The 144179-nt window shown below is 45.9% G+C and overlaps 3 protein-coding genes and 1 long non-coding RNA gene across 7 annotated transcripts in view; 3 read left to right on the top strand and 1 right to left on the bottom strand.

Annotated features, from left to right (window-relative positions):
- The window catches only part of FTSJ3 (FtsJ RNA 2'-O-methyltransferase 3), a 319479-nt gene extending 289929 nt beyond the window's left edge, over positions 1-29550 (top strand). The window contains exons 2-22 of the mRNA XM_075842307.1: positions 16094-16188; positions 16302-16407; positions 16621-16667; positions 16892-16971; positions 17920-18019; positions 18270-18464; positions 20114-20229; positions 21479-21577; positions 21690-21790; positions 21873-21959; positions 22795-22923; positions 25838-25973; positions 26230-26426; positions 26515-26632; positions 26804-26888; positions 27018-27198; positions 27455-27540; positions 28035-28137; positions 28217-28400; positions 28495-28589; positions 29122-29550. Of these exons, the coding sequence (XP_075698422.1) occupies positions 16122-16188; positions 16302-16407; positions 16621-16667; positions 16892-16971; positions 17920-18019; positions 18270-18464; positions 20114-20229; positions 21479-21577; positions 21690-21790; positions 21873-21959; positions 22795-22923; positions 25838-25973; positions 26230-26426; positions 26515-26632; positions 26804-26888; positions 27018-27198; positions 27455-27540; positions 28035-28137; positions 28217-28400; positions 28495-28589; positions 29122-29290 (2481 nt within the window). The 5' untranslated portion in view covers positions 16094-16121 and the 3' untranslated portion in view covers positions 29291-29550. The remainder of the gene's footprint in view (positions 1-16093; positions 16189-16301; positions 16408-16620; positions 16668-16891; positions 16972-17919; positions 18020-18269; positions 18465-20113; positions 20230-21478; positions 21578-21689; positions 21791-21872; positions 21960-22794; positions 22924-25837; positions 25974-26229; positions 26427-26514; positions 26633-26803; positions 26889-27017; positions 27199-27454; positions 27541-28034; positions 28138-28216; positions 28401-28494; positions 28590-29121) is intronic.
- Positions 29551-62488: 32938 nt separating this feature from the next.
- LOC142663555 (T-box transcription factor TBX10-like) lies at positions 62489-66878 on the top strand. Its single transcript, XM_075842298.1, has 3 exons — positions 62489-62632; positions 63659-63783; positions 65624-66878. The coding sequence occupies exons 1-3, from the start codon at positions 62492-62494 to the stop codon at positions 65691-65693; spliced, it is 336 nt and encodes a 111-aa protein (XP_075698413.1). The 5' UTR covers positions 62489-62491; the 3' UTR covers positions 65694-66878.
- A 1937-nt stretch (positions 66879-68815) lies between these two features.
- LOC142663556 (uncharacterized) lies at positions 68816-109856 on the bottom strand. The gene is made up of 2 exons (XR_012851106.1): positions 109212-109856; positions 68816-70392 (listed from the first exon to the last, which is right to left on the bottom strand). It is a non-coding gene; the product is annotated as an uncharacterized LOC142663556 (long non-coding RNA).
- LOC142663553 (centromere protein Q-like) lies at positions 109056-138350 on the top strand. Of its 4 annotated transcripts, none has more exons than XM_075842296.1 (9): positions 109056-109660; positions 121264-121357; positions 124885-124939; positions 125021-125132; positions 128562-128633; positions 132125-132254; positions 133939-134052; positions 134894-134959; positions 138060-138350. In XM_075842296.1, exons 2-9 carry the CDS (start codon positions 121289-121291, stop codon positions 138189-138191), a joined length of 750 nt encoding a protein of 249 aa, XP_075698411.1. In that variant the 5' UTR covers positions 109056-109660; positions 121264-121288; the 3' UTR covers positions 138192-138350. The 4 variants fall into 4 exon arrangements, with proteins under 4 accessions (XP_075698411.1, XP_075698409.1, XP_075698410.1 ...); XM_075842294.1 differs by having other exon boundaries at positions 109056-109701; XM_075842295.1 differs by lacking the exon at positions 109056-109660 and adding an exon at positions 109695-109782.
- The last annotated feature ends 5829 nt before the right edge of the window (positions 138351-144179 follow it).

The raw sequence follows: 144179 nt of genomic DNA, 5'->3' as shown, positions 1-144179 counted from the left end.
ACCAGCGTCCTCACTAATACTACCAGACGTAATAATACTATACCAGCGTCCTCACTAATACTACCAGACGTAATAATACTATACAAGAGCCCTCACTAATACTACCAGATGTAATAATACTATACAAGAGCCCTCACTAATACTACCAGACGTAATAATACTATACCAGCGTCCTCACTAATACTACCAGACGTAATAATACTATACCAGCGTCCTCACTAATACTACCAGATGTAATAATACTATACCAGCGTCCTCACTAATACTACCAGACGTAATAATACTATACCAGCGTCCTCACTAATACTACCAGACGTAATAATACTATACCAGCGTCCTCACTAATACTACCAGATGTAATAATACTATACCAGCGTCCTCACTAATACTACCAGATGTAATAATACTATACCAGCGTCCTCACTAATACTACCAGACGTAATAATACTATACAAGAGCCCTCACTAATACTACCAGATGTAATAATACTATACCAGCGTCCTCACTAATACTACCAGACGTAATAATACTATACCAGCGTCCTCACTAATACTACCAGACGTAATAATACTATACAAGAGCCCTCACTAATACTACCAGACGTAATAATACTATACCAGCGTCCTCACTAATACTACCAGACGTAATAATACTATACCAGCGTCCTCACTAATACTACCAGACGTAATAATACTATACCAGCGTCCTCACTAATACTACCAGACGTAATAATACTATACCAGCGTCCTCACTAATACTACCAGACGTAATAATACTATACCAGCGTCCTCACTAATACTACCAGACGTAATAATACTATACCAGAGCCCTCACTAATACTACCAGACGTAATAATACTATACAAGAGCCCTCACTAATACTACCAGACGTAATAATACTATACCAGAGCCCTCACTAATACTACCAGACGTAATAATACTATACAAGAGCCCTCACTAATACTACCAGACGTAATAATACTATACCAGCGTCCTCACTAATACTACCAGATGTAATAATACTATACAAGAGCCCTCACTAATACCACCAGACGTAATAATACTATACCAGAGTCCTCACTAATACTACCAGACGTAATAATACTATACCAGCGTCCTCACTAATACTACCAGATGTAATAATACTATACAAGAGCCCTCACTAATACCACCAGACGTAATAATACTATACCAGCGTCCTCACTAATACTACCAGACGTAATAATACTATACCAGAGCCCTCACTAATACTGCCAGAAGTAATAATACTATACCAGCGTCCTCACTAATACTACCAGACGTAATAATACTATACCAGCGTCCTCACTAATACCACCAGACGTAATAATACTATACAAGAGCCCTCACTAATACTACCAGATGTAATAATACTATACCAGCGTCCTCACTAATACTACCAGACGTAATAATACTATACAAGAGCCCTCACTAATACTACCAGACGTAATAATACTATACCAGCGTCCTCACTAATACTACCAGACGTAATAATACTATACAAGAGCCCTCACTAATACTACCAGACGTAATAATACTATACCAGAGCCCTCACTAATACTACCAGACGTAATAATACTATACCAGCGTCCTCACTAATACTACCAGACGTAATAATACTATACCAGCGTCCTCACTAATACTACCAGACGTAATAATACTATACCAGCGTCCTCACTAATACTACCAGACGTAATAATACTATACCAGCGTCCTCACTAATACTACCAGATGTAATAATACTATACCAGCGTCCTCACTAATACTACCAGATGTAATAATACTATACCAGCGTCCTCACTAATACTACCAGACGTAATAATACTATACAAGAGCCCTCACTAATACTACCAGACGTAATAATACTATACAAGCGTCCTCACTAATACCACCAGACGTAATAATACTATACCAGCGTCCTCACTAATACTACCAGACGTAATAATACTATACCAGCGTCCTCACTAATACTACCAGACGTAATAATACTATACAAGAGCCCTCACTAATACTACCAGACGTAATAATACTATACCAGCGTCCTCACTAATACTACCAGACGTAATAATACTATACAAGAGCCCTCACTAATACTACCAGACGTAATAATACTATACAAGAGCCCTCACTAATACTACCAGACGTAATAATACTATACCAGCGCCCTCACTAATACTACCAGACGTAATAATACTATACAAGAGCCCTCACTAATACTACCAGACGTAATAATACTATACAAGAGCCCTCACTAATACTACCAGACGTAATAATACTATACCAGCGTCCTCACTAATACTACCAGACGTAATAATACTATACAAGAGCCCTCACTAATACTACCAGACGTAATAATACTATACAAGAGCCCTCACTAATACTACCAGACGTAATAATACTATACCAGTGTCCTCACTAATAGTACCAGACGTAATAATACTATACAAGAGCCCTCACTAATACTACCAGACGTAATAATACTATACCAGCGTCCTCACTAATACTACCAGACGTAATAATACTATACCAGCGTCCTCGCTAATACTACCAGACGTAATAATACTATACAAGAGCCCTCACTAATACTACCAGACGTAATAATACTATACAAGAGCCCTCACTAATACTACCAGACGTAATAATACTATACAAGAGCCCTCACTAATACTACCAGACGTAATAATACTATACAAGAGCCCTCACTAATACTACCAGACGTAATAATACTATACAAAAGCCCTCACTAATACTACCAGACGTAATAATACTATACCAGCGTCCTCACTAATACTACCAGACGTAATAATACTATACCAGCGTCCTCACTAATACTACTAGATGTAATAATACTATACCAGAGCCCTCACTAATACTACCAGACGTAATAATACTATATCAGCGTCCTCACTAATACTACCAGACGTAATAATACTATACCAGAGCCCTCACTAATACTACCAGACGTAATAATACTATACATGAGCCCTCACTAATACTACCAGACGTAATAATACTATACCAGCGTCCTCACTAATACTACCAGACGTAATAATACTATACCAGCGTCCTCACTAATACTACCAGACGTAATAATACTATACCAGCGTCCTCACTAATACTACCAGACGTAATAATACTATACAAGAGCCCTCACTAATACTACCAGACGTAATAATACTATACAAGAGCCCTCACTAATACTACCAGACGTAATAATACTATACCAGAGCCCTCACTAATACTACCAGACGTAATAATACTATACCAGCGTCCTCACTAATACTACCAGACGTAATAATACTATACCAGCGTCCTCACTAATACTACCAGACGTAATAATACTATACCAGCGTCCTCACTAATACTACCAGACGTAATAATACTATACCAGCGCCCTCACTAATACTACCAGACGTAATAATACTATACAAGAGCCCTCACTAATACTACCAGACGTAATAATACTATACAAGAGCCCTCACTAATACTACCAGACGTAATAATACTATACCAGAGCCCTCACTAATACTACCAGACGTAATAATACTATACCAGAGTCCTCACTAATACTACCAGACGTAATAATACTATACCAGCGTCCTCACTAATACTACCAGATGTAATAATACTATACAAGAGCCCTCACTAATACTACCAGACGTAATAATACTATACCAGAGCCCTCACTAATACTACCAGACGTAATAATACTATACCAGAGCCCTCACTAATACTACCAGACGTAATAATACTATACCAGAGCCCTCACTAATACTACCAGACGTAATAATACTATACCAGTGTCCTCACTAATACTACCAGACGTAATAATACTATACAAGAGCCCTCACTAATACTACCAGACGTAATAATACTATACAAGAGCACTCACTAATACTACCAGACGTAATAATACTATACCAGCGTCCTCACTAATACTACCAGACGTAATAATACTATACAAGAGCCCTCACTAATACTACCAGACGTAATAATACTATACAAGAGCACTCACTAATACTACCAGACGTAATAATACTATACAAGAGCCCTCACTAATACTACCAAACGTAATAATACTATACCAGCGTCCTCACTAATACTACCAGACGTAATAATACTATACCAGCGTCCTCACTAATACTACCAGACGTAATAATACTATACCAGTGTCCTCACTAATACTACCAGATGTAATAATACTATACAAGAGCCCTCACTAATACTACCAGACATAATAATACTATACAAGAGCCCTCACTAATACTACCAGACGTAATAATACTATACAAGAGCCCTCACTAATACTACCAGACATAATAATACTATACAAGAGCCCTCACTAATACTACCAGACGTAATAATACTATACAAGAGCCCTCACTAATACTACCAGACGTAATAATACTATAAAAGAGCCCTCACTAATACTACCAGACGTAATAATACTATACCAGCGTCCTCACTAATACTACCAGACATAATACTATACAAGAGCCCTCACTAATACTACCAGACGTAATAATACTATACAAGAGCCCTCACTAATACTACCAGACATAATAATACTATACAAGAGCCCTCACTAATACTACCAGACGTAATAATACTATACCAGCGTCCTCACTAATACTACCAGACGTAATAATACTATACAAGAGCCCTCACTAATACTACCAGACGTAATAATACTATACAAGAGCCCTCACTAATACTACCAGACGTAATAATACTATACAAGAGCCCTCACTAATACTACCAGACGTAATAATACTATACAAGAGCCCTCACTAATACTACCAGACGTAATAATACTATACAAGAGCCCTCACTAATACTACCAGACGTAATAATACTATACAAGAGCCCTCACTAATACTACCAGACGTAATAATACTATACAAGAGCCCTCACTAATACTACCAGACGTAATAATACTATACCAGCGTCCTCACTAATACTACCAGACGTAATAATACTATACAAGAGCCCTCACTAATACTACCAGACGTAATAATACTATACCAGCGTCCTCACTAATACTACCAGACGTAATAATACTATACCAGCGTCCTCACTAATACTACCAGACGTAATAATACTATACCAGCGTCCTCACTAATACTACCAGACGTAATAATACTATACCAGCGTCCTCACTAATACTACCAGACGTAATAATACTATACAAGAGCCCTCACTAATACTACCAGACGTAATAATACTATACAAGAGCCCTCACTAATACTTCCAGACGTAATAATACTATACAAGAGCCCTCACTAATACTACCAGACGTAATAATACTATACAAGAGCCCTCACTAATACTACCAGACGTAATAATACTATACCAGCGTCCTCACTAATACTACCAGACGTAATAATACTATACCAGCGTCCTCACTAATACTACCAGACGTAATAATACTATACCAGAGCCCTCACTAATACTACCAGACGTAATAATACTATACCAGCGTCCTCACTAATACTACCAGACGTAATAATACTATACAAGAGCCCTCACTAATACTACCAGACGTAATAATACTATACAAGAGCCCTCACTAATACTACCAGACGTAATAATACTATACCAGAGCCCTCACTAATACTACCAGACGTAATAATACTATACCAGAGCCCTCACTAATACTACCAGACGTAATAATACTATACAAGAGCCCTCACTAATACTACCAGACGTAATAATACTATACCAGTGTCCTCACTAATACTACCAGACGTAATAATACTATACCAGAGCCCTCACTAATACTACCAGACGTAATAATACTATACCAGAGCCCTCACTAATACTACCAGACGTAATAATACTATACCAGCGTCCTCACTAATACTACCAGACGTAATAATACTATACCAGTGTCCTCACTAATACTACCAGACGTAATAATACTATACAAGAGCCCTCACTAATACTACCAGACGTAATAATACTATACCAGCGTCCTCACTAATACTACCAGACGTAATAATACTATACCAGAGCCCTCACTAATACTACCAGACGTAATAATACTATACCAGCGTCCTCACTAATACTACCAGACGTAATAATACTATACCAGCGTCCTCACTAATACTACCAGACGTAATAATACTATACAAGAGCCCTCACTAATACTACCAGACGTAATAATACTATACCAGAGCCCTCACTAATACTACCAGACGTAATAATACTATACCAGAGCCCTCACTAATACTACCAGACGTAATAATACTATACAAGAGCCCTCACTAATACTACCAGACGTAATAATACTATACCAGTGTCCTCACTAATACTACCAGACGTAATAATACTATACCAGAGCCCTCACTAATACTACCAGACGTAATAATACTATACCAGAGCCCTCACTAATACTACCAGACGTAATAATACTATACCAGCGTCCTCACTAATACTACCAGACGTAATAATACTATACCAGTGTCCTCACTAATACTACCAGACGTAATAATACTATACAAGAGCCCTCACTAATACTACCAGACGTAATAATACTATACCAGCGCCCTCACTAATACTACCAGACGTAATAATACTATACCAGCGCCCTCACTAATACTACCAGATGTAATAATACTATACCAGCGTCCTCACTAATACTACCAGACGTAATAATACTATACAAGAGCCCTCACTAATACTACCAGACGTAATAATACTATACAAGAGCCCTCACTAATACTACCAGACGTAATAATACTATACCAGAGCACTCACTAATACTACCAGACGTAATAATACTATACAAGAGCCCTCACTAATACTACCAGACGTAATAATACTATACAAGAGCCCTCACTAATACTACCAGACGTAATAATACTATACCAGAGCCCTCACTAATACTACCAGACGTAATAATACTATACAAGAGCCCTCACTAATACTACCAGATGTAATAATACTATACCAGAGCACTCACTAATACTACCAGACGTAATAATACTATACAAGAGCCCTCACTAATACTACCAGACGTAATAATACTATACCAGCGTCCTCACTAATACTACCAGACGTAATAATACTATACCAGAGCCCTCACTAATACTACCAGACGTAATAATACTATACAAGAGCCCTCACTAATACCACCAGACGTAATAATACTATACCAGCGTCCTCACTAATACCACCAGACGTAATAATACTATACCAGCGTCCTCACTAATACTACCAGACGTAATAATACTATACAAGAGCCCTCACTAATACTACCAGACGTAATAATACTATACAAGAGCCCTCACTAATACTACCAGACGTAATAATACTATACAAGAGCACTCACTAATACTACCAGACGTAATAATACTATACAAGAGCCCTCACTAATACTACCAGACGTAATAATACTATACAAGAGCCCTCACTAATACTACCAGACGTAATAATACTATACAAGAGCCCTCACTAATACTACCAGACGTAATAATACTATACCAGAGCCCTCACTAATACTACCAGACGTAATAATACTATACCAGCGTCCTCACTAATACTACCAGACGTAATAATACTATACCAGCGTCCTCACTAATACTACCAGACGTAATAATACTATACCAGCGTCCTCACTAATACTACCAGACGTAATAATACTATACAAGAGCCCTCACTAATACTACCAGACGTAATAATACTATACAAGAGCCCTCACTAATACTACCAGACGTAATAATACTATACCAGAGTCCTCACTAATACTACCAGACGTAATAATACTATACCAGAGCCCTCACTAATACTACCAGACGTAATAATACTATACCAGCGTCCTCACTAATACTACCAGACGTAATAATACTATACCAGCGTCCTCACTAATACTACCAGACGTAATAATACTATACCAGAGCCCTCACTAATACTACCAGACGTAATAATACTATACCAGAGCCCTCACTAATACTACCAGACGTAATAATACTATACCAGCGTCCTCACTAATACTACCAGACGTAATAATACTATACAAGAGCCCTCACTAATACTACCAGACGTAATAATACTATACCAGAGCCCTCACTAATACTACCAGACGTAATAATACTATACCAGCGTCCTTACTAATACCACCAGACGTAATAATACTATACCAGCGTCCTCACTAATACTACCAGATGTAATAATACTATACAAGAGCCCTCACTAATACTACCAGACGTAATAATACTATACCAGCGCCCTCACTAATACTACCAGACGTAATAATACTATACCAGAGTCCTCACTAATACTACCAGACGTAATAATACTATACCAGAGCCCTCACTAATACTACCAGACGTAATAATACTATACCAGCGTCCTCACTAATACTACCAGACGTAATAATACTATACCAGCGTCCTCACTAATACTACCAGACGTAATAATACTATACCAGCGTCCTCACTAATACTACCAGACGTAATAATACTATACCAGAGCCCTCACTAATACTACCAGACGTAATAATACTATACCAGAGTCCTCACTAATACTACCAGACGTAATAATACTATACCAGAGCCCTCACTAATACTACCAGACGTAATAATACTATACAAGAGCCCTCACTAATACTACCAGACGTAATAATACTATACCAGTGTCCTCACTAATACTACCAGACGTAATAATACTATACAAGAGCCCTCACTAATACTACCAGACGTAATAATACTATACCAGCGCCCTCACTAATACTACCAGACGTAATAATACTATACAAGAGCCCTCACTAATACTACCAGACGTAATAATACTATACAAGAGCCCTCACTAATACTACCAGACGTAATAATACTATACCAGAGTCCTCACTAATACTACCAGACGTAATAATACTATACCAGCGCCCTCACTAATACTACCAGACGTAATAATACTATACCAGCGTCCTCACTAATACTACCAGACGTAATAATACTATACAAGAGCCCTCACTAATACTACCAGACGTAATAATACTATACAAGAGCCCTCACTAATACTACCAGACGTAATAATACTATACCAGCGTCCTCACTAATACTACCAGACGTAATAATACTATACAAGAGTCCTCACTAATACTACCAGACGTAATAATACTATACCAGCGTCCTCACTAATACTACCAGACGTAATGATACTATACAAGAGCCCTCACTAATACTACCAGACGTAATAATACTATACAAGAGCCCTCACTAATACTACCAGACGTAATAATACTATACCAGAGTCCTCACTAATACTACCAGACGTAATAATACTATACAAGAGCCCTCACTAATACTACCAGATGTAATAATACTATACCAGCGTCCTCACTAATACTACCAGACGTAATAATACTATACCAGCGTCCTCACTAATACTACCAGACGTAATAATACTATACAAGAGCCCTCACTAATACTACCAGACGTAATAATACTATACAAGAGCCCTCACTAATACTACCAGACGTAATAATACTATACCAGCGTCCTCACTAATACTACCAGACGTAATAATACTATACCAGCGTCCTCACTAATACTACCAGACGTAATAATACTATACCAGCGTCCTCACTAATACTACCAGACGTAATAATACTATACCAGCGTCCTCACTAATACTACCAGACGTAATAATACTATACAAGAGCCCTCACTAATACTACCAGACGTAATAATACTATACCAGAGCCCTCACTAATACTACCAGACGTAATAATACTATACAAGAGCCCTCACTAATACTACCAGACGTAATAATACTATACCAGAGCCCTCACTAATACTACCAGACGTAATAATACTATACAAGAGCCCTCACTAATACTACCAGACGTAATAATACTATACCAGCGTCCTCACTAATACTACCAGACGTAATAATACTATACAAGAGCCCTCACTAATACTACCAGACGTAATAATACTATACCAGAGCCCTCACTAATACTACCAGACGTAATAATACTATACAAGAGCCCTCACTAATACTACCAGACGTAATAATACTATACCAGCGTCCTCACTAATACTACCAGACGTAATAATACTATACAAGAGCCCTCACTAATACTACCAGACGTAATAATACTATACCAGCGCCCTCACTAATACTACCAGACGTAATAATACTATACAAGAGCCCTCACTAATACTACCAGACGTAATAATACTATACCAGCGTCCTCACTAATACTACCAGACGTAATAATACTATACAAGAGCCCTCACTAATACTACCAGACGTAATAATACTATACCAGCGTCCTCACTAATACTACCAGACGTAATAATACTATACCAGCGTCCTCACTAATACTACCAGACGTAATAATACTATACCAGCGTCCTCACTAATACTACCAGACGTAATAATACTATACCAGAGCCCTCACTAATACTACCAGACGTAATAATACTATACCAGCGTCCTCACTAATACTACCAGACGTAATAATACTATACAAGAGCCCTCACTAATACTACCAGACGTAATAATACTATACCAGCGCCCTCACTAATACTACCAGACGTAATAATACTATACCAGCGTCCTCACTAATACTACCAGATGTAATAATACTATACAAGAGCCCTCACTAATACTACCAGACGTAATAATACTATACAAGAGCCCTCACTAATACTACCAGACGTAATAATACTATACCAGCGTCCTCACTAATACTACCAGACGTAATAATACTATACAAGAGCCCTCACTAATACTACCAGACGTAATAATACTATACCAGAGCCCTCACTAATACTACCAGACGTAATAATACTATACCAGCGTCCTCACTAATACTACCAGACGTAATAATACTATACAAGAGCCCTCACTAATACTACCAGACGTAATAATACTATACCAGCGCCCTCACTAATACTACCAGACGTAATAATACTATACAAGAGCCCTCACTAATACTACCAGACGTAATAATACTATACCAGCGTCCTCACTAATACTACCAGACGTAATAATACTATACCAGCGTCCTCACTAATACTACCAGACGTAATAATACTATACCAGCGTCCTCACTAATACTACCAGACGTAATAATACTATACCAGCGTCCTCACTAATACTACCAGACGTAATAATACTATACCAGCGTCCTCACTAATACTACCAGACGTAATAATACTATACAAGAGCCCTCACTAATACTACCAGACGTAATAATACTATACCAGAGCCCTCACTAATACTACCAGACGTAATAATACTATACAAGAGCCCTCACTAATACTACCAGACGTAATAATACTATACCAGCGCCCTCACTAATACTACCAGACGTAATAATACTATACCAGAGTCCTCACTAATACTACCAGACGTAATAATACTATACCAGAGCCCTCACTAATACTACCAGACGTAATAATACTATACCAGCGTCCTCACTAATACTACCAGACGTAATAATACTATACCAGCGTCCTCACTAATACTACCAGACGTAATAATACTATACCAGCGTCCTCACTAATACTACCAGACGTAATAATACTATACCAGAGCCCTCACTAATACTACCAGACGTAATAATACTATACCAGAGTCCTCACTAATACTACCAGACGTAATAATACTATACCAGAGCCCTCACTAATACTACCAGACGTAATAATACTATACAAGAGCCCTCACTAATACTACCAGACGTAATAATACTATACCAGTGTCCTCACTAATACTACCAGACGTAATAATACTATACAAGAGCCCTCACTAATACTACCAGACGTAATAATACTATACCAGCGCCCTCACTAATACTACCAGACGTAATAATACTATACAAGAGCCCTCACTAATACTACCAGACGTAATAATACTATACCAGCGCCCTCACTAATACTACCAGACGTAATAATACTATACAAGAGCCCTCACTAATACTACCAGACGTAATAATACTATACAAGAGCCCTCACTAATACTACCAGACGTAATAATACTATACCAGAGTCCTCACTAATACTACCAGACGTAATAATACTATACCAGCGCCCTCACTAATACTACCAGACGTAATAATACTATACCAGCGTCCTCACTAATACTACCAGACGTAATAATACTATACAAGAGCCCTCACTAATACTACCAGACGTAATAATACTATACAAGAGCCCTCACTAATACTACCAGACGTAATAATACTATACCAGCGTCCTCACTAATACTACCAGACGTAATAATACTATACAAGAGTCCTCACTAATACTACCAGACGTAATAATACTATACCAGCGTCCTCACTAATACTACCAGACGTAATGATACTATACAAGAGCCCTCACTAATACTACCAGACGTAATAATACTATACAAGAGCCCTCACTAATACTACCAGACGTAATAATACTATACCAGAGTCCTCACTAATACTACCAGACGTAATAATACTATACAAGAGCCCTCACTAATACTACCAGATGTAATAATACTATACCAGCGTCCTCACTAATACTACCAGACGTAATAATACTATACCAGCGTCCTCACTAATACTACCAGACGTAATAATACTATACAAGAGCCCTCACTAATACTACCAGACGTAATAATACTATACAAGAGCCCTCACTAATACTACCAGACGTAATAATACTATACCAGCGTCCTCACTAATACTACCAGACGTAATAATACTATACCAGCGTCCTCACTAATACTACCAGACGTAATAATACTATACCAGCGTCCTCACTAATACTACCAGACGTAATAATACTATACCAGCGTCCTCACTAATACTACCAGACGTAATAATACTATACAAGAGCCCTCACTAATACTACCAGACGTAATAATACTATACCAGAGCCCTCACTAATACTACCAGACGTAATAATACTATACAAGAGCCCTCACTAATACTACCAGACGTAATAATACTATACCAGAGCCCTCACTAATACTACCAGACGTAATAATACTATACCAGCGTCCTCACTAATACTACCAGACGTAATAATACTATACCAGCGTCCTCACTAATACTACCAGACGTAATAATACTATACAAGAGCCCTCACTAATACTACCAGACGTAATAATACTATACCAGCGTCCTCACTAATACTACCAGACGTAATAATACTATACAAGAGCCCTCACTAATACTACCAGACGTAATAATACTATACAAGAGCCCTCACTAATACTACCAGACGTAATAATACTATACCAGCGCCCTCACTAATACTACCAGACGTAATAATACTATACAAGAGCCCTCACTAATACTACCAGACGTAATAATACTATACCAGCGTCCTCACTAATACTACCAGACGTAATAATACTATACAAGAGCCCTCACTAATACTACCAGACGTAATAATACTATACAAGAGCCCTCACTAATACTACCAGACGTAATAATACTATACCAGCGCCCTCACTAATACTACCAGACGTAATAATACTATACAAGAGCCCTCACTAATACTACCAGACGTAATAATACTATACAAGAGCCCTCACTAATACTACCAGACGTAATAATACTATACCAGCGTCCTCACTAATACTACCAGACGTAATAATACTATACAAGAGCCCTCACTAATACTACCAGACGTAATAATACTATACCAGCGTCCTCACTAATACTACCAGACGTAATAATACTATACCAGCGTCCTCACTAATACTACCAGACGTAATAATACTATACAAGAGCACTCACTAATACTACCAGACGTAATAATACTATACAAGAGCCCTCACTAATACTACCAGACGTAATAATACTATACAAGAGCCCTCACTAATACTACCAGACGTAATAATACTATACCAGTGTCCTCACTAATAGTACCAGACGTAATAATACTATACAAGAGCCCTCACTAATACTACCAGACGTAATAATACTATACCAGCGTCCTCACTAATACTACCAGACGTAATAATACTATACCAGCGTCCTCGCTAATACTACCAGACGTAATAATACTATACAAGAGCCCTCACTAATACTACCAGACGTAATAATACTATACAAGAGCCCTCACTAATACTACCAGACGTAATAATACTATACAAGAGCCCTCACTAATACTACCAGACGTAATAATACTATACAAGAGCCCTCACTAATACTACCAGACGTAATAATACTATACAAAAGCCCTCACTAATACTACCAGACGTAATAATACTATACCAGAGCCCTCACTAATACTACCAGACGTAATAATACTATACAAGAGCCCTCACTAATACTACCAGACGTAATAATACTATACAAGAGCCCTCACTAATACTACCAGACGTAATAATACTATACCAGAGCCCTCACTAATACTACCAGACGTAATAATACTATACAAGAGCCCTCACTAATACTACCAGACGTAATAATACTATACCAGCGTCCTCACTAATACTACCAGACGTAATAATACTATACCAGCGTCCTCACTAATACTACCAGACGTAATAATACTATACCAGCGTCCTCACTAATACTACCAGACGTAATAATACTATACTAGCGTCCTCACTAATACTACCAGACGTAATAATACTATACAAGAGCCCTCACTAATACTACCAGACGTAATAATACTATACCAGAGCCCTCACTAATACTACCAGACGTAATAATACTATACAAGAGCCCTCACTAATACTACCAGACGTAATAATACTATACAAGAGCCCTCACTAATACTACCAGACGTAATAATACTATACCAGAGCCCTCACTAATACTACCAGACGTAATAATACTATACAAGAGCCCTCACTAATACTACCAGACGTAATAATACTATACCAGCGCCCTCACTAATACTACCAGACGTAATAATACTATACCAGCGTCTTCACTAATACTACCAGACGTAATAATACTATACAAGAGCCCTCACTAATACTACCAGACGTAATAATACTATACCAGAGTCCTCACTAATACTACCAGACGTAATAATACTATACAAGAGCCCTCACTAATACTACCAGACGTAATAATACTATACAAGAGCCCTCACTAATACTACCAGACGTAATAATACTATACCAGCGCCCTCACTAATACTACCAGACGTAATAATACTATACCAGCGTCCTCACTAATACTACCAGACGTAATAATACTATACAAGAGCCCTCACTAATACTACCAGACGTAATAATACTATACAAGAGCCCTCACTAATACTACCAGACGTAATAATACTATACAAGAGCCCTCACTAATACTACCAGACGTAATAATACTATACCAGTGCCCTCACTAATACTACCAGACGTAATAATACTATACAAGAGCCCTCACTAATACTACCAGACGTAATAATACTATACAAGAGCCCTCACTAATACTACCAGACGTAATAATACTATACAAGAGCCCTCACTAATACTACCAGACGTAATAATACTATACCAGTGCCCTCACTAATACTACCAGACGTAATAATACTATACAAGAGCCCTCACTAATACTACCAGACGTAATAATACTATACCAGAGCCCTCACTAATATTACCAGACGTAATAATACTATACAAGCGCCCTCACTAATACTACCAGACGTAATAATACTATACCATCGTCTTCTATCTGTGCTAACCACAGTGATTCTGTAATAGTGACAACCCTAGTCCCCCCCCGTAGCAGGGATAACCACGGTGCTGCTCCACGTATCTGTAGTAACTTCGGTGACTTTGAAATGGTGACCGCCGTGGTGCGATACGTACAGTAGCATCTTCCGGGGGCGTTCTCTGACTGATCAGTACCTGGAGTCGTGTGACCGGGTGTTGCTTTTTCCTGCCACAGATGCGCGTCTAGTCTTAGTGCGGGGTCAGACTGTTCGTCCGCTCTCTCGGATGGGAAGATCTGTAGATTCTTGTAGACATAGACAAGGCAGTGTGTAGGATCTCCGCACTTGGTATATTTTCATGAGGCGCCCATGAGTGTGAAGTGCTGCGGGGCGTTTTCACATTGTGGCGGGAATGGCAGCAAAATGTTGAATGTTAAAAGTTTCTGCAAAATGTCAACTTTTTTTATTTCTTTTTTCTAGACTTTCCCTCGGACGTGAATTTTCCACAATGGGCAAAAAAGGAAAAGTAGGAAAAAGCCGAAAGGATAAATTTTATCATCTGGCAAAGGAAACAGGTAACGCAATGCAGTCTACAGCCACAGAGCGGGAGGGGCGTTACAATGCCTGGGTTATAACCTCTGACTAGACCGCCACCTTTCACCACTTTACGTCTTCGTCACATTTTCAGGCTACCGATCCCGTTCAGCGTTTAAGCTCATTCAGCTTAATAGGAAGTTTCAGTTCCTGCAGAAAGCTCGGGCCCTCATTGATCTTTGTGCAGCTCCCGGAGGATGGTAAGTGGCGGGTGTGACCGTAAATTGTCATCATCTACTGTGCGGTTACGTACGTGTTTGGCGGATGTCAGGAAAGGGTTAAGAAGGCTTTGTGAAGACCTTTCCATGGATGTCCGGCTGCCGTGCGCCGCAGTCAATGACGGGTCCCGGGTGTTGTTTGGGTTTTACGGTTTATTAAATGTAGGTTTTCTCTTCTGCTTTGTTATATTTCAGGCTGCAGGTTGCCTCTAAGTTCATGCCGGTCTCCAGTCTTATAATAGGTAAGTGAGGTTTGGTTTCTTTAAAGGATTAGAAAAACACGGCCGATTTATTTTCCAAAAACAGCGCCACACCTGTCCACAGGTTGTGTTTGGTATTGCAGCTCCGAGCTGTTTTTGGAAGAAGGCAGCCAGGTTCTTCTAATCCTCAAGATTAGAGAATATTGTAGTATAGGACCTGCTATTGTCATACCTGACCTCGTGTTTTCTCACTTTGCTGTCTCCAGGGATTGATCTTGTGCCAATTAAAGCGATCCCCAATGTTGTCACTTTACAGGAGGATATCACCAGCGAGTCCTGCAGACAGGTAATGCCCGGTCCACATCGATGCTCAGGACAAAGTGCGTGCGGCTGTGTTGTAATTCTGACACATCACTAGGTCGCTCCTTGACCCCAGGCGTTACTGGTTACCACCACCCAATGGGCATTGCTGTCAGATATAGTCAATATGGCATCGAGGAATATCCATCTAAGAAGCTCTAATCATTCTAGAAGGAAACGGTCCGTCTCTTAAAGCTGTACTCACATTAAATGCAATGTCAATACTGACTGGGAATTAACCAGTAGATCAAAAGGGTTTCCCCTATGACATCATAAAGGAAAGCGTAGTGATGTCATTGACTGGGGTCTCCTCCTTTCTTGTACAGCCTGGGGGCTTTATGAGGACCCTTGAGTTGCCCATAGACCGTGCCAGTTGTTAAGGTACCTGCCGAATATTGGTTTAGATACGTCACGTTGCGTGGGACATTACGGTTTAGTAACCTATGCGACAACGTTTTCGGAGAATGAAGTGAAATGTGGGTGGCGTTTCTCTGTCCAATTCTATGGGAATTATGGAAACAGCCGAGCAAGAGGGCGAAGCCCCCTCTGATCGTTCTCCAGCGCGGCCGCCTCACTGGGACGAGGGTTTGGGAGCTCCATTCTCCACATAGCTGCGGCTCCCAGAGCAACGATCACACATTTATGGCCTATCCAGAGCTGTGAATAATCCGTAAAAATAAGTTCTGAGCCCTGGAATGGCGATGGGTGAACATAGATAGAAGTCTGACTGCCTGCAGCCACCACTAGGGGGAGCCCACTGTGTACTGTTTATACCGTGAAGCCAAGAGGATTTGGACCTTGACTTAATATTGGAAACACATGAAGTAGAATTTTTAGACTTCTAATGACCCCTTTGGGTAAAGTTCCTCCGTAATATTCAGCCATATATTAAATAAAACTGTTACTCCTCTCCATTACCTGTTTATTCCTAAAGGCGTTGAAGAAGCAGCTTCAGACGTGGAAGGCAGACGTGGTTTTGAATGACGGAGCGCCGAATGTTGGAGCGAACTGGATCTACGATGCGTTTTCACAAGGTTGGGTTTTGTGCACCAGACATCTGCTAAACCTGTCCGTACACGGTAGAATATCAGATAGGGGGTCTTCTCTTACACACGTTGTACCCCAGTTCTCCTTCCCTCGAGTTCTCCATTCACATCTTGAAGCAGTGGTAGAGCAAGCCCCAAAGTACAATACGTGTGTGTGGGATTATAAAATCATCGTTCAATCTACACGCAGGTGGAGTAGTCAGTCCGCAGCCATGTGACGCTTCTTCTCCTCCCGCAGTTCACTTGTCGCTGATGGCGCTGCGTCTCGCCTGTGATTGTCTTGGAAGAGGCGGCTGTTTTATTACAAAGGTTTTCCGCTCTGCCGATTATCAGTCTTTACTTTGGATCCTTAAGAACTTTTTCAAGAAAGTCAACGCCACAAAGCCCCAGGCGTCCCGTAGTGAGAGCGCGGAGATCTTCGTCGTGTGTCAAGGTAAGTGATTACTGTGACTGCAGAAACCCTCCCTCCCGACGGCCACAGAGGTGCCCTCCCTCCCGACGGCCACAGAGGTGCCCCCCTCCCTCCCGACGGCCACAGAGGTGCCCCCCTCCCTCCCGACGGCCACAGAGGTGCCCCCCTCCCTCCCGACGGCCACAGAGGTGCCCCCCTCCCTCCCGACGGCCACAGAGGTGCCCCCCTCCCTCCCGACGGCCACAGAGGTGCCCCCCTCCCTCCCGACGGCCACAGAGGTGCCCCCCTCCCTCCCGACGGCCACAGAGGTGCCCCCCTCCCTCCCGACGGCCACAGAGGTGCCCCCCTCCCTCCCGACGGCCACAGAGGTGCCCCCCTCCCTCCCGACGGCCACAGAGGTGCCCCCCTCCCTCCCGACGGCCACAGAGGTGCCCCCCTCCCTCCCGACGGCCACAGAGATGCCCTCCTCCCTCCCGACGGCCACAGAGGTGCCCCCCTCCCTCCCGACGGCCACAGAGGTGCCCCCCCTCCCTCCCGACGGCCACAGAGGTGCCCCCCCTCCCTCCCGACGGCCACAGAGGTGCCCCCCTCCCTCCCGACGGCCACAGAGGTGCCCCCCTCCCTCCCGACGGCCACAGAGGTGCCCCCCTCCCTCCCGACGGCCACAGAGGTGCCCCCCTCCCTCCCGACGGCCACAGAGGTGCCCCCCTCCCTCCCGACGGCCACAGAGATGCCCTCCTCCCTCCCGACGGCCACAGAGGTGCCCCCCTCCCTCCCGACGGCCACAGAGGTGCCCCCCCTCCCTCCCGACTGCCACAGAGGTGCCCCCCCTCCCTCCCGACGGCCACAGAGGTGCCCCCCCTCCCTCCCGACGGCCACAGAGGTGCCCCCCCTCCCTCCCGACGGCCACAGAGGTGCCCCCCCTCCCTCCCGACGGCCACAGAGGTGCCCCCCCTCCCTCCCGACGGCCACAGAGGTGCCCCCCCTCCCTCCCGACGGCCACAGAGGTGCCCCCCCTCCCTCCCGACGGCCACAGAGGTGCCCCCCTCCCTCCCGACGGCCACAGAGGTGCCCCCCCTCCCTCCCGACGGCCACAGAGGTGCCCCCCCTCCCTCCCGACGGCCACCGAGGTGCCCCCCCTCCCTCCCGACGGCCACCGAGGTGCCCCCCTGTGGGATGTTTTAGTCCCTGCACACGGCCGCCATTATTCGGCTCTGTTCACAGTAACATAATGGCTTCCGCTTATAACGGAGCTATGACGGCTACAAATACGTGAAGTCAGCAGCACATCCAAAGTCTCCATAACCGCAAAGCAGAGGAGCACGGGTCCTGACTGGTGACAGGTGATAGACAAGCAGAGAGGAACCGCACACAAACCCTGGAGCGTGGCGGCCTGAGGGAGCGTGGCGGCCTGAGGGAGCGTGGCGGCCTGAGGGAGCGTGGCGGCCGGAGGGAGCGTGGCGGCCGGAGGGAGCGTGGCGGCCGGAGGGAGCGTGGCGGCCGGAGGGAGCGTGGCGGCCGGAGGGAGCGTGGCGGCCGGAGGGAGCGTGGCGGCCGGAGGGAGCGTCCGGCTGTGCCGGGTCCCGCTGACGGATCCTGGGTCTGGCTATATCTTCTGGAAGCGTCCACTATACTCGCTCTTACTCGTGCTCGTCTTCTCACCCCTCCAGGATACCTGGCTCCTGATAAAATAGACGCTCGATTCTTTGATCCCAAATTTGCATTCAAGAATGTGGAGAACCCGGTGCAAACAGTGACTCAGCTCATATCTAACAAGAAGCCCAAGGTTAGTGGTCTGGATTACACGCTGCGCCTTCCACACTCCAAACACACACAAACCTGTCCCGAGGGCGGAGGAGATCCTGATGTGTCACTGAATATTCAATGTGCGCAGATCCATCCGACCGATGTCACCCGTAGAAATAACATGTCACCACCGCATAGGAGATAAATGTATGATGGCTGCGGGTCCGACACTGAGACCCCCGGGGGTCCCGGGCTCCTCACATGCGCATTACCGATCCATTCATTCTCTAGAGGACTGGACTGATGGAGAATGAATGTAGGGGTAGTGCGCATGCGTGTCCATCGCTGCTTTCAAACGGGCGACACGGGACCCTCGTTCCCATGATGGCCGGAGGTCCCATTGGTCGGACCTGAAGCGATGATACTTTTATCACCTATGCAGTAGACGGGTGACTATTTCCAGGTTGGTTACATTGTGGACCCGGCGGTGGGTATACGCTGCTGCCACTAGGAGGCGTGACCCGCATATACCGGATGTACCCGTCCTACAGACGCTCAGATTATTCAGTCCCCGCTTAGTGTAGGAGGGTATGGTTATTTTTATGTTATTTTTTTTCCCTTTTCTATCTCCTTATGTGGGAAACGAGGATGACACTGTCCCCCCTGCTTTACCCTCCCAGGCGGGTGCACGGTGTTGACTACACTGCGCTGTTGTTCCCCAGCCTAAGACGACGAGCGCAAGCTCCTCTGTCACTGTTATGGGGCATGTCCTACTTTTCGTTGCTCCCATGATCTGTATCGCAGGCCGTGATGACAGGCACAGCCGTGTGTATGAGGCCTTCATGTCAAGCCTCCTAGTGGCAACAGCAAATGCCTCCGGTCTGTGTCCCTGAATGAGATCGGGATTTTTACAGCGTGGAGCACACGTGGCTGTCTAATGAAAGCCGAGTTCCCATCTCCTATCCCAGCTGTTTAACCCTTTGATCGCCAAGGTCGAGAGTGACCACCAGCTCGGCTTGAATTCTTGGTGCTGGATACATTTCAGACTGGACAGTGCACATGGGGGGGACCCAAGATCTATGGATATACTCCTGTAAAGTGAGCGTGCAGCCTCAGTAGACCGGCTTGGCGAGGTGTAGCAGCAGCACAGAGGATCACCGTACTGAGCCCACCCCTACTATGAGCGCTCAGTACCAGTATGTGGTCACAGGTGGCGCCCCCTGCTGGTGTTTGTTAACGATCATCATTATGTATATGTTGAGCTTGTCCTGTTATCGTGTTCTCCACAGGCAGAAGGATATGAGGAAGGGCCGGTTTACCAACGAGCCTCTTTGGTTGAATTCCTGAAAGCTCAAAATCCTGTGGACTTCCTTTCCAAGATCAGTGAGGTCCGTCCACAAGTCTTACCTATTCTTTACTTCTGGGGCCAAGTTCTAACCGCGTTGGGGGTCCCGTTCGTCAGAATACTTCATAATGGATCCACTATTCTTTATTTTTCAGATTGTCATAGACGACCAGGATTTAGAGAGACACTCGGCTACCACCGATGACATCAAAGAATGCTGCAAAGACATCAAAGTGTTGGGGCGCAAAGAGCTGAGGTACTGACGGCACGGGGGTCTTCATAGAACCCCTCATCATTGTGCTGAGAACCACTTCTGATCAATCCTCTCACCCTCTCAGGTCGCTCTTGAGCTGGAGATCTAAACTACGTAGACATGTGGCAAAGAAGCTGAAAGATGAATCCAAAGGTTCCATGGAGGAAATCAAGTAAGACCTTCCTCTTCTATGATCGACTGCCTCTCGGTTCTATGAGTAAGAACTTGCGCTATAGTTCACCTCCCAAATGGACGCCCACCTTCATCACCAGTTAGTTTTTTTTAATATATGAATCGGTCCAACACCATGGCCGCGAAGGAAAGGTAACTCCGATCCCGTAACTCTGATGCCGGCCATGTACCCACTAAGATGCCGTGGTCAATAGTGACTGCGGCATCTAAGCCGTTGTAAGGGGGTGTGGTGCCGATGGTTGTCATGGCAACCTGGGGGCCTAGTGAAGGTCTGCTATCTCTGCTTTCTGGTATTCCTGTGTATTATATCAGTGATCAAATGATCGCTTTTTCAAGTCCCGTAGCATAAAGAAGTTTTTAATGTACAAAAAATATTAAAGATCCCTTTTTTCCTCTCTAAAATAATGTAAAAAGAAAACCTAATTGGTATCGCGGCATCCGTAAAAGTCCAAACTATGACAAAATAACAATATTTAACCGGCATGGTGAACGACGTAAAAAAAGAAAAATGCTATTTTTTGGTGTATACATTTGGAATCGCCGTCATCGTATTGACCCACAGAATAAAGTTAACCTGTCGTTTTTACCGCACGGTGAACGCCGTAAAATCAAAACCACAAAAACCACAACCATTAAAAAGGACAAGTCATCCTGTAAAAAACAAGCCCCGTGCGGCTGTATCGCCAGAAGAATAAAAAAGTTACAACTTTTAGAAGAAGAGGATGGAAAAACGAAAATAAACAAATAATAATTGGCTGTAATGCCACGGGGTTAAAGTAGGCCGCCACTAATCCACGTGTTTGAACCCTTTTCAGTCTCAGTTCGGGTGAGGAGGCTGAGGGATCTGCTGCTGAAGATAAACCCGATGAGGAAGAGGATGAGGACGAGAAACTTGAACGAAAGTTAGCGGAACTAAAGGCTGAAGAGCTGGCGGCGTTAAAGAGGTGAGGAGCAGTTCTGGATGCTCTCCTCGGTGAGGAGCAGTTCTGGATGTTCTCCTCGGTGAGGAGCAGTTCTGGATGTTCTCCTCGGTGAGGAGCAGTTCTGGATGTTCTCCTCGGTGAGGAGCAGTTCTGGATGCTCTCCTCGGTGAGGAGCAGTTCTGGATGTTCTCCTCGGTGAGGAGCAGTTCTGGATGTTCTCCTCGGTGAGGAGCAGTTCTGGATGCTCTCCTCGGTGAGGAGCAGTTCTGGATGTTCTCCTCGGTGAGGAGCAGTTCTGGATGTTCTCCTCGGTGAGGAGCAGTTCTGGATGTTCTCCTCGGTGAGGAGCAGTTCTGGATGTTCTCCTCGGTGAGGAGCAGTTCTGGATGTTCTCCTCGGTGAGGAGCAGTTCTGGATGCTCTCCTCGGTGAGGAGCAGTTCTGGATGCTCTCCTCGGTGAGGAGCAGTTCTGGATGCTCTCCTCGGTGAGGAGCAGTTCTGGATGCTCTCCTCGGTGAGGAGCAGTTCTGGATGTTCTCCTCGGCGAGGAGCAGTTCTGGATGTTCTCCTCGGCGAGGAGCAGTTCTGGATGTTCTCCTCGGCGAGGAGCAGTTCTGGATGTTCTCCTCGGCGAGGAGCAGTTCTGGATGCTCTCCTCGGTGAGGAGCAGTTCTGGATGTTCTCCTCGGTGAGGAGCAGTTCTGGATGCTCTCCTCGGTGAGGAGCAGTTCTGGATGTTCTCCTCGGTGAGGAGCAGTTCTGGATGTTCTCCTCGGTGAGGAGCAGTTCTGGATGTTCTCCTCGGTGAGGAGCAGTTCTGGATGTTCTCCTCGGTGAGGAGCAGTTCTGGATGTTCTCCTCGGTGAGGAGCAGTTCTGGATGTTCTCCTCGGTGAGGAGCAGTTCTGGATGTTCTCCTCGGTGAGGAGCAGTTCTGGATGTTCTCCTCGGTGAGGAGCAGTTCTGGATGTTCTCCTCGGTGAGGAGCAGTTCTGGATGTTCTCCTCGGTGAGGAGCAGTTCTGGATGTTCTCCTCGGTGAGGAGCAGTTCTGGATGTTCTCCTCGGTGAGGAGCAGTTCTGGATGCTCTCCTCGGTGAGGAGCAGTTCTGGATGTTCTCCTCGGTGAGGAGCAGTTCTGGATGTTCTCCTCGGTGAGGAGCAGTTCTGGATGCTCTCCTCGGTGAGGAGCAGTTCTGGATGCTCTCCTCGGTGAGGAGCAGTTCTGGATGCTCTCCTCGGTGAGGAGCAGTTCTGGATGCTCTCCTCGGTGAGGAGCAGTTCTGGATGTTCTCCTCGGTGAGGAGCAGTTCTGGATGTTCTCCTCGGTGAGGAGCAGTTCTGGATGCTCTCCTCGGTGAGGAGCAGTTCTGGATGTTCTCCTCGGTGAGGAGCAGTTCTGGATGTTCTCCTCGGTGAGGAGCAGTTCTGGATGTTCTCCTCGGTGAGGAGCAGTTCTGGATGTTCTCCTCGGTGAGGAGCAGTTCTGGATGTTCTCCTCGGTGAGGAGCAGTTCTGGATGCTCTCCTCGGTGAGGAGCAGTTCTGGATGCTCTCCTCGGTGAGGAGCAGTTCTGGATGCTCTCCTCGGTGAGGAGCAGTTCTGGATGCTCTCCTCGGTGAGGAGCAGTTCTGGATGCTCTCCTCGGTGAGGAGCAGTTCTGGATGCTCTCCTCGGTGTGGAGCAGTTCTGGATGCTCTCCTCGGTGAGGAGCAGTTCTGGATGCTCTCCTCGGTGAGGAGCAGTTCTGGATGTTCTCCTCGGTGAGGAGCAGTTCTGGATGTTCTCCTCGGTGAGGAGCAGTTCTGGATGTTCTCCTCGGTGAGGAGCAGTTCTGGATGCTCTCCTCGGTGAGGAGCAGTTCTGGATGCTCTCCTCGGTGAGGAGCAGTTCTGGATGCTCTCCTCGGTGAGGAGCAGTTCTGGATGTTCTCCTCGGTGAGGAGCAGTTCTGGATGTTCTCCTCGGTGAGGAGCAGTTCTGGATGCTCTCCTCGGTGAGGAGCAGTTCTGGATGCTCTCCTCGGTGAGGAGCAGTTCTGGATGTTCTCCTCGGTGAGGAGCAGTTCTGGATGCTCTCCTCGGTGAGGAGCAGTTCTGGATGCTCTCCTCGGTGAGGAGCAGTTCTGGATGTTCTCCTCGGTGAGGAGCAGTTCTGGATGTTCTCCTCGGTGAGGAGCAGTTCTGGATGCTCTCCTCGGTGAGGAGCAGTTCTGGATGCTCTCCTCGGTGAGGAGCAGTTCTGGATGCTCTCCTCGGTGAGGAGCAGTTCTGGATGCTCTCCTCGGTGAGGAGCAGTTCTGGATGTTCTCCTCGGTGAGGAGCAGTTCTGGATGTTCTCCTCGGTGAGGAGCAGTTCTGGATGCTCTCCTCGGTGAGGAGCAGTTCTGGATGCTCTCCTCGGTGAGGAGCAGTTCTGGATGTTCTCCTCGGTGAGGAGCAGTTCTGGATGCTCTCCTCGGTGAGGAGCAGTTCTGGATGCTCTCCTCGGCGAGGAGCAGTTCTGGATGTTCTCCTCGGCGAGGAGCAGTTCTGGATGTTCTCCTCGGCGAGGAGCAGTTCTGGATGTTCTCCTCGGCGAGGAGCAGTTCTGGATGTTCTCCTCGGCGAGGAGCAGTTCTGGATGTTCTCCTCGGCGAGGAGCAGTTCTGGATGTTCTCCTCGGCGAGCAGCAGTTCTGGATGCTCTCCTCGGCGAGCAGCAGTTCTGGATGCTCTCCTCGGCGAGCAGCAGTTCTGGATGCTCTCCTCGGCGAGCAGCAGTTCTGGATGCTCTCCTCGGCGAGCAGCAGTTCTGGATGCTCTCCTCGGCGAGCAGCAGTTCTGGATGCTCTCCTCGGCGAGCAGCAGTTCTGGATGCTCTCCTCGGCGAGGAGCAGTTCTGGATGCTCTCCTCGGTGAGGAGATCTCATGTCTTACGATACTCTTTTCATTTATTAGGAAGAAAAAGCAGCTGCTGAAAGTCCAGCGCCGTCAGAGGTTGAGAACGGAGCTGAAGATGGATCTCCCTGGGGTTTCTATTGCGGATGATGGAGATACCAGCATGTTCTCCCTCAAGACGATCGGCAAGAAGGAGGTAGGCAACTGCAGACGAAAAGGGGGTGTCCCATCACAGGCAATCCCTTGGGGGGTGCAGTTAACCGGCATTACAATTGGCTACTGCAACGTGACTGACGGGGGAGGAAGGGGAGGTGTGTGTCGTGTCCATGACACCATTTTTCCCACAGCTCTTCTGATGTACTTAGTCATGCTCCTCCCCCTTGTTTCCTTTACTACTAGCATGGTTTACCATTGGGAATAGCACTGTTTTTGTGATGTTTTTGGTTTCTCAGCTATTACAGACCCTTTCACGTGGAGACATGGCTGCTGCAGACGCTCTGGTGTCACAGGGCGACCCTAATGACGGAGATATATGTCTCTCAGACCTTGAGGACATGGAGGATGATGATGAAATCTCCCTAGCCAGTGACCTGGATGAAGACGACCTGTCTGAAGTCAGGAAGCAGGAAAAAAAGTTGCAGCGTTCGAGGCACGATTGACGTTTTCCATGGCTTCATTTATTTTCTGTTTTTTTTAGTCTTTTTTTTTTTTACTATTCTTAATTCCTGTTTCCCCAGGGGGCCAGCTACAGCTACAGAGGCCCAGGTGGATGAGGGAGAGACCAATCCTCTGCTGCTATCCCTGGAAGACCCGTCAGATCGTGAGCAGAGAGATACAAGTCTGTGGTTTGGAAAGGTTGGTGAATTTGGATTGGACCGTTCTTTGCCGGAGCTGCTGCTTTCGACCCGTATTTGGCCCCAAGAATCGAGATGGGTGCAGCTTGTTTTTTTAAGTGTGCAGAGATTGAGGGGGTGCGGGGTACCTGCCGTGATTGTAGGAACCTCACTATTACCATATTGTTTACAGGGGATTTTTTCATCGGTGCTACATTCGAATGCCGATGAAGAGATGGAAATTAAGCAAACAAAGATTTTACAGGAGACGGTGAGCGGTAAGTGAAGGAGACTGAGCCCCGAGAACGGGCAGCGCGCCATGTTGGGAGTTCTTCTACCCTTCGATACCAGCGCTATCCATGGGGCACACATGAAATTACTTGACACACCATGCTGTTATTTTCTAGAAACAAAAACGACAAAGGGGAAGAAGGAGTCTCGGAAAAGCCGTAAAAACACAGAAGGGACGGCCTCAGACGTGAGCCACAAAGATGGAAGAGGAGCTCAACCGCTGGCTGAGGGACCTGCACCGGAAGGGACCGCAGGAGATGCCAGTGACTCGGACAGTGACCGCAGTGATGATGAGAGGTGAGGATATACAGCCGCGTCCTGGGGCTCCTGCACACCACCGAATGCCACGCGGGCCATTTTTCACGCCATCCGATCGTTCTCACGGACCTATTCACTTCAGTAGGTATCGCGAAAACGGACCCACCTCTGATACGTGGACATATAGAACATGTCCTGTCTGTCCACGGATCACAGACGGGACTCGGGCGGCGCCCACGGTCGCGTACAAGAGCCCTTGTATATTTATAATGCCGTGCTCCCTCCATGACTCTAGGGATATTCAATCCATGAAGAAGAAATCCGGAAAGAGAACTAATGAAGAGAAAGACGATTTTGAAGTGGTTCCTGTAGAACGCCCAGGTTGGTATCGCACAATTGTCCTCTGTCCATCCTGCGTGTCATCTGTGCTCCGCCCCCCACAATTGGCGCTTCCAGGGGTGGTTTAGTGGGCGCGATGGCACCTTCTTAATTAACTATTCTGGTTCACATTTTATCTGCTTATTAAAGTAAGTACTTATATTTATCACAAAACTCTGCGTGGTGCTATATAGTTGTTCTTCCTGGAAATATATTGGCTACTGTTACCATTCCTCTTTTTAGTTGTGTGTGTCCCCCGTCCCCCCCACGGTCTGACTCTGTCAGCACGGATTAGATTGTCAGTGTATAGGGACACACCCCATTGACAAGAGGAGTAGTAACACGATTTCAATATATTCATACATTTCCAGGAGGAGCAAGAGAGGAAATGTACAATGCAGAGTTGACTCCTGTGAATGACGGGAAGATATTCCTGTATTTCTACCTGTAAGTTGCAGGCTGATCTATGGTTAAGGGCGTAATTTTCCTCTCCGCAGTTAAACGCTCCCGTGTCTTGGACGCGGAAGGTCTCGCTCTTGGAACAATCATTGCCACATCAAAAAAAGCTACCAGGGATCTGATTGACAACTCTTTTAACAAGTGGGTACTTTTCTGGTAAGACTCTTTGGATATTATTATGTCGCCATGCTTCTTCATGTCGTTGTCTGTCCGCCTGTAGACGAACCTTCAATGATGCCGAAGACGACCTGCCGGATTGGTTTTTCTCCGAGGAAAAGAAACATCGAGTTCTTCAGCTTCCTGTAAGCCGGGAAACGATGGAGGAGTATCGCAGAAGACAGAAGGAACTCAATGCTCGGCCAATCAAGAAGGTGGCAGAAGCCAAGGCTAGAAAACGAAGACGGGTGAGGCACCGCTTGGGGCGTAGGTTTTGAGTGCTCCATGCAACGTACCGGCCTGTCAGTCCGTTAACACCGGCATATTCCTCTTCTCTCACAGATGCTGAAAAAGATGGAACAAGCCAAGAAAAGGGCAGAAACCGTAGTTGACACGGTGGATATTTCAGAGAGAGAAAAGGCAGCTCAGCTGCGCAGGTAACTTGTGGTTTCCTATACTTGAGCCTGTGCTGTCAGAAAGGATCAGCCGGTCACTGACAGCCCAACCAGGGAACTGAATAATCGGTTCCATGTGTGTCAAAACCCTGAACACATATTGAGCAATGTGCCCCCAAATCCAATTCTTCATTGGATCGGTTTCTAGGGAAACCTGTGATGTCATTGATGATGTCACAGGGATTCCCTGTGAAAAGGGGTCATGCTCAGAAGACACTTGTCTTTGTATTCCCTGCATGTCTCTGTATACAGTGATCTAACGGGCTGTTACTAGTGGTCTGCAGACTGCCAGGAACACACAGATCATGCGTTCCCTGCTAACCCGAACCCTAGTGACGTCATACATAGACAGTGTACGCATATTGGGCATCACTATGCACGGGAGAATTAGAGGATTTATTTTTAGGGGCAAATATTGAATGAATGAAAAATCAAGGGGTAAAGGGGCTGGTTTTCGGCCTTGTTTATGTGCACGGTCTCTTGTAAGTGACTCCTTGCGATTTTATCTTTCCAGTATATATAAAAAAGCGGGGATCGGGAAAGAGAAGCGTCAAGTGACCTATGTAGTAGCCAAGAAAGGTGCTGGAAAGAAAGTCCACCGGCCAGCAGGAGTCAAAGGCCAATTTAAAGTGGTGGACAGCAGGATGAAGAAGGACACCAGAGCACAGAATCGGAGGAGATGAAGAGCTTGGAACGCCGGGGCGGCTTCTTATCGTGGGGTTGGAGTCTTCCCACCAGGAGGTCTCCTCCATCTTCTGCCGCCCTCACCGCAGATCATAAATAGAACTTCTACTCGATGCGGTCAACAGCAATACTCCATATAGCAGAGCGCGGCTGCCATGTTATACCACGCACAGCCCAAGAATAAGAGTGGCGCTGTTTCCAGCCATGGTTTAAAAAAAAAAAAAATCATTGTACAATGAAAAGTTCTGCAACTTTCCAATATCGTCATGTTTCAATTCCTGACCATTTTCAAAATCTCTGCTTGCTGTCAGTACAGGGACATGCTTTATCCTGTGTTTTGCGATCACTTCATGGGGTCACTTCTCAAAGATCTGTTCCTAATGATATAAACTTGGAATTACCCTTTAACCCCTTCTTGCCCCACAGCAGAATAGCAGGTCGTGGTAATGGGATCATTCAGGAGCTGTACCCATGCCAGGGAAGGGCGGGCGTTTACTGTAATACTCAGTGAACATACCACTGAAACGGTCAGGTTCTGATAGCGCCGATCTCTGGTGTTTAACCTCTTAGATGGCACGGTCACAAAGCGAGGGCGGCACCCACATGGTGGGACAATGGGCCAGGGATCCCATGATTGCTTAGTGTTACGTTAACATTATTTTAGGTGGAAAATAAAGTAAATAAATTGTATGTTCCCAAAAATAGTGCCATTGAAATATACTGGTTGTCCTGCAAAAAAAGCCGGTCACCTCTTAGAGATGGCGCCACTCCTGTCCATAGGCTGGTATTGCAGCTCATACCCTTTTAGTGAAATCTCATTAGAACAAAGTGGCGCTCGGAAAGCAATATGTCACTGTCTCAGGGTCTGCCCATTATAATTAATGTGTCCCCTCATTACCCTATCCAGGACTTCTGAGCAGCGTGGAGAAAAAGCAAGACCTAAAGGTGTCACTAGAGGGCGCTGTCTACTAGAGGGTTTGTCTGTAAAGCCCAGTCAGCTGTAGTAAGCAGCTCTACTCATGTAATCTAGCGCCCTCTACCGGTCAGTGTGATGTGAAGTTTAGTATCCTGATCGACATCTATAGACTTAAAGAGGCTCTGTCACCAGATTCTCTAACCCCTATCTACTATTGCCTGTGATCGGCGCTGCAATGTAGATTACAGTAACGTTTTTATTTTTAAAAAACGAGCATTTTTGGCCAAGTTATGACCATTTTCGTATTTATGCAAATGAGGCTTGCAAAAGTCCAAGTGGGCGTGTATTATGTGCGTACATCGGGGCGTGTATTATGTGCGTACATCGGGGCGTGTATTATGTGTGTACATCGGGGCGTGTATTATGTGTGTACATCGGGGCGTGTATTATGTGCGTACATCGGGGTGTGTATTATGTGCGTACATCGGGGTGTGTATTATGTGCGTACATCGGGGCGTGTATTATGTGTGTACATCGGGGCGTGTATTATGTGTGTTACATCGGGGCGTGTATTATGTGTGTACATCGGGGCGTGTATTATGTGTGTACATCGGGGCGTGTATTATGTGTGTACATCGGGGCGTGTATTATGTGCGTACATCGGGGCGTGTATTATGTGCGTACATCGGGGCGTGTATTATGTGCGTACATCGGGGCGTGTATTATGTGCGTACATCGGGGCGTGTATTATGTGTGTAACATCGGGGCGTGTATTATGTGCGTACATCGGGGCGTGTATTATGTGTGTACATCGGGGCGTGTATTATGTGTGTACATCGGGGCGTGTATTATGTGTGTACATCTGGGCGTGTATTATGTGTGTACATCTGGGCGTGTATTATGTGTGTACATCGGGGCGTGTATTATGTGCGTACATCGGGGCGTGTATTATGTGTGTACATCGGGGCGTGTATTATGTGCGTACATCGGGGCGTGTATTATGTGCGTACATCGGGGCGTGTATTGTGCGTACATCGGGGCGTGTATTATGTGCGTACATCGGGGCGTGTATTATGTGCGTACATCGGGGCGTGTATTATGTGCGTACATCGGGGCGTGTATTATGTGCGTACATCGGGGCGTGTATTATGTGCGTACATCGGGGCGTGTATTATGTGCGTACATCTGGGCGTGTATTATGTGCGTACATCTGGGCGTGTATTATGTGCGTACATCGGGGCGTGTATTATGTGCGTACATCGGGGCGTGTATTATGTGCGTACATCGGGGCGTGTATTATGTGCGTACATCGGGGCGTGTATTATGTGCGTACATCGGGGCGTGTATTATGTGCGTACATCGGGGCGTGTATTATGTGCGTACATCGGGGCGTGTATTATGTGCGTACATCGGGGCGTGTATTATGTGCGTACATCGGGGCGTGTATTATGTGCGTACATCGGGGCGTGTATTATGTGCGTACATCGGGGCGTGTATTATGTGCGTACATCGGGGCGTGTATTATGTGCGTACATCGGGGCGTGTATTATGTGCGTACATCGGGGCGTGTATTATGTGCGTACATCGGGGCGTGTATTATGTGCGTACATCGGGGCGTGTATTATGTGCGTACATCGGGGCGTGTATTATGTGTTACATCGGGGCGTGTATTATGTGCGGACATCGGGGCGTGTATTATGTGCGTACATCGGGGCGTGTATTATGTGCGTACATCGGGGCGTGTATTATGTGCGTACATCGGGGCGTGTATTATGTGCGTACATCGGGGCGTGTATTATGTGCTACATCGGGGCGTGTATTATGTGCGGACATCGGGGCGTGTATTATGTGCGTACATCGGGGCGTGTATTATGTGCGTACATCGGGGCGTGTATTATGTGTGTGTACATCGGGGCGTGTATTATGTGTGTACATCGGGGCGTGTATTATGTGCGGACATCGGGGCGTGTATTATGTGTGTGTTACATCGGGGCGTGTATTATGTGTGTACATCTGGGCGTGTATTATGTGCGTACATCGGGGCGTGTATTATGTGCGTACATCGGGGCGTGTATTATGTGCGTACATCTGGGCGTGTATTATGTGCGTACATCGGGGCGTGTATTATGTGCGTACATCGGGGCGTGTATTATGTGCGTACATCGGGGCGTGTATTATGTGCGTACATCGGGGCGTGTATTATGTGCGTACATCGGGGCGTGTATTATGTGCGTACATCGGGGCGTGTATTATGTGCGTACATCGGGGCGTGTATTATGTGCGTACATCGGGGCGTGTATTATGTGCGTACATCGGGGCGTGTATTATGTGCGTACATCGGGGCGTGTATTATGTGCGTACATCGGGGCGTGTATTATGTGCGTACATCGGGGCGTGTTTACTACTTTTACTAGCTGGGCGTTCTGATGAGAAGTATCATCCACTTCTCTTCAGAACGCCCAGCTTCTGGCAGATCACGCTGTGACGTCACTCACAGGTCCTGCATCGTGTCAGACAAGCGAGGACACCGGCACCAGAGGCTACAGATGATTCTGCAGCAGCATCGGCGTTTGCAGGTAAGTAGCTACATCGACTGCAGAATCATCTGTAGCCTCTGGTGCCGATGTGTCCTCGCTCGTCTGACACGATGCAGGACCTGTGAGTGACGTCACAGCGTGATCTGCCAGAAGCTGGGCGTTGTGAAGAGAAGTGGATGATACTTCTCGTCAGAACGCCCAGCTAGTAAAAGTAGTAAAAACGCCCCGATGTACGCACATAATACACGCCCCGATGTACGCACATAATACACGCCCCGATGTACGCACATAATACACGCCCCGATGTACGCACATAATACACGCCCCGATGTACGCACATAATACACGCCCCGATGTACGCACATAATACACGCCCCGATGTACGCACATAATACACGCCCCGATGTACGCACACAATACACGCCCCGATGTACGCACATAATACACGCCCCGATGTACGCCGCACATAATACACGCCCCGATGTACACACACATAATACACGCCCCGATGTACGCACATAATACACGCCCCGATGTACGCCGCACATAATACACGCCCCGATGTACGCACACAATACACGCCCCGATGTACGCACATAATACACGCCCCGATGTACGCACATAATACACGCCCCGATGTACGCACACAATACACGCCCCGATGTACGCACATAATACACGCCCCGATGTACGCACACAATACACGCCCCGATGTACGCACACAATACACGCCCCGATGTACGCACACAATACACGCCCCGATGTACGCACACAATACACGCCCCGATGTACGCACATAATACACGCCCCGATGTACGCACACAATACACGCCCCGATGTACGCACACAATACACGCCCCGATGTACGCACATAATACACGCCCCGATGTACGCACATAATACACGCCCCGATGTACGCACATAATACACGCCCCGATGTACACACACAAGACACGCCCAGTTGGACTTTTGCAAGCCTCATTTGCATAAATACAAAAATGGTCATAACTTGGCCAAAAATGCTCGTTTTTTAAAAATAAAAACGTTACTGTAATCTACATTGCAGCGCCGATCACAGGCAATAGCAGATAGGGGTGCAAAATCTGGTGACAGAGCCTCTTTAAGGCCCTTTTACGTGAACCGATAAGCAGCCGGTGCAGCGAGCACCGATCAACGAGACATGGTTGATCGGCGCTCGTTTGCTCCTGTCACCCGGAGCTATGGCTGGGAAGGAGCGCTCGTTATCACGTCGGCAGCGCGTCTCCTGTTTACAGACAGATGTGCTGCCGACAACCAGAATATTTAACTTTTTTAAAACGATACGACCGGCAGATGATCGAGCTGATCGTTCCCGTTTACACAGGTAAGTTATCGGGAACGAGTGTAAGGATACGTTCACATGCCCTATTTACGGACGTAATTCAGGCGTTTTACGCCCAAAAAAACTGCTCCAAACCGTCTGCAAACATCTGCCCATTGAATTCAATGGGTCTTGCGGTGTTCTGTGCAGACGGGCTTGTTTTTTTTACACGCCGCTGTCAAAAGCCGGAGCGTAATAAGACGCTCGTCTCGAAGTGCATGTCACTTCTTGGGACCTAATTGGAGCCGTTTTTCATTGACTCCAATGAAAACCAGTTCCAATTCCGTCTGTGAAAAACGGAACTGAAAACCGCTCCGTAATTTCAGACGTAATTGGCGTTGCCGTGTGAACATACCCTTATGTGAACGCTCGTCAGCCCAATAATCGTCCAGTGTAAAACCCCCTTAAGTCAACCAATCGGTGGATTTGGATTTTAGTGGTGGCCAACCCTGCAGGTTACTGAGGCCGGAGAAGTGGCCCTAGATTCCTTCTGAGGCCGGCACGTTGTGTGTTCAGGGGCGAGGTGGCTGCACCGACAAGTGTGAGATTGGCGCCGGCGGGAGATTGCAGCAGGCAAAGGGAGCACGGAGCCAGAAACCCTCCCATTCAGCAGCCGGCGGAGGATACAGAGTAAGGCCCCGCGCACACGACCGTATTTTTCATCCGTAATTACGGACCCATTCATTTCTATGGGTATATATGGACCATATTCACGGACACTCTTCTGTATATGCGGATGATTGACTCTGGATCCGTATTTACGGATGGATGAATAATACGGTGGTGTGCGTGGTGCCTTATTGTTGGTGGCAAGTCACACCGCCAAAACCACACCCACTTTTTGTGTATTTACTTTGCGCCGGTTCTGTGGTGTTTTCGTTGTGATTTTGCTGGTATTTTTGGGTGGAAAAGGTGGCCACCCTAGTTCCACTTGACTATGAATATGCCATAACTGTAGAATACCCCTGTAGTAGCGGCAGCGCACATGCCTACGCTCAGAAAAACGGAGAACTGAAAGAGTGAACTAGTGTCTCAAATTCCTGCCGCTATGGTAAAGCCATTGGTGATTCGGTGATGGCAGCAGGGACTGGCGTCTGCCCTGTAGTGCCCGTCCAAACCCACTACTGTCATACTTCACTACTTTTGATTCTGAAAAACAGTAAAAAAAAAAATCTCACTTTTGCCCCGCCCATTTATTTAGAACCCACCCCTAAACCGCACCCTTTAAATCACAAATAGTGACCACTTTATCGCAGTCCAAAATGAACCCAGACCCCCTAAATAAAGATCCCATAAACCTATACAGACCCCCTACCTCCAGACCATTCCGACTACGTTGGCTGTGGCAGCGCCCCGGAATGGAGATGACCAGTAGGACTATCGTGGAGGCAGCAGGGACAAGCACTGGTCGCTACCTCCATCACTGAACCACCGATGACATCATGAGAGGCGTCAAAGGGCCCTGTAGATGGCACTGCAGGCTGTTTTCTGGGGGTGCAGTGGTCATGATTTAAGGGTGTTAGGATGACGTGGCCTATATTCAGGTACAGGACACATGTCCACGGGTTCTCCCTAAAGTCTTTTCTAAAAGGTAAGCAACTATGGTTAGCAGATCAGAGCGCCAACATTAACCCCTTAATGACTGCCCATATTATGCCTTTTCACGGCGCTGTGTCACAAGAGAATGGGGATTAGCGCCAATCCCGGCCAAATAACCCCTTAGATGCCATGGTCAATAACGTCTGTGGCATCAAAGTTGTTTCAAAGGAAGGGGGATTCCTCTGTCACCCCATCGGCACCCCCCGCAACGCAATCATGGGGTGCCGATCTTTCCATGACGGCCAGGAAACGTCTAACTATTAGGCCCTGCCAGAGGCAGTTTTAGGCTGGGTTCACACACCCTATTTACGGACGTAATTGGCGCGTTTTAACCTCGAATTACGTCCGAAAATACGGCTCCAATGCGCCGGCAAACATCTGTCCATTCATTTGAATGGGTCTTACGATGTTCTGTGCCGCTGTCAAGACGGCGCGTAAAAAAAAACGCTTGCGTCAAAGAAGTGCCTGTCACTTCTTGAGACGTAATTGGAGCCGTTTTCCATTGACACCATGGAAAAACAGCTCCAACTACGTCCGTAATGGACGCTGCGAAAAACGACTGCACATGCCATTACGTCTCCTGGAAACCGCACCGTACTTTCAGCCGTAATCGACGCTGCCGTGTGAACATGGACAGGCGTGATACAGAAGTAGTGTATTATGTGAGCGATCAAATGATCGCAATGTAAAAGTCACATAGTCAGTAAAAAAAATAGATCAATAAAGTTTGATAAAAAATTCCAAGTAAAAAAAAAAAATTAACGCATTTTCCCCTTAAAAAATACTTTATTATATAAAAGCTACAAATAATTGGTATTTCCGCGTCTAACAACCCGACCTATCAAGATGTTACGATATTTAAGACGCAGTGAGGGCGTAAACAATAAAAACAATGCCAGAATGCGGTTTTCTGTTCATCCTGCCTATCAAAAAAAAAAAAAATCAATGAAAAAGTTGTATAAACCCCAAAACCACAAACACGAAGCCCTCACAGCTACGTCCACGCAAAAATAAGTGTTACGGCGTTTAGAATCCGGCGACACGAAAGCAAATCCTTTTTTTTTTTTTTTAAATGTAACGTGCAAAAGTAATAAAATTGCTGTTTTCTTTTATTACCCCCCAAAAAAAGTGACAAAAAGTTCATCAAGAAATGATATGTTCCCTTAAAATGGTGCCATTAAAAAAAATACAACTCGTCCCACAACATACAAGTTCTCACACGGCTTTGTCTACGGAAAAAGAAAAAAGTTATGAAACGGAAAATATCGCCGGGTCATGAAGGCCCACAATGGGCTGGTCACTCAAGGGTTAAAAATGCCACCGTCTAAAGACGAAATATATCACAGTACACAGCTCCGTGTGTTCATTCAGTACCGCACTGTAGACCGTACACAAATGGATAGGGAACGGGAGTCAGGGGCTGCACTGGGGGAACCCACTGATGACACCCAAATATGTCAGCTCCCAATACTAACGCTACTCGGCGGTTATCTCAATCCCGACAATGTCACTAATCGCTCCTGCCCCGGCAAGCTGGGCCTTGTGTTTTTATGTCGGCACGCCAATGTTAACTGTTTAACCCATTCAATCGTTAATTAACCCCTTCTCTCTCTTCTGGACCAGCCCCATGGACAAAATACAGCACAGAAGCCTCTTCTGTAAGGCTGAGTTCACACGAGCATGTTACGTCCATAATGGACCGAACACCATGCAGGGACCGGGCTCCTGGTATCATAGTTATGTACGACGCCTGGAGTCCCTGCCTCGCTGCCGGACAACTGTCCCGTACTGTAATCATGTTTTCAGTACGGGACAGTAGTTCCACGGAGAGGCAGGGACTCCTAGCGTCGTACATAACTATGATGCTCCCGGCTCCCTGCTGTGAGTTCGGTCCGGGACTTGCAGCCGGAATACGTTCCGTCCATTACGGACCGAACATGCTCGTGAGAACCCGGCCTAAAGCTCATAACATAGAAAGGTTGAAAAAAGTCAAAGTTCAACCTACGATCCTACGGTGTTGATCCAGAAGAAGGAGCATACCCCGGTAATGAAGTGGTTAAGTATGTCATCCTGGAATGTTAGAGATTGCTATCCGGAAGGGCAGGCTCACTTGCCTGGGTTTACTCATGGATATTTCAGCGCTGACCGGTTCCGTCGGTGCTTGGCGATCACTTTTTGCCTGAAGCTTGTTGAAGAGTGATTAATCATTGTGGAAGAACGGAAGATCAATAAAATCAGGACCCTTATTTACCTAGGAGGGAAACGTCCTTATCCTGAGTATTAATCCCTCAAGAAGTAAACACATTATCTGGCCAAAAGTATGTGGACACCTGACCATCCCACCTATATGAACTTGTTGGACATCCCATTGTAAAACCATGAGTGTTAATATGGAGTTGGGCCCCTTTTGCGGATAGAACTGCCTCAACTCTTCTGGGAAGACTTTCTACAAGATTTTAAAGTGTGTCTGGGTATTTTGCCCATACAGCCAAAAGAGCGTTTGTGAAGTCGGACACATGTTGGATAAGAAGGTCTGGCTCACAATCAGAGTTTCAACCCATCCTAAAGGTGTTGTACGGGGTAAGGGCTCTGTGCAGAAAATCGAGCCGGGGGTGGGGGGTGTGTATTTGTAGATTGTCTGAAGACGTTATACGCAGGGGCTGAGAGTTTCCCTTTGGTGAACGGTTGGATTGGCCGCACTTTTGAGGTGGGGTCAGGTGTTTGTCAGGGCTGTCCTTTAAGCCCTCTTCTATATGTGTTTGCAATCGATCCCTTCCTTAGGAGGGTAGAATGTGGACCATTGGTGGGGGTTCGCGTGGACCTGGCGGTGCCAGAAACCACTCTTAAACTGATAGCTTATGCTGACGATGTCACTGTCTTTGTCTCTTCGCAAGTGGAGGCTGGATGGGTAATGTCGGAGGTGGATCACTACTCGGAGGCATCCAGGTCCATGATCAACCGGGAAAAGTGCCCCAAGATTCTGCAAAGATCCGAGGCATTGAATTCAGCCAGGGGGATTACCCCATGAAAAACTGGGAGAGCTGGCTGAGGATTGCCACTCAAAAGGTAAACCACTGGAAAGGTTGGTCTTTGACCCTCAGGGAAAGGGTCAACCTGATCAAAACATTCCTGCTTCCGTCGTTAATATATTTGGGCAGTCTCTACATTTTGCCAGCACCTCTCTGGACTAGGATCTATGGTCTGTTTCTCCAAATGTTATGGGGAAACAAACTGAGCCTAATTAAGAGAGAGGTGACTTCCGCACGAGGAGATTTGGGGGCTTGTGTATGGTCAACCCCGTGGTGTTCCTAGTGAACACGTTTTTAAAAATCTATTTGTCAAATCTGTGCAAAGAGAGGGCTCCTCCGTGGGGGATGGTTTCAGCCTTTCTTCCAGGAATGGGATACAGGAGGGCAAGGGAAGGATCTACGCACGCCACACGGGAATCTCCCGGTTTCTGCTACACTGGTTCTGAAGCTCATCCGTCGGTGGTGTCTGGGGATGTGGGAGATAAGGACTCTCAGGGAAACTCCTTGACAATAAGGTCCTGTCGACCCATTTTTAGAACACACAACCTGAGGGACTGCCCAGGTCGGGATCTGGAGGTAGGGTTGAGTCCTTTAAATTCAGTTTGGATCCCCTCGAAGTTTTGGGACTTGACCTGGCGCTGCTTTCATGGTAAGCTATAAGTAAGGGATAATTTGAAGTACAGGAACTCTGAGGGAAGGAGGAGTGCGGCGACACGATGGAAAGCATGGAGCACTTCATGCTTCATTGTCCCCTTCATATAGAGGTTTACAATCGAGTGGAGGCTTCCATTGGTTGGCCTCAGCTGCCGAGCCTCTCCTATGCAGAGTGGGCCTATGGGGCATTCAGAGACCTGGGCGGTAGGGACCGGAACACTTTATTCTTAGTGCAATGGTTAGATTCTACATTTGGAATGCACAATGTTTATTTTCGGTGCGTCGGAAAATCCTCCCAGTAGAAGAGGTAAGTAGGAACATCCTTGGTGACCTGGTGACGGTACGCTCTTTGGAGTGTGAAAAGCTGGGGGCATCCAAGGCATCCTTCTTTGGAGGGGTGTCTCTTTTAGGGTGCCTTAGCCTGGTAGCCTCCAACATCCTGGTGGTGGGCTGAAACATCTGTCACCCTAGCTTTTTGTTTTGAGATCTAGATGGTTGAGAATGAAAGGCTCCCGTGGCACTGAACCGTGGTCTTTGGGTTTTGTATATTACATAGTAATATTGTTATGGTATTATTGAGTTTAACCCCTTAACTTAGCCATAACTTTTTTATTTTTTCACTGACATGGCCGTACGAGGCGGTTTTTTTATGCGGGAGAAATTGTTATTATTTTTTTTCATAGTTTGGAGGTAAAAAAATATATATTTTTACGGCGTGAGCATAAGAAATAGCGATTCTCGGCATAGTTTTTCTTGTTTCATTTTTATCCTGTTGACGTTTCGTGATAAATAACCCGTTAGATTAATTCTTCAGGTTATTACGGTCGTTTAGATACCTAAATATGTGTCGATTTTTTGTTTTCATTTAGTGTAGGGACAATAAAATATATTTTATGCAAAATAATGACTTTTTTTTAAATTCATTTATTTTTTTTTGTTACTTTTTTTTTAAATCCCATTAAGGGAAAACTTTATTTATAACTTTATGTTTTAGCATCCCCTTACATAACACTGTATCACTATGACATCACGTAGTGCGCCCGAACAGCAGGCTTACTGAACAGAGAGCCCTGGAGTCCTTTGTAGGTCCCCAGTGCTGACTGCAGAGGGATTTCCCGGTGTTTGATCACGTCACCGGATTTTTGATTACTAGATGAAAGCGGGGAGTTCCCTTTGATCTTGCCGCGGTCACGGACCACGGCGATCAAAGGGTTAAACAACTGGGGTCGGAATGTTTTCTGACCCCAGCTGTGTTCAGGAAGCTTCTCTAAGATCAGGAGCTGTAAGCTACACACAGGAGCGCTCATCAGCCTCTTCTACAGCAACGCCAAAAGACGTCGCTGTAGACTAAGCACATGCACCACCTGCCATCAAAAGACGGTGGGCGGTCGTTAAGGGGTTAAATTGTATTGTAAATTGAGTGTGATTATATGTTGTGTTTGTATATGTTGTGTATATTTTGTAACTTTATTATCATATTTATTTTTTTATAATAAACTATGCTTGATTTGATTACTATATTATGTTGTGTGTGTGTGTGTGTATATACACACAAAGTGGGCAGCACTTTGAACACATTTTATAAGTGGTCAGAAACTTGTAAATAATTCATGAAAGAATAAAGTAACGTTAAAACCAAGCACACCATTGTTTTTCTTGTGAAATTCTCGATAAGTTTGATGTGTCACATGACCCTCTTCCCATTGAAAAAACTAAAGTTGGATACAAAATGTCCGACTTCAAAATGGCCGCCATGGTCAACACCCGGCTTGAAAAGTTTCCCCCCTCCCATATACTAATGTGCCGCAAACAGGAAGTTAATATCACCAACCATTCTTATTTTATTTAGGTGTATCCATATAAATGGCCCACCCTGTATATATATATGGATTTGACTTTTGTTTTATGCTTTGATTAAGCAGTTTAGAGGTAAATGGGCCACGGTAAGTGGGGAGTTATTGTATTGTTTGGTAGTATTATTTGTTGTATGTTCTTTTCCTCTTTAAGGAGTAGAAAATAATATGTATGCTTTTATTTAGTTATATTTGTGTGTGGCTGGATCGGTATTGGCATGTGAGTGTGGCTGGATCGGTATTGGTATGTGAGTGTGGCTGGATCGGTATTGGCATGTGAGTGTGGCTGGATCGGTATTGGCATGTGAGTGTGGCTGGATCGGTATTGGTATGTGAGTGTGGCTGGATCGGTATTGGTATGTGAGTGTGGCTGGATCGATATTGGCATGTGAGTGTGGCTGGATCGATATTGGCATGTGAGTGTGGCTGGATCGGTATTGGTATGTGAGTGTGGCTGGATCGGTATTGGTATGTGTGTGTCGCTGGATCGGTATTGGTATGTGAGTGTGGCTGGATCGGTATTGGTAAGTGAGTGTGGCTGGATCGGTATTGGTATGCGAGTGTGGCTGGATCGGTATTGGTATGCGAGTGTGGCTGGATCGGTATTGGTATGCGAGTGTGGCTGGATCGGTATTGGTATGCGAGTGTGGCTGGATCGGTATTGGTATGCGAGTGTGGCTGGATCGGTATTGGTATGTGAGTGTGGCTGGATCGGTATTGGTAAGTGAGTGTGGCTGGATCGTTATTGGTATGTGAGTGTGGCTGGATCGGTATTGGTATGTGAGTGTGCCTGGATCGGTATTGGTATGTGAGTGTGGCTGGATCGGTATTGGTATGTGAGTGTGGCTGGATCGGTTATTGGTATGTAAGTGGCTGGATCGGTATTGGTATGTGAGTGTGACTGGATCGGTATTGGTATGTGAGTGTGGCTGGATCGATATTGGCATGTGAGTGTGGCTGGATCGGTATTGGTATGTGAGTGTGGCTGGATCGGTATTGGTATGTGTGTGTCGCTGGATCGGTATTGGTATGTGAGTGTGGCTGGATCGGTATTAGTAAGTGAGTGTGGCTGGATCGGTATTGGTATGCGAGTGTGGCTGGATCGGTATTGGTATGCGAGTGTGGCTGGATCGGTATTGGTATGCGAGTGTGGCTGGATCGGTATTGGTATGCGAGTGTGGCTGGATCGGTATTGGTATGCGAGTGTGGCTGGATCGGTATTGGTATGCGAGTGTGGCTGGATCGGTATTGGTAAGTGAGTGTGGCTGTATTGGTATGTGAGTGTGGCTGGATCGGTATTGGTATGTGTGTGTCGCTGGATCGGTATTAGTAAGTGAGTGTGGCTGGATCGGTATTGGTATGCGAGTGTGGCTGGATCGGTATTGGTATGCGAGTGTGGCTGGATCGGTATTGGTATGCGAGTGTGGCTGGATCGGTATTGGTATGCGAGTGTGGCTGGATCGGTATTGGTATGCGAGTGTGGCTGGATCGGTATTGGTATGCAAGTGTGGCTGGATCGGTATTGGTATGCGAGTGTGGCTGGATCGGTATTGGTATGCGAGTGTGGCTGGATCGGTATTGGTAAGCGAGTGTGGCTGGATCGGTATTGGTATGCGAGTGTGGCTGGATCGGTATTGGTATGCGAGTGTGGCTGGATCGGTATTGGTATGCGAGTGTGGCTGGATCGGTATTGGTATGCGAGTGTGGCTGGATCGGTATTGGTATGCGAGTGTGGCTGGATCGGTTATTGGTATGCGAGTGTGGCTGGATCGGTATTGGTATGTGAGTGTGATTGGATCGGTATTGGCATGTGAGTGTGGCTGGATCGGTATTGGCATGTGAGTGTGGCTGGATCGGTATTGGTAAGTGAGTGTGGCTGGATCGGTATTGGTATGTGAGTGTGGCTGGATCGGTATTGGTATGTGAGTGTGGCTGGATCGGTATTGGTATGTGAGTGTGGCTGGATCGGTTATTGGTATGTGAGTGTGGCTGGATTGGTATTGGTATGTGAGTGTGATTGGATCGGTATTGGCATGTGAGTGTGGCTGGATCGGTATTGGCATGTGAGTGTGACTGGATCGGTATTGGTATGTGAGTGTGGCTGGATCGGTATTGGTATGTGAGTGTGGCTGGATCGGTTATTGGTATGTAAGTGTGGCTGGATCGGTATTGGTATGTAAGTGTGGCTGGATCGGTATTGGTATGTGAGTGTGGCTGGATCGGTATTGGTATGTGAGTGTGGCTGTATCTGTGCATCAAATACATGTGCGTCATTTTTAGCAGGCATTTCCTGAATCACATTATCACTTTACATCATTACAACTGGGGCATTTTCCCTTTCTGGCAGTGGAGCAGCACACCCTGCAGAGGAGCAGCACACCCTGCAGAGGAGCAGCACACCCTGCAGAGGAGCAGCACAACCTGCAGAGGAGCAGCACAACCTGCAGAGGAGCAGCACACCCTGCAGAGGAGCAGCACACCCTGCAGAGGAGCAGCACACCCTGCAGAGGAGCAGCACACCCTGCAGAGGAGCAGCACACCCTGCAGAGGAGCAGCACAACCTGCAGAGGAGCAGCACAACCTGCAGAGGAGAAACACCCTGCAGAGGACCAGCGCACCCTGCAGAGGACTTTTCCCTGTAATAGCTACAATGCTTATCGGAGATATTGCCTCTCTCCCACAACTGCCAAAAATGAGGGAAGTCCCTTCCCAGCACAAACTCCTCATCAAGTTCCTGACATTTTATAAGTCTGTGCTGCACAGTCCCAAAATCAGTTTCAAAGTCAATCAGAACGGTCTCACCCATCTCAGGATCCTTCTTCACGAACAGCAAAATGTCCGGATGCACCCTCGAGACCTCTTGGCGAAGATCCAGACTGACCAGTAGCGGAATCCCACCAACCAACACTTCACATGTCTTCTCTTGCGCTCTCTCTGGCCTCCTGACCAGAGAACAATCAGGTGCACATCCATCCGCTTGATGGCATCTCCAACAGCGCTCCTTTTCTTGAACAGCCGAAGCAGAGGAGCACCTAGTGGATTTTGAGGCCTCCTTTTTTATTAGGCACCATGTCCGGTTTGAAGAGGTCTTGTGGTGCCAAAACAGTGGAAAACCCCCAAAAGTGACCCCATTTTGGAAACTAGACCCCTTGAGGAATCCATTGTAGTTTTCTTGGGGTGCATGTGACTTTTTGATCAGTTTTTATTCTATCTTTAGGTGGCGTGGTGACTAAAAAACAGCAATTCTACTATTGTTTTTTTATTCTATTTTTTTTTTACAGCGTTCACCGTGCGCTATAAATGACATATTCTCTTTATTCTGCGGCGATACGATTACGGTGATATCAGATGTTTATAGTTATTACAGCGTCTCCGTGCGCTATAAATGACATATTCACGTTATTCTGCGGGGCGATACGATTACGGCGATACCAGATGTTTATAGTTTTTTGATGTTTTATGGCGTTTGCACAATAAAATACGTTTTGTAAACAATCATTCACTTTTTGTCTTACCTTATTCTAAGAGCCAGAACTTTTTTTATTTTTCAATCAATAAAGCCGTGCGAGGACTTATTTTTTGCGTAACAAACTGCAGTTTTGATCATTACCATTTTTAGGTACATGCGACTTTTTGATCTCTTTTTATTCCATTTTTTGGGAGGTGAAGTGACCAAACAATTGTGATTCTGGTGCAGTTTATTATTATTTTCTTTTACGGTGTTCACCGGGCGGGATAAATAACGAAATAATTTTGTAGTTCAGGCCGTTGACTATAAGAGGTGTCCAGCCCTCTGCTTCGATGCCTGAGCATTGTTGCTGTTCCCTAGTTTGTCTATGTGATGGCCGCCTAGTGTATTACCTGTTCCTGTACCTGTTCCAGTTCCTAGCATTCCATACCATCCTGGTCGAACACTGTGCTGTGCCAAAGTCGTGTTGTATCCACGTCTGACCTGAATCACCTCGCCTGACGTCTACCTGCTGCCTAGTCCCAGCCGAGCCTGCCTTGCTGCTGTATGAGCTGCCACAGGTACCTATACGAACTATAGACATTCACCTGCGCTCTGTTGGCCAGCTGCCTTACCGCCAAGGCAGTACTGCCCAGTGGGTCCACAGACCCTTCGTGACAGTACGCTCAGGCCATGGACCCCGCTGGTCGATTCAAGACCATGACGACGTCACAGGAGAGGCGAGCGTATATGCTGGACCTCCGGTCTCGACAGGACCAACTCCTCCAGGCGTTAAACATCCTTGCACGTCGGCAGGAGGCACAAGCTGCTGTTCCTCCTACTACACCACCTGGCAGTGTTGATCCTCAGACTACACCTCTTGGCAGTGTTGACCCACGTGTTTCTTTGCCACTTCCTGACCGCTATGATGGAGAAGCAAGTACCTGTCGTGGATTTCTTAATCAATGCCAGATCCACTTCAGCCTGTATAATAGGACATTTTCGTCTGATGGCGCAAGGGTCGCTTTCACCATTTCTCTCCTCACAGGCAAGGCTCTTGCATGGCCGAACCCTATCTGGGAGAGACAAGGTCCAGAGACCTGTGACTTCCAAGCCTTCCTCCGGACTTTTCGCATGATGTTTAAGGAGCCTGGACGGGTCTCCTCTGCAGCGGCATCTTTGAATAACCTACGCCAAGGAGACACCTCCGTGAGTGAGTACGCCATCCTCTTCCGCACCCTGGCGGGAGAGCTGTTATGGAACAATGAGGCTCTGGTGGCAGCATTCTGGCATGAACTGGCTTCTAGAATTAAGGACGAACTTGCTGCCCAAGATCTGCCGTCTACCCTGGACGACCTCATCCTTCTGTCTGCCCGGATTGATATACGGATCCGATAACGCCTCCAAGAGGTTCGATGGGAGGGAGCCCTTACCAGTTTGGCTCCTACTTTACAGCAACCCCTGCTGTCCTCAGATGTCGATTCTCCTAAGGAATCTGTGATAAGGGACAAGTATAAGTTATCCACCCAGGAGAGACAATGCAGACGCACATCTGGACTCTGTCTATATTGCGGCCTTGGTGGCCATCTTGTGCGCCTGTGTCCCCAAAGATCCCAAAACCTAGGGTTGCTAGGAGTGACAACCTTGGGTAAGAATGGACTTCCATCTAGATTGTCCATACCTGTGACCATAGTGTCCGGCGAGAAAACGCATCAGGTTTCTGCGTATCTAGACTCTGGATCCGCCGCTAATTTCATCCGTAGAGACCTGGTGGATCTTCTGCAATTACCCACTACCCCTCTGGAGAACCCGTTGACAGTTGCTTCAGTGAATGGACTACGTCTGCCAGACCAAGTTATAGCTGTGACCAAGCTGCTGCGGCTCCAAGTGGGAGTCCTTCGCTCCGAACTTCTGTCTTTCTATGTACTATCCAAAGCTGTTAACCCTGTGTTGCTGGGTCTGCCTTGGCTCCGACTGCATGCCCCAGTCCTGGACTGCAATTCTGGAGAGGTTCTCCAGTGGGGCCCTGAGTGTCAAGGTCGTTGCCTGGTGCAGATTCGGTCAGCTCAGCCTTCACTGCCTCGGTCATTGGCAGGATTGCCGAGTAATTATGCAGCTTTTTGGGACGTCTTCAGCAAGAGGGAGGCGGAGACATTGCCTCCACATCGGGCATATGACTGTCCTATCGAGCTGATTCCTGGTGCATCCCTTCCCCGTGGTAGGGTATATCCTCTCTCCTTGCCAGAGACTATGTCCATGTCCGCCTATGTGAAAGAGAACTTGGAGAGGGGCTTCATACGAAAGTCTTCCTCCCCGGCAGGAGCCGTATTCTTCTTTGTCAAAAAGAAAGATGGCTCACTTCGTCTTTGTATTGACTACCGAGGTCTCAACCAGATCACGGTAAAGAATAAATATCCGTTGCCACTGATCTCTGAACTATTTGATCGTATACGTGGTGCCAGGATTTTTTCTTAACTAGACCTGCGTGGGGCTTACAACCTAGTCCGGATTCGCCAGGGTGATGAGTGGAAGACTGCATTTAACACCCGTGATGGACACTATGAGTATCTAGTAATGCCCTTCGGCCTGTGTAATGTTCCCGCGGTCTTCCAGGAGTTTGTTAATTACATTTTCCGTGACCTCCTTTATGTTTGTGTTGTGTCTTGATGACATCTTGATTTTCTCTCCAGATCCTATAACGCACCAGAGACATGTCCATCAGGTTCTGCTATGGTTAAGGGAGAATCGTCTGTACGCCAAGTTGGAGAAGTGCGTGTTTGACAAAGATGCTCTACCCTTCCTGGGCTACATTGTCTCGAATCGAGGTCTCGAGATGGATCCTGAGAAGGTAAAGTCTGTCCTGGAATGGCCACGTCCTCAAAGCTTGAGGGCCATACAGCGCTTTCTGGGATTTGCTAACTTTTAAAGGCAGTTTATTCTCCTCACTGACTTCTCCCATCTCTAACCTTACTAAGAAGGGCATGAACGCCAAGGCGTGGACTCCTGAGGCAGAGTCCGCATTCAATAGCCTGAAGAGTGCCTTGACGTCAGCCTCTATCCTCCATCATCCGGATGTCTCTCTGCAGTTCTTGTTGGAGGTGGACGCATCCTCTGTTGGTGCTTGTGAAATCCTGTTCCAGAGAGGTCCCAAGGGCAAGTCAGGGGTATGTGGATATTTTTCTAAGCTCTACTCTTCCGCAGAACGCAACTACTCGATTGGGGATCGGGAGTTACTGGCCATCAAATTGGCCCTGGAAGAATGGAGACATCTACTAGAGGGCGCAGCTCATCCGATCCTGATTTTTACAGACCACAGGAATCTGACCTACCTCCAGACGGCCCAACGGCTGAACCCTTGTCAGTCCAGGTGGTCACTGTTCTTTACAAGTTTCCAGTTTGAGCTTCATTATCGCCCGGCCGACAAGAATGTGAGGGCCGATGCCTTGTCCAGGTCTTTCGAGACGGAAGACACCATAGAGAATCCACAGAACATTATTGATCCATCTTGCATTGTCTCAGTCAATCCCCTGCAAGTTGGGGACATTCCTCCAGGGAGGACTTTTGTGCGCCTGGCTGATCATGGAAGAATCCTCTGCTGGAGACACTCCTCTAGACTGGCAGCTGGCCATCCAGCACATCTTCCGCCTGCACGGCTTGCCGGAGCATTTTGTGTCTGATCGGGGGGTTCAGTTTACCTCGAAGTTCTGGAGAGCCCTCTGCGGACTCCTCGTGTGAAATTGGACTTTTCATCAGCCTACCATCCTCAGTCCAATGGTCAGATTGAGAAGATCAATCAGATCTTAGAGAACTACCTACGCCACTTCATTTCCAAGCAGCATGATGACTGGGTCCAGTTGCTCCTACAATAATCACACCAGCGAGTCTACCAGGAATACACCGTTCTTCATTGTCTACGGCCAGCACCCACAAATTCCTCTCCCGGTGCCTGATACTTCCGAGGTTCCAGCGACTGACTCCACCTTTAGAGACTTCCTACAGATCTGGCAGCAAACTCGATCCTCCATCCTGATGGCAGTCGACCACATGAAACGGAAGGCTGACACAAGGAGAAGAGAACCTCCTCAGTTTCTTCCTGGCACGAGGGTCTGGCTGTCTTCCAGGAATATCCGACTATGGGTGCCATCATGCAAATTTGCTCCCAGGTTCCTCGGACCCTTCGAGATCCTGCAGATCAACCCTGTCGCCTATAAGCTTTGGATGCCTCCTACCCTCAAGATCCCCAACTCCTTCCATGTCTCCCTCCTGAACCGCTACACCAAGACTCCTAGCCCTGTGGTTGCCTCCAGTGGCGCTTCAGACACCTTTGAGGTTCAAGAGATCCTGGACACCAAAAAAGTGAGAGGAAAGACCTTTTATTTGGTGGATTGGAGGGGCTTTGGTCCTGAAGAAAGGTCCTGGGAGCCAGAGGAGAATATCAATACCCCTACTCTTCTGAAGACGTTTCTCTCTCGCTCTGGTCCCAAGAAGAGGGGGCGTAAGAGGGGGATACTGTAATGTCCGTGGCTGTCCCCTCCTGACAGCCGCAGCCATGAGTCGGCAAGCGCTGACCCCAGCCTCCTCCTCAGGAGACGCCAGCGCTCGCGTCCACTCACCTCAGCCGGATCCCGTAGGGTGCGGGCGCATGCTCGTGCACGCTCTTAAATGGGCAGCGCACTCACCGGACCTTTTGACGAACTTTGACCCGTGAGTACCCTGGACTATAAGAGGTGTCCAGCCCTCTGCTTCGATGCCTGAGCGTTGTTGCTGTTCCCTAGTTTGTCTATGTGATGGCCTCCTAGTGTGTTACCAGTTCCTGTTCCTAGAATTCCATACCATCCTGGTCGAGCACAGTGCTGTGCCAAAGTCGTGTCGTGCTGTATCCACGTTTGACCTGCTTCACCTCGCCTGACGTCTACCTGCTGCCTAGTCCCAGCCGAGCCTGCCTTGCTGCTGTCTGAGCTGCCACAGGTACCTATACAAACTATAGACATTCACCTGCGCACTGTTGGCCAGCTGCCTTACCGCCAAGGTGGTAAGGCCCAGTGGGTCCACAGACCCTTCGCGACACCGGGGCAGATCTAGAAGATAATAATAACACTTACAGGTGACCGGGGCAGATAATAATAGCACTTACAGGTGACTGGGGCAGATCTAACAGAAAATAACAACACAGTTGACCGAGGCAGATCTAGAAGGTAATAACAACACTTGCAGGCGACTGGGGCAGATTTAGCAAATCAGACATTTCCCAAATTGAACTATGGCAAAGGTGGCATCTTATGACAGTGCCATGTGAAAAATCACTGAGCTCTTTAGTAGGACCCATACTGCTACCAATGTTGGTCTATGGATATTGTATGGCTGTGTGCTTGATTTGATGTACCTGTGTGCAGTTGATCTCGTCCAGGTTGAAGTGGGATGTAACTGGACAGAATAGCAGTCAAGTCTCTAGAAGGTCGATATCTACATTTGATGAGTCTTCTTTAATACTGCATGATTAGAAAAGCAAACACCACCCTCACCAGCCAGGCCTTAATGGAGGCAGTGATAATGACCGTGGTATTAAGACTATGGTTGAACCATTTCAAAGGGGGGATTATGGGAGGTATGAACTAATGGATATGCTTCCCACAATGAAGATGCCTGACAGATCCCCTCTTTTCATCTCACCCCTGGTCAGGTGAAACCACAGCTAAGGATAATTTCTGCATCCTTCTGAACCAATAATCTGCTCAAAAATGTATTATAACGTTGAAATGCAGAAAGACAAAGGTCATAATTATTTTGCAACCTCACCGAATGTGAGGGTATCTTTCTTTGTGGTAATTTAAAGGGGTCATACACTTTTTGCTAGAAGGAATTCCTGATGATAAACTAATAGCAGGAACCTACATTGATCAGCTGTAATGGGAGGGAGAACCTGACAGTCACTGCTTTTTTCTCCTGCAGCGCCACCAGAGGTCACATGTAGTATTACACACTCAATGGGGCTGTCCATGTAAAGCATGGACATGTTGGGTCCTCCAGGTCAAGAGATGGGCTTTTTTTTCTCAAATCATCAGCTTCGGCCTTTCAATCACTGGGGGTGGAGGTGTGATGGGACAGCCATGTGCGGAGATAATGCCTGTTCGTGCATACCTTAGTTATTATGTTGTCTATGGGGTCTTATTTAACCCCTTAGGGGTAAGCACACATGTAGCGGATTTGTTTCAGAATTTTCCTCAATAAATCTGCATTTAATTCTGATTTCCGGCCTGGAAATGTTTCGTAGCAGGTGGATGAGACGTGTTCAACTTTCATCCACATGGCTGGTACTGTAACTTGTGCTGGAAATACTCAGCATTTCCATCCGGTGATGAGGCGGTCAATGCATTCAGCCTTGATTTTGGCATAACTACATTCTTTGCGAGACGAGTTGTATTTCTTAATGGCACCGGTTTAGGGCACATAAGCGATACCAAATAGGTCTTGTGTTTTTTAAAATGTTTTAATAGTTCATCCTCTCTCTCTGTCAAGCTAGTTAGATATTGGGGTCACATCTAAGAGGTTAAACAGCCTGGAACGGAGTATATTGCCCCATCACGGCAATGTAACTGTACTTTTTAGGGTACTGCTGCCTGTGCCATACAATTTCTGCACGGTTTGGGAAGGGGTTATGGTTGCTGTGTATTAGGACACTTTTCCCTTGACATCGTCACAGTGGAGAACAGTCCAATAAAGCGACATTTTTCACAAGCAGAACTGGGCTGCAGACCAAACAAATTTCATCAGTCATATAATCACCAAGATCAATATAGAGGATATACAATCATTGACTGCTGGTATGTAAAGATGGAGGAGAAAAAACTCTGCCCCCCCCCCCTAATGGGTGTTTGCAGAGCTGGCCTTAGGCAAGTGCATACGGTGGGGTGCCTGTATGGAGCTGGTATTAAGGCCACACAATGCCACTATAAAGTGACCAGTTACTTAGGCATGCCTCACAAGCATCCAGCAGGACAGTACTAGACTCCGGTGATGTCCTATGCGTCCCCAGGATGCGTATACAGTTTAATACAATGGTGGAGCAGGGAGCAGTGACGTCAACGTGCCCGCCTGCACAGCACCGAAAGGAGGAAACCCGCAAAGGGATCTCCTCTATTTAACGTAAGAATAGGGCTAGGTGAGTATTTATTTTATTATTTTTCTGAGAAAATATGGGGGCACTATAATGTGTGTGGAGAGGCACTATGGGGGCATTACACTGTGTGGGGGCATTATACTGTGTGTGAGGGGCACTATGGGGGCATTACACTGTGTGGGGGCATTATACTGTGTGTGAGGGGCACTATGGGGGCATTACACTGTGTGGGGGCATTATACTGTGTGTGGAGAGGCACTATGGGGGCATTACACTGTGTGGGGGCATTATACTGTGTGTGAGGGGCACTATGGGGGCATTATACTGTGTGGGGGCACTATACTGTGTGTGTGTGTGTGGGCAGTATGGGGGCATTATACTGTGTGTGAGGGGCACTATAGGGGCATTAAACTGTGTGGGTGCACTATACTGTGTGTGTGTGTGTGGGGGGGGGGGGCAGTATGGGGGCATTATACTGTGTGGCGGCACTATACTGTGTGTGTGTGTGTGTGTGTGGGGGCACTATACTGTGTGTGTGTGTGTGTGTGTGTGTGTGTGGGCAGTATGGGGGCATTATACTGTGTGTGTGGGGGCACTATAGGGGCATTAAACTGTGTGGGTGCACTATACCGTGTGTGTGTGTGTGTGTGTGTGTGTGTGGGCAGTATGGGGCATTATACTGTGTGGCGGCACTATACTGTGTGTGTGTGGGGGGGGCAGTATGGGGGCATTATACTGTGTGGCGGCACTATACTGTGTGTGTGTGTGTGTGGGCACTATACTGTGTGTGTGTGTGTGTGGGCACTATACTATGTGTGTGTGTGCGGGCAGTATGGGGGCATTATACTGTGTGTGGAGAGGCACTATGGGGGCATTACACTGTGTGGGGGCATTATACTGTGTGTGGAGAGGCACTATGGGGGCATTACACTGTGTGGGGGCATTATACTGTGTGTGAGGGGCACTATGGGGGCATTATACTGTGTGGGGGCACTATACTGTGTGTGTGTGTGTGGGCAGTATGGGGGCATTATACTGTGTGTGAGGGGCACTATAGGGGCATTAAACTGTGTGGGTGCACTATACTGTGTGTGTGTGTGTGGGGGCAGTATGGGGGCATTATACTGTGTGGCGGCACTATACTGTGTGTGTGTGTGTGTGTGTGTGGGGGGGGGCAGTATGGGGGCATTATACTGTGTGGCGGCATTATACTGTGTGGCGGCACTATACTGTGTGTGTGTGTGGGGGCACTATACTGTGTGTGTGTGTGTGTGTGTGGGCAGTATGGGGGCATTATACTGTGTGTGTGGGGGCACTATAGGGGCATTAAACTGTGTGGGTGCACTATACTGTGTGTGTGTGGGCAGTATGGGGGCATTATACTGTGTGGCGGCACTATACTGTGTGTGTGTGGGGCGGGGGCAGTATGGGGGCATTATACTGTGTGTGTGTGTGTGTGTGGGCACTATACTGTGTGTGTGTGTGTGTGTGCGGGCACTATGGGGGCATTACACTGTGTGGGGGCATTATACTGTGTGTGGAGAGGCACTATGGGGGCATTACACTGTGTGGGGGCACTATACTGTGTGTGTGTGTGTGTGGGCAGTATGGGGGCATTATACTGTGTGTGAGGGGCACTATAGGGGCATTAAACTGTGTGGGTGCACTATACTGTGTGTGTGTGTGTGGGGGCAGTATGGGGGCATTATACTGTGTGGCGGCACTATACTGTGTGTGTGTGTGTGGGGGCACTATACTGTGTGTGTGTGGGGGGGGGGGGCAGTATGGGGGCATTATACTGTGTGGTGGCACTATACTGTGTGTGTGTGTGTGTGTGTGGGGGCACTATACTGTGTGTGTGTGTGTGTGGGCAGTATGGGGGCATTATACTGTGTGTGTGGGGGCACTATAGGGGCATTAAACTGTGTGGGTGCACTATACTGTGTGTGTGTGTGTGTGTTTGTGGGCAGTATGGGGGCATTATACTGTGTGGCGGCACTATACTGTGTGTGTGTGGGGGGGGGGCAGTATGGGGGCATTATACTGTGTGGCGGCACTATACTGTGTGTGTGTGTGTGTGTGTGTGTGTGTGGGCACTATACTGTGTGTGTGTGTGTGCGGGCAGTATGGGGGCATTATACTGTGTGTGTGGGGGCACTATAGGGGCATTAAACTGTGTGTGTGTGTGTGGGCAGTATGGGGGCATTATACTGTGTGGCGGCACTATACTGTGTGTGTGTGGGGGGGGGCAGTATACTGTGTGGCGGCACTATACTGTGTGTGTGTGTGTGGGGGCACTATACTGTGTGTGTGTGGGGGGGGGGCAGTATGGGGGCATTATACTGTGTGGCGGCACTATACTGTGTGTGTGTGGGCAGTATGGGGGCATTATACTGTGTGGCGGCACTATACTGTGTGTGTGTGTGTGGGGGCACTATACTGTGTGTGTGTGGGGGGGGGGCAGTATGGGGGCATTATACTGTGTGGCGGCACTATACTGTGTGTGTGTGGGGGGGGGCAGTATGGGGGCATTATACTGTGTGGCGGCACTATACTGTGTGTGTGTGTGTGGGGGCACTATACTGTGTGTGTGTGGGGGGGGGGCAGTATGGGGGCATTATACTGTGTGGTGGCACTATACTGTGTGTGTTTGTGTGGGGGGGGGCACTATACTGTGTGTGTGGGGGGGGCACTATACTGTGTGTGTGTGTGGGGGCACTATACTGTGTGTGTGGGGGGGGGGGGCACTATACTGTGTGTGTGTGTGTGGGCAGTATGGGGGCATTATACTGTGTGTGTGGGGGCACTAAGGGAACCTCATTACTGTGAGGGAGCACTACAGAGGTATCATCACTGTGTGGAGACTCTGAAGGCGCTATGAAAGTGTGAGGGGAACAAAGTAGTAATATTACTGTTTTTTACACAAATGAGGGCACTATCAATGTGTGGGGCACAAAAGGAACTGGGTTTGAATGGACAGGGATTGAACAGGGTCAGCGGTGTGGCTTAACATTAAAAAACAATTGGCTCAGCCCATGAGTTGTCCTTCTTTATGACCGTTGAAAGTTACGAGGTATAGTCTATACAATATATTATATTTGCAGTGTATTGTGGTGGCATTGTATAGTATTGTTTTTTAGGTAACTGTATAGAAGTGTTATTTTGCCATAGTTAATTGGGCACCATACTATATATATTATAATTAGGCACTGTATGGTTGTTTGTGCACTGTGTGAAGTGCTCTGCTATGCTTGTCGACAATCTGCTTTAATTATAAACTTTTTGCCATGGGTCGCCTTAACAATCTTCTCAAAATGCTACTTTTGTGGGCAAGAACATACCGTTACCTCTGGACCCTGACTTCAAGATGCCTACAGAACCCAGTCACAGCCACGTGCCATTTTCTCGACCGTTCTTGTTCCTGGCAATGTTTGAAGCTGCACTCCATTAAGGCGCCAACCCCAGAAGACCACTCTTGTTCATTTTTTTTGCAAGACACCCCTTTCTATCTCTATAGACTTTTGGCTGTTATGTGCAAATCATTAATAGCCACCTGTCCCTAGACTATATATTAGCAGCTCGGGACACCCTCTATTAGTCTGGCGGACTGGTAAATCCATGTATTACCTAGTGAGTCATTCATTTGATCGGCTGCATGTAATACTTCATTTCTCCTGTAGTGGCCGCTGTAGGGGAAATGGGCATCCAATGGCAACTTCCCTGTGACAAAAATCAGTGATTGTCAGAGGAGCGGTTTGTCTAGTTGTAATGGGATAGATAGCAAAAACATTTGAATTTGCTTAAAAATAAGTAATCCCTGTGCAAATATAAAAAAAAAACATTAAAAAAACGTATCTAAGATAAAATCCCCGGATCACTACTTTATCTGAGACATCTGCAGTTCTGAGAACTTCCAGATACATCTATAGATACAAACGGTACGTGGCGTTTATTACAAGCTGCACTATTATATGCTTTGTACTTTAGGTTTAGTGCTCCTTTAAGACATACAAGTGTTCTGTACGAAGTTCTTGGGTAATGGGGTGAGGGGTGTATGATGTCCTTCCCTGCGCTCTCTCTCTCTAGTCTCGATGCTGGAAGGAGCCTTCATTAATCATGGCTTGTCAGGGAGAGATTAATGGCATTTATTACATAGTGTGACTGCAAGTGGCAGCCTCAAGATGGATGAGAGACTGCTAGGGGCAAAATGAGAGCGCACCTGCCTGACGTGGACATCCTACTTACTGCTCCTTGGACTCATGGGGACTGTCCCAGCACTGGTTTGTATATCTTCAACACTCATATATGGGCAGGTGTTGACACTGAAACAATAATCTCATTATAAGTCATTGATTGAGTTGAAAACATCACCCTGAAGAACATTTTTGATATTCAGAGAAGGTCTTCTGGCCCTCAAGTGGATATCTGAAGTCACAGCAAAATGCTCACAAAGTAGCAGAGGGGAGGTCTAGAGGATAGAAAGAGAGGACGCACTGAGACCAAGGTGACCAGACGAGGAAAGACATACTAAGTGCCGGTGCGAATGAAAGTGAGTGGACCGCCGTTGGGTCGGGGGGATCACAGGTTACGTTAGAGGAAAGAAGAGCTGTACTGATAACGTAGCAATGCACCATTCTAACGCACCAGGTAAGAGGAAATGTATGAACAGGTTTATTATATTGTCCGCTTTATCATGTTTTGTATTTTTCCTCTTTATGAATTGACAAGTTTGACATATTATAATGTGTTTGTATTAATTGTCCACTATCCCCAGAGTCTCAATGATGGAGCTTCATAACATTGGTTATTACGTATGTGGAATTCCATCAAAAACTTGAATTCAATGAAAGGTCTACTGTATATTCTTGGCTTCACGGTAAAGTTTCATGTAGTCATGCACCTAATATTTGTTATCACATATGTGATGTACCATCAAAGTGTAGTCCAGAAATTGTAGGGAATGAAAGGTCTACTCTAAATTCCTGGCTTATCTACGAGCTTGTTGTCTTGTTGTGAATCTTCATGTAGTCCTACATCTAACTAAACATCGGGTATTACATATGTGGTGTACCATCAAAGCCTAGTCCAGAAATTGTAGGGAATGAAAGGTCTACTCTAAATTCCTGGCTTATCTACGAGCTTGTTGTCTTGTTGTGAATCTTCATGTAGTCCTACATCTAACTAAACATCGGGTATTATATATGTGGTGTACCATCAAAGCCTAGTCCAGAAATTGTAGGGAATGAAAGGTCTACTCTAAATTCCTGGCTTATCTACGAGCTTGTTGTCTTGTTGTGAATCTTCATGTAGTCCTACATCTAACTAAACATCGGGTATTATATATGTGGTGTACCATCAAAGCCTAGTCCAGAAATTGCAAGGAATAAAATGTTTACTCAATAATGGCGTGTCTTAGACCTTGTTGTTTCGATGATAAAGCTTCATGTAGTCATGCACATAACTAAACATTGGTTATTACATCGTCCAAAAATAGTAGAGAATTAAATATGTACTCTAAATTCATGACTTATCTTAAAGCTTGTGGTCTCGATTATGGAGCTTCATGTAGTCATACATACAACTTAACGTGGGTTATTAGATATATGTTATACCATCAAAGCGTAGTCCAGAAATTTTAGGGAAAGAAATGTCTACTCTAAATTCCTGGCTTATCTACGAGCTTGTTGTCTCCATGGTGAAGCTTCATGTAGGACCCAACATCTAACTAAACATCGGGTATTACATATGTGGTGTACCATCAAAGCCTAGTCCAGAAATTGTAGGTTAATGAAATGGCTATTTTATATTAAGGTTGGCTTTGGTGGAGACTCTGACAGGTAAGTTGAGGACATCTGAGATAAACTTTTTTACAGCTTTTCAAAATCGAAAAAAAAAAATTGCCATGTATACCAAAAGTCGAAAGCACCCCCCCTGAAACAAGCTTCTGAAACCCCTGAGGGTATCATGTAAACTGACCCAGACCAACATCTCTTCCAAGGACACCTGCCATCTACCTTTCGTTATACTAATACAACATTGATGCCATTGTTCTAACATTAGTTAAGACCCCAGGTTCGCTAATGTACCATGGATGGTGGTATGAGGTCGGTTAAGGTGCATATATAGGAGTGAGAGAATTCCCATTGTGGAAGGTGTAAAGTCAAATTGATTCCATCAAGCCAGGTGGCAAGGAATTATGTTCTCTGAAAAAGTAGAGAAGATAGAAGTTAGTTGCGTCCTCCATTGTTCATCAGGTAGAGGATGATAGAGAGATCTAAACTCTGCCGGAGAGGTCAATTTGCCATCATGGGAAAGTCTTTACATCTGGTAAATTTTTGTGAAATAAAAGGCCTGTCCAGGGGGCAAGTCCGCATCTTCATAAAGTGGATTGAGGACAGAGGGCCCTAGCATGGTGGCACACCTTTGAAGAGGTTTTCCCATCAGAGACATTTATGACATATCCACAGGATATGTCATAAATATCAGATAGATGCGGACCCACACCCATCTCTGGAACGAGACTAAGGGCTCGTCGAATGAGGACCAATTTGATTGGCTCTCTGTCCTGACCAGCCCCAGTGACGTCAGGAGGAAGTTTATAAATAGGATATCTAGCCGTGTTCACCGCCATAAGCCCCATTTTCCCCTTAGGACGCCACCACGGTGGTGAAACATGTTGGGGGGGGGGCTGTTTTTCTTTTTCAATGTGATCTAATATTTGAAGTCCTCTAAAAGCGGATTGCAGCCGCTGTTCACCCTTATTCACACTAGCAGTGTGGTCTCGGAGGCAGTGCTCTGACTCCGCACCGAGACAGTACACACGGTTCAGTGATACTAGTTTAATACTATGGGGACTTTCAGTTCACATTGGGAAGTTTTTAATTGAATTGGAACATTTCGTTACAGTTTTATACATACTAGAAAGTAATTATTAGCTACCTGGGAAACAAGGGCTAATCTATTGGCCTTTGGCAATTTGGTGTATTCATCTCTAGAATGAGGCCCCCCTAAACCACGTAAGAGAGGATAGTAGGCACAATTTGAGGTGTAAGGGGACATTGACCGAACGTAAGGAGAGCCAAGAGTAGGGAGATGTGTTATCTTGAGTGAAACCCCTAGGGGTTCAGGACGTCTCTTATGTGTGGTAACCTAGCCTCTTATAAAATTCATAATCCTTGCACCACGCTATTGACACGTATAACCGTACATTTACCGGGAGGTGATCTCCCGAACACAGCAGCTATGATTGACAACCAGGCACAGTAGAAGAAAGTTGGCACTACTAGTCAGTCTTCGAGGTAGGGAACAGATATGTAGAACAAATGAAACAGGAGTTTCTTATTGAAACCTTGGGTGGTGCTCCGTAAAAAACAGTGAAAGCTGTGGAAGCCGTGGAAACAGTGGAAACAGTGGAAGCCGTGGAAATTGTCTCTTATGTAACAAGTAGTGCGGAAAGTGAAATTACGGCACTTGTATTTCTTTCTTTTATTGTGGCGTCATGCAAAAAGTTAAAAGCGTTCTAGGGAGGACATAGCAGAGTGCATGGAAATCTGAAAGGTCAGAAGAAGCGCTGCTCTTAGCGCGAAACAGGCTGAATTCTGCTGACATGCAATCTGCTATGTCCTCCCTTGAACGCTTTTAACTTTTTGCATGACGCCACAATAAAAGAAAGAAATACAAGTGCCGTAATTTCACTTTCCGCACTACTTGTTGTATGACAACCACTCCATTACCTGGGATAGGAGAAATCTATTGTCATTGCTGTTATGGTTGAGGCTCCTTTTGTCGTAGTCGCCTCCCCTTCAATCTCAGGCCCGGTCATTAAACCCGCGGTCGGCAGGGATTCTGTTTTGTTTGTTGAGTTACATTCAACTCCATTCACACTAAGATCCACTTTCACTCTCAGATGCACACAATGTTCCTTCTGCTTGTTTTGGATCTCCTGACATTGGTCCGTGGACTTCAAGCATTCCAGATGTTCCTCAGCGTCCTCAGAATGATGTCTCCGGGAAAAACCCTGCGTTGCGTGGTATTATGGTCAGCCTGGAGACTGCTGCACTTTGGGAAACATTTAACAGCCTTGGAACGGAGATGATTGTAACCAAAGCAGGAAGGTGGGAAGTGTCTTTTACTACATCCATTACGAGGCTCTATGTAGGCCAGAGTCGTAGTTAGACTTTCCGGCACCCGGGGAAAATTTAGTTTACCACGCTAGTCCTGTAGCGAAATACCCTGGCCAAAGCAGAGTGGCTTATTGGAGCTCCCCACATGTCAGTCAGCCTTGCCAGCTCCCTAGCTATGCCCCTTATGGAGCAATATTGCACCAAAGTTTATGATGAAGATATCTATACTAAGATGCATTTTTTAGTGGAATATTAATATCCTATGTTCTTCTTTTTTTACATAGGAGAATGTTTCCACTCTTCCAGGTTCGTATATGGGGAATGGATCCCACTGCAGAGTATTCCCTTCTTCTTGATTTTTTACCAGTAGGTGACAAAAGATACAGGTAAATGTGTAGAATGGAAAGTGTTAATAGTTGCCACCATCACTACTGATCATCTAAGGGGTTAAATGAGCTGAATCGGAGTCCTCTCTGATTCCGTCTCTTATTTTAAAGTGTCGGCTGTAATATATAGCCGACACCCGCTTTGAATGGAGCGGGCTCAGCTCGTAAGTCCACTTCATTCTTCTCCGACGTAACTGTATGTCATATGAAGAAGGGAAATAAAGAGTAATTTTTGGTGGAATTGGGCGATCATGTAATGTGCATGGGGCCTCCTGACTCTCCTTTGCATTTCAAAAAGCCCAATCCGTTGTTCCCGTGGGAGACCAGCCGATGTCAGAGGTGTCTGGGTAGTGTCCTTTTCCCCTCTCCCCATTGAAAACACATGCACACATGTCCAATGGTGAAGTCGGAGGGTATAGCCCAAGAGTGTGTATGGTCACAAGTCTTAGACCCTGGTGAGCTCTCGACAAGTGTGGCCAGCAAAAAGAGCTAAGACCGTGGATAAGTTGAGTGTAATTGCAGTGTTGTGTCTCAGGAATACCATTACCAAAATGCAGCCAAGAGAAGGACTTGAAAGGATGGAATTAAATACAACTGATCCTGGGATCAGCTGATCTTTAGAAACCTACGATGATCGGCTGTTATTGCAGAGCAAAGCTGCAGCCAGTCATACATTTCCAAGTCAGCCTTTCAAACAAATGGGCAACCATGTAATACGTTGATGGGTTGGGTCTGACAAAATCCCACCTGCTACGAGGAGTCGTCCAAAGCTTCAGCTGGTCGGCAGAGGACAACGCAAATTCTTCGGGTCTGCTCATGGAGCTTAATGACAAATTATAGACCACAATTTATACGATGGTTCATAGATTCCCTATTGGGCGCAGGTAATTCTCCAGAATATTATCCTGTATACTATTGGTAGTAAACTGGAGGTAGGCTATTGTCTAAATTTTACCATAGGAGGTCAGCTGAGGGAATAGCATCACCATTTCACCTCCTGTACGGGTTCTGTGGATATATCTTCTCTTCTCTATGATAGATCGGCATCGATCATTATGATTTTTTTTCTCTTAGGTATGCCTTTCACTCCTCCTCCTGGCTGGTTTCAGGCACAGCAGATCCAGCACCTCCAGGCCGTCTTCATTTCCACCCAGACTCCCCTGCACGGGGATCTCATTGGATGCGACAGACTGTTTCTTTTGATCGACTTAAACTCACCAATAATGCGCAGGATATGAGAGGACATGTGAGGACATATAGGATTGTACTTACAATTCTATGATAGAACATTTCTTCAACTGCTCATATAGTTGTATACTTGCCTCGCATCATTTTTTGGATGTAAGCCCTGCCTTAGTCCAACCCCCAAAATAATTTGGTCACGCCCCTTTACAGACACATAAAGGGCTGGGAGTTAGACATTGATATCCTGGGACCCCACCAATGAAGAGGTTGCTCAGCTGCAGTACCAAGCACAGCCACTTGTGCAGAGAAGCTGATGTGCCTGTGCAGACAATAAAGGTGCCGATTGTCCTAAGAATGGGCCATCAATGTATTACTCCATGAAAATCCCTTTAATGCCTAACATGGGAGTTCTCAGGTTGAAACTACAGGTGGTACAGAGGTTGTGATAGCAGCCAGGCCCTGAAACCTGTGGGGACCCAAAAGGTCCCTCTGCCCAATCTGAAGAGACCAATACTATAAATGATGAGTGGTAGTTGGGTGGCCTGTTACAGATTATGAATTGGGCCCAGAAGCTTCAAGTTACGCCTTTGGGTGTCTTTAGTTCTATCATTCCCTCTAGATTTACAGCACAACATTGACCTGTATGTAGCACACCTTGTTGGGCGATAGACATGCACTGAGAAAATCAGGGCAAAGCTTATTCATATTCTTCAGGTTAGCATAAGTCCACTAACCATATAGATAATAAACTAAATCATAGCACTCAATGCCAAACTGTTGTTTGTAAAGCTAACAAAATATTGTCTTTGGCGAGTAGCATAGGATCTCAGATGGAGTGTGTCCGAATGGTGTAGTGGCAAGCTTCACCACCCCCGAGAGCTGAGAAACATTGTGAGGAACCTAGTATGAGGAAGACTGTCGCTAGCAGGTGTGGATTTTTTTTTCCAATGGTGTGTTATTAATGTTTTGGACATGCAGATAATTCTAAACTCGATGCATCGGTACCAGCCAAGGCTCCATATCCTGCTCTCTGATCGCCATCAAGGTGGAGAAGCTCGTGCTGCACAGAACTTTGTGTCATTTATCTTTCCTGAGACTCAGTTTACGGCTGTGACGGCTTATCAAAACCATCGGGTAAGTGACAGACCCAAAATATTCAAGAAATCTGTTTTGGCACAAATTGCTCTAACGTGGCTGTGTCCATTATTATACGTTTTAAAATAAAAATATCAACTTTGCAAAAAGCTTTGAGTAAAAGAAAATGTAACTTTTTGTGTCTACAGCTCCAATGAAGACCTATGCGTCTCTGTGGTTACAGACTACAGTGTGTAGTCTGATCATGCAATCACGTGTTACTTTACTGCCCCTGATCCCTCTTCTTGTTACCCTACAGATAAGAGAAGAGGGGGCAGTGGAGTAACACAACACTGCAGGATCAGACTACACAGAATTTGTCTGTAACCATGGAGACACATAGGTCTGCATGCTTCCTGTAGACATGCAACAGTAGATTTTTGTAGTAAGTGGGTCATCCCGGCAAATGACCTGTTACGGTAAAGTGATGGGGTTGGCACTGAAGCTGTGCCTGTTGCCATCACTAACAGGTGGTAGTTACAGTTGAAATATATATATACTGTATAAATTATACACATATATTCACATTGAAATACACCCACGTAAGTGCATACATGCCAAGTTGCTAGGATAGGAAAGATTGATAGCAGTAATACAGAGGTGACAGTGCCAAGATTCAAAAATAAATGTATTCATGCAGTTCCCATTTAATGCCTTCAAGTCCCCAAACTGAGAACGGGCCCCACTAACCTCAGTCCTGATGATCCTGCACTAAGACTAAACTTACCCGCACTGTGCGGAATAGTAACGCAACTCGCTGATGGTATAGCTGGCAATGTCCGGGACTCGATGCAAGACATTCGGGAGGCCTACAAGATAATACAGAGACATGAGACATATAGATGAGGCAGCAGCGACGTGCCTCCTAGCTGTAGGGTAGCGAATGTGGAGATTCAGGAGGTCACACGGGACTCCAGTTTATAGGTGCCAATCGTCAGTGGTGTGATGTGGCTTATGGGTATTCAGCCGTTCTGGGCCGCTCAGGGTAGGCTCACGTCTTCTCTTTATATATTATTGTCTATTTAGATCACACAGCTGAAGATTGCCAGCAACCCATTTGCCAAGGGTTTTCGGGATGTTGACGGTGATGAATGGTTACTACCACGTATTCCAGCACCAGTCAAAATACACGTTAAGGATTCTCCAGAAAGGTAAAAATCAACATATATATATAATTGGTGTTTTTTGTATAGCTGGGAACGCTATGGTCTTGATCTGCTCTATACCCACTACTAGTAGCACATGTCTGTTACTCTTGTGAACACCGTATTTATGGTGTCGTTCAACTGATGATGCTGGAGAGAAAACAATATGGATATGGATGGGGTTGGCCGAAAACAGTTCTGACCCCCTCAAAAGACAAGATCCATTGCCTGCCATAATAAACATGGAATATGGTATATCATTTTTTATGGTTCTACAAAGTGTAGCAGGCAACGTTTTCCTTACTACAAAAAACCCTCTACGGACACTGTACAGTATAGGGCTAGACACTTTTCTGGTATACAGACAGGAATAACGGCCATACGCCCGACATGAAAACAGTCTAAAGGTCCTATTACACCGGCCCGGCGCCGATCAAAGAGACAGCTCGTTGATTGGCGCTCGTTTGCTCCGGTCACAAGGAGCTATGGATGGGGATGAGTCCTCGTTAATCCGATCGCTCGTTCCCATCCATTATTATCATGTCCGCAGTGCGTCTCCCTGTTTACATGCCAGGATGTGCTGCCGACAACGATAATATATCAGTTTTTTTAAACCGATACAATCAGCAGATGATTGAGCGTTTGCTCGTTCATCTGCTGATCTGTTTAGACAGGACAGTGATCGGGAACAAGTAATGATGGACGATCGCCTATGAACGATCGTTTGCTCAATAATTGCCCTGTGTATAAGGGCCCTAAGCCTGAACATATCAGTGTCTTCTCTAATGGTTCTCTGACTGTGACTAACTATAAGGGAGGGGGTGACCAATGGAGGTTCCCAATAGCTATGGCCGCGGCCCGGTCCTGTAGTAGTGACCTGGCTTGCACAGATGTCCCTGAATTCTTTTCTATGTTCCTCGGGTTATTGTAAGCGTGCATTTGTAGAGCATGCACAGTAGCCACCTCTCTGCTGGTCGATAGAAGTGAATAGGAAGGGCATAGCTAGTAGCCCCAGAGCGGTCCAGCAAACTGAGCCAGAGAAGCCGGGTAACAGTGAGCGGGCCAGCACAGTGCAAAGAATAGAAAATGGCATGAGCCACTACTACGGAATATCTACGATGCTAGGAACCCGCTTCCCTGAACTGCGATCAGTCCGGGAAATACTGCTGACATACGGTCTGTATATCACAGACCGTAAATGGCCGTCTGAATGAAGCTTAAAAGACATACTGGTTCAGTTTTCTTCTAATTTTTTGGTCATGAATGTAAACATTTAAAGTGCGTGACTTAGCTCAAGTTTTACCGAGTAGCGTTCTCCGCCTAGCCACGTCGCCTCACTGGGCAAAATGAAGGTCGGGCGACCAACGTTCTCGACATAGGTGCTGATCTCAGAGCTGGGAGCCACATCTATCAGACATATATGCATAGCCCATGGATACGTCATAAATGTCTACGTATAAACGGTCTGATCTTGGACTATATTGGCAACTGTCTTGAAGGCTCTGCATTTGTAAACAATCGTTCACACTGTGGAATGGAAGTTGCAGCATAACCTTCCCGGACTGATAAGCAGCAACAATTTCCAGACTGATAAGCAGCAACAATTCTGAGATAATGGCTGATGCCCTTACTTCTTGGCATGATGTAGTCCTGAGTGCTCCAGAACACCAAACCTTGAAGGAAGGTGTACGTTCGTGTCCCCATGACTGTAGATCTGAGTAGTTCAGACGGGTTAGATTGGCGAGGTACTTCTTCTCACTGCCACTATTCAGGTCTGACTTGCTGTGTGTATACTTTATATACTATCATATTTCATACATGTTTATTCTCCGCCTTTCTATTACAGATGGCACCACGTGGAATCTCACCCCCCTCTATGTTCGGAAACCCACTTTATGCATCCAACAGCACAGTGACCCCATATATATTGTAACCACGAGGACTTGGACCTCCAAGTGACAAGAAAGTGACTGCTTAGTGTTTGTCTTCAGCAATGTGTGCTTAGAAAGATCATCCATGAGTAGATGTGAGGAGTGCTGTGCTGGTTGACGTCTGCTCTTGTCTGGTGGACCTCTTGGAGGTTTCATTACCTATTACCTCTTTGCTTGCACAATTGATCTGGTTTGGCCAAATGGAACCTGAATTTGCGTCCAACCAATGGATTGACTCAATGTTTTTTGTGATCTCATTGTGAATACTTTCGGACATGGAAAGCGTAGGATGATTCATGTTTCTGAAGTGCTGGACCTAAAACATTTAGTACCCATTACAGTATCATGCCAGGAAGATTCGTGACTGTGGGATTTTTAGGTTCCCTATAACTCCATATGTGATGAAGCTCTTGATGCATCCAGAAGACCAGCTCTTTGCTTATTTCACGGTCGTGGTAGATTTCATGAACAGTCTTTTTATGAAAAGGTCGGAGGTTTGTTTTTCGAATACTCGCCTCTAAATCCCCTACCTAGAGAAACGATAAAATTCTGGCTGGCTGCAGTCACCACTTTTTATTATTGAGTTCAACATACAGCGAAACCTCTCCATAAGGCCACCTTTTTGAAAAGACGACCCCACTCTAGACTAGATTTTTTGAGAAAAATGTTCAATTCTCCTATCTTCTGTGTATAGTGGAGGCTTCTTTAGGAGGACCAGCGCCCCCTAGTAGACCCTTTTCTTTTCAATTTTTGGTGGTCGTCTCAAAGAGGCTTCATTGTATGAACAGTAGGCAGTAAGCCCCCCGACTGGTGATTGCAGGCTGTATATGTTGCGTGCTTACTGAAATGTAACCCAAAAATGACTATTTCTAGAACTCTGAAGTTTCCGATTTGTATCGATCACCATATCTATGTAATTCACTGCCGTGGTGATGTCATAGCGAACTGTAATGTCATTTACGATATACTGAATATTATGTCACAGCAGTTATGACTGATGATGATGTCATTCCTTATGTCTGCTTCATTTTTTTTTGATGTCACCAATTGTTCATTTATCGATCTGACCAGCGTCGTGACAACGTCTAGTATCACTCCAGTCTTTTTATATTGTTACGTCATGGAGTAGAACACAAATATATTGTGAACACAACCATAAGGAACACCTCCGCTTTGTAGAAATCTAAATTCGTAAGCACTTGTAAAATTGTATTAAAAGTGGCAAATATGTGAGCACATTTGTGGTCATTCCAGCAGCTGTCACTTTTACACCCCTCCGTCAACGATTTCTGGGCCACAAACAGCCAAAAGAGCATGGCCCACCGACATTACTAGTTCTGTATCATGCACCCAATCATAATCCATCTTTACAAGACTTAGGTTCACGTGATATTTGTTGAGGATTTATGGTCTGGACTTTCTCCGCGGCGTGTGAACAAAAAGGAGGGTAAGGCCATGATCTACCAGGGGCCAATAGTTCTATAGAAGCAGGTGCAATGACCTATCCGAGGCTAAAACAGATTAAAACAAAAGGTTTACACACTCCCCCTACAAAATGATTATAAATCTTATATATACACAGCGCTCAGCCATAACATTGATGATCCGGTTACAATGGCACCTGACAAGGGGGGGGGGGGGGGGGGGATATATTAGGCATCAAGTGAACAGTTAGTTCTTGAAGTTGATGAGCAGGAAGCAGAAAAAATGGTCAAGCGGAAGAATCTGAGCCACTTTGACAAGGGCAAAATTCTGATGGCTAGACGGCTGGGTCCAAAACGGCCGGTCTTGTGGGGTGTTCCCGGTATGCAGGGGTTAGTACCTACCAAAAGTGCTGCAAGGAAGGACAACTGTCGACATAGCCGCCCAAGTCTCATTGGCGTTTGTGGGGAGTGAAGGCTAGCCCGTCTGGTGCAATCTCACAGAAGAGCTACTGTAGCGCAAATTGATGAAAAATGTAATGCTGGCTGGTCAGAGCCCCCATTCTGACCCCTGACCGAAAGGATGGGCACGTGAGCCTCAGACCTGGAGCATTGGAAGGTGACCTGGTCTAAAGGATCACATTTTTTATTACATCATGTGGACGGGTGGGTGTGTGCGCGTCATTTCCTGGGGAAGAGATGATGGCACCAGAATGCATTATGGGAAGACAAGCCTGCGGACGCAGTGTGATGCTCTGGGGAATGTCCTGCTGGGAAACCCTGGGTCCTGGCATTCATGAGGTACTTTGACACATACCAACCACCCAAAACGTTACTGTAGACCGAGTACCACTTCATGGCAACGGTATTCCCTAACGGCTGTGCCCTCTCTCTTTATGATAACGTGCAGTACCGCATGCCAGAGCTCCCGCTAGTGTTCCCCGTAACTTAGAAGAGCGCCCTCTGTTGTCACGATTTAATTAGTCTGCCTATTAAAGCCTCTTTCTGAGCACCAACAGGTGCCAGAGTATTAGGTCCCATTCGGATTCAGCACTTTTGTTCTTGTAGCTGTGGTTGACCATTCGTGTACCTGACCTTGGCTTGTGACTGTTTCAGAACCTCTGCCTGTGACCCGGACTTTGCTTCGACTATTCTCTTGGATCTCAATTTAGCACTGAATCCTCACACAGTCATCTGTCTGTCTATAACAAGCCTCATTTAGAAGACTATCAGATGGCCGCGACCCTGGCAGCTAGGTCCATACAGCCTTGTGGTGGTCCCTGGTGAGGACCAGGGGGTTTGTTAGACTCTCCACCACGACTCCGCCAGCGCTAACCCAAAAAGAAATTCAACACGTCCTGCCAGGATCGTGACATTATATATATAAAGGAAGGCTGTGAAAATGAAGGCCAAAGAGCATTCTAAAAACAATAAAGATACAGTGATCGACATGCACAAGATAGGAAGAAGTTACAACACAATATCCAAGTGCTTGGCTATCCAACAGATCAATAGTGAGAAAACACTGGCTCTGCCCGGACGAGGCCGTCCCTGAAGTCTCAGCGTCATGGCAAGAAGCAAGTCTGAAAATTCAGGAGCCAAATAACTTTTCTCCATTACATTCGCCACCACTTTAGTTGCCTTCTGGAACCCTGAATTTGCCCTTTTATAACAAATAAAGCAATGCCAACTGTATCACAATTTTATTTTTTACACAATAAAACCCTAATAAAATTCAAAACATTTTTCCCACTTGGCTTTTTTTTATTCTTATTCTTATGACAGAGGAAAGATCAGCACCGAACGTCATAGGAAGTAACAGCTGGAATACATTTGTGCTTCTCTTGGTAACACTGGAACAAGTATAGGACGCCTAAGCTGTCCAGGTCGGCACAGTTGCATCGTGTAGGAACCCGATAATTAGAAGCGTGCACAGAAATCATAGTGCCTCAAACCTCATTCACAGAATTTTGCTATGAGTTGCGTTTTTCAGACCTACAGCTCCAAATCGACTTCTCAACCCCATCTAACAACTATGGGATGAATTGGAACGACGATTGCGAGCCGGAACTTCTCACCAAAACGAGGCCTTCAAATGTCACAAATTCCCACAGACACTCCGAAATAACCAAAAGGAGTGGAGACTGTAAAAGGGCTCCCAACTTCATATGGGACATCCAATAAGCTCTCATGGGTGTGATGGTCAGGGGTCCACTTATCCTAGAATACGGACACCCGTGCCAATGGAGGACAAGTAGAATGACTCCATCACTGGATAGGTCTTCGCTCCCTCTATTGCCCCTGTTATGGCTCCTTTTCAGTAATAGTGCCAAGAAGTAGCTGATCTTAGTTTCCCACATTACATTTGAGAAGTTGCTTAAACTAGATCAAGGGGTTTTTGATCAACTCTGACATTTCTTCTAAAAGGGTCCGCCCAAATGAGGACATCAAAGTTTCTTAAAGAGATCCGAAACGGATAGAGCTTACGGTCATCTTCAACGCGTAGGTCCTCCGGATTGCACTGCGTCCCTACACTATAGTGTTTCTTTCTCCGGTTGGCTTGAACTTTTTTATTGGAAGATCCTACAAAAGGTTCAGTATTTGTAGACTGATGAATCTGTCCTGGAAAAAGTCCAGTCTCAGTCCCTACAGTGCATGTAACTCTTGGGCCATAGGTCTTCCTTCTCATCTCTTCTGTGATACTTTGTCCCCCGAAATTCCCGTGTTTGGAGTACGAGGAACGACTTTGGTCCCGATGGATCTCCAAACGTCCCCCTGCTGTAAACATGTACAGGTCTTTAACACACATGTCACCACTGGCTGCGGGTGAAATAATGCTATGTTGAGACGCGGAATGCCAAGCAGTGGCGGAAGGTTGATACCCGACCCGAGGGGCACCTCCAAAATTAGAAAAGGACGAATCTATTTTCATTCTTTTTGCTGGCACTTTTGCCTTCTTGCAGCGAGCCGTGTTTATTGCAATCTCAGGAAATATGGTTGGGATGGCCTCCTTCCTCAGGACGGTCATGAAGCCTCTTGTTTCATAGCTATCGGCTGTGAAGTGTCTTGAACAGACACGGTATGCCCCTTTTGTACCCTCCAGAATTTTTCGACTAAATTCTTCAATGTCACCAAAATCTTGTTGTGTTTGAACGAGCCATTTTTTGATGCTTTCCAGGTCCTTGGGAAAGGCATGAATGATAATATCGGGATCTTTCTTCTTCCAGGAATACGTGCAGCCTTTAACGATACAGGACGGCATCCTAGAAGCACAAGATTATATTAATAAGGACAAATATATACAGACATTTATACAAACCGCCCGCTGAATGAATAAAGGGGTGGCCAACATTTTTGACTTGACCTGCATAAGTTTTTTTGGTTGTAGCTACATGGCGACCGCATTTGTGGCTGACATTTAACTCCATGCGACCGCCAATCCTACAGTGAAATCTGAAAATGTCACATACATCACACAGCGTCTTGATTTGTGGCATGTTAGGGGTTAGTGGAGTTTTTACCAAAAAGCAGGATGCTCAGGCGAGCTCAGGGTTTTTCTCCGTAAAGTTCTGTTTTTGCTTCTATATAACTTCAAAAATGCCGTAAAAAAAAATCTATAAAAAAACAACCACCAAAAAATCATGTAAAAAAAATAACGCATTATAAAACGCAGAAGGCAGATTTGCTGTAAATTATCCGTTCGGATTTGCAGACGGAAAATTGGCGGCGTAATAACAAATGTCATCCACACGCCGCGGGAAAAAAACTGCAGAGAAAAAGATTTAAAATTCGGCAGACTGTCAAGTTATGAAGTGGAATCGGATTTTGCTAAAGACTTTTATGGGGAAGTGAAAATCCGCAAAAAATTGCGTCCTTCTGAGTGGAAAAGTTTAGAATCCACAGCAAAAATCACAAGGGGGAAAAAAGAGCCGATTCTTGTCCATGGCAGCGGCTCGGCGTTCCCGGGACGGCGCTGCCTTCCCGGTGATGCTGGAGCGGTTACACGGGACGCGGCATCATTACACGGGGCCGGCAGCACAGACACCACATGTATGGAGCAGGGGCGCATCGCTAGGTTAATGACACGGGAGCCTGGAGCTTTCTTTTTGCCTCTGCTTTCTGCAGCCGCCATTCTGGCCTAAAATCTGCAGCAAATTAAAACCCAATTTGGTGAAAACTTTTGGACGGAATTCCCTGCGGATTCTGCATCGGATAAGCCGCAGACTTTTCCGCAGTGTATCCGACCCATGTGAACATTGCCTAACAGTGACAGCCACCTAAAAAAAGCCCCCCCCCCCGTCAGTATACCACTATGTGATGGTACGTTTGTAACGCCATGCTGTTATGCGGGACAGCGGACATCATATATAGACAGCCGCAGTCTCCTTCCATGCTTTGTCTGATCTCTGCAACTAGAGCCGTGTAGCGCTGTGGGACCCTGACGAAGGACACACGTCGAGGCCTCGATCATGTTACTTCTGGTTATCCATGTCTATAGATGTTACTTTATGGTGTGGTCTATTCTAGATATGGACCAATTATCTCCTGGTGATGTCATACATGTACGGTATCATGTGGTAATTATCTCCTGGTGATGTCATGTACGGTATCATGTGGTAATTATCTCCTGTGATGTCATGTACGGTATCATGTGGTAATTATCTCCTGGTGATGTCATGTACGGTATCATGTGGTAAGTATCTCCTGGTGATGACATGTACGGTATCATGTGGTAATTATCTCCTGGTGATGACATGTACGGTATCATGTGGTAATTATCTCCTGGTGATGACATGTACGGTATATCATGTGGTAATTATCTCCTGGTGATGACATGTACGGTATCATGTGGTAATTATCTCCTGGTGATGACATGTACGGTATCATGTGGTAATTATCTCCTGGTGATGTCATGTACGGTATCATGTGGTAATTATCTCCTGGTGATGTCATGTACGGTATCATGTGGTAATTATCTCCTGGTGATGTCATGTACGGTATCATGTGGTAATTATATCCTGGTGATGACATGTACGGTATCATGTGGTAATTATCTCCTGGTGATGACATGTACGGTATCATGTGGTAATTATCTCCTGTGATGTCATGTACAGTATCATGTGGTAATTATCTCCTGGTGATGACATGTACGGTATCATGTGGTAATTATCTCCTGGTGATGTCATGTACGGTATCATGTGGTAATTATCTCCTGGTGATGACATGTACGGTATCATGTGGTAATTATCTCCGGGTGATGTCATGTACGGTATCATGTGGTAATTATCTCCGGTGAGGTCATGTACGATATCATGTGGTAATTATCTCCTGGTGATGTCATGTACGGTATCATGTGGTAATTATCTCCTGGTGATGTAATGTACGGTATCATGTGGTAATTATCTCCTGGTGATGTCATGTATGGTATCATGTGGTAATTATCTCCTGTGATGACATGTACGGTATCATGTGGTAATTATCTCCCGGTGATGTCATGTACGGTATCATGTGGTAATTATCTCCTGGTGATGACATGTACGGTATCATGTGGTAATTATCTCCTGGTGATGTCATGTACGGTATCATGTGGTAATTATCTCCTGGTGATGACATGTACGGTATCATGTGGTAATTATCTCCGGTGATGTCATGTACGGTATCATGTGGTAATTATCTCCGGTGATGACATGTACGGTATATCATGTGGTAATTATCTCCTGGTGATGACATGTACGGTATCATGTGGTAATTATCTCCTGGTGATGACATGTACGGTATCATGTGGTAATTATCTCCTGGTGATGACATGTACGGTATCATGTGGTAATTATCTCCTGGTGATGACATGTACGGTATCATGTGGTAATTATCTCCTGGTGATGACATGTACGGTATCATGTGGTAAGTACCTCCTGGTGATGTCATGTACGGTATCATGTGGTAATTATCTCCTGGTGATGACATGTACGGTATCATGTGGTAATTATCTCCTGGTGATGACATGTATGGTATCATGTGGTAATTATCTCCTGGTGATGACATGTACGGTATCATGTGGTAATTATCTCCTGGTGATGTCATGTACGGTATCATGTGGTAATTATCTCCTGGTGATGTCATGTACGGTATCATGTGGTAATTATCTCCCGGTGATGACATGTACGGTATCATGTGGTAATTATCTCCTGGTGATGACATGTACGGTATCATGTGGTAATTATCTCCTGGTGATGACATGCACAGTATCATGTGGTAATAATATCCTGGTGATGTCATGTACGGTATCATGTGGTAATTATCTCCTGGTGATGACATGTACGGTATCATGTGGTAATTATCTCCTGGTGATGACATGCACAGTATCATGTGGTAATTATATCCTGGTGATGTCATGTACGGTATCATGTGGTAATTATCTCCTGGTGATGACATGTACGGTATCATGTGGTAATTATCTCCTGTGATGACATGTACGGTATCATGTGGTAATTATCTCCTGGTGATGACATGTACGGTATCATGTGGTAATTATCTCCGGTGATGTCATGTACGGTATCATGTGGTAATTATCTCCTGGTGATGACATGTACGGTATCATGTGGTAATTATCTCCTGGTGATGTCATGTACGGTATCATGTGGTAATTATCTCCTGGTGATGTCATGTACGGTATCATGTGGTAATTATCTCCTGGTGATGTCATGTACGCTATCATGTGGTAATTATATCCTGGTGATGACATGTACGGTATCATGTGGTAATTATCTCCTGGTGATGACATGCACAGTATCATGTGGTAATTATATCCTGGTGATGTCATGTACGGTATCATGTGGTAATTATATCCTGGTGATGACATGTACGGTATCATGTGGTAATTATCTCCTGGTGATGTCATGTACGGTATCATGTGGTAATTATCTCCTGGTGATGTCATGTACGGTATCATGTGGTAATTATCTCCTGGTGATGTCATGTACGGTATCATGTGGTAATTATCTCCTGTGATGACATGTACGGTATCATGTGGTAATTATCTCCCGGTGATGTCATGTACGGTATCATGTGGTAATTATCTCCTGGTGATGTCATGTACGGTATCATGTGGTAATTATCTCCTGTGATGTCATGTACGGTATCATGTGGTAATTATCTCCTGGTGATGACATGTACGGTATCATGTGGTAATTATCTTCTGGTGATGTCATGTACGGTATCATGTGGTAATTATCTCCTGGTGATGTAATGTACGGTATCATGTGGTAATTATCTCCTGGTGATGACATGTACGGTATCATGTGGTAATTATCTCCTGGTGATGACATGTACGGTATCATGTGGTAATTATCTCCTGTGATGACATGTACGGTATCATGTGGTAATTATCTCCTGGTGATGTCATACATGTACGGTATCATGTGGTAATTATCTCCTGGTGATGTCATGTACAGTATCATGTGGTAATTATATCCTGGTGATGACATGTACGGTATCATGTGGTAATTATCTCCGGTGATGTCATGTACGGTATCATGTGGTAATTATCTCCTGGTGATGTCATGTACGGTATCATGTGGTAATTATCTCCTGGTGATGACATGTACGGTATCATGTAGTAATTATATCCTGGTGATGACATGTACGGTATCATGTGGTAATTATCTCCGGTGATGTCATGTACGGTATCATGTGGTAATTATCTCCTGGTGATGTCATGTACGGTATCATGTGGTAATTATCTCCTGGTGATGACATGTACGGTATCATGTGGTAATTATATCCTGGTGATGACATGTACGGTATCATGTGGTAATTATCTCCTGGTGATGACATGTACGGTATCATGTGGTAATTATCTCCGGTGATGACATGTACGGTATCATGTGGTAATTATCTCCTGTGATGTCATGTACGGTATCATGTGGTAATTATCTCCTGGTGATGTCATGTACGGTATCATGTGGAAATTATCTCCTGGTGATGTCATGTACGGTATCATGTGGTAATTATCTCCGGTGATGACATGTACGGTATCATGTGGTAATTATCTACTGGTGAGGTCATGTACGGTATTATGTGGTAATTATCTCCGGTGATGTCATGTACGGTATCATGTGGTAATTATCTCCTGGTGATGTCATGTACGGTATCATGTGGTAATTATCTCATGGTGATGACATGTACGGTATCATGTGGTAATTATCTCCTGGTGATGACATGTACGGTATCATGTGGTAATTATCTCCGGTGATGTCATGTACGGTATCATGTGGTAATTATCTCCTGGTGATGACATGTACAGTATCATGTGGTAATTATCTCCGGTGATGTCATGTACGGTATCATATGGTAAGTATCTCCTGGTGATGACATGTACGGTATCATGTGGTAATTATCTCCTGGTGATGACATGTACGGTATCATGTGGTAATTATCTCCTGGTGATGTCATGTACTGTATCATGTGGTAATTATCTCCTGGTGATGACATGTACGGTATCATGTGGTAATTATCTCCTGGTGATGACATGTACGGTATCATGTGGTAATTATATCCTGGTGATGACATGTACGGTATCATATGGTAAGTATCTCCTGGTGATGACATGTACGGTATCATGTGGTAATTATCTCCTGGTGATGACATGTACGGTATCATGTGGTAATTATATCCTGGTGATGACATGTACGGTATCATATGGTAAGTATCTCCCGGTGATGATATGTACGGTATCATGTGGTAATTATCTCCCGGTGATGACATGTACGGTATCATGTGGTAATTATCTCCTGGTGATGTCATGTACGGTATCATGTGGCAATTATCTCCTGTGATGTCATGTACGGTATCATGTGGTAATTATCTCCTGTGATGTCATGTACGGTATCATGTGGTAATTATCTCCTGGTGATGACATGTACGGTATCATGTGGTAATTATCTCCTGGTGATGACATGTACGGTATCATGTGGTAATTATCTCCTGGTGATGACATGTACGGTATCATGTGGTAATTATCTCCTGGTGATGTCATGTACGGTATCATGTGGTAATTATCTCCTGGTGATGTCATGTACGGTATCATGTGGTAAGTATCTCCTGGTGATGTCATGTACGGTATCATGTGGTAATTATCTCCTGGTGATGACATGTACGGTATCATGTGGTAATTATCTCCTGGTGATGACATGTACGGTATCATGTGGTAATTATATCCTGGTGATGACATGTACGGTATCATATGGTAAGTATCTCCTGGTGATGACATGTACGGTATCATGTGGTAATTATCTCCTGGTGATGTCATGTACGGTATCATGTGGTAATTATCTCCTGTGATGTCATGTACGGTATCATGTGGTAATTATCTCCTGTGATGTCATGTACGGTATCATGTGGTAAGTATCTCCTGGTGATGTCATGTACGGTATCATGTGGTAATTATCTCCTGTGATGTCATGTACAGTATCATGTGGTAATTATCTCCTGGTGATGACATGTACGGTATCATGTGGTAATTATCTCCGGTGATGTCATGTACGGTATCATGTGGTAATTATCTCCTGGTGATGTCATGTACGGTATCATGTGGTAATTATCTCCTGGTGATGTCATGTACGGTATCATGTGGTAATTATCTCCGGTGATGACATGTACGGTATCATGTGGTAATTATCTCCTGGTGATGACATGTACGGTATCATGTGGTAATTATCTCCGGTGATGTCATGTACGGTATCATGTGGTAATTATCTCCTGGTGATGACATGTACGGTATCATGTGGTAATTATCTCCTGGTGATGTCATGTACGGTATCATGTGGTAAGTATCTCCTGGTGATGTCATGTACGGTATCATGTGGTAATTATCTCCTGGTGATGACATGTACGGTATCATATGGTAATTATCTCCTGGTGATGTCATGTACGGTATCATGTGGTAATTATCTCCTGGTGATGTCATGTACGGTATCATGTGGTAATTATCTCCGGTGATGTCATACATGTACGGTATCATGTGGTAATTATCTCCGGTGATGTCATGTACGGTATCATGTGGTAATTATCTCCTGGTGATGACATGCACAGTATCATGTGGTAATAATATCCTGGTGATGTCATGTACGGTATCATGTGGTAATTATCTCCTGGTGATGACATGTACGGTATCATGTGGTAATTATATCCTGGTGATGACATGCACAGTATCATGTGGTAATTATATCCTGGTGATGTCATGTACGGTATCATGTGGTAATTATCTCCTGGTGATGTCATGTACGGTATCATGTGGTAATTATCTCCTGGTGATGTCATGTACGCTATCATGTGGTAATTATATCCTGGTGATGACATGTACGGTATCATGTGGTAATTATCTCCTGGTGATGACATGCACAGTATCATGTGGTAATTATATCCTGGTGATGTCATGTACGGTATCATGTGGTAATTATCTCCTGGTGATGACATGTACGGTATCATGTGGTAATTATCTCCTGGTGATGTCATGTACGGTATCATGTGGTAATTATCTCCTGGTGATGTCATGTACGGTATCATGTGGTAATTATCTCCTGGTGATGTCATGTACGGTATCATGTGGTAATTATCTCCTGTGATGACATGTACGGTATCATGTGGTAATTATCTCCCGGTGATGTCATGTACGGTATCATGTGGTAATTATCTCCTGGTGATGTCATCTACGGTATCATGTGGTAATTATCTCCTGTGATGTCATGTACGGTATCATGTGGTAATTATCTCCTGGTGATGACATGTACGGTATCATGTGGTAATTATCTTCTGGTGATGTCATGTACGGTATCATGTGGTAATTATCTCCTGGTGATGTAATGTACGGTATCATGTGGTAATTATCTCCTGGTGATGACATGTACGGTATCATGTGGTAATTATCTCCTGGTGATGACATGTACGGTATCATGTGGTAATTATCTCCTGTGATGACATGTACGGTATCATGTGGTAATTATCTCCTGGTGATGTCATACATGTACGGTATCATGTGGTAATTATCTCCTGGTGATGTCATGTACAGTATCATGTGGTAATTATATCCTGGTGATGACATGTACGGTATCATGTGGTAATTATCTCCGGTGATGTCATGTACGGTATCATGTGGTAATTATCTCCTGGTGATGTCATGTACGGTATCATGTGGTAATTATCTCCTGGTGATGACATGTACGGTATCATGTGGTAATTATATCCTGGTGATGACATGTACGGTATCATGTGGTAATTATCTCCGGTGATGTCATGTACGGTATCATGTGGTAATTATCTCCTGGTGATGTCATGTACGGTATCATGTGGTAATTATCTCCTGGTGATGACATGTACGGTATCATGTGGTAATTATATCCTGGTGATGACATGTACGGTATCATGTGGTAATTATCTCCTGGTGATGACATGTACGGTATCATGTGGTAATTATCTCCGGTGATGACATGTACGGTATCATGTGGTAATTATCTCCTGTGATGTCATGTACGGTATCATGTGGTAATTATCTCCTGGTGATGTCATGTACGGTATCATGTGGTAATTATCTCCTGGTGATGTCATGTACGGTATCATGTGGTAATTATCTCCGGTGATGACATGTACGGTATCATGTGGTAATTATCTACTGGTGAGGTCATGTACGGTATTATGTGGTAATTATCTCCGGTGATGTCATGTACGGTATCATGTGGTAATTATCTCCTGGTGATGTCATGTACGGTATCATGTGGTAATTATCTCATGGTGATGACATGTACGGTATCATGTGGTAATTATCTCCTGGTGATGACATGTACGGTATCATGTGGTAATTATCTCCGGTGATGTCATGTACGGTATCATGTGGTAATTATCTCCTGGTGATGACATGTACAGTATCATGTGGTAATTATCTCCGGTGATGTCATGTACGGTATCATATGGTAAGTATCTCCTGGTGATGACATGTACGGTATCATGTGGTAATTATCTCCTGGTGATGACATGTACGGTATCATGTGGTAATTATCTCCTGGTGATGTCATGTACTGTATCATGTGGTAATTATCTCCTGGTGATGACATGTACGGTATCATGTGGTAATTATCTCCTGGTGATGACATGTACGGTATCATGTGGTAATTATATCCTGGTGATGACATGTACGGTATCATATGGTAAGTATCTCCTGGTGATGACATGTACGGTATCATGTGGTAATTATCTCCTGGTGATGACATGTACGGTATCATGTGGTAATTATATCCTGGTGATGACATGTACGGTATCATATGGTAAGTATCTCCCGGTGATGATATGTACGGTATCATGTGGTAATTATCTCCCGGTGATGACATGTACGGTATCATGTGGTAATTATCTCCTGGTGATGTCATGTACGGTATCATGTGGCAATTATCTCCTGTGATGTCATGTACGGTATCATGTGGTAATTATCTCCTGTGATGTCATGTACGGTATCATGTGGTAATTATCTCCTGGTGATGACATGTACGGTATCATGTGGTAATTATCTCCTGGTGATGACATGTACGGTATCATGTGGTAATTATCTCCTGGTGATGACATGTACGGTATCATGTGGTAATTATCTCCTGGTGATGTCATGTACGGTATCATGTGGTAATTATCTCCTGGTGATGTCATGTACGGTATCATGTGGTAAGTATCTCCTGGTGATGTCATGTACGGTATCATGTGGTAATTATCTCCTGGTGATGACATGTACGGTATCATGTGGTAATTATCTCCTGGTGATGACATGTACGGTATCATGTGGTAATTATATCCTGGTGATGACATGTACGGTATCATATGGTAAGTATCTCCTGGTGATGACATGTACGGTATCATGTGGTAATTATCTCCTGGTGATGTCATGTACGGTATCATGTGGTAATTATCTCCTGTGATGTCATGTACGGTATCATGTGGTAATTATCTCCTGTGATGTCATGTACGGTATCATGTGGTAAGTATCTCCTGGTGATGTCATGTACGGTATCATGTGGTAATTATCTCCTGTGATGTCATGTACAGTATCATGTGGTAATTATCTCCTGGTGATGACATGTACGGTATCATGTGGTAATTATCTCCGGTGATGTCATGTACGGTATCATGTGGTAATTATCTCCTGGTGATGTCATGTACGGTATCATGTGGTAATTATCTCCTGGTGATGTCATGTACGGTATCATGTGGTAATTATCTCCGGTGATGACATGTACGGTATCATGTGGTAATTATCTCCTGGTGATGACATGTACGGTATCATGTGGTAATTATCTCCGGTGATGTCATGTACGGTATCATGTGGTAATTATCTCCTGGTGATGACATGTACGGTATCATGTGGTAATTATCTCCTGGTGATGTCATGTACGGTATCATGTGGTAAGTATCTCCTGGTGATGTCATGTACGGTATCATATGGTAATTATCTCCTGGTGATGTCATGTACGGTATCATGTGGTAATTATCTCCTGGTGATGTCATGTACGGTATCATGTGGTAATTATCTCCGGTGATGTCATACATGTACGGTATCATGTGGTAATTATCTCCGGTGATGTCATGTACGGTATCATGTGGTAATTATCTCCTGGTGATGACATGTACGGTATCATGTGGTAATTATCTCCTGGTGATGACATGTACGGTATCATGTGGTAATTATCTCCTGGTGATGTCATGTACAGTATCATGTGGTAATTATCTCCGGTGATGTCATGTACGGTATCATGTGGTAATTATCTCCTGGTGATGACATGTACAGTATCATGTGGTAATTATCTCCGGTGATGTCATGTACGGTATCATGTGGTAATTATCTCCTGGTGATGACATGTACGGTATCATGTGGTAATTATCTCCTGTGATGTCATGTACGGTATCATGTGGTAATTATCTCCTGGTGATGACATGTACGGTATCATGTGGTAATTATCTCTGGTGATGTCATACATGTACGGTATCATGTGGTAATTATCTCCTGGTGATGACATGTACGGTATCATGTGGTAATTATCTCCTGGTGATGTCATGTACGGTATCATGTGGTAATTATCTCCTGGTGATGTCATGTACGGTATCATGTGGTAATTATCTCCTGGTGATGTCATGTACGGTATCATGTGGTAATTATCTCCGGTGATGTCATACATGTACGGTATCATGTGGTAATTATCTCCTGGTGATGACATGTACGGTATCATGTGGTAATTATCTCCGGTGATGTCATGTACGGTATCATGTGGTAATTATCTCCTGGTGATGACATGTACGGTATCATGTGGTAATTATCTCCGGTGATGTCATGTACGGTATCATGTGGTAATTATCTCCTGGTGATGACATGTACAGTATCATGTGGTAATTATCTCCGGTGATGTCATGTACGGTATCATGTGGTAATTATCTCCTGGTGATGACATGTACGGTATCATGTGGTAATTATCTCCTGTGATGTCATGTACGGTATCATGTGGTAATTATCTCCTGGTGATGACATGTACGGTATCATGTGGTAATTATCTCCTGGTGATGACATGTACGGTATCATGTGGTAATTATCTCTGGTGATGTCATACATGTACGGTATCATGTGGTAATTATCTCCTGGTGATGACATGTACGGTATCATGTGGTAATTATCTCCTGGTGATGACATGTACGGTATCATGTGGTAATTATCTCCTGGTGATGTCATGTACGGTATCATGTGGTAATTATCTCCTGGTGATGTCATGTACGGTATCATGTGGTAATTATCTCCTGGTGATGTCATGTACGGTATCATGTGGTAATTATCTCCTGGTGATGACATGTACGGTATCATGTGGTAATTATCTCCTGGTGATGTCATGTACGGTATCATGTGGTAATTATCTCCGGTGATGACATGTACGGTATCATGTGGTAATTATCTCCTGTGATGTCATGTACGGTATCATGTGGTAATTATCTCCTGTGATGTCATGTACGGTATCATGTGGTAATTATCTCCTGGTGATGACATGTACGGTATCATGTGGTAATTATCTCCTGGTGATGACATGTACGGTATCATGTGGTAATTATTTCCTGGTGATGTCATATACGGTATCATGTGGTAATTATATCCTGGTGATGTCATGTACGGTATCATGTGGTAATTATCTCCTGGTGATGACATGTACGGTATCATGTGGTAATTATCTCCGCTCCGGTGATGACATGTACGGTATCATGTGGTAATTATCTCCCGGTGATGACATGTACGGTATCATGTGGTAATTATCTCCTGGTGATGTCATGTACGGTATCATGTGGTAAGTATCTCCGGTGATGTCATGTACGGTATCATGTGGTAATTATCTCCTGTGATGTCATGTACGGTATCATGTGGTAATTATCTCCTGTGATGTCATGTACGGTATCATGTGGTAATTATCTCCTGGTGATGACATGTACGGTATCATGTGGTAATTATCTCCTGGTGATGACATGTACGGTATCATGTGGTAATTATTTCCTGGTGATGTCATATACGGTATCATGTGGTAATTATATCCTGGTGATGTCATGTACGGTATCATGTGGTAATTATCTCCTGGTGATGACATGTACGGTATCATGTGGTAATTATCTCCGGTGATGTCATGTACGGTATCATGTGGTAATTATCTCCTGGTGATGACATGTACGGTATCATGTGGTAATTATCTCCTGGTGATGTCATGTACGGTATCATGTGGTAATTATCTCTGGTGATGTCATGTACGGTATCATGTGGTAATTATCTCCTGGTGATGTCATGTACGGTATCATGTGGTAATTATCTCCTGGTGATGACATGTACGGTATCATGTGGTAATTATATCCTGGTGATGACATGTACGGTATCATGTGGTAATTATCTCCTGGTGATGACATGTACGGTATCATGTGGTAATTATCTCCTGGTGATGACATGTACGGTATCATGTGGTAATTATCTCCTGGTGATGACATGTACGGTATCATGTGGTAATTATCTCCTGGTGATGACATGTACGGTATCATGTGGTAATTATCTCCTGGTGATGTCATGTACGGTATCATGTGGTAATTATCTCCTGGTGATGTCATGTACGGTATCATGTGGTAATTATCTCCGGTGATGTCATGTACGGTATCATGTGGTAATTATCTCCTGGTGATGACATGTACAGTATCATGTGGTAATTATCTCCTGGTGATGACATGTACGGTATCATGTGGTAATTATCTCCTGGTGATGACATGTACGGTATCATGTGGTAATTATCTCCGGTGATGTCATGTACGGTATCATGTGGTAATTATCTCCTGGTGATGACATGTACGGTATCATGTGGTAATTATCTCCTGGTGATGTCATGTACGGTATCATGTGGTAATTATCTCCGGTGATGTCATGTACGGTATCATGTGGTAATTATCTCCTGGTGATGACATGTACGGTATCATGTGGTAATTATCTCCTGGTGATGACATGTACGGTATCATGTGGTAATTATCTCCTGGTGATGTCATGTACGGTATCATGTGGTAATTATCTCTGGTGATGTCATGTACGGTATCATGTGGTAATTATCTCCTGGTGATGTCATGTACGGTATCATGTGGTAATTATCTCCTGGTGATGACATGTACGGTATCATGTGGTAATTATCTCCTGGTGATGACATGTACGGTATCATGTGGTAATTATCTCCTGGTGAGGTCATGTACGGGTATCATGTGGTAATTATCTCCTGGTGATGTCATGTACGGTATCATGTGGTAATTATCTCCGGTGATGTCATGTATGGTATCATGTGGTAATTATCTCCTGGTGATGACATGTACGGTATCATGTGGTAATTATCTCCTGGTGATGACATGTACGGTATCATGTGGTAATAATCTCTGGTGATGACATGTACGGTATCATGTGGTAATTATCTCCTGGTGATGTCATGTACGGTATCATGTGGTAATTATCTCCTGGTGATGTCATGTACGGTATCATGTGGTAATTATCTCCTGGTGATGTCATGTACGGTATCATGTGGTAATTATCTCTGGTGATGTCATGTACGGTATCATGTGGTAATTATCTCCTGGTGATGACATGTACGGTATCATGTGGTAATTATCTCCTGGTGATGACATGTACGGTATCATGTGGTAATTATCTCCTGGTGATGACATGTACGGTATCATGTGGTAATTATCTCCTGGTGATGACATGTACAGTATCATGTGGTAATTATCTCCTGGTGATGTCATGTACGGTATCATGTGGTAATTATCTCCTGTGATGTCATGTACGGTATCATGTGGTAATTATCTCCTGGTGATGACATGTACAGTATCATGTGGTAATTATCTCCTGGTGATGACATGTACAGTATCATGTGGTAATTATCTCCTGGTGATGACATGTACGGTATCATGTGGTAATTATCTCCTGGTGATGACATGTACGGTATCATGTGGTAATTATCTCCTGGTGAGGTCATGTACGGGTATCATGTGGTAATTATCTCCTGGTGATGTCATGTACGGTATCATGTGGTAATTATCTCCGGTGATGTCATGTATGGTATCATGTGGTAATTATCTCCTGGTGATGACATGTACGGTATCATGTGGTAATTATCTCCTGGTGATGACATGTACGGTATCATGTGGTAATAATCTCTGGTGATGACATGTACGGTATCATGTGGTAATTATCTCCTGGTGATGTCATGTACGGTATCATGTGGTATCATGTGGTAATTATCTCTGGTGATGTCATGTACGGTATCATGTGGTAATTATCTCCTGGTGATGACATGTACGGTATCATGTGGTAATTATCTCCTGGTGATGACATGTACGGTATCATGTGGTAATTATCTCCTGGTGATGACATGTACAGTATCATGTGGTAATTATCTCCTGGTGATGTCATGTACGGTATCATGTGGTAATTATCTCCTGGTGATGTCATGTACGGTATCATGTGGTAATTATCTCCTGGTGATGTCATGTACGGTATCATGTGGTAAGTATCTCCGGTGATGTCATGTACGGTATCATGTGGTAATTATCTCCTGGTGATGACATGTACGGTATCATGTGGTAATTATCTCCTGGTGATGACATGTACGGTATCATGTGGTAATTATCTCCTGGTGATGTCATGTACGGTATCATGTGGTAATTATCTCCTGGTGATGACATGTACGGTATCATGTGGTAATTATCTCCTGGTGATGACATGTACGGTATCATGTGGTAATTATATCCTGGTGATGACATGTACGGTATCATGTGGTAATTATCTCCTGGTGATGTCATGTACGGTATCATGTGGTAATTATCTCCTGGTGATGACATGTACGGTATCATGTGGTAATTATCTCCTGTGATGACATGTACGGTATCATGTGGTAATTATCTCCTGGTGATGTCATACATGTACGGTATCATGTGGTAATTATCTCCTGGTGATGTCATGTACAGTATAATGTGGTAATTATATCCTGGTGATGACATGTACGGTATCATGTGGTAATTATATCCTGGTGATGACATGTACGGTATCATGTGGTAATTATCTCCGGTGATGTCATGTACGGTATCATGTGGTAATTATCTCCTGGTGATGTCATGTACGGTATCATGTGGTAATTATCTCCTGGTGATGACATGTACGGTATCATGTGGTAATTATATCCTGGTGATAAAATGTACGGTATCATGTGGTAATTAGCTCCGGTGATGTCATGTACGGTATCATGTGGTAATTATCTCCTGGTGATGTAATGTACGGTATCATGTGGTAATTATCTCCTGGTGATGACATGTACGGTATCATGTGGTAATTATATCCTGGTAATGACATGTAGGGGATCATGTGGTAATTATCTCCTGGTGATGACATGTACGGTATCATGTGGTAATTATCTCCGGTGATGACATGTACGGTATCATGTGGTAATTATCTCCTGTGATGTCATGTACGGTATCATGTGGTAATTATCTCCTGGTGATGTCATGTACGGTATCATGTGGTAATTATCTCCTGGTGATGTCATGTACGGTATCATGTGGTAATTATCTCCGGTGATGACATGTACGGTATCATGTGGTAATTATCTACTGGTGAGGTCATGTACGGTATTATGTGGTAATTATCTCCGGTGATGTCATGTACGGTATCATGTGGTAATTATCTCCTGGTGATGTCATGTACGGTATCATGTGGTAATTATCTCATGGTGATGACATGTACGGTATCATGTGGTAATTATCTCCTGGTGATGACATGTACGGTATCATGTGGTAATTATCTCCGGTGATGTCATGTACGGTATCATGTGGTAATTATCTCCTGGTGATGACATGTACGGTATCATGTGGTAATTATCTCCGGTGATGTCATGTACGGTATCATATGGTAAGTATCTCCTGGTGATGACATGTACGGTATCATGTGGGAATTATCTCCTGGTGATGACATGTACGGTATCATGTGGTAATTATCTCCTGGTGATGACATGTACGGTATCATGTGGTAATTATCTCCTGGTGATGACATGTACGGTATCATGTGGTAATTATATCCTGGTGATGACATGTACGGTATCATATGGTAAGTATCTCCTGGTGATGACATGTACGGTATCATGTGGTAATTATCTCCTGGTGATGACATGTACGGTATCATATGGTAAGTATCTCCTGGTGATGATATGTACGGTATCATGTGGTAATTATCTCCCGGTGATGACATGTACGGTATCATGTGGTAATTATCTCCTGGTGATGTCATGTATGGTATCATGTGGTAATTATCTCCTGTGATGTCATGTACGGTATCATGTGGTAATTATCTCCGGTGATGTCATGTACGGTATCATGTGGTAATTATCTCCTGGTGATGACATGTACGGTATCATGTGGTAATTATCTCCTGGTGATGACATGTACGGTATCATGTGGTAATTATCTCCTGGTGATGACATGTACGGTATCATGTGGTAATTATCTCCTGGTGATGTCATGTACGGTATCATGTGGTAATTATCTCCTGGTGATGTCATGTACGGTATCATGTGGTAAGTATCTCCTGGTGATGTCATGTACGGTATCATGTGGTAATTATCTCCTGGTGATGACATGTACGGTATCATGTGGTAATTATCTCCTGGTGATGACATGTACGGTATCATGTGGTAATTATATCCTGGTGATGACATGTACGGTATCATATGGTAAGTATCTCCTGGTGATGACATGTACGGTATCATGTGGTAATTATCTCCTGGTGATGTCATGTACGGTATCATGTGGTAATTATCTCCTGTGATGTCATGTACGGTATCATGTGGTAATTATCTCCTGTGATGTCATGTACGGTATCATGTGGTAAGTATCTCCTGGTGATGTCATGTACGGTATCATGTGGTAATTATCTCCTGTGATGTCATGTACGGTATCATGTGGTAATTATCTCCTGTGATGTCATGTACAGTATCATGTGGTAATTATCTCCTGGTGATGACATGTACGGTATCATGTGGTAATTATCTCCGGTGATGTCATGTACGGTATCATGTGGTAATTATCTCCTGGTGATGTCATGTACGGTATCATGTGGTAATTATCTCCTGGTGATGTCATGTACGGTATCATGTGGTAATTATCTCCGGTGATGACATGTACGGTATCATGTGGTAATTATCTCCTGGTGATGACATGTACGGTATCATGTGGTAATTATCTCCGGTGATGTCATGTACGGTATCATGTGGTAATTATCTCCTGGTGATGACATGTACGGTATCATGTGGTAATTATCTCCTGGTGATGTCATGTACGGTATCATGTGGTAAGTATCTCCTGGTGATGACATGTACGGTATCATATGGTAATTATCTCCTGGTGATGTCATGTACGGTATCATGTGGTAATTATCTCCTGGTGATGTCATGTACGGTATCATGTGGTAATTATCTCCGGTGATGTCATACATGTACGGTATCATGTGGTAATTATCTCCGGTGATGTCATACATGTACGGTATCATGTGGTAATTATCTCCGGTGATGTCATGTACGGTATCATGTGGTAATTATCTCCTGGTGATGACATGTACGGTATCATGTGGTAATTATCTCCTGGTGATGACATGTACGGTATCATGTGGTAATTATCTCCTGGTGATGTCATGTACGGTATCATGTGGTAATTATCTCCGGTGATGTCATGTACGGTATCATGTGGTAATTATCTCCTGGTGATGACATGTACAGTATCATGTGGTAATTATCTCCGGTGATGTCATGTACGGTATCATGTGGTAATTATCTCCTGGTGATGACATGTACGGTATCATGTGGTAATTATCTCCTGTGATGTCATGTACGGTATCATGTGGTAATTATCTCCTGGTGATGACATGTACGGTATCATGTGGTAATTATCTCCTGGTGATGACATGTACGGTATCATGTGGTAATTATCTCTGGTGATGTCATACATGTACGGTATCATGTGGTAATTATCTCCTGGTGATGACATGTACGGTATCATGTGGTAATTATCTCCTGGTGATGACATGTACGGTATCATGTGGTAATTATCTCCTGGTGATGTCATGTACGGTATCATGTGGTAATTATCTCCTGGTGATGTCATGTACGGTATCATGTGGTAATTATCTCCTGGTGATGTCATGTACGGTATCATGTGGTAATTATCTCCTGGTGATGACATGTACGGTATCATGTGGTAATTATCTCCTGGTGATGTCATGTACGGTATCATGTGGTAATTATCTCCGGTGATGACATGTACGGTATCATGTGGTAATTATCTCCTGTGATGTCATGTACGGTATCATGTGGTAATTATCTCCTGTGATGTCATGTACGGTATCATGTGGTAATTATCTCCTGTGATGTCATGTACGGTATCATGTGGTAATTATCTCCTGGTGATGACATGTACGGTATCATGTGGTAATTATCTCCTGGTGATGACATGTACGGTATCATGTGGTAATTATTTCCTGGTGATGTCATATACGGTATCATGTGGTAATTATATCCTGGTGATGTCATGTACGGTATCATGTGGTAATTATCTCCTGGTGATGACATGTACGGTATCATGTGGTAATTATCTCCGCTCCGGTGATGACATGTACGGTATCATGTGGTAATTATCTCCCGGTGATGACATGTACGGTATCATGTGGTAATTATCTCCTGGTGATGTCATGTACGGTATCATGTGGTAATTATCTCCTGGTGATGTCATGTACGGTATCATGTGGTAAGTATCTCCGGTGATGTCATGTACGGTATCATGTGGTAATTATCTCCTGTGATGTCATGTACGGTATCATGTGGTAATTATCTCCTGTGATGTCATGTACGGTATCATGTGGTAATTATCTCCTGGTGATGACATGTACGGTATCATGTGGTAATTATCTCCTGGTGATGACATGTACGGTATCATGTGGTAATTATTTCCTGGTGATGTCATATACGGTATCATGTGGTAATTATATCCTGGTGATGTCATGTACGGTATCATGTGGTAATTATCTCCTGGTGATGACATGTACGGTATCATGTGGTAATTATCTCCGCTCCGGTGATGACATGTACGGTATCATGTGGTAATTATCTCCCGGTGATGACATGTACGGTATCATGTGGTAATTATCTCCTGGTGATGTCATGTACGGTATCATGTGGTAATTATCTCCTGGTGATGTCATGTACGGTATCATGTGGTAAGTATCTCCGGTGATGTCATGTACGGTATCATGTGGTAATTATCTCCTGGTGATGTCATGTACAGTATCATGTGGTAATTATCTCCTGGTGATGTCATGTACGGTATCATGTGGTAATTATATCCTGGTGATGACATGTACGGTATCATGTGGTAATTATCTCCTGGTGATGACATGTACGGTATCATGTGGTAAGTACCTCCTGGTGATGTCATGTACGGTATCATGTGGTAATTATCTCCTGTGATGTCATGTACGGTATCATGTGGTAATTATCTCCTGGTGATGTCATGTACGGTATCATGTGGTAATTATCTCCTGGTGATGACATGTACGGTATCATGTGGTAATTATCTCCTGGTGATGTCATGTACGGTATCATGTGGTAATTATCTCCTGGTGATGACATGTACGGTATCATGTGGTAATTATCTCCTGGTGATGTCATGTACGGTATCATGTGGTAATTATCTCTGGTGATGTCATGTACGGTATCATGTGGTAATTATCTCTGGTGATGTCATACATGTACGGTATCATGTGGTAATTATCTCCTGGTGATGTCATGTACGGTATCATGTGGTAATTATCTCTGGTGATGTCATGTACGGTATCATGTGGTAATTATCTCCTGGTGATGTCATACATGTACGGTATCATGTGGTAATTATCTCCGGTGATGTCATGTACGGTATCATGTGGTAATTATATCCTGGTGATGACATGTACGGTATCATGTGGTAATTATCTCCTGGTGATGTCATGTACGGTATCATGTGGTAATTATCTCCTGGTGATGACATGTACGGTATCATGTGGTAATTATCTCCTGGTGATGTCATGTACGGTATCATGTGGTAATTATCTCCTGGTGATATCATGTACGGTATCATGTGGTAATTATCTCTGGTGATGACATGTACGGTATCATGTGGTAATTAGCTCCGGTGATGTCATGTACGGTATCATGTGGTAATTATCTCCTGGTGATGACATGTACGGTATCATGTGGTAATTATCACCCGGTGATGTCATGTACGGTATCATGTGGTAATTATCTCCTGGTGATGACATGTACGGTATCATGTGGTAATTACCTCCGGTGATGACATGTACGGTATCATGTGGTAATTACCTCCGGTGATGACATGTACGGTATCATGTGGTAATTATCTCCTGGTGAGGTCATGTACGGTATCATGTGGTAATTATCTCCTGGTGATGACATGTACGGTATCATGTGGTAATTATCTCCGGTGATGTCATGTACGGTATCATGTGGTAATTATCTCCTGGTGATGACATGTACGGTATCATGTGGTAATTATCTCCTGGTGAGGTCATGTACGGTATCATGTGGTAATTACCTCCGGTGATGACATGTACGGTATCATGTGGTAATTATCTCCGGTGATGTCATGTACGGTATCATGTGGTAATTATCTCCTGGTGATGACATGTACGGTATCATGTGGTAATTATCTCCTGGTGATGACATGTACGGTATCATGTGGTAATTATCTCCGGTGATGTCATGTACGGTATCATGTGGTAATTATCTCTGGTAATGACATGTACAGTATCATGTGGTAATTATCTCCTGGTGATGTCATGTACGGTATCATGTGGTAATTATCTCCTGGTGATGTCATGTACGGTATATCATGTGGTAATTATCTCCTGGTGATGTCATGTACGGTATCCTGTGGTAATTATCTCCGGTGATGTCATGTACGGTATCATGTGGTAATTATCTCCGGTGATGTCATGTACGGTATCATGTGGTAATTATCTCCTGGTGATGTCATGTACGGTATCATGTGGTAATTATCTCCTGGTGATGTCATACATGTACGGTATCATGTGGTAATTATCTCTGGTGATGTCATGTACGGTATCATGTGGTAATTATCTCCGGTGATGACATGTACGGTATCATGTTGTGATTATCTCCTGGTGATGACATGTACGGTATCATGTGGTAATTATCTCCTGGTGATGTCATGTACGGTATCATGTGGTAATTATCTCCTGGTGATGTCATGTACGGTATCATGTGGTAATTATCTCCTGGTGATGACATGTACGGTATCATGTGGTAATTATCTCCTGGTGATGACATGTACGGTATCATGTGGTAATTATCTCTGGTGAGGTCATGTACGGTATCATGTGGTAATTATCTCCTGGTGATGACATGTACGGTATCATGTGGTAATTATCTCCGGTGATGACATGTACGGTATCATGTGGTAATTATCTCCTGGTGATGTCATGTACGGTATCATGTGGTAATTATCTCCTGGTGATGTCATGTACAGTATCATGTGGTAATTATCTCCGGTGATGACATGTACGGTATCATGTGGTAATTATCTCCTGGTGATGTCATGTACAGTATCATGTGGTAATTATCTCCTGGTGATGACATGTACGGTATCATGTGGTAATTATCTCCTGGTGAGGTCATGTACGGGTATCATGTGGTAATTATCTCCTGGTGATGTCATGTACGGTATCATGTGGTAATTATCTCCGGTGATGTCATGTATGGTATCATGTGGTAATTATCTCCTGGTGATGACATGTACGGTATCATGTGGTAATTATCTCCTGGTGATGACATGTACGGTATCATGTGGTAATTATCTCCTGGTGATGTCATGTACGGTATCATGTGGTAATTATCTCCTGGTGATGACATGTACGGTATCATGTGGTAATTATCTCCTGGTGATGACATGTACGGTATCATGTGGTAATTATCTCTGGTGAGGTCATGTACGGTATCATGTGGTAATTATCTCCTGGTGATGACATGTACGGTATCATGTGGTAATTATCTCCGGTGATGACATGTACGGTATCATGTGGTAATTATCTCCTGGTGATGACATGCACAGTATCATGAGGTAATTATCTCCTGGTGATGGCATGTACGGTATCATGTGGTAATTATCTCCTGGTGATGACATGTACGGTATCATGTGGTAATTATCTCCTGGTGATGACATGTACGGTATCATGTGGTAATTATCTCCTGGTGATGTCATGTACGGTATCATGTGGTAATTATCTCTGGTGATGTCATGTACGGTATCATGTGGTAATTATCTCCTGGTGATGTCATGTACGGTATCATGTGGTAATTATCTCCTGGTGATGACATGTACGGTATCATGTGGTAATTATCTCCTGGTGATGACATGTACGGTATCATGTGGTAATTATCTCCTGGTGATGACATGTACGGTATCATGTGGTAATTATCTCCTGGTGAGGTCATGTACGGGTATCATGTGGTAATTATCTCCGGTGATGTCATGTACGGTATCATGTGGTAATTATCTCCTGGTGATGACATGTACGGTATCATGTGGTAATTATCTCCTGGTGATGACATGTACGGTATCATGTGGTAATTATCTCCTGGTGAGGTCATGTACGGGTATCATGTGGTAATTATCTCCTGGTGATGTCATGTACGGTATCATGTGGTAATTATCTCCGGTGATGTCATGTACGGTATCATGTGGTAATTATCTCCTGGTGATGACATGTACGGTATCATGTGGTAATTATCTCCTGGTGATGACATGTACGGTATCATGTGGTAATTATCTCCTGGTGATGTCATGTACGGTATCATGTGGTAATTATCTCTGGTGATGTCATGTACGGTATCATGTGGTAATTATCTCCTGGTGATGTCATGTACGGTATCATGTGGTAATTATCTCCTGGTGATGACATGTACGGTATCATGTGGTAATTATCTCCTGGTGATGACATGTACGGTATCATGTGGTAATTATCTCCTGGTGAGGTCATGTACGGGTATCATGTGGTAATTATCTCCTGGTGATGTCATGTACGGTATCATGTGGTAATTATCTCCGGTGATGTCATGTACGGTATCATGTGGTAATTATCTCCTGGTGATGACATGTACGGTATCATGTGGTAATTATCTCCTGGTGATGACATGTACGGTATCATGTGGTAATAATCTCTGGTGATGACATGTACGGTATCATGTGGTAATTATCTCCTGGTGATGTCATGTACGGTATCATGTGGTAATTATCTCCTGGTGATGTCATGTACGGTATCATGTGGTAATTATCTCCTGGTGATGTCATGTACGGTATCATGTGGTAATTATCTCTGGTGATGTCATGTACGGTATCATGTGGTAATTATCTCCTGGTGATGACATGTACGGTATCATGTGGTAATTATCTCCTGGTGATGACATGTACGGTATCATGTGGTAATTATCTCCTGGTGATGACATGTACGGTATCATGTGGTAATTATCTCCTGGTGATGACATGTACAGTATCATGTGGTAATTATCTCCTGGTGATGTCATGTACGGTATCATGTGGTAATTATCTCCTGTGATGTCATGTACGGTATCATGTGGTAATTATCTCCTGGTGATGACATGTACGGTATCATGTGGTAATTATCTCCTGGTGATGACATGTACGGTATCATGTGGTAATTATATCCTGGTGATGACATGTACGGTATCATGTGGTAATTATCTCCTGGTGATGTCATGTACGGTATCATGTGGTAAGTATCTCCTGGTGATGTCATGTACGGTATCATGTGGTAATTATCTCCTGGTGATGACATGTACGGTATCATGTGGTAATTATCTCCGGTGATGTCATGTACGGTATCATGTGGTAATTATCTCCTGGTGATGACATGTACGGTATCATGTGGTAATTATCTCCTGGTGATGACATGTACGGTATCATGTGGTAATTATCTCCTGGTGATGTCATGTACGGTATCATGTGGTAATTATCTCCGGTGATGACATGTACAGTATCATGTTGTGATTATCTCCTGGTGATGACATGTACGGTATCATGTGGTAATTATCTCTGGTGAGGTCATGTACGGTATCATGTGGTAATTATCTCCTGGTGATGTCATGTACGGTATCATGTGGTAATTATCTCCGGTGATGACATGTACAGTATCATGTTGTGATTATCTCCTGGTGATGACATGTACGGTATCATGTGGTAATTATCTCCTGTGATGACATGTACGGTATCATGTGGTAAGTATCTCCGGTGATGTCATGTACGGTATCATGTGGTAATTATCTCCTGGTGATGACATGTACAGTATCATGTGGTAATTATCTCCGGTGATGACATGTACGGTATCATGTGGTAATTATCTCCGGTGATGACATGTACGGTATCATGTGGTAATTACCTCCGGTGATGTCATGTACAGTATCATGTGGTAATTATCTCCTGGTGATGACATGTACAGTATCATGTGGTAATTATCTCCTGGTGGTGACATGTACAGTATCCTGTGGTAATTATCTCCTGGTGATGACATGTACGGTATCATGTGGTAATTACCTCCGGTGATGTCATGTACAGTATCATGTGGTAATTACCTCCGGTGATGTCATGTACAGTATCATGTGGTAATTATCTCCTGGTGATGACATGTACGGTATCATGTGGTAATTATCTCCTGGTGATGTCATGTACGGTATCATGTGGTAATTATCTCCGGTGATGTCATGTACGGTATCATGTGGTAATTATCTCCTGGTGATGTCATGTACGGTATCATGTGGTAATTATCTCCTGGTGATGTCATGTACGGTATCATGTGGTAATTATCTCCGGTGATGTCATGTATGGTATCATGTGGTAATTATCTCCTGGTGATGTCATGTACGGTATCATGTGGTAATTATCTCCTGGTGATGTCATGTACGGTATCATGTGGTAATTATCTCCTGTGATGTCATGTACGGTATCATGTGGTAATTATCTCCTGGTGATGACATGTACGGTATCATGTGGTAATTATCTCCTGGTGATGACATGTACGGTATCATGTGGTAATTATCTCCTGGTGATATCATGTACGGTATCATGTGGTAATTATCTCCTGGTGATGACATGTACAGTATCATGTGGTAATTATCTCCTGGTGATGACATGTACGGTATCATGTGGTAATTATATCCTGGTGATGTCATGTACGGTATCATATGGTAAGTATCTCCTGGTGATGTCATGTACGGTATCATGTGGTAATTATCTCTGGTGATGTCATGTACAGTATCATGTGGTAATTATCTCCTGGTGATGACATGTACGGTATCATGTGGTAATTATCTCCTGGTGATGACATGTACGGTATCATGTGGTAATTATCTCCGGTGATGACATGTACAGTATCATGTGGTAATGATCTCCTGTGATGACATGTACGGTATCATGTGGTAATTATCTCCTGGTGATGTCATGTACGGTATCATGTGGTAATTATCTCCTGGTGATGTCATGTACGGTATCATGTGGTAATTATCTCCTGGTGATGACATGTACGGTATCATGTGGTAATTATCTCCTGGTGATGACATGTACGGTATCATGTGGTAATTATCTCCTGGTGATGACATGTACGGTATCATGTGGTAATTATCTCCTGGTGATGACATGTACGGTATCATGTGGTAATTATCTCCTGGTGATGACATGTACGGTATCATGTGGTAATTATCTCCTGGTGATGACATGTACGGTATCATGTGGTAATTATCTCCGGTGATGTCATGTACGGTATCATGTGGTAATTATCTCCGGTGATGACATGTACGGTATATCATGTGGTAATTATCTCCGGTGATGACATGTACGGCATCATGTGGTAATTATCTCCCGGTGATGTCATGTACGGTATCATGTGGTAATTATCTCCTGGTGATGACATGTACGGTATCATGTGGTAATTATCTCCTGTGATGTCATGTACGGTATCATGTGGTAATTATCTCTGGTGATGTCATGTACAGTATCATGTGGTAATTATCTCCTGGTGATGACATGTACGGTATCATGTGGTAATTATCTCCGGTGATGTCATGTACAGTATCATGTTGTGATTATCTCCTGGTGATGTCATGTACGGTATCATGTGGTAATTATCTCCTGGTGATGACATGTACGGTATCATGTGGTAATTATCTCCTGGTGATGACATGTACGGTATCATGTGGTAATTATCTCCTGGTGATGACATGTACGGTATCATGTGGTAATTATCTCCTGGTGATGACATGTACGGTATCATGTGGTAATTATCTCCTGGTGATGACATGTACGGTATCATGTGGTAATTATCTCCTGGTGATGTCATGTACAGTATCATGTGGTAATTATCTCCTGGTGAGGTCATGTACGGTATCATGTGGTAATTATCTCCTGGTGATGTCATGTACGGTATCATGTGGTAATTATCTCCGGTGATGTCATGTACGGTATCATGTGGTAATTATCTCCTGGTGATGACATGTACGGTATCATGTGGTAATTATCTCCTGGTGATGTCATGTACGGTATCATGTGGTAATTATATCCTGGTGATGACATGTACGGTATCATGTGGTAATTATCTCCTGTGATGACATGTACGGTATCATGTGGTAATTATCTCCTGGTGATGTCATGTACGGTATCATGTGGTAATGATCTCCTGGTGATGACATGTACGGTATCATGTGGTAATTATCTCCTGGTGATGACATGTACGGTATCATGTGGTAATTATCTCCTGGTGATGACATGTACGGTATCATGTGGTAATTATCTCCGGTGATGTCATGTACGGTATCATGTGGTAATTATCTCCTGGTGATGACATGTACGGTATCATGTGGTAATTATCTCCTGGTGATGTCATGTACGGTATCATGTGGTAATTATCTCTGGTGATGACATGTACGGTATCATGTGGTAATTATCTCCTGGTGATGACATGTACGGTATCATGTGGTAATTATCTCCTGGTGATGTCATGTACGGTATCATGTGGTAATTATCTCCTGGTGATGACATGTACGGTATCATGTGGTAATTATCTCCTGGTGATGACATGTACGGTATCATGTGGTAATTATCTCTGGTGATGACATGTACGGTATCATGTGGTAATTATCTCTGGTGATGACATGTACGGTATCATGTGGTAATTATCTCCTGGTGATGTCATGTACGGTATCATGTGGTAATTATCTCCTGGTGATGACATGTACGGTATCATGTGGTAATTATCTCCTGGTGATGACATGTACGGTATCATGTGGTAATTATCTCCTGGTGATGACATGTACGATATCATGTGGTAATTATCTCCGGTGATGTCATGTACGGTATCATGTGGTAATTATCTCCTGGTGATGACATGTACGGTATCATGTGGTTATTATCTACGGTGATGTCATGTACGGTATCATGTGGTAATTATCTCCTGGTGATGTCATGTACGGTATCATGTGGTAATTATCTCCTGGTGATGACATGTACGGTATCATGTGGTAATTATCTCCGGTGATGTCATGTACGGTATCATGTGGTAATTATCTCCTGGTGATGACATGTACGGTATCATGTGGTAATTATCTCCTGGTGATGACATGTACGGTATCATGTGGTAATTATCTCCTGGTGATGACATGTACGGTATCATGTGGTAATTATCTCCTGGTGATGACATGTACAGTATCATGTGGTAATTATCTCCTGGTGATGTCATGTACGGTATCATGTGGTAATTATCTCTGGTGATGACATGTACGGTATCATGTGGTAATTATCTCCTGGTGATGTCATGTACGGTATCATGTGGTAATTATCTCCTGGTGATGACATGTACGGTATCATGTGGTAATTATCTCCTGGTGATGACATGTACGGTATTATGTGGTAATTATCTCCGGTGATGTCATACATGTACGGTATCATGTGGTAATTATCTCCTGGTGATGTCATGTACGGTATCATGTGGTAATTATCTCCGGTGATGACATGTACGGTATCATGTGGTAATTATCTCCTGGTGATGACATGTACGGTATCATGTGGTAATTATCTCCTGGTGATGTCATGTACGGTATCATGTGGTAATTATCTCCTGGTGATGTCATGCACAGTATCATGTGGTAATTATCTCCGGTGATGTCATGTACGGTATCATGTGGTAATTATCTCCTGGTGATGACATGTACGGGATCATGTGGTAATTATCTCCGGTGATGACATGTACAGTATCATGTGGTAATTATCTCCTGGTGATGACATGTACGGTATCATGTGGTAATTATCTCCCGGTGATGACATGTACGGTATCATGTGGTAATTATCTCCGGTGATGACATGTACGGTATCATGTGGTAATTATCTCCTGGTGATGACATGTACAGTATCATGTGGTAATTATCTCCGGTGATGTCATGTACGGTATCATGTGGTAATTATCTCCGGTGATGTCATGTACGGTATCATGTGGTAATTATCTCCTGGTGATGACATGTACGGTATCATGTGGTAATTATCTCCTGGTGATGACATGTACAGTATCATGTGGTAATTATCTCCTGGTGATGACATGTACGGTATCATGTGGCAATGATCTCCTGGTGATGACATGTACGGTATCATGTGGTAATTATCTCCTGGTGATGTCATGTACGGTATCATGTGGTAATTATCTCCTGTGATGACATGTACGGTATCATGTGGTAATTATATCCTGTGATGTCATGTACGGTATCATGTGGTAATTATCTCCGGTGATGTCATGTACGGTATCATGTGGTAATTATCTCCTGGTGATGTCATGTACGGTATCATGTGGCAATGATCTCCTGGTGATGTCATGTACGGTATCATGTGGTAATTATCTCCTGGTGATGACATGTACGGTATCATGTGGTAATTATCTCCTGGTGATGTCATGTACGGTATCATGTGGTAATTATCTCCTGGTGATGACATGTACGGTATCATGTGGTAATTATCTCCGGTGATGACATGTACGGTATCATGTGGTAATTAGCTCCGGTGATGTCATGTACGGTATCATGTGGTAATTATCTCCTGTGATGTCATGTACGGTATCATGTGGTAATTATCTCCTGGTGATGACATGTACGGTATCATGTGGTAATTATCTCCGGTGATGACATGTACGGTATCATGTGGTAATTATCTCCTGGTGATGTCATGTACGGTATCATGTGGTAATTATCTCCTGGTGATGACATGTACGGTATCATGTGGTAATTATCTCCTGGTGATGACATGTACGGTATCATGTGGTAATTATCTCCTGGTGATGACATGTACGGTATCATGTGGTAATTATCTCCTGGTGATGACATGTACGGTATCATGTGGTAATTATCTCCTGTGATGTCATGTACGGTATCATGTGGTAATTATCTCCTGGTGATGACATGTACGGTATCATGTGGTAATTATCTCCTGGTGATGACATGTACGGTATCATGTGGTAATAATCTCTGGTGATGACATGTACGGTATCATGTGGTAATTATCTCCGGTGATGACATGTACGGTATCATGTGGTAATTATCTCCTGGTGATGTCATGTACGGTATCATGTGGTAATTATCTCCTGGTGATGACATGTACGGTATCATGTGGTAATTATCTCCTGGTGATGACATGTACGGTATCATGTGGTAATTATCTCCTGGTGATGACATGTACGGTATCATGTGGTAATTATCTCCTGGTGATGACATGTACGGTATCATGTGGTAATTATCTCCGGTGATGACATGTACGGTATCATGTGGTAATTATCTCCTGGTGATGTCATGTACGGTATCATGTGGTAATTATCTCCTGGTGATGACATGTACGGTATCATGTGGTAATTATCTCCGGTGATGTCATGTACGGTATCATGTGGTAATTATCTCCTGTGATGTCATGTACGGTATCATGTGGTAATTATATCCTGGTGATGTCATGCACAGTATCATGTGGTAATTATCTCCTGGTGATGACATGTACGGTATCATGTGGTAATTATCTCCTGTGATGTCATGTACGGTATCATGTGGTAATTATCTCCTGTGATGTCATGTACGGTATCATGTGGTAATTATCTCCTGGTGATGTCATGTACGGTATCATGTGGTAATTATCTCCTGGTGATGACATGTACGGTATCATGTGGTAATTATCTCCGGTGATGTCATGTACGGTATCATGTGGTAATTATCTCCGGTGATGACATGTACGGTATATCATGTGGTAATTATCTCCGGTGATGACATGTACGGCATCATGTGGTAATTATCTCCCGGTGATGTCATGTACGGTATCATGTGGTAATTATCTCCTGGTGATGACATGTACGGTATCATGTGGTAATTATCTCCTGTGATGTCATGTACGGTATCATGTGGTAATTATCTCTGGTGATGTCATGTACAGTATCATGTGGTAATTATCTCCTGGTGATGACATGTACGGTATCATGTGGTAATTATCTCCGGTGATGTCATGTACAGTATCATGTTGTGATTATCTCCTGGTGATGTCATGTACGGTATCATGTGGTAATTATCTCCTGGTGATGACATGTACGGTATCATGTGGTAATTATCTCCTGGTGATGTCATGTACAGTATCATGTGGTAATTATCTCCTGGTGAGGTCATGTACGGTATCATGTGGTAATTATCTCCTGGTGATGTCATGTACGGTATCATGTGGTAATTATCTCCGGTGATGTCATGTACGGTATCATGTGGTAATTATCTCCTGGTGATGACATGTACGGTATCATGTGGTAATTATCTCCTGGTGATGTCATGTACGGTATCATGTGGTAATTATATCCTGGTGATGACATGTACGGTATCATGTGGTAATTATCTCCTGTGATGACATGTACGGTATCATGTGGTAATTATCTCCTGGTGATGTCATGTACGGTATCATGTGGTAATGATCTCCTGGTGATGACATGTACGGTATCATGTGGTAATTATCTCCTGGTGATGACATGTACGGTATCATGTGGTAATTATCTCCTGGTGATGACATGTACGGTATCATGTGGTAATTATCTCCGGTGATGTCATGTACGGTATCATGTGGTAATTATCTCCTGGTGATGACATGTACGGTATCATGTGGTAATTATCTCCTGGTGATGTCATGTACGGTATCATGTGGTAATTATCTCTGGTGATGACATGTACGGTATCATGTGGTAATTATCTCCTGGTGATGACATGTACGGTATCATGTGGTAATTATCTCCTGGTGATGTCATGTACGGTATCATGTGGTAATTATCTCCTGGTGATGACATGTACGGTATCATGTGGTAATTATCTCCTGGTGATGACATGTACGGTATCATGTGGTAATTATCTCTGGTGATGACATGTACGGTATCATGTGGTAATTATCTCTGGTGATGACATGTACGGTATCATGTGGTAATTATCTCCTGGTGATGTCATGTACGGTATCATGTGGTAATTATCTCCTGGTGATGACATGTACGGTATCATGTGGTAATTATCTCCTGGTGATGACATGTACGGTATCATGTGGTAATTATCTCCTGGTGATGACATGTACGATATCATGTGGTAATTATCTCCGGTGATGTCATGTACGGTATCATGTGGTAATTATCTCCTGGTGATGACATGTACGGTATCATGTGGTAATTATCTCCTGGTGATGACATGTACGGTATCATGTGGTTATTATCTACGGTGATGTCATGTACGGTATCATGTGGTAATTATCTCCTGGTGATGTCATGTACGGTATCATGTGGTAATTATCTCCTGGTGATGACATGTACGGTATCATGTGGTAATTATCTCCGGTGATGTCATGTACGGTATCATGTGGTAATTATCTCCTGGTGATGACATGTACGGTATCATGTGGTAATTATCTCCTGGTGATGACATGTACGGTATCATGTGGTAATTATCTCCTGGTGATGACATGTACGGTATCATGTGGTAATTATCTCCTGGTGATGACATGTACAGTATCATGTGGTAATTATCTCCTGGTGATGTCATGTACGGTATCATGTGGTAATTATCTCTGGTGATGACATGTACGGTATCATGTGGTAATTATCTCCTGGTGATGTCATGTACGGTATCATGTGGTAATTATCTCCTGGTGATGACATGTACGGTATCATGTGGTAATTATCTCCTGGTGATGACATGTACGGTATTATGTGGTAATTATCTCCGGTGATGTCATACATGTACGGTATCATGTGGTAATTATCTCCTGGTGATGTCATGTACGGTATCATGTGGTAATTATCTCCGGTGATGACATGTACGGTATCATGTGGTAATTATCTCCTGGTGATGACATGTACGGTATCATGTGGTAATTATCTCCTGGTGATGTCATGTACGGTATCATGTGGTAATTATCTCCTGGTGATGTCATGCACAGTATCATGTGGTAATTATCTCCCGGTGATGACATGTACAGTATCATGTGGTAATTATCTCCGGTGATGTCATGTACGGTATCATGTGGTAATTATCTCCGGTGATGTCATGTACGGTATCATGTGGTAATTATCTCCTGGTGATGACATGTACGGTATCATGTGGTAATTATCTCCTGGTGATGACATGTACAGTATCATGTGGTAATTATCTCCTGGTGATGACATGTACGGTATCATGTGGCAATGATCTCCTGGTGATGACATGTACGGTATCATGTGGTAATTATCTCCTGGTGATGTCATGTACGGTATCATGTGGTAATTATCTCCTGTGATGACATGTACGGTATCATGTGGTAATTATCTCCTGTGATGTCATGTACGGTATCATGTGGTAATTATCTCCGGTGATGTCATGTACGGTATCATGTGGTAATTATCTCCTGGTGATGTCATGTACGGTATCATGTGGCAATGATCTCCTGGTGATGTCATGTACGGTATCATGTGGTAATTATCTCCTGGTGATGACATGTACGGTATCATGTGGTAATTATCTCCTGGTGATGTCATGTACGGTATCATGTGGTAATTATCTCCTGGTGATGACATGTACGGTATCATGTGGTAATTATCTCCGGTGATGACATGTACGGTATCATGTGGTAATTAGCTCCGGTGATGTCATGTACGGTATCATGTGGTAATTATCTCCTGTGATGTCATGTACGGTATCATGTGGTAATTATCTCCTGGTGATGACATGTACGGTATCATGTGGTAATTATCTCCGGTGATGACATGTACGGTATCATGTGGTAATTATCTCCTGGTGATGTCATGTACGGTATCATGTGGTAATTATCTCCTGGTAAATGACATGTACGGTATCATGTGGTAATTATCTCCTGGTGATGACATGTACGGTATCATGTGGTAATTATCTCCTGGTGATGACATGTACGGTATCATGTGGTAATTATCTCCTGGTGATGACATGTACGGTATCATGTGGTAATTATCTCCTGTGATGTCATGTACGGTATCATGTGGTAATTATCTCCTGGTGATGACATGTACGGTATCATGTGGTAATTATCTCCTGGTGATGACATGTACGGTATCATGTGGTAATTATCTCCTGTGATGTCATGTACGGTATCATGTGGTAATTATCTCCTGGTGATGACATGTACGGTATCATGTGGTAATAATCTCTGGTGATGACATGTACGGTATCATGTGGTAATTATCTCCGGTGATGACATGTACGGTATCATGTGGTAATTATCTCCTGGTGATGTCATGTACGGTATCATGTGGTAATTATCTCCTGGTGATGACATGTACGGTATCATGTGGTAATTATCTCCTGGTGATGACATGTACGGTATCATGTGGTAATTATCTCCTGGTGATGACATGTACGGTATCATGTGGTAATTATCTCCTGGTGATGACATGTACGGTATCATGTGGTAATTATCTCCTGTGATGTCATGTACGGTATCATGTGGTAATTATCTCCTGTGATGTCATGTACGGTATCATGTGGTAATTATCTCCTGTGATGTCATGTACGGTATCATGTGGTAATTATCTCCTGGTGATGTCATGTACGGCATCATGTGGTAATTATCTCCTGGTGATGACATGTACGGTATCATGTGGTAATTATATCCTGGTGATGACATGTACGGTATCATGTGGTAATAATCTCTGGTGATGACATGTACGGTATCATGTGGTAATTATCTCTGGTGATGACATGTACGGTATCATGTGGTAATTATCTCCGGTGATGTCATGTACGGTATCATGTGGTAATTATCTCCTGGTGATGACATGTACGGTATCATGTGGTAATTATCTCCTGGTGATGTCATGTACGGTATCATGTGGTAATTATCTCCTGGTGATGACATGTACGGTATCATGTGGTAATTATCTCCTGGTGATGACATGTACGGTATCATGTGGTAATTATCTCCTGTGATGTCATGTACGGTATCATGTTGTGATTATCTCCTGGTGATGACATGTACGGTATCATGTGGTAATTATCTCCGGTGATGTCATGTACGGTATCATGTGGTAATTATCTCCTGGTGATGTCATGTACGGTATCATGTGGTAATTATATCCTGGTGATGACATGTACGGTATCATGTGGTAATTATCTCCTGTGATGACATGTACGGTATCATGTGGTAATTATCTCCTGGTGATGTCATGTACGGTATCATGTGGTAATTATCTCCTGGTGATGACATGTACGGTATCATGTGGTAATTATCTCCTGTGATGACATGTACGGTATCATGTGGTAATTATCTCCTGGTGATGTCATGTACGGTATCATGTGGCAATGATCTCCTGGTGATGTCATGTACGGTATCATGTGGTAATTATCTCCTGGTGATGTCATACATGTACGGTATCATGTGGTAATTATCTCCGGTGATGACATGTACGGTATCATGTGGTAATTATCTCCTGGTGATGTCATGTACGGTATCATGTGGTAATTATCTCCTGGTGATGACATGTACGGTATCATGTGGTAATTATCTCCCGGTGATGTCATGTACGGTATCATGTGGTAATTATCTCCTGGTGATGACATGTACGGTATCATGTGGTAATTATCTCCTGTGATGACATGTACGGTATCATGTGGTAATTATCTCCGGTGATGACATGTACGGTATCATGTGGTAATTATCTCCTGTGATGACATGTACGGTATCATGTGGTAATTATCTCCTGGTGATGACATGTACGGTATCATGTGGTAATTATCTCCTGGTGATGACATGTACGGTATCATATGGTAATTATCTCCTGGTGATGTCATGTACGGTATCATGTGGTAATTATCTCCGGTGATGTCATGTACGGTATCATGTGGTAATTATCTCCTGGTGATGTCATGTACGGTATCATGTGGTAATTATCTCCTGGTGATGACATGTACGGTATCATGTGGTAATTATATCCTGGTGATGTCATGTACGGTATCATGTGGTAATTATCTCCTGTGATGACATGTACGGTATCATGTGGTAATTATCTCCTGGTGATGACATGTACGGTATCATGTGGTAATTATCTCCTGGTGATGACATGTACGGTATCATGTGGTAATTATCTCCTGGTGATGACATGTACGGTATCATGTGGTAATTATCTCCGGTGATGTCATGTACGGTATCATGTGGTAATTATCTCCTGGTGATGTCATGTACGGTATCATGTGGTAATTATCTCCTGTGATGACATGTACGGTATCATGTGGTAATTATCTCCTGGTGATGACATGTACGGTATCATGTGGTAATTATCTCCGGTGATGTCATGTACGGTATCATGTGGTAATTATCTCCTGGTGATGACATGTACGGTATCATGTGGTAATTATCTCCTGGTGATGACATGTACGGTATCATGTGGTAATTATATCCTGGTGATGACATGCACAGTATCATGTGGTAATTATCTCCGGTGATGTCATGTACGGTATCATGTGGTAATTATGTCCTGGTGATGACATGCACAGTATCATGTGGTAATTATCTCCGGTGATGTCATGTACGGTATCATGTGGTAATTATGTCCTGGTGATGTCATGCACAGTATCATGTGGTAATTATCTCCTGGTGATGTCATACATGTACGGTATCATGTGGTAATTATCTCTGGTGATGTCATGTACGGTATCATGTGGTAATTATCTCCTGGTGATGACATGTACGGTATCATGTGGTAATTATATCCTGGTGATGTCATGTACGGTATCATGTGGTAATTATCTCTGGTGATGACATGTACGGTATCATGTGGTAATTATCTCCGGTGATGTCATGTACGGTATCATGTGGTAATTATCTCCTGGTGATGTCATGTACGGTATCATGTGGCAATGATCTCCTGGTGATGTCATGTACGGTATCATGTGGTAATTATCTCCTGGTGATGTCATGTACGGTATCATGTGGTAATTATCTCCTGGTGATGACATGTACGGTATCATGTGGTAATTATCTCCTGGTGATGTCATGTACGGTATCATGTGGTAATTATCTCCTGGTGATGTCATGTACGGTATCATGTGGTAATTATCTCCGGTGATGACATGTACGGTATCATGTGGTAATTATCTCCGGTGATGTCATGTATGGTATCATGTGGTAATTATCTCCTGGTGATGACATGTACAGTATCATGTGGTAATTATCTCCTGGTGATGTCATGTACGGTATCATGTGGTAAGTATCTCCGGTGATGTCATGTACGGTATCATGTGGCAATGATCTCCTGGTGATGTCATGTACGGTATCATGTGGTAATTATCTCCTGGTGATGTCATGTACGGTATATCATGTGGTAATTATCTCCTGTGATGTCATGTACGGTATCATGTGGTAATTATCTCCTGGTGATGTCATGTACGGTATATCATGTGGTAATTATCTCCTGGTGATGTCATGTACGGTATCATGTGGTAATTATCTCCTGGTGATGTCATGTACGGTATCATGTGGCAATGATCTCCTGGTGATGTCATGTACGGTATCATGTGGTAATTATCTCCTGGTGATGTCATGTACGGTATCATGTGGTAATTATCTCCTGGTGATGTCATGTACGGTATCATGTGGTAATTATCTCCGGTGATGTCATGTACGGTATCATGTGGTAATTATCTCCTGGTGATGTCATGTACGGTATCATGTGGTGATTATCTCCTGGTGATGTCATGTACAGTATCATGTGGTAATTATGTCCGGTGATGTCATGTACGGTATCATGTGGTAATTATATCCTGGTGATGTCATGTACGGTATCATGTGGTAATTATATCCTGGTGATGTCATGTACGGTATCATGTGGTAATTATCTCCTGGTGATGACATGTACGGTATCATGTGGTAATTATCTCTGGTGATGACATGTACGGTATCATGTGGTAATTATCTCCTGGTGATGACATGTACGGTATCATGTGGTAATTATATCCTGGTGATGTCATGTACGGTATCATGTGGTAATTATCTCCTGGTGATGACATGTACGGTATCATGTGGTAATTATGTCCGGTGATGTCATGTACGGTATCATGTGGTAATTATATCCTGGTGATGTCATGTACGGTATCATGTGGTAATTATCTCCTGGTGATGTCATGTACGGTATCATGTGGTAATTATCTCCTGGTGATGTCATGTACGGTATCATGTGGTAATTATCTCCTGGTGATGACATGTACGGTATCATGTGGTAATGATCTCCTGGTGATGTCATGTACGGTATCATGTGGTAATTAGCTCCGGTGATGTCATGTACAGTATCATGTGGTAATTATCTCCTGTGATGTCATGTACAGTATCATGTGGTAATTAGCTCCGGTGATGTCATGTACAGTATCATGTGGTAATTATCTCCTGGTGATGACATGTACGGTATCATGTAGTAATTATGTCCGGTGATGTCATGTACGGTATCATGTGGTAATTATCTCCGGTGATGTCATACATGTACGGTGTAGTAGAGTATCGTGGCGCTGGATTGGATGCCGCACCCCTCACCTCGTACATAGGACTACTGGTATTGGGGAGCTTTATCAAGAGAAAGTAGGAACAACCAATCCTATGTCAGCTCTCATTTGTGAGAGGCTCTTAGTAGAGTGAAAGCAGGAAGCTGATTGGTTGCTATGGACAACTGCTGAACCGTTTCCGTCACACCCGTATTACGTGGCTAATAACCAGGGCTGGGGGATGGGGCAGGGCTCACTGAACTCCAGAATTATGTAACGCGCCCGGCTCATCATTATTACACAGGGCACCGCCAAGTACTATAAGATGGCGACGACTAGAAGACCACTGGCAGACGGGACCACAATGTGCGGCGCCGGGCTATTACCTGCTGCTCGCCGCTCTTCAGACACTTCCTAAGTAACGCTGTCCTGCGGACTAGGAACCAATCACACAGCGCACTTGTAGCAGCCCGGACGCGTTATAGGAAGCACAGCTCGGAAGTCACTTCAAAAATAAACGCGCGTAGCACAAGCGCGGGTCGTGGCACGACGGCCTCATAAAGCGACGGCTCCGCTTCACTGAGCGGGGCGGCCGGAACTGCTCAATACTCAAATCGAGGAACATATAGACGTGTGCTCCAGGATCTCCTTCCCCCGTGTATTTCTTGTTATGCACCAGAAATCACTCTTCTCCGCTGCAGCTCCCCCTGCTGTCAGTCCTCCGTAATGTACACTAGATAGAACGCAGCAGCATAGAGGTGAGCTGCAGTCCTCCAGGGAGTGTTTCCAGGTAGACAGCTCGCGGGGTGTTGCCAGGAGACCGCGCCTACTGCTGGTGAGTGGGGACTGCTCCAGCCACAACCGGAGACGCGGATGGTAAGTCACGTGATTAGCCCGGGTCACGTGACTGCATCTAGACAGGAGGGGGAGGAGCGGTGGCGCGTAGTGACGGGAGAGGTGATGTCCGCGCACACTGTGGCCGCGGTTCTCCGGTGGGGGGAGGGGTGGCTGCTGGTCTCTAGAACGAGAGGAGCCCGCCACACAGGTCATAGTGAATAGGGGCGGCCGTATAGTTTTACTTTGACACTTGTTAATAGTAAATACCGGGGAACTCTGCTGGCTGGCACTATGTATAGGGGGGGACTCTGCTATCTGGCACTGTGTATATAGGCGGAAATCTGCTGACTGGCACTGAGTATAGGGGGGACTCTGCTGACTGGCACTGAGTATAGGGGGGACTCTGCTGACTGGCACTGTGTATAGGGGGGACTCTGCTGACTGGCACTGTGTATAGGGGGACTCTGCTGACTGGCACTGTGTATATAGGCGGAAATCTGCTGACTGGCACTGAGTATAGGGGGGACTCTGCTGACTGGCACTGTGTATAGGGGGGACTCTGCTGACTGGCACTGTGTATAGGGGGACTCTGCTGACTGGCACTGAGTATAGGGGGGACTCTGCTGACTGGCACTGTGTATAGGGGGACTCTGCTGACTGGCACTGTGTATAGGGGGACTCTGCTGACTGGCACTGTGTATAGGGGGGCTCTGCTGACTGGCACTGAGTATATAGGTGGAAATCTGCTGACTGGCACTGAGTATAGGGGGACTCTGCTATCTGGCACTGTGTATATAGGCGGAAATCTGCTGACTGGCACTGTGTATAGGGGGGACTCTGCTGACTGGCACTGAGTATATAGGCGGAAATCTGCTGACTGGCACTGAGTATAGGGGGGACTGCTGACTGGCACTGTGTATAGGTGGAACTCTGCTGACTGGCACTGAGTATATAGGCGGAAATCTGCTGACTGGCACTTAGTATAGGGGGGACTCTGCTGACTGGCACTGAGTATATAGGCGGAAATCTGCTGACTGGCACTGAGTATAGGGGGGACTGCTGACTGGCACTGTGTATAGGTGGAACTCTGCTGACTGGTACTGAGTATAGGGGGGCTCTGCTGACTGGCACTGAGTATAGGGGTGCTCTGCTGACTGGCACTGTGTATATGGGGGAACTCTGCTGACTGGCACTGTGTATATGGGGGAACTCTGCTGACTGGCACTGAGTATAGGGGGGCTCTGCTGACTGGCACTGTGTATATGGGGGAACTCTGGTGCCTGGCACGGAGTATAGGGGGGACTCTGCTGACTGGCACTGAGTATATAGGCGTAAATCTGCTGACTGGCACTGAGTATAGGGGGGACTCTGACTGGCACTGTGTATAGGTGGAAATCTGCTGACTGGCACTGAGTATAGGCGGGACTCTGCTGACTGGCACTGATTAGGCGGAAATCTGCTGACTGGCACTGAGTATAGGGGGGACTCTGCTGACTGGCACTGAGTATATAGGCGGAAATCTGCTGACTGGCACTGAGTATAGGGGGGACTCTGCTGACTGGCACTGAGTATATAGGCGGAAATCTGCTGACTGGCACTGTGTATAGGTGGAACTCTGCTGACTGGCACTGAGTATAGGGGGGCTCTGCTGACTGGCACTGAGTATAGGGGGGCTCTGCTGACTGGCACTGTGTATATGGTGGAACTCTGCTGACTGGCACTGTGTATATGGGGGAACTCTGCTGACTGGCACTGAGTATAGGGGGGCTCTGCTGACTGGCACTGTGTATATGGGGGAACTCTGGTGCCTGGCACTGAGTATAGGGGGGCTCTGCTGACTGGCACTGTGTATATAGGTGGAACTCTGCTGACTGGCACTGTGTATAGGGGGGAACTGCTGTCTGGCACTGAGTATAGTGGGGACTCTGCTGACTGGCACTGTGTATATAGGTGGAACTCTGCTGACTGCCACTGTGTATAGGTGGGACTCTGCTGACTGGCACTGTGTATATAGGTGGAACTCTGCTGGCTGGCACTGTGTATAGGGGGGAACTCTGCTGACATGGCACTGTGTATAGGGGGGCTCTGCTGACTGGCACTGTATATGTGGGAACTCTGCTGACTGGCACTGTGTATATGGGGGAACTCTGCTGACTGACACTGAGTATAGGGGGGCTCTGCTGACTGGCACTGTATATAGGTGGAACTCTGACTGGCACTGTGTATAAGGGGGAACTGCTGACTGGCACTGAGTATAGGGGGAGACTCTGCTGACTGGCACTGTGTATATAGGTGGAACTCTGCTAACTGGCACTGTGTATAGGGGGGCTCTGCTGACTGGCACTGAGTATATAGGCGGAAATCTGCTGACTGGCACTGAGTATAGGGGGGACTTTGCTGGCTGGCACTGTGTATAAGTGGAACTCTGCTGACTGGCACTGAGTATAGGGGGGCTCTGCTGACTGGCACTGAGTATAGGTGGGCTCTGCTGACTGGCACTGAGTATATAGGCGGAAATCTGCTGACTGGCACTGAGTATAGGGGGGACTCTGCTGACTGGCACTGTGTATAGGTGGAACTCTGCTGACTGGCACTGAGTATAGGGGGGCTCTGCTGACTGGCACTGAGTATAGGAGGGCTCTGCTGACTGGCACTGTGTATATGGGGGAACTCTGTTGACTGGCACTGTGTATATGGGGGAACTCTGCTGACTGGCACTGAGTATAGGGGGGCTCTGCTGACTGGCACTGTGTATATGGGGGAACTCTGGTGCCTGGCACTGAGTATAGGGGGGCTCTGCTGACTGGCACTGTGTATATAGGTGGAACTCTGCTGACTGGCACTGTGTATAGGGGGGGGACTCTGCTGACTGGCACTTCTGTATATAGGTGGAACGCTGCTGACTGGCACTGTGTATAGGGGGGAACTCTGCTGACATGGCACTGTGTATAGGGGGGCTCTGCTGACTGGCACTGTATATGTGGGAACTCTGCTGACTGGCACTGTGTATATGGGGGAACTCTGCTGACTGGCACTGTGTATAGGGGGACTCTGCTGTCTGGCACTGTGTATAGGGGGGCTCTGCTGACTGGCACTGTGTATAGGGGGACTCTGCTGACTGGCCCTGAGTATAGGGGGACTCTGCTGACTGGCCCTGTGTATATGGGGCGCTCTGCTGATATGACACTGTGTATAGGGGGGACTCTGCTGACTGGCACTGCGTGTAGGGGGCGCTCTGCTGTCTGACACTGCGTATAGGGGGGCTCTGCTGACTGGAACTGTGTATATGGGGCGCTCTGCTGACAGGCACTGTATAGGGGGAACTCTGCTGGCTGGCACTATGTATAGGGGGGACTCTGCTGACTGGCACTATGTATAGGGGGGGACTCTGCTGACTGACACTATGTATAGGGGGGACTCTCCTGACTGGCACTGTGTATGGGGGGGGACTGCTGCCTGGCACTGTGTATTGGGGGAACTGCTGTCTGGCACTGTGTATTGGGGGAACTCTGCTGACTGGCACTGTGTATAGGGGGGACTCTGCTGACTGGCACTGTGTATAGTGGGGAACTTTGCTGACTGGCACTGAGTATAGTGGGGAACTCTGCTGACATGGCACTGTGTATAGGGGGGCTCTGCTGACTGGCACTGTATATGTGGGAACTCTGCTGACTGGCACTGTGTATATGGGGGAACTCTGCTGACTGGCACTGAGTATAGGGGGGCTCTGCTGACTGGCACTGTGTATATAGGTGGAACTCTGCTGACTGACACTGTGTATAGGGGGGAACTGCTGACTGGCACTGAGTATAGGGGGAGACTCTGCTGACTGGCACTGTGTATATAGGTGGAACTCTGCTGACTGCCACTGTGTATAGGGGGGGGGGACTCTGCTGACTGGCACTGTGTATATAGGTGGAACTCTGCTGACTGGCACTGTGTATAGGGGGGAACTCTGCTGATATGGCACTGTGTATAGGGGGGCTCTGCTGACTGGCACTGTGTATAGGGGGGAACTCTGCTGCTGAGACACCGTATAGGGGGGGCTCTGCTGACTGGCACTGTGTATAGGGGGACTCTGCTGACTTGCCCTGAGTATAGGGGGACTCTGCTGACTGGCCCTGTGTATATGGGGCGCTCTGCTGATATGACACTGCGTATAGGGGGCTCTGCTGACTGGCACTGTGTATAGGGGGGAACTGCTGACTGGCACTGAGTATAGGGGGGACTCTACTGACTGGCACTGTGTATATAGGTGGAACTCTGCTGACTGCCACTGTGTATAGGGGGGACTGCTGACTGGCACTGTGTATATAGGTGGAACTCTGCTGACTGGAACTGTGTATAGGGGGGAACTCTGCTGATATGGCACTGTGTATAGGGGGGCTCTGCTGACTGGCACTGTATATGGGGGAACTCTGCTGACTGGCACTGTGTATATGGGGGAACTCTGCTGACTGGCACTGTGTATATGGGGGAGCTCTGCTGACTGGCACTGTGTATAGGGGGGAACTGCTGACTGGCACTGTGTATAGGGGGGAACTCTGCTTCTGACACTCCGTATAGGGGGGCTCTGCTGACTGGCACTGTGTATAGGGGGACTCTGCTGACTGGCACTGTGTATAGGGGGGCTCTGCTGACTGGCACTGTGTATAGGGGGGCTCTGCTGACTGGCACTGTGTATAGGGGGGCTCTGCTGACTGGCACTGTGTATAGGGGGGAACTGCTGACTGGCACTGTGTATAGGGGGGAACTCTGCTGCTGACACTCAGTATAGGGGGGCTCTGCTGACTGGCACTGTGTATAGGGGGACTCTGCTGTCTGGCACTGTGTATAGGGGGGCTCTGCTGACTGGCACTGTGTATAGGGGGACTCTGCTGACTGGCCCTGAGTATAGGGGGACTCTGCTGACTGGCCCTGTGTATATGGGGCGCTCTGCTGATATGACACTGTGTATAGGGGGGACTCTGCTGACTGGCACTGCGTGTAGGGGGCGCTCTGCTGTCTGACACTGCGTATAGGGGGGCTCTGCTGACTGGAACTGTGTATATGGGGCGCTCTGCTGACAGGCACTGTATAGGGGGAACTCTGCTGGCTGGCACTATGTATAGGGGGGGACTCTGCTGACTGACACTATGTATAGGGGGGACTCTCCTGACTGGCACTGTGTATGGGGGGGGACTGCTGCCTGGCACTGTGTATTGGGGGAACTGCTGTCTGGCACTGTGTATTGGGGGAACTCTGCTGACTGGCACTGTGTATAGGGGGGACTCTGCTGACTGGCACTGTGTATAGTGGGGAACTTTGCTGACTGGCACTGAGTATAGTGGGGAACTCTGACTGCCACTGTGTATAGGGGGGAACTCTGCTGACTGGCACTGTGCATAGAGGGAACTCTGCTGACTGGCACTGTGTATAGGGGGGACTCTGCTGACTGGCACTGTGTATAGGGGGGACTCTGTTGACTGGCCCTGTGTATAGGGGGGGACTCTGCTGACTGGCACTGTGTATAGGGGGGGAACTCTGCTGACTGGCACTATGTATAGGGGGGAACTCTGCTGCCTTGCGCTGTGTATAGGGGGGACTCTGCTGACTGGCACTGTGTATAGGGGGGACTCTGTTGACTGGCCCTGTGTATAGGGGGGGACTCTGCTGACTGGCACTGTGTATAGGGGGGAACTCTGCTGACTGGCACTATGTATAGGGGGGAACTCTGCTGACTTGCACTGTGTATAGGGGGGAACTCTGCTTACTGGCACTGTGTATAGGGGGGAACTCTGCTGACTGGCATTGTGTATAGGGGGGAACTCTGCTGACTGGCACTGAGTATAGTGGGGAACTCTACTGACTGGCCTGTGTATAGGGGGGACTCTGCTGGCTGGCCCTGTGTATAGGGGGACTCTGCTGACTGGCACTGTGTATAGGGGGAAACTGCTGAGTGGCACTGTGTGTAGGGGGGAACTCTGCTAACTGACACTGTGTATAGGGGGGAACTCTGCTGACTGGCACTGTGTATAGGGGGACTCTGCTGGCTAGCACTATGTATAGGGGGGAACTCTGCTGCCTTGCACTGTGTATAGGGGGACTGCTGACTGGCACTGTGTATAGGGGGGACTGCTGACTAGCACTGTGTATAGGGGGGACTGCTGACTGGCACTGTGTATAGGGGGACTCTGCTGGCTGGTACTGTGTATAGGGGGACTCTGCTGGCTGGTACTGTGTATAGGGGGACTCTGCTGGCTGGTACTGTGTATAGGGGGACTCTGCTGACTGGCACTGTGTATAGGGGGGGACTCTGCTGACTGGCACGGTGTATAGGGGGAACTGCTGACTGGCACGGTGTATAGGGGGAACTGCTGACTGGCACGGTGTATAGGGGGAACTGCTGACTGGCACTGTATAGGGGGAACTGCTGGCTGGCACCGTGTATGGGGGTCTCTGCTGACTGGCACTGTGTATGGGGGACTCTGCTGGCTGGCACTGTGTATAGGGGGGACTCTGGCACTGTGTATAGGGGGGACTGCTGACTGACGGTGTATAGGGGGAACTGCTGACTGGCACGGTGTATAGGGGGAACTGCTGACTGGCACTGTATAGGGGGAACTGCTGGCTGGCACTGTGTATGGGGGTCTCTGCTGACTGGCACTGTGTATGGGGGACTCTGCTGGCTGGCACTGTGTATAGGGGGGACTCTGGCACTGTGTATAGGCGGAAATCTGCTGACTGGCACTGAGTATAGGGGGGACTTTGCTGGCTGGCACTGTGTATAAGTGGAACTCTGCTGACTGGCACTGAGTATAGGGGGGCTCTGCTGACTGGCACTGAGTATAGGTGGGCTCTGCTGACTGGCACTGAGTATATAGGCGGAAATCTGCTGACTGGCACTGAGTATAGGGGGGACTCTGCTGACTGGCACTGTGTATAGGTGGAACTCTGCTGACTGGCACTGAGTATAGGGGGGCTCTGCTGACTGGCACTGAGTATAGGAGGGCTCTGCTGACTGGCACTGTGTATATGGGGGAACTCTGTTGACTGGCACTGTGTATATGGGGGAACTCTGCTGACTGGCACTGAGTATAGGGGGGCTCTGCTGACTGGCACTGTGTATATGGGGGAACTCTGGTGCCTGGCACTGAGTATAGGGGGGCTCTGCTGACTGGCACTGTGTATATAGGTGGAACTCTGCTGACTGGCACTGTGTATAGGGGGGGGACTCTGCTGACTGGCACTTCTGTATATAGGTGGAACGCTGCTGACTGGCACTGTGTATAGGGGGGAACTCTGCTGACATGGCACTGTGTATAGGGGGGCTCTGCTGACTGGCACTGTATATGTGGGAACTCTGCTGACTGGCACTGTGTATATGGGGGAACTCTGCTGACTGGCACTGTGTATAGGGGGACTCTGCTGTCTGGCACTGTGTATAGGGGGGCTCTGCTGACTGGCACTGTGTATAGGGGGACTCTGCTGACTGGCCCTGAGTATAGGGGGACTCTGCTGACTGGCCCTGTGTATATGGGGCGCTCTGCTGATATGACACTGTGTATAGGGGGGACTCTGCTGACTGGCACTGCGTGTAGGGGGCGCTCTGCTGTCTGACACTGCGTATAGGGGGGCTCTGCTGACTGGAACTGTGTATATGGGGCGCTCTGCTGACAGGCACTGTATAGGGGGAACTCTGCTGGCTGGCACTATGTATAGGGGGGACTCTGCTGACTGGCACTATGTATAGGGGGGGACTCTGCTGACTGACACTATGTATAGGGGGGACTCTCCTGACTGGCACTGTGTATGGGGGGGGACTGCTGCCTGGCACTGTGTATTGGGGGAACTGCTGTCTGGCACTGTGTATTGGGGGAACTCTGCTGACTGGCACTGTGTATAGGGGGGACTCTGCTGACTGGCACTGTGTATAGTGGGGAACTTTGCTGACTGGCACTGAGTATAGTGGGGAACTCTGCTGACATGGCACTGTGTATAGGGGGGCTCTGCTGACTGGCACTGTATATGTGGGAACTCTGCTGACTGGCACTGTGTATATGGGGGAACTCTGCTGACTGGCACTGAGTATAGGGGGGCTCTGCTGACTGGCACTGTGTATATAGGTGGAACTCTGCTGACTGACACTGTGTATAGGGGGGAACTGCTGACTGGCACTGAGTATAGGGGGAGACTCTGCTGACTGGCACTGTGTATATAGGTGGAACTCTGCTGACTGCCACTGTGTATAGGGGGGGGGGACTCTGCTGACTGGCACTGTGTATATAGGTGGAACTCTGCTGACTGGCACTGTGTATAGGGGGGAACTCTGCTGATATGGCACTGTGTATAGGGGGGCTCTGCTGACTGGCACTGTGTATAGGGGGGAACTCTGCTGCTGAGACACCGTATAGGGGGGGCTCTGCTGACTGGCACTGTGTATAGGGGGACTCTGCTGACTTGCCCTGAGTATAGGGGGACTCTGCTGACTGGCCCTGTGTATATGGGGCGCTCTGCTGATATGACACTGCGTATAGGGGGCTCTGCTGACTGGCACTGTGTATAGGGGGGAACTGCTGACTGGCACTGAGTATAGGGGGGACTCTACTGACTGGCACTGTGTATATAGGTGGAACTCTGCTGACTGGAACTGTGTATAGGGGGGAACTCTGCTGATATGGCACTGTGTATAGGGGGGCTCTGCTGACTGGCACTGTATATGGGGGAACTCTGCTGACTGGCACTGTGTATATGGGGGAACTCTGCTGACTGGCACTGTGTATATGGGGGAGCTCTGCTGACTGGCACTGTGTATAGGGGGGAACTGCTGACTGGCACTGTGTATAGGGGGGAACTCTGCTTCTGACACTCCGTATAGGGGGGCTCTGCTGACTGGCACTGTGTATAGGGGGACTCTGCTGACTGGCACTGTGTATAGGGGGGCTCTGCTGACTGGCACTGTGTATAGGGGGGCTCTGCTGACTGGCACTGTGTATAGGGGGGCTCTGCTGACTGGCACTGTGTATAGGGGGGAACTGCTGACTGGCACTGTGTATAGGGGGGAACTCTGCTGCTGACACTCAGTATAGGGGGGCTCTGCTGACTGGCACTGTGTATAGGGGGACTCTGCTGTCTGGCACTGTGTATAGGGGGGCTCTGCTGACTGGCACTGTGTATAGGGGGACTCTGCTGACTGGCCCTGAGTATAGGGGGACTCTGCTGACTGGCCCTGTGTATATGGGGCGCTCTGCTGATATGACACTGTGTATAGGGGGGACTCTGCTGACTGGCACTGCGTGTAGGGGGCGCTCTGCTGTCTGACACTGCGTATAGGGGGGCTCTGCTGACTGGAACTGTGTATATGGGGCGCTCTGCTGACAGGCACTGTATAGGGGGAACTCTGCTGGCTGGCACTATGTATAGGGGGGGACTCTGCTGACTGACACTATGTATAGGGGGGACTCTCCTGACTGGCACTGTGTATGGGGGGGGACTGCTGCCTGGCACTGTGTATTGGGGGAACTGCTGTCTGGCACTGTGTATTGGGGGAACTCTGCTGACTGGCACTGTGTATAGGGGGGACTCTGCTGACTGGCACTGTGTATAGTGGGGAACTTTGCTGACTGGCACTGAGTATAGTGGGGAACTCTGACTGCCACTGTGTATAGGGGGGAACTCTGCTGACTGGCACTGTGCATAGAGGGAACTCTGCTGACTGGCACTGTGTATAGGGGGGACTCTGCTGACTGGCACTGTGTATAGGGGGGACTCTGTTGACTGGCCCTGTGTATAGGGGGGGACTCTGCTGACTGGCACTGTGTATAGGGGGGGAACTCTGCTGACTGGCACTATGTATAGGGGGGAACTCTGCTGCCTTGCGCTGTGTATAGGGGGGACTCTGCTGACTGGCACTGTGTATAGGGGGGACTCTGTTGACTGGCCCTGTGTATAGGGGGGGACTCTGCTGACTGGCACTGTGTATAGGGGGGAACTCTGCTGACTGGCACTATGTATAGGGGGGAACTCTGCTGACTTGCACTGTGTATAGGGGGGAACTCTGCTTACTGGCACTGTGTATAGGGGGGAACTCTGCTGACTGGCATTGTGTATAGGGGGGAACTCTGCTGACTGGCACTGAGTATAGTGGGGAACTCTACTGACTGGCCTGTGTATAGGGGGGACTCTGCTGGCTGGCCCTGTGTATAGGGGGACTCTGCTGACTGGCACTGTGTATAGGGGGAAACTGCTGAGTGGCACTGTGTGTAGGGGGGAACTCTGCTAACTGACACTGTGTATAGGGGGGAACTCTGCTGACTGGCACTGTGTATAGGGGGACTCTGCTGGCTAGCACTATGTATAGGGGGGAACTCTGCTGCCTTGCACTGTGTATAGGGGGACTGCTGACTGGCACTGTGTATAGGGGGGACTGCTGACTAGCACTGTGTATAGGGGGGACTGCTGACTGGCACTGTGTATAGGGGGACTCTGCTGGCTGGTACTGTGTATAGGGGGACTCTGCTGGCTGGTACTGTGTATAGGGGGACTCTGCTGGCTGGTACTGTGTATAGGGGGACTCTGCTGACTGGCACTGTGTATAGGGGGGGACTCTGCTGACTGGCACGGTGTATAGGGGGAACTGCTGACTGGCACGGTGTATAGGGGGAACTGCTGACTGGCACGGTGTATAGGGGGAACTGCTGACTGGCACTGTATAGGGGGAACTGCTGGCTGGCACCGTGTATGGGGGTCTCTGCTGACTGGCACTGTGTATGGGGGACTCTGCTGGCTGGCACTGTGTATAGGGGGGACTCTGGCACTGTGTATAGGGGGGACTGCTGACTGACGGTGTATAGGGGGAACTGCTGACTGGCACGGTGTATAGGGGGAACTGCTGACTGGCACTGTATAGGGGGAACTGCTGGCTGGCACTGTGTATGGGGGTCTCTGCTGACTGGCACTGTGTATGGGGGACTCTGCTGGCTGGCACTGTGTATAGGGGGGACTCTGGCACTGTGTATAGGGGGGACTCTGCTGACTGGCCCTGTGTATATGGGGGACTCTGCTGACTGGCCCTGTGTATAGGGGGGACTCTGCTGACTGGCACTGTTTATAGGGGGGAACTCTCCTGACTGGCACTGTGTATAGGGGGACTCTGCTGACTGGCACTGTGTATAGTGGGGAACTCTGCTGACTGGCACTGTGTATAGTGGTGGGGCACTGGTGGCTGGCGCTATATATAGGGGTTTTCTGGTGGCGGGCACTGTTTATAGAGGGACTCTACTGCTGACATTGTTTATAGGGGCAACGCTGCTTACTGCCACTGTTTATTGGTGGAACTCTGCTGTCTTGCACTGTATAGGATGGACTCTGCTTAGTGGAGCTGTATAGGGGTGGGACTCTGCTTTCTGGCACTGTGTATAAGGGGGACTTTGTTGTCTGGCTCTGTTTATGAGGGAACTCTGCTTCCTGGCACTGTGTATAGGGGGGGGACGGGGACTCTGCTGCCTGGCTCTGTTTATGGGGAACACTTTCTGGCATTGATTTTGTGGGGTCCTGGCACTGCTTGTGGTGACCCTCTTTGTTTAATGATATAACTAGATGTGATTTCTTTATATTTTGCAGACATCCTGGATCCAGTGACAGAAAGATGGCTCCAAAACGTCAGCGCACCAGAGTCACGTTTGTAAAAGCGGTGAAGTCGGTCAGCGGTACAAAGGTAAGTGCAGGTGCAAGTGTACACAGCAGCCAATCTAAAAACAGCTGCAGTATAAAGCATGGAGGAATGGCAGAGCAGCAGCCTGAGCCTCTATTGTGGCCTGAGGTCGATGCTACACTCACACTAGGTAGTACAGCTAATATTCACTATGTGTACACAAGTATGTAGACTCCCCTTCTTATTTAATTTCAGTCACACCCATTGCAAACAGATGCATAAAATCAAGCACACAGCCATGTAACCTCCATGGACAAACATTAACAGTAGTATGGGGTGTATTGAAGAAGTGACTTTATTGTTATCTTCTAGATCTGCCCCGGTCACCTGTAAGTGCTATTATCTGCTAGATCTACCCCGGTCACCTGTAAGTGATATTATTATCTTCTAGATCTGCCCTTGTCAACTTTAAGTGTTATTATTATCTGCTAGATCTGACCCGGTCACCTGTAAGTGTTATTATTATCTGCTAGATCTGACCCGGTCACCTGTAATTGTTATTATCTGCTAGATCTGACCCGGTCACCTGTAAGTGATATTATCTGCTAGATCTGCCCTGGTCACCTGTAAGTGTTATTATCTGCTAGATCTGCCCTGGTCACCTGTGTTATTATTATCTGCTAGATCTGCCCCGGTCACCTGTAAGAGCTATTATTATCTGCTAGATCTGCCCTGGTCACCTGTAAGTGTTATTATCTGCTAGATCTGACCCGGTCACCTGTAAGTGCTATTATTATCTGCTAGATCTGCCCTGGTCACCTGTAAGTGTTATTATCTGCTAGATCTGACCCGGTCACCTGTAAGTGTTATTATCTGCTAGATCTGACCCGGTCACCTGTAAGTGGTGTTATCTGCTAGCTCTGACCAGGTCACCTGTAAGTGTTATTATCTGCTAGATCTGACCCGGTCACCTGTAAGTGTTATCTGCTAGATCTGACGCGGTCACCTGTAAGTGTTATTATTATCTGCTAGATCTGACCCGGTAACCTGTAAGTGTTATCTGCTAGATCTGACCCGGTCACCTGTAAGTGTTATTATTATCTGCTAGATCTGACCCGGTCACCTGTAAGTGTTATCTGCTAGATCTGACCCGGTCACCTGTAAGTGTTGTTATTGTGAAGTGGAAGCATTTAGGAGTAACATTGACCACGCAAACTCAGAGAGGAGCTGGCGAGTGCTGAAATGCGTGACATGTATATATGGCCTATCCCCTGTTATATCACTCACTACAGAGATCTACCCCCCTCTGGAAGTGACGACAGCAGCAGAACTGTGCGGCTGGACCTTCATGATATGCGTTTCCATGGCCGCTGCCCACAGGCTTGAGATTACCACGCACAGTGCCAAGTGTCAGCCGGTGTGGTGTAAAGCACATGGTCCCTGTGCTCTGGAACAACGTGTTCTCTGGAGTGATGGACGATGTCTAATAGTGATCTGGGTCCATCTGCAGAGTAAAGGACCCTACAAGGCATGCTACATATGGAGATCGCAGAGAGGATACATCCCAGCAGCCTCTGTACGGCCTCCATTCATACAATAAAGATAGCCCCCCAGGCTGCCATGACAACCATAGGCATCCACAATCACAGGGCTGATGGAGGTGGCGCCCCCTATTTCTGACCGCTTCGATGCTGTGGTTGCTTTTGAGTTACCTGCGATCCCAGCCGTTGCAGTGGAGTTTTGACTCCACCCATGAGCCCGCTCCATGCTCCCCCTTGGCGGCCAAGAGGTTAAGGCTTTATAGGAGCCGGTAAATACCGCAGTGTACCAGTGATGAAACGATCTCCCAATCAAGACCCCCCTAGGGTCACCTAAAAAAATGAATAAACCGTTAAAAACTATTTTTTATAATGTACAAGAAAAATTAAAGTAAAAAAAACCCCTCCTTTTTCCATTTTATTCCCCCTAAAGTAAAGTCCAGATAAGCCGGAGGAACCCTGCAAGGGAAAAACCCGTATCCCAGAAATTCTACTGCCCCCCCCCCAAAAAAAAATTATATAAAAATAAGATCTAGCAAACCCAAAATGTTAGCACTAAAAACGACAGTCCGTCCTGCAAAAAAAAAATTATCATACGGCTTTATCGACAGAGAAATAAAAAAGCTAAGGCTTCTGGGAGACGGAGGAAAAACTGAAAAATGGCTGCGTCGGGAATGAGCCAGTAAGTGGCACCTCATATATGTGCCGAGGGGATGTATACGGGAGCCGCCCACAGTCCTGCGCTTACCTATCATCTCTGTATATGGTGTGGTCCTGATGATGTCACTCAGTCCCCCCTGCTGCAGCCGTTGGTCTGTGCCTCAGGGCTGCGTCTTGCTGCTCCGGAGGGGTTTAGAAGTGTCAGAAGTTCAGTATCTTCAGAGCGCGTGTCGTTTTTATAATGTCTCTGTACTTTGCCCACAGTCCTGCGCTTACCTATCATCTCCGTATATGGTGTGGTCCTGATGATGTCACTCAGTCCCCCCTGCTGCAGCCGTTGGTCTGTGCCTCAGGGCTGCGTCTTGCTTCTCCGGAGGGGTTTAGAAGTGTCAGAAGTTCAGTATCTTCAGAGCGCGTGTCGTTTTTATAATGTCTCTGTACTTTGCCCACAGTCCTGCGCTTACCTATCATCTCCGTATATGGTGCGGTCCTGATGATGTCACTCAGTCCCCCCTGCTGCAGCCGTTGGTCTGTGCCTCAGGGCTGCGTCTTGCTTCTCCGGAGGGGTTTAGAAGTGTCAGAAGTTCAGTATCTTCAGACCGCGTGTCGTTTTTATAATGTCTCTGCACTTTGCCCACAGTCCTGCGCTTACCTATCATCTCCGTATATGGTGTGGTCCTGATGATGTCACTCAGTCCCCCCTGCTGCAGCCGTTGGTCTGTGCCTCAGGGCTGCGTCTTGCTTCTCCGGAGGGGTTTAGAAGTGTCAGAAGTTCAGTATCTTCAGAGCGCGTGTCGTTTTTATAATGTCTCTGTACTTTGCCCACAGTCCTGCGCTTACCTATCATCTCCGTATATGGTGCGGTCCTGATGATGTCACTCAGTCCCCCCTGCTGCAGCCGTTGGTCTGTGCCTCAGGGCTGCGTCTTGCTGCTCCGGAGGGGTTTAGGAGTGTCAGAAGTTCAGTATCTTCACACCGCGTGTCGTTTTTATAATGTCTCTGTACTTTGCCCACAGTCCTGCGCTTACCTATCATCTCCGTATATGGTGCGGTCCTGATGATGTCACTCAGTCCCCCCTGCTGCAGCCGTTGGTCTGTGCCTCAGGGCTGCGTCTTGCTTCTCCGGAGGGGTTTAGAAGTGTCAGAAGTTCAGTATCTTCAGAGCGCGTGTCGTTTTTATAATGTCTCTGTACTTTGCCCACAGTCCTGCGCTTACCTATCATCTCCGTATATGGTGTGGTCCTGATGATGTCACTCAGTCCCCCCTGCTGCAGCCGTTGGTCTGTGCCTCAGGGCTGCGTCTTGCTTCTCCGGAGGGGTTTAGAAGTGTCAGAAGTTCAGTATCTTCAGACCGCGTGTCGTTTTTATAATGTCTCTGTACTTTGCCCACAGGTCCGGAAACGTAAGAAGCGAAACTCAGGAGACCAGACGTCTGGGAAAAGACCGCGTAAGTGATGATATCCGCTTCTATGTGCTCCCTGGTGATAGGTGTCTGTGTGACATGCGACCCCTCGTCATCTGTTTACAGGTCGTGATTCCACCGAGAACGAGGTGATGCGGCTGAAGAAAGGGAAGGCGGCCTGCCCCCTGCAGGCGGAGGTTATACAGCACATTGAGCGCTGTATTGACACGGCAGTATTGTAAGTTGTACTGCTGTATTCTTTGTCCCCTATAGCAGAAGACTGGCCATACATGATCTTCCTGGTGCAGAACTTCATTTCCACCCTGATAATCCGCGAGAATACCAGTACTCTGCACAGGGAGGGTTCTCAGGACTTCTTCTGTCCCTGTAATTGTTAGGCACCTATATACTGGAGGACCTCCCATGTGATAGGAAACCTGGGAAGATAGGTCCCCTCCCTCTACACACCCAGGTTAGGTTTTCTGCTCTCCGGATGGGAATCGCAATATTCGGGGACCCCCATGGAGCGTTACCTATTGGGGCGGTTCTGGCTTCAGATAGTCTGGGTCCGGCCTCCCTTCTCTCCCGGGCGGAGCTCTCGTTGAGTTGGCGGGTTGGGCCGCGTTCTGACCGCCTCTGTTGGGGGTTTTCTTCCCCATGCGCCTCGTTACTCTGCCGGAACGTTTGGCGCAGTGAACGGGCCTGGCGGCAGATTGCATTTAGCTTCCGGTCCACATGTTTCATGGCTTCCGGTGACGCGGTGCGTTTAGGAAGCGCCTAACCCCGTGACCCCAGAGAAAGGACAGGCTTAGGAGCCTCACAGCGCCTCAGGCCACAACTATTCATCGATTTCCATCGATTGTTCGATCTTCTTGTCAGTAAACATGTAATCAGCGCCCATCCCCCTCCTGCTCCGGGACAGAATCGCTCTACTGATCAGCAATTTCACTCTGAACGCACCATTTTACTAAAATCGTTTTAAGGAGAAACATTTCCCATGCAGTTTAATAAAAGGGGCCGCACTAAAAGCCCCTCATGTCACGCGGGAGACGCGCGGCTTACCCTCCAATACAAAAAGGGACCATTTTCTGACCACATTCAATTCCGGCAGCAGAGCTTGTTTGATTATAAGAAGCGACTCCCCCCCCCCTACCTCAAAGGAATCCCCCCAGACAAACCTACAATCACGTACAGAAGGTCCCAAACACCTTGAGGTGACAAGAGACGCACAATACACTCCCCTCTATTAGTGTCTCTTTACACTGCGGACACCAGAGATGTTTGTGCTGCACCAATGTCACACAATATCACACAATGTTACACAATATCACACAATATCACCCAATGTGACGCAATGTCACACAATATCACACAATATCACGCAATGTCACACAATATCACGCAATGTCAGTGTCACACAATATCACGCAATGTCAGTGTCACACAATGTCACACAATATCACACAATATCACACAATATCACGCAATGTCACACAATATCACGCAATGTCAGTGTCACACAATGTCACACAGAGTCAATATCACACGTGGTTGTAACACATTCAGGTCCACTGAAACTAGTGACTCTTTCCCAATCAAAAGTAACCAGTAACCTGGGTCTAGATCTGCTGAAGTGTCCATGTGACCTGCAACGTGGGGAGAAGCACAACAATTACATGTAGGATCAGTGAACCTGGATCTAATGTGAAGCCCCGTGTGACCCCCCCCCTCATTATATCACAGTCCTGATTCTGGGGACATCCTCGTTACTCCACTAGAATATGTCCCTCCATCATACGGGGAGAGATTCACCAGATTACAACAGAGAGAGAAGTTCTGGATATTTAAAGGGAACCTTTCTCCTCCCCATACAGGTGCGGCATGTAATGGGGGGGGGGGGGGGGGGGCTGCACAAACCCAGGGGCACTTTACATTTATTTCTACCTCCCTCCGTTGTTTAGATATCGGAGCCTTATATTTGGCGCCCGATATTTAACCCCCTGAACGGTCAATGGGGCGTGTATTGGCAAGGGGGTGTGTTACTATGGCTGTGACACCGTCCAATCAGCTACGGACAGTGTTACAGCGGAAGAGCTGGGGAGACTAGAGTGCGCGCGCTCTCTTCAGCTTACAAGATCAGTCTTCTGGCGAGCGGGCGTCGCAACGTACAGCGGAAGAGCTGGGGAGACTAGAGTGCACGCGCTCTCACTCTTCAGCTTACAAGATCAGTCTTCTGGCGAGCGGGCGTCACTGCTACGTACAGTGGAAGAGCTGGGGAGACTAGAGTGCGCACGCTCTCACTCTTCAGCTTACAAGATCAGTCTTCTGGCGAGCGGGCGTCGCAACGTACAGCGGAAGAGCTGGGGAGACTAGAGTGCGCACGCTCTCACTCTTCAGCTTACAAGATCAGTCTTCTGGCGAGCGGGCGTCGCTGCTACGTACAGCGGAAGAGCTGGGGAGACTAGAGTGCGCGCGCTCTCTTCAGTTTACAAGATCAGTCTTCTGGCGAGGGGGCGTCGCAACGTACAGCGGAAGAGCTGGGGATACTAGAGTGCGCGCGCTCTCTTCAGCTTACAAGATCAGTCTTCTGGCGAGGGGGCGTCACTGCTACGTACAGTGGAAGAGCTGGAGAGAGGAGAGTGCGCGCGCTCTCTTCAGCTTACAAGATCAGTCTTCTGGCGAGGGGGCGTCGCAACGTACAGCGGAAGAGCTGGGGAGACTAGAGTGCACGCGCTCCCACTCTTCAGCTTTCAAGATCAGTCTTCTGGCGAGCGGGCGTCGCAACGTACAGCGGAAGAGCTGGGGAGACTAGAGTGCGCGCGCTCTCTTCAGCTTACAAGATCAGTCTTCTGGCGAGGGGGCGTCACTGCTACGTACAGCGGAAGAGCTGGGGAGACTAGAGTGCACGCGCTCCCACTCTTCAGCTTACAAGATCAGTCTTCTGGCGAGGGGGCGTCACTGCTACGTACAGCGGAAGAGCTGGGGAGACTAGAGTGCGCGCGCTCCCACTCTTCAGCTTACAAGATCAGTCTTCTGGCGAGCGGGCGTCACTGCTATGTACAGCGGAAGTGGAGTTGTTCTTTTCCTATTTGACCTCTTTCAGACATTGAATGTCGTTCTGGGACTCTTAACATCTTCCATCCCGGCAGTAAGAGCGGTTCGATTCAAGTCTCGCCCTCTACAGTTGGATGTCCTCAAAAATGGTAAAATAAACCAGCTCCCCCTGGATTCCCTCTCCTCAGATACCGCCGGTCACTCCTATGGTGGCTACAGATCAACCACCCAGTGAAGGGAGTTCTTAGGCAGTAAATGTCCCTGGGGTCGAGGAGCCCCCGTCAACTCTGGAGTCTCCCATTAAATCCATGCTCCTCAAATTCCACCGAGCTTCATGCAATATGAAAAAAATCCTCTAAATATTTCACATGTTAATCTGATCCTCCGGAGTTCTTCCAGAAGACTGGCTGTGTGGGGTGGGGTGCCCTCTTTCGTGGAATGGGAGGTCTTCTCCAGGGGTGCGGTTGGGGAGGAGATCCTAGTAGTACTTGGTCAGTATCCGGGCTGGGGCTGTGATGAGCCCTCAGTACGTAGGATTATCGTGGTGGAATATCGTGTAGTGTCGTTTTTCGGAGTAATTACTGGATTATGTTTTTACGTTTTTGTGTCCCAGGTCCGTGCTGAGCAGGAAAAAAGTTCCAGCCTTTGAACAGATACAAGGCCATCTCGCTCGTCTTAAGCAAAGGTAACCTCCCCCCCCCCCAATGTGTTTTTCTGTTATAACCGTTCTGGTGGTCACCCCATGATGTCCACCAGGAAATGTGACCCACAACTGGACCAATCATGGCTGCCGCTGCTCTATGGCCGCAGTGGTGATCGTACGGCCCCCGATGTTCGTATTTCTGAGTAGAGCTACACAGGAGGGGGCTCCCTTAGTCAGACCTTCAGCGCGACGCTATGGCGGGGGTCCGATGCTTTACTTTAGCAGCTCGGGGCCTAACAAAGCCCCCAAATCTGCCATATTCATCTCCCTATAATGTGTCTTTAAAAAAATATTTCACAATAAAAAAAAAATCATATTTGGTATCGCCACAAGCGCAACGACCTGTAGAATAAAAGGGAACTTGTTATTTTTACAGTGCGTTAAACAGTAGGAACCCCCCCCCACAGGTATCAATGGCGGAATTGCTGCTTGTTTTGCATTCCTGCCCACAAAAAAAAAATTATAAAATTGAATCATTTAATTATACAGTGAAGGAAATAAGTATTTGACCCCTTGCTGATTTTGTAAGTTTGCCCCCTGTCAAAGACATGAACAGTCTAGAATTTTTAGGCTAGGTTAATTTTACCAGTGAGAGATAGATTATATATAAAAAAAAACAGAAAATCACATTGTTAACATGATCTCTATTTATTTGCATTTTGCACAGAGAAATAAGTATTTGATCCCTTTGGCAAACAAGACTTAATACTTGGTGGCAAAACCCTTGTTGGCAAGCACAGCAGTCAGACGTTTTTTGTAGTTGATGATGAGGTTTGCACACATGTTAGATGGAATTTTGGCCCACTCCTCTTTGCAGATCATCTGTAAATCATTAAGATTTCGAGGCTGTTGCTTGGCAACTCGGATCTTCCGCTCCCTCCATAAATTTTCGATGAGATTAAGGACTGGAGACTGGCTAGGCCACTCCATGACCTTAATGTGCTTCTTTTTGAGCCACTCCTTTGTTGCCTTGGCTGTATGTTTCGGGTCACGAGCCATTTTTAATGTCCTGCTGGAGGGAAGGAGGTTGTCACTCAGGATTTGACGGTACATGGCTCCATCCATTCTCCCATTGATGCGGTGAAGTAGTCCTGTGCCCTTAGCAGAGAAACACCCCCAAAACATAATGTTTCCACCTCCATGCTTGACAGTGGGGACGGTGTTCTTTGGGTCATAGGCAGCATTTCTCTTCCTCCAAACACGGCGAGTTGAGTTAATGCCAAAGAGCTCAATTTTAGTCTCATCTGACCACAGCACCTTCTCCCAATCACTCTCAGAATCATCCAGATGTTCATTTGCAGACGTCAGACGGGCCTGTACATGTGCCTTCTTGAGCAGGGGGACCTTGCGGGCACTGCAGGATTGTGTTACCAATGGTTTTCTTGGTGACTGTGGTCCCAGCTGCCTTGAGATCATTAACAAGTTCCCCCCGTGTAGTTTTCGGCTGAGCTCTCACCTTCCTCAGGATGAAGGATACCACACGAGGTGAGATTTTGCATGGAGCCCCAGATCGATGTGGATTGACAGTCATTTTGTATGTCTTCCATTTTCTTACTATTGCACCAACAGTTGTCTCCTTCTCACCCAGCGTCTTACTTATGGTTTTGTAGCCCATTCCAGCCTTGTGCAGGTCTATGATCTTGTCCCTGACATTCTTAGAAAGCTCTTTGGTCTTGCCCATGTTGTAGAGGTTAGAGTCAGACTGATCATTGAGTCTGTGGACAGGAGTCTTTTATACAGGTGACCATGTAAGAGCTGTCTATAATGCAGGCACCAAGTTGATTTGGAGCAGTAACTGGTCTGGAGGAGGCTGAACTCTTAATGGTTGGTCGGGGGTCACATACTTATTTCTCTGTGCACAATGCAAATAAATATATATCATTTTGACAATGTGATTTTCTGTTTTTTTTATATAATCTATCTCTCACTGGTAAAATTAACCTAGCCTAAAAATTCTAGACTGTTCATGACTCTGACAGCGGGCAAACTTACAAAATCAGCAAGGGATCAAATACTTATTTCCTCCACTGTATGTGCCAATGAAAAAAATCCAACCGATCCCACAAAAACAAGCCGTCACGTGACTCGGCTGCCTGAAAAACGAAGACGCTCTGGATCTCAGCGACGCACACAATGACTTATTTTTTAATTTTTTTTTATTTTTATAAAACGTGTTTTTATTGTGTAAAATTACCAAAACATAAACCCGGACTTATGTGGTATCGCCGGATTAGTACCGAGCTGTAGAATAACGATAACTTGTTTGTTTCACCAGTCGGTAAACAGTCAAAAAACAATGGTGGCATTTCAGGCTTTTTAATTTTTTATTTTTTTGCAAACCCTCCCCCCCCCAAAAAAATTGTGGCATTGAAAAAATACAGTTCGTTCCGCTGCAGCATAACAAGTCCTCACCGCTACCTCCACGGAAAAATAAAAAAATATTGCTTGGTCCTTAACCCCTTCCCGACATCCGCCGTATGTCTTACATGTATCCAACAGCCGAAACAACAGTTTAATGAGCGGGATCCCACGTGTTTAACTCCTTAGATGCCAGTGAATAGTGCCCGCGGCATCTCCGCCATTAGACCTCTCTGACCTCGATGGTCGTCATGGCAGCCTGCTGGTCTAATGAAGGCCTCCGGTCTGCCATCTTTGTACTGCTATTAAGGCTTTCAGAATCGTCATCTCATTCTATCGTGGAGGGGACTAGTAAAATAGAGTGGAATCAAGTTTTTTTTAATATAAACAAAATTCAATTAAAAAAAAATTGTCCAAAAAAAAAAAAAACTTCCCATTTTCCCCCGAATATAATGTCAAAAAATAAAATTCCCATAACCGGTATCGCCGCGTCCGTCGTTATTTAACTCGCATGTCGAACGCCGTAAAAATCCAACCTGTTTTTTTGGTGACCTCCGCTCCCACAAAAGATGGAATAGAAAGTGGTCAAAAAGTCTCATGTTCCCTAAAATGGTACCAATAGAAACGACCGCGCGCGCCGCCAAAACCAGCTCGCACGCTGTGCAAAGGACGGAAAAATGAACCCGTTCTGTATATGGCGACCGGATTTTAGTAGTAAGACATAAAATAATCTATCATTTTGGTGTCGCCGTAATCGCATCGACCCTCAAAATAAAATGAACGTGACTTTTTAGCCACACGGTGAACGCCATAAAAACCAAACACAAAATCAATGGAGGAATCGCTGTTTTTACCCATTCTACCCACAAAGCGTCTTTTCCCAGTACATTATACGGTACAGTAAATGGTGCTGGGAAAACGACAATTCCTCCCGCAGAAATCAAGCCCTCGTACAACTATATCCACGGACTCTTGGAAGGTGGGGAGTAAAATGTGAATAACGGCTGCAGGGAAAGGGTTAAGGGTGGATAGACCTGCGGTACTGGGGGTTGGAGCGTTTGTGAGATGTGGCGGCGCCTCCTGCTGGGATTGATGGTCTGTCACGGTCCGTTTAGACTTCTCAAGCACTGTAAGAACATGAAAGTCCCGGGAACTAAGCTGGGGAAGCTGAGGGACCTCGCCCGGGACGTGCAGGCGGAGCAGCAGAAGGTCCGGGAGTACGAGGACACCCTGGAGCTGCTGGACGTAAGTGCCACGTTTTGTTATCGCTGTGATTGCTGGTGGTGATCGATATTGGAACGGTTCATTGCAGCCCTATGTAATGGCATGGAAACACCAGACAGTCTGATCAAGGCTAGAATGGGCCACCAATGCCCGATCGGCCGGGGGGGGGGGGGGTCAGAGTGCTGTGATCTCTACGGCTACATTCACACCACATTGAAAAACGGCGCTTTTTATTTTATAATTTTTTACGTCCGTTTTGATTACAATGCAGTTCTACGGCTGCATTCACACCACCGTTTTTTTTATTTTTTATAAAAGAAATAGACCATGGATAATTTTTGACCTGTCGTCTTTCAGGAATCAATCCTTGTGAGGGTCGTCGCATACTGATCCTGGCCCCCCCAAGAGGACTCCCTGGGAACAGCGCTGAGCCCGGGGAACCCCTTGACCTCACTGTCCATATATGATGATCCCGCAGTTTACACCGCTACCTGTGTTCATTCATACCATACCCCGGCATCCACTGTAACTCGTGATAGGGAGATGCCCCAATCTAATGGCCACTAGTGAAGGGACAGGAAGAGCCGAGCTTGCATAGGGGGGTATCGGGTCCAATAAGGAAGAAATGTGAGAGTACTGGAGATGAATGTACAGGTGGGGTCTACGTTATCAATGTATCAAAATAACTGCATGTCTTCAATGAAGAGCACAGTCCTGATAGATTAAGAATAAGTCTCATGAGCCGGGTGTAGAGGAGCAGATTCTGTCCCCACGGGATGTGACGTCCTGAGAGCCGTTCCACATGTAGGACAGGATATAGATGACATCATTTTTTACGGAGAGCCTGAAGCTATAAATAAAATTGCAGCCCAGAATCTGCACAATACGCTGAGCACCGTGTCTGGGTTATTCTCCGGCCGTATATTAAATGATATATACTTGATGATCGATCTACCTGTGAGATCATCTCTGTCAGCCGTGACATCACGGGGTCCTGGAGGGGAATCCACAGCGTGGCCGATGCTCTGGCCGGGGAATCTGCTCCCAGAGGGAGTCCCAATGATGCGATCTACGGGGGGGGGGGGGGGGGGTGTGGACTATATTCTAGGGGGTGTATTGAAGTGGGCTCTGTGGCACTATATGGGTGCGGTCTAGGTGGGCGCGGTGGCACTGTCTACGTGGGTACGGTCTACGTGGGTGCGGTGGCATGGTCTGCGCGGTGGCACGGTCTACGTGGGCGCGGTGGCACGGTCTACGTGGGCGCGGTGGCACGGTCTACGTGGGCGCTGGTGTTTTCAGGGGGTTGGGACAAAAAACCCTAACAATTGAAATCCATCTTTTTTTATTTTTATAAATTCTGTTTTTATTCTTATTAGCAAAGGAAATAAAGAAGCCAAATAGAAACTCCCATCTTATAAGCGCGATACAAAATCCGTATATAACCGCCGAAGAAGAACCACAAAGGTCTAAGTGTTATCTAAAGCCAAACCTCTTCGTAGTCATCTGGACTGGTAGGGACCCCGGCCATGTTTTTTAATGGCCATGGGAAATGGAGAGACGAACGGGAAACGGATGGGAATTTGTAGATACACGGATTCAAAACGGCCATGAAAGACGGACTGTGGATCGGCCATTTTTCCCTGTGGTGTGAATACGGCCGTAGCGGTTGTGAGTGCCGGTTGTGTAACTTTTACTGTCTCCGTAGGATGAAATTGAAGAAGCTGCGGAGACGGCAAACCAGATAGAAGAATCTACAGCGGCCTTAAGAGAGCAGGTCAAGACCTTGGAGGGACAAGCAGCCGAAAACGCCATGTCCCCGGTGTGTACTGCTCTAACTATACAGATGGAGAGGAGCGCGGTGTCCTACAGATGCAGCAGAGCTGTACCTGTGCACATCAAGCAATGTGTGTGCTAGTGTGAGAAGCCCTGGATGGAGAGAAGCCCTAGATTAACCCCTTCCCACAATACAATGTTCACGTATGTAACGAACTGCAGGGAATTCCTGTGCATGAACGTCGCAGCAATAACGTAACGTCGTATACAAATATATATATATATAATAAATAACGTGGCGTGGCTTTGTTTTTTGTTTTTTTATTTTTTCCATTTTTTGTTATTTTATCTTCCCATTCCATAACTTTTTATTTTTATTTTTGGTGTCGTTTTTTCAGGACCAGTTGTGATGTTAAGTGGCATTTTGTGGTGTATTGTATCATTTTTTTATTTATTTAGGGTACGTAGAAAATAAAAACGGCAATTCTGACTGTTTTATTTGGGTTGTGTTTTTATGGAGTTCCCGTGACCGGTTTCTACAATACGATTACGGCCATACAAAATAGAAATCCTTTTTTTTCCGCAGACAACCTGTGGTTTTCATTGGCAGCGTTTTGGGGTCCATACAACTTTTTGGTGACTTTTTGTTCTGTTTTTGGGAGGCCGGATGATCAAACACAAGCAATTCTGTCAGGAAGTCTGGTGTAGCCCAGGCCTGGGGCCACCATGGTTGGTCCTGAGCAGTAATAGAGATCGTCTTCGCCGTTGTTCCTCCACGTAGAGCCGTCATTTCACAATGTTCCCCCAGATTACCGTCCGTCATTGCAGTTTTATTCCGCGTCTGACGTTTCCTGCATTTGTTTATCACTTTGTTTCTGATTTTACAGGATCAACTCTTAAATAAAGACCCCCTGCCGCTTCCACAAGGCACGTTCAAGGCTCCAACCATGCACGTATGTATGTGGGGCTCTGGTGTTTCTGAAAATGATGAGAGGGACATCTCAAAATCATAACTGTTTATAAGCCGTTCTACACGGGCAGAGTTGTGCCGATCGACGATCACTGCAATTTGATAGATCAATGATCGGAACGTATGGGGATGAACAATTGTTAATTAGATCGCTCATCCCCATACATTTTACATCTTGTTTTTCTATAGTGAACTGTTCTGATAAATGCGGGTCCCAAGAAAGCGTGCGCGGCTCTATCCGTAACTTGCACAGACCTAAATCCAAAGAGCCGCACACATAGGCAGCCACCTCTAAATTCATTCTCCGCCTGGATGTGGGACCTAGAGATAGGTGGTGGTCTCCGAGCTGGGACCTAGAGAGATAGGTGGTGGTCTCAGAGCTGGGACCTAGAGAGATAGGTGGTGGTCTCAGAGCTGGGACCTAGAGAGAGGTGGTGATCTCAGAGCGGGGACTACGGATAGGTGGTGGTCTCGGAGCTGGGACCTAGAGAGAGGTGGTGATCTCAGAGCGGGGACTACGGATAGGTGGTGGTCTCGGAGCTGGGGACTAGAGAGAGGTTCTGGTCTCAGAGCGGGGACTAGGGATAGGTGCTGGTCTCAGAGCTGGGGACTAGGGATAGGTGGTGGTCTCAGAGCGGGGCCTAGGGATAGGTGGTGGTCTCAGAGCGGGGACTAGAGAGAGCTGGTGGTCTCTGAGCTAGGGATAGGTGGTGGTCATTGAGCTGGGGACAAGGGATAGGTGGTGGTCTCTGAGCTGGGGACTAGGGATAGGTGGTGGTCTCAGAGCGGGGACTAGGGATAGGTGGTGGTGGTCTCAGAGCGGGGACTAGGGATAGGTGGTGGTGGTCTCAGAGCGGGGACTAGGGATAGGTGGTGGTGGTCTCAGAGCGGGGACTAGGGATAGGTGGTGGTCTCAGGGCGGGGACTAGGGATAGGTGGTGGTCTCAGGGCAGGGACTAGGGATAGGTGGTGGTCTCAGAGTGGTGACTAGGGATAGGTGGTGGTCTCAGAGCGGGGACTAGGGATAGGTGGTGGTCTCAGAGCGGGGACTAGGGATAGGTGGTGGTCTCAGAGCGGGGACTAGGGATAGGTGGTGGTCTCAGAGCGGGGACTAGGGATAGGTGGTGGCCTCAGGGCGGGGACTAGAGAGAGGTGGTGGTCTCAGAGCGGGGACTAGGGATAGGTGGTGGTCTCAGGGCAGGGACTAGGGATAGGTGGTGGTCTCAGAGTGGTGACTAGGGATAGGTGGTGGTCTCAGAGCGGGGACTAGGGATAGGTGGTGGTCTCAGAGCGGGGACTAGGGATAGGTGGTGGTGGTCTCAGAGCGGGGACTAGGGATAGGTGGTGGTCTCAGGGCGGGGACTAGGGATAGGTGGTGGTCTCAGGGCAGGGACTAGGGATAGGTGGTGGTCTCAGAGTGGTGACTAGGGATAGGTGGTGGTCTCAGAGCGGGGACTAGGGATAGGTGGTGGTCTCAGAGCGGGGACTAGGGATAGGTGGTGGTCTCAGAGCGGGGACTAGGGATAGGTGGTGGTCTCAGAGCGGGGACTAGGGATAGGTGGTGGCCTCAGGGCGGGGACTAGAGAGAGGTGGTGGTCTCAGAGCGGGGACTAGGGATAGGTGGTGGTCTCAGGGCAGGGACTAGGGATAGGTGGTGGTCTCAGAGTGGTGACTAGGGATAGGTGGTGGTCTCAGAGTGGTGACTAGGGATAGGTGGTGGTCTCAGAGCGGGGACTAGGGATAGGTGGTGGTCTCAGAGCGGGGACTAGGGATAGGTGGTGGTGGTCTCAGAGCGGGGACTAGGGATAGGTGGTGGTCACAGGGCGGGGACTAGGGATAGGTGGTGGTCTCAGAGCGGGGACTAGGGATAGGTGGTGGTCTCAGGGCGGGGACTAGGGATAGGTGGTGGTGTCAGAGCGGGGACTAGGGATAGGTGGTGGTCTCAGGGCGGGGACTAGGGATAGCTAGTGGTCTCAGGGCGGGGACTAGGGATAGGTGGTGGTCTCAGAGCGGGGACTAGAGATAGGTGGTGGTCTCAGGGCGGGGACTAGGGATAGGTGGTGGTGTCAGGGCGGGGACTAGGGATAGGTGGTGGTCTCAGGGCGGGGACTAGGGATAGGTGGTGGTCTCAGGGCGGGGACTAGAGAGGTGGTGGTGGTCTCAGGGCGGGGACTAGGGATAGGTGGTGGTGTCAGGGCGGGGACTAGGGATAGGTGGTGGTCTCAGGGCGAGGACTAGAGAGAGGTGGTGGTCTCAGGGCGGGGACTAGGGATAGGTGGTGGTCTCAGGGCGGGGACTAGGGATAGGTGGTGGTCTCAGGGCGGGGACTAGGGATAGGTGGTGGTCTCAGGGCGGGGACTAGGGATAGGTGGTGGTCTCAGGGCGGGGATTAGGGATAGGTGGTGGTCTCAGGGCGGGGACTAGGGATAGGTGGTGGTCTCAGGGCGGGGACTAGGGATAGGTGGTGGTGTCAGGGCGGGGACTAGGGATTGGTGGTGGTGTCAGGGCGGGGACTAGGGATTGGTGGTGGTGTCAGGGCGGGGACTAGAGAGAGGTGGTGGTCTCAGGGCGGGGACTAGGGACAGGTGGTGGTGTCAGGGCGGGGACTAGGGATAGGTGGTGGTCTCAGGGCGGGGACTAGGGATAGGTGGTGGTCTCAGGGCGGGGACTAGGGATAGGTGGTGGTCTCAGGGCGGGGACTAGGGATAGGTGGTGGTCTCAGGGCGGGGACTAGGGATAGGTGGTGGTCTCAGGGCGTGGACTAGGGACAGGTGGTGGTCTCAGGGCGGGGACTAGGGACAGGTGTTGGTCTCAGGGCGGGGACTAGGGATAGGTGGTGGTCTCAGGGCGGGGACTAGGGATAGGTGGTGGTCTCAGGGCGGGGACCTGCATCTATCAAGCGTTTATGGCATGCTTTGTGGATATACTATAAATATCTGAGTAGTGAATTCCCCTTTAAGAGTTTTCTGGTGCCGCCAATATGTCTGATCTATCAGCCGGTGAAGGGTTCCGCCGGGGGGGGTCACATTTCATCTATTTGCCGGTTTTTAGCTCCTCCTATTGATTTGCTCTTTTCTTTCCAGGATCAGGTTAAAAAGCTGGAAAACCCTAAATTAATTGTGAAGGAACTTTCTGAAATCCAGTCCAGTGCGATGTATAAGAGTGTGCGGAGTCTTCTCCAGACGTCCTATGCCGAGATCCCCTCCACCGTGTGACGGCACCCCGCCTGACGAGGAGGGGACTGTCACTATGAATGACCCCCCCCCAGCAGGTCGAGCGGTCGCCGGCCATGTGGAATACATTGTTTGTTTTTTTTATTGTGGGTTTGTATAAATAAAGTTAGGGAGCGCACCAAGTGCCCCTCTTTGTATTCACCCTCGCAGCGTAACCTCCACACACTACTTTACGTGTAATGTCCTGGATCGGCTGTTTGCCGTTTCAGGTTGCAGATGGGCCTCCATTTTGGACCCCTTAGAATAGAGACCTGCTCGGGTGTGTGAGGTCACTGGAGCGATTCCATCAGGCCTCAGAGTCTGGAGATCTGGACTTTACACAGACCTCTTTATGGCATGTTGGAGACCACCATGGCCAGTAACGGTGACCCAGCAAAATAAAGTTGCCCTGACCGTTCCTGGTCTGGCCGTGCCGTATCGGGCAGGAGGGCACCAGCCCGGCATTGTATCTGTCTGATGATGTCACCTGGGAAGGTCAGGCCCTTTGGACAGGTGGGGATTACAGGGGAGGGGATGTGGACGAAAGAAAAGTTGGGGGATAAATCTTGGAACTTAGTTGATCCAGAGGAAGGCAAAAAAAACGAAAAAAATAATTCTTCACGACACGGTGTGGTAATCAGACGACGTATATATTTATGTAAATGTTGTGTTTCTTGCCATCAGTTGTTACTGCGGAAATTGTGATGTCATATCAGTAGGATCGGTGAGGGTCCGCCCCCTGGGATCCCCTCAGATCTGATTTAGTGCAGTCACCCCAGCGCTGGTTTGCTCTGCACAGCGGCGCCCCGGCATTGGTTTCGGCAGCATTTACCGGACAGGGCTACGTCACTGTGACCTCATCCTTCCACTCTTTGGGGCCTTGAGGACAGTTAGGGGCTCCCAATCATTGTCATGGTGGCCACCACTGGTGCTCCTGCATTAAAGGGTTAATGTAAATCCCATAGTAAAAGGTAAGTCCGCTAAATCCGTCTGAGGGCCAGGACAGGGGAGAGGTTCTTGCTGCTACCGAAGAATTGTCTACATTATAACAAACCCTTCAGCTGTGAGAGCAGGACTAGGCTTAGGATGGATTTACTCATGTACCCTGTAATGTAACGGCAGGTCATGGTGCGCAGGGCGTTTACCGCCGTACTATTGTCAGTGATGGTGCGGGCACCAGCGATTGCCTCTCCGTGTAAAGCCACTTTCAGACCAGCGTAATCCCATATTACAGGCGCAACCCCCAAACCTCCCGTCCAAGCTGCAGGCAGAGCACTATAGGCTTCTCTGGTGTTCGAGCCTCTGAACGGCGGGAGGTCCGGGTGTTGCGCCTGGAATCACGCGTGAGATGCTGTACGAGCGTTCCGGAGATCTGCTACTTCACGTCCCCTAATAAAAATAGAAAGTATAATAATGATCCCAAAATATTCAGATCAGCAACTCTCTTGTGGCGGCTCCTCCAGTCCGCTCTTCACCGCCCCGCTGCCCGCCTCTACACTTTACAGCTCCCTACCGGCCAAAGTCCAGAATAAGGGACTGTAGCTCCAGGGTCCCACGGTACAGGCCCGACTACGAGCAGTCAGCAGGTCCTGCAGCACTACACACCAGCTACCCGCACGCTCTACAAATGGCGCCATCACTCCTCTAGCTCCCACTGACCCTTCCTAACAAGCGTCTTGGCGCACATCATCACAACGTTTGCCCTTACGTCAGTGCCAGGCTCTGCATGGGTCCACACTGGGGAGCGGCAAAGGACCGGTGGTGCAGCTGCGTACAACAGTCCGCCGTCGCTATGAACAGTACAATATACAATAGAAGATATAACAGTATCTACACAACATGGCAATATAACACACATGCACATTTAAAGGCACAGTGACAATTTATGTAAGGAGTGTGAACGCCCCCGTTACACTCTGACTTCCACGCATATATACTGGTGCGCAATACTGTGATACATGGAGGCTAAATCATAAGTAAGTTATAGGATGTATATATTGTGACAACATTCTCTATACCACCAATGGTTTGTCACTCCTTAAAAACCAATCTACGAGGACTTTCCTATTCACCCCTGACCACGACCTCTATATTACACTAATCACAATGAGTTTGACAGTTCTCTACATCTGGCACAAGAGAAGGATCACATCGTACCGAACATCAACAGGTGGAGACTCCAGAATTGCTATCCACCAAGTGACTGAAGAAGTGAAGACCGCTCCTGCTGAGCAAGTGCGTGTTCTTGTATATTTGTGTATATATGTATCTATATGTGTGTGTGTGTGTGTGTGTGTGTATATATATGGGTGTATATTTGTGTATATATGTATCTATATTTGTGTGTGTGTATATATGGGTGTGTATTTGTGTATATATGTATCTATATGTGTGTGTGTATATATGGGTGTATATTTGTGTATATATGTATCTATATGTGTGTGTGTGTATATATATATATGGGTGTATATATGTATCTATATTTATGTGTGTGTATATTTGTGTATATATGTATCTATATGTGTGTGTATATATGGGTGTATGTGTATATATGTATCTATATTTATGTGTGTGTATATATGCGTGTATATTTGTGTATATATGTATCTATATATGTGTGTGTGTGTATATATGGGTGTATATTTGTGTATATATGTATCTATATTTATGTGTGTGTATATATGGGTGTATATTTGTGTATATATGTATCTATATTTATGTGTGTGTGTATATGGGTGTATATTTGTGTATATATGTATCTATATATGTGTGTGTGTGTATATATATGGGTGTATATTTGTGTAAATATGTATCTATTTATGTGTGTGTATATATGGGTGTATATTTGTGTATCTATATGTGTGTGTGTATATATGTATCTATATGTGTGTGTGTATATTTGTGTGAGTATTCATGTTTAGTCAGTTGTGTATTAGTGTGTGTGTGTGTGTATGTGAGTATATTTATGTGTTCCTTTATTTTTGTGTGTATATTTGATTGTGTGTATGTGTTTATTTAGATGTATATTAGAGTGTGTGTGTGTGTGTGTGTGTGTGTGTGTGTGTGTATATATAAATTGTGTATACATTTATTTTGGTGTTTGGATGTCCTCTATATAGTCCTGTACATGTCGTGCTGTGCGAACTGTCCTCTATATACTCCTGTACATGTCGTGCTGTGTGATCTGTCCTCCTATATACTCCTGTACATGTCTTCCTGTGTGATCTGTCCTCTATATAGTCTTGTACATGTCGTCCTGTGTGATCTGTCCTCTATATACTCCTGTACATGTCGTCCTGTGTGATCTGTCCTCTATATAGTCCTGTACATGTCGTGCTGTGTGATCTGTCCTCTGTATACTCCTGTACATGTCATCCTGTGTGATCTGTCCTCTATATACTCCTGTACATGTCTTCCTGTGTGATCTGTCCTCTATATAGTCCTGTACATGTCGTGCTGTGTGATCTGTCCTCTGTATACTCCTGTACATGTCATCCTGTGATCTGTCCTCTATATACTCCTGTACATGTCGTCCTGTGTGATCTGTCCTCTATATAGTCCTGTACATGTCGTGCTGTGCGAACTGTCCTCTATATACTCCTGTACATGTCATGCTGTGCGATCTGTCCTCTATATACTCCTGTACATGTCGTGCTGTGTGATCTGTCCTCTATATAGTCTTGTACATGCCGTCCTGTGTGATCTGTCCTCTATATAGTCCTGTACATGCCGTCCTGTGTGATCTGTCCTCTATATAGTCCTGTACATGTCGTCCTGTGATCTGTCCTCTATATAGTCCTGTACATGTCGTGCTGTGCGAACTGTTCTCTATATAGTCCTGTACATGTCGTCCTGTGGGATCTGTCCTCTATATAGTCCTGTACGTCTCGTCCTGTGATCTGTCCTCTATATACTCCTGTACATGACGTCCTGTGTGATCTGTGGTCTATATAGTCCTGTACATGTCGTCCTGTGATCTGTCCTCTATATACTCCTGTACATGACGTCCTGTGTGATTTGTCCTCTATATACTAATGTACGTGTCGTCCTGTGATCTGTCCTCTATATACTCCTGTACATGTCCTGTGTGATCTGTCCTCTATATACTCCTGTACATGTCGTCCTGTGTGATCTGTCCTCTATATACTCCTGTACATGATGTCCTGTGTGATTCGTCCTCTATATACTCCTGTACATGACGTCCTGTGTGATTCGTCCTCTATATACTCCTGTACATGAAGTCCTGTGTGATTCGTCCTCTATATACTCCTGTACATGAAGTCCTGTGTGATTCGTCCTCTATATACTCCTGTACATGTCGTCCTGTGATCTGTCCTCTATATATTCCTGAAAATGTTGTCCTATGTGATCTGTCCTCTATATAGTCTTGTAGATGTTGTCCTGTGTGATCTGTCCTCTGTATACTCCTGTACATGTCGTCCTGTGTGATCTGTCCACTATATACTCCTGTACATGTCGTCCTGTAAACTGTCCTCTATATAGTCCTGTAGATATCGTCCTGTGTGATCTCTCCTCTATATAGTCCTGTACATGTCGTGCTGTGTGATCTGTCCTCTATATACTCCTGTACATGTCGTGCTGTGTGATCTGTCCTCTATATAGTCCTGTACATGTCGTGCTGTGTGATCTGTCCTCTATATACTCCTGTACATGTCGTCCTGTGTGATCTGTCCTCTATATACTCCTGTACACGTCGTGCTGTATGATCTGTCCTCTATATACTCCTGTACGTGTGTCCTGTGTGATCTGTCCTCTATATAGTCCTGTACATGTTGTCCTGTGATCTGTACTCTATATAGTCCTGTACATGTCGTCCTCTGCGATCTGTCCTCTATATAGTCCTGTACATGTCGTCCTCTGCGATCTGTCCTCTATATAGTCCTGTACATGTCGTCCTGTGTGATTTGTCTTCTATATACTCCTGTACATGTGTCCTGTGTGATCTGTCCTCTATATCGTCCTGTACATGTCGTTCTGTGTGATCTGTCCTCTAAATACTCCTGTACATGTGTCCTGTGTGATCCCTGTCCTCTATATACTCCTGTACATGTCGTGCTGTGTGATCTGTCCTCTATATAGTCCTGGACGCGTGTCCTTTGTGATCTGTCCTCTATATAGTCCTGTACATGTCGTCCTGTGATCTGTCCTCTATATATTCCTGAAAATGTCGTCCTGTGTGATTTGTCCTCTATATAGTCTTGTACATGTCGTCCTGTGATCTGTCCTCTATATACTCCTGTACATGTCCTGTGTGATCTGTCCTCTATATACTCCTGTACATGTCGTGCTGTGTGATCTGTCCTCTATATAGTCCTGGACGCGTGTCCTTTGTGATCTGTCCTCTATATAGTCCTGTACATGTCGTCCTGTGATCTGTCCTCTATATATTCCTGAAAATGTCGTCCTGTGTGATCTGTTCTCTATATACTCCTGTACATGTGTCCTGTGTGATCTGTCCTCTATATAGTCCTGTACATGTCGTCCTGTGATCTGTCCTCTATATAGTCCTGTACATGTCGTCCTGTGATCTGTCTCTATATAGTCCTGTACATGTCGTCCTGTGTGATCTGTCCTCTATATACTCCTGTACATGTGTCCTGTGTGATCTGTCCTCTATATACTCCTGTACATGTGTCCTGTGTGATCTGTCCTCTATATCGTCCTGTACATGTCGTTCTGTGTGATCTGTCCTCTATATACTCCTGTACATGTCCTGTGTGATCTGTTCTCTATATACTCCTGTACATGTGTCCTGTGTGATCTGTCCTCTATATAGTCCTGTACATGTCGTCCTGTGATCTGTCCTCTATATAGTCCTGTACATGTCGTCCTGTGATCTGTCTCTATATAGTCCTGTACATGTCGTCCTGTGTGATCTGTCCTCTATATACTCCTGTACATGTGTCCTGTGTGATCTGTCCTCTATATACTCCTGTACATGTGTCCTGTGTGATCTGTCCTCTATATCGT

The sequence above is a fragment of the Rhinoderma darwinii genome, chromosome 11 (genome assembly GCF_050947455.1).
Source record: "Rhinoderma darwinii isolate aRhiDar2 chromosome 11, aRhiDar2.hap1, whole genome shotgun sequence".
In the NCBI taxonomy this organism is placed as follows: Eukaryota; Metazoa; Chordata; class Amphibia; order Anura; family Rhinodermatidae; genus Rhinoderma; species Rhinoderma darwinii.
The sequence above is the reverse complement of the archived record's forward strand: the minus strand, read 5'-3'. Positions and strand labels throughout refer to the sequence as shown.

Coding starts and splice junctions, on each gene's coding strand:
- LOC142663555 (XM_075842298.1), top strand. CDS start 62,492: ATGCATCGGTACCAGCCAAGGCTCCATATCCTGCTCTCTGATCGCCAT. Junction 62,633..63,658: donor CGGCTTATCAAAACCATCGG/GTAAGTGACAGA, acceptor TTGTCTATTTAG/ATCACACAGCTGAAGATTGC. Junction 63,784..65,623: donor GTTAAGGATTCTCCAGAAAG/GTAAAAATCAAC, acceptor TTTCTATTACAG/ATGGCACCACGTGGAATCTC.
- LOC142663553 (XM_075842296.1), top strand. CDS start 121,289: ATGGCTCCAAAACGTCAGCGCACCAGAGTCACGTTTGTAAAAGCGGTG. Junction 121,358..124,884: donor AGTCGGTCAGCGGTACAAAG/GTAAGTGCAGGT, acceptor CTTTGCCCACAG/GTCCGGAAACGTAAGAAGCG. Junction 134,960..138,059: donor TCAAGGCTCCAACCATGCAC/GTATGTATGTGG, acceptor TTTTCTTTCCAG/GATCAGGTTAAAAAGCTGGA.